At 43.0% G+C, this 144,179-nt stretch overlaps 3 protein-coding genes across 13 annotated transcripts; 1 reads left to right on the top strand and 2 right to left on the bottom strand.

Annotated features, from left to right (window-relative positions):
* The first annotated feature begins 39,107 nt into the window (after positions 1 to 39,107).
* Positions 39,108 to 44,031, top strand: LSM8 (LSM8 homolog, U6 small nuclear RNA associated). The gene is made up of 4 exons (XM_077338427.1): positions 39,108 to 39,385; positions 40,331 to 40,371; positions 41,907 to 42,034; positions 43,711 to 44,031. Exons 1-4 carry the CDS (start codon positions 39,355 to 39,357, stop codon positions 43,799 to 43,801), a joined length of 291 nt encoding a protein of 96 aa, XP_077194542.1. The 5' UTR covers positions 39,108 to 39,354; the 3' UTR covers positions 43,802 to 44,031.
* Positions 44,032 to 47,578: 3,547 nt separating this feature from the next.
* ANKRD26 (ankyrin repeat domain containing 26) lies at positions 47,579 to 141,278 on the bottom strand. Of its 11 annotated transcripts, XR_013231139.1 has the most exons (43): positions 140,807 to 141,278; positions 139,387 to 139,501; positions 136,727 to 136,900; positions 134,457 to 134,563; positions 130,713 to 130,850; positions 130,021 to 130,169; positions 118,566 to 118,596; positions 118,432 to 118,483; positions 116,556 to 116,607; positions 116,243 to 116,445; positions 113,943 to 114,087; positions 112,615 to 112,634; positions 112,442 to 112,481; positions 112,314 to 112,358; positions 110,582 to 110,755; positions 109,324 to 109,379; positions 102,229 to 102,335; positions 101,121 to 101,136; positions 100,921 to 100,972; positions 93,927 to 94,100; positions 89,985 to 90,040; positions 86,481 to 87,434; positions 85,502 to 85,737; positions 83,256 to 83,366; positions 76,123 to 76,156; positions 75,647 to 75,788; positions 73,495 to 73,711; positions 67,512 to 67,695; positions 66,037 to 66,183; positions 61,559 to 62,515; positions 60,982 to 61,134; positions 60,193 to 60,368; positions 59,886 to 59,979; positions 59,442 to 59,519; positions 58,142 to 58,270; positions 57,182 to 57,294; positions 55,807 to 55,948; positions 54,572 to 54,862; positions 53,846 to 54,081; positions 53,096 to 53,342; positions 49,959 to 50,016; positions 48,839 to 48,884; positions 47,754 to 47,836 (listed from the first exon to the last, which is right to left on the bottom strand). XR_013231139.1 is itself a non-coding variant. In XM_077338415.1 (42 exons), the coding sequence occupies exons 1-42, from the start codon at positions 141,034 to 141,036 to the stop codon at positions 47,688 to 47,690; spliced, it is 6,972 nt and encodes a 2,323-aa protein (XP_077194530.1). In that variant the 5' UTR covers positions 141,037 to 141,278; the 3' UTR covers positions 47,579 to 47,687. The 11 variants fall into 11 exon arrangements, 10 of the variants coding, with proteins under 10 accessions (XP_077194530.1, XP_077194531.1, XP_077194534.1 ...); XM_077338415.1 differs by lacking the exon at positions 49,959 to 50,016 and having other exon boundaries at positions 47,579 to 47,836; XM_077338416.1 differs by lacking the exon at positions 49,959 to 50,016 and having other exon boundaries at positions 47,579 to 47,836; positions 73,495 to 73,708.
* On the bottom strand, positions 114,086 to 116,232 carry LOC143837918 (uncharacterized). Its single transcript, XM_077338426.1, has one exon. It carries the CDS (start codon positions 115,988 to 115,990, stop codon positions 115,145 to 115,147), a length of 846 nt encoding a protein of 281 aa, XP_077194541.1. The 5' UTR covers positions 115,991 to 116,232; the 3' UTR covers positions 114,086 to 115,144.
* Positions 141,279 to 144,179: the final 2,901 nt, after the last annotated feature.

The following is a 144,179-nucleotide window of genomic DNA, read 5'->3' as shown; positions in this document are numbered from 1 at the left end:
GGATAACAGTCAAAGTAATTATTTATTCCCACCTACCGTTATATAAATGTAGCAGGAGCATGACTAAATCAGCTTCAAATTATCTGCTGGAGATGACTAGGTATAAGCCTCTCTGTCAAGTAAAGATATATACCTGCTAGTTCACATTTTTGTTATGATCCCTTCTAGGATTTGGCCATCCCCACATACACACAAACACAAGGGATGGAAACTTACATTTACCATGTGTTTGGCTCAGGAATACCATATATGTAAATCTAAATTGCATATCGTCTTGTGCAATTTTCTGGAGGAGTCTTGATAGTAGGCCCAAAGAGAAGCAACTCAAGGAAAAGCATAGAAGCCAGATGAAGGCACAGATCAGAGAGAATGCTACAGTCCATCAACTAAAGAACAGAGTTGCTAGCTTCAGAAAGATAACTTGAAACTTAAACAAGGGTTTAGAACTTTGCCTAAGAATATGGAACAATATTCTGACTCAGTAGAAGGCAGCTTTGTGTCAACTAAGGTGCTTTTCAGGGCAAGGAAAGGATTTGTATTCTGTTTCCTCTAGTTAGTATAGTTGTGATGGACCTGTCAGCTCTGAGTAGGGAGGAGCAGCCAGCATATTCCCTGTGGTGCCTCCTATTCCTTGGGAAAGGATGGATAGGGAAACAATTCACATTTGCAGAAGTTAACTGAAAATTTAGTCTAATGAAACAAAATTACTGGGTAAATGCTAAGATACTGAGCCATAATTACATTTTAATGATTTTGTACTATATTTACTGTGATCTAACCTCTGAAGTCTCTATCAAGTTTAGCATTTCATTCATCCTAGATAATAAGTAATATTTTTGTATATTTGGTCAATTTACTTTGTAATCTTTTCAGAAGGTACTTGCTGAATCTGACTAAAAATCTTAACAGCAGAAGCCTAAAGACATCGAATATATTTTAAGTCAGTGAGATTCTTCTTGCATGCATAAGCTTACCCACAAAAAACCCTCAAACTGCATGATCTGCCCATGACATCTGGGGACTTAGATCCTCAGATATGTCTCCATCTACAGAAGCACACCTTAAGTATGGAGGGAAGGTATGTCATAGTGGAAATGCATATGTTCACTTAAATCCTAAATGCTTTTGGCATTAGCCTTTGCCCAGGGAATTGGTCAGTATGGGAGCAGGTGTATATATCCACAGCTGCTGGAGGGGAGGAAACAACTGCACACCAGTCAGTCTGGACCATTCCCCCATCCAGCCTATGACATGGCCAGACTCTTGATTAGGGCCAAGATAGACATATCTCATCTTGGCCTTCCCTCTCCATCAACTTTCCTAGTGTGTACTTTTTTGACTGGTGGTCTCCATCCCTGGTAGATATAGCTTTCTTTTTAGTCAGACACATTATATTGTTAGAGCAAGACTGTAACCATGATATTTTTTACAATCTCAAATAGCCCTTGGCAGGACATTATTTGCATATTGAGGAGATGTTTAACTGTAGGTCCCTAACCTCATGACTGTTACAGCATTGTTTTCCCTCATCTCATGTTCCATGGAGAAACTTCTTGAACATGGATTATCTCAAGTTAGTTACATTCCTGTTGTGGACCCTGATGGTACCCTTCTACAATGTGCAATTAAAAGCCAGAGCATAAAGTTATTTCTCTGAATAGAGGGTGGTGGTAGAAACATCTTATAAGTCATAAGCATGCATATTCGTGCAAGCATATGAATAAATTGCAGGACACAGTCTGCCACTTCATATACTGAAACTTGTTAGATATTATTGTGAAATATTCATCTAACTGTAATATAATTGTGTTTTTCTGGTGCCTTATTTTTAAGAAGAACATGTGTTTTGTAGCCTCCTCTTTATTGCCCAAAGGAATTCCAAAGCTGTTTACGATCATCTTCGCTTCTCCCCGCAACAGATACCCTGTCAGTTGGGTGAGGCTGAGAGAGCTCTGAAAGAACTGTGACTGGCCCAAGGTCCCCCAGCTGTGCAGGAGGAGTGGGGAGTTAAACTTGGTTCTCCAGATTAGAGGCTGCCACTCTGAACCATTGAACCAAGCTGGCTCTCCCAACATGATCAGATGAATTTAGATTTCAAAATGGCAGCTGGCAAGCTGTTACATTGTACATATATACAATATATGGCACAGTATAGTGTTCAACAATGGAAGACTTGGGCAATGAACTATGAGAATAAGAGCTGGGACAAGTATGTCCCTGTTTCCATCTGTGAAAAACTAAAGGGTAATGTAACAAACTAAGAGTTCGTCCACCTGTAACCCAGTACTAAGCATGTTTATTTGGAAGTCAGCATGCTTAGAATTGCAGCTTTAGAACAGGCTGCTCATTCCCTTTAGGGATCCCATCTATCTTCCATGGAGTTGCTAAGCAACTGATTGAGGAGGTAGCAGTCAATGATTCTGATGGAGAATGCTTTCGCTTGTACCAGAGAACAAGAGATCCAGGAACCTCAAGTGAATTCGTTTGTCAGATGTGTAAGATCCTGCTTGAGAATGGCCATGGGGGGAGCAGTGTTAGTCTGCAAAGGAAAGGACCAGAAAAACAGAGCTGTGTGTTCAGAATTCAAAAAGACATAGCAGCATCTAACCTGGGGGTGGGGGGGTTGGAACATAGTTGAAATTCCTATGTTGTCCCCCTCTTTTGTGGGGAGCACTATTGCCAAGGTTTTTGGAGTCTGGAAACTGCTACCATAGTGTTAGCCTACAAAGGTATAAAACTGGCTATCAGACTGCAACCAAATTACTAGAACAGCTTTAAACTGGCCATATAGTAAAGGACTGGGTTTAAATGTGAATTTCATTCTTACCTAACCTTTAACAATATATAGTATTTTGAATGCCAACCCTGAAGGGAAGAAAGGCTCAAGAGGGACAGACAAAAACAAGATCTTGTAAACAGAAACCATCTGGTGTCTTCTAAGTATTACATTAAAGCATTTTTATGAACTACTTGTCAGGGAAACTGCACTATTACAAAACAGAGACATTACATGGTCTTCAAGGCTCATCCCCCCCCCCCCCAGAAAGCTTTATTTATTGAATAGGCAGAGAACTGTATAGCCCTGGAGAAATATACGGATGTTGCCCAGGATTTATAGGGCTTGACTGCACTCAGGGAGCCTTTTCTGCCTCTTGATTTGGTTAAGGAAATGTGTGATAGCCCTTTCTACGAGCAACTGCACATCCAGTACAAAATTAAGAATGAAATAAATTCTGCTAAATGTATAAGCATCAAGGAATGGATTAAGATATGTTACTGCCACCCACAGTACAAAACCAGGGTTATTAACCCATGTAAAAGTAAGTCACAAAATCATGGCATTAGCCAACAAGGCAATCCTCTGCTGTGTACTCCTTTGCATCTCTGTGAGTCTTAAAAATAATCTATAAGCAACTAAAGGAAAGCAATAATCTCTTAGTAGTTCGTTTTGATTTTTTAAGGCAAGGAAACAATTGCTACCTTGATATCAAGCTAAGTTTAGTATCACTAAGAGAGACATTAGAAGCAGTTTCCCAGGAACAATGAAGATAAACTAAGCACTTTTTCAATAGTATCTCGAACACACTGATAATGAATGTAGATAATAATAGAATGATTTTCTCCTTGTAATGCTATCATCACTTTTACAATAAACAGAATAACTTATTCTGGGCAACCACCAAGAAGAAATAGATTTGCTGCCAAAAATTGTTAGTATATAACTATCAATAAACATAATAAAGCTCAAGTTTACACCTCACTTCCTACATAATTGCCCCCCTGGAAATATTCCCCCAATAGGAGATGGCCCTCAGCCAGGAATGGTCCACCTTGGTAGTTTAGCCCCAATCAGGAGGGCGCCCTCAGTCAGAAAGGGCTAATAAAGTGGTCACCTCTTCACCTCCAACTTCCTGCCAGTTTCAGAAGTTTGCTGGGTAGAAGAGAAGGCAGCCTCTGAGCATGTCCTGCTGCAAGTAAGTTGCCCTGCTCTCCTGGGCTCTTTCAGTGCAGAAGACATAGGGGGAGTGAGCCACCTCGTGGTGTAGCCTCTGTGTGCCTTCTAGAGGAAGGGTTGTGGGAGGCCCAGAAATGGACCCCTGCTGGCCCTCTGGAACCCAGGACAACCAGGAAAAGCCTCTGCCCTGGTAATGTTTACTCATGAGTAAGTCATGTGAAGGTTGTAATTTGCAATCTGAGAAGGGGGGAATGCTTTGGGGGTAGCAATCACAAGCAATTGCAACAGGGAAAATAGTGTTGATGTGGTGGGACTGGAATGATGTAGACTTTTCCTTTCCATATAGATACCACTTTGGTCTTGCTGTAATTTTTCCAAGACAATCACAACAAAGCAAATTTAAGACCAATGGCATGGAAGAGGAGGAAACTGTAGATGGGGCACAGAAACACTATGAGGGCATGGGGACACGTGGAGGGGGGGCACTTTTCCCAGTAGCAACTTCCCAGTAGAAGAACAGTTGGTTTATATACCCTGTTTTCACTGCACAAAGAAATCTCAGAGTGGCTTATAACAGCCTTCCATTCCACAGTGCAGGAACTCACAACTACCCGCCCAGCCACAGTGACCCCAGTTTCATGCCCAAGTGATTATTCCCCCCCCCCCCATACACACACAATGGAAATCTCCAGATTCCAGCCTGGCCTGGAGAAAATTCACCTACCATCTCACAGTGGCGATCAGCAATTCCCTGGGTATGCAAGGAAAGGGCCACAAGAGATAAACATTGGCACATTCTTTCCTGCCCACCTACTCATAAGTTCATAAAAGTTCATAAAATCAACATTTCTGTCAGATGACTATCTAGCTGCTGCTTAAAGACTTCCAAAGAAGGAGAACCCACCACTTCCCGAGGAAGCCTGTTCCTCTGAGAAACCGCTCTGTGAGGAACTTCTTCTGGATGTCTGGTCAAAAATTCTTTTTAATTCATTTTAACCCATTGCTTCTGGTCCAACCCTCTGGGGCAACAGAAAACATCTCTGCTTCATCTTCTATATGACAGCCCTTCAAGTATTTGAAGAACAAGAAGAAGAACAAGAACAACAAGAAGAGCTGGTTCTTATATGACGCTTTTCTCTACCTGAAAGTGTCTCAAAGCGGCTTATAGTTGCCTTCCCTTTCTTCTTTTGAAGACGGTGATCATATCACCTCTTAGTCAGCTTCTCTCCAGGTTAAACAGACCAAGCTCCCTCAACCTTTCCTCATATGTCTTGGTCTCCAAGCCCCTCACTATTTTTGTTGCCCTCCTGTGGATGTGCTCCAATTTGTCTACATCCTTCTTCAATTGTGGTACACAAAGTTGAATACAGTATTTTAAGTGAGGTCTAACCAGAACAGATTAAAGCAGTACCATCATTTCGCACGATCTGGATATTATATGGCACTGCTAGAGATCTAAGCATGACTATGAAAACTTCAGGACTAAGAATATTGGCTGAGCTGGCAGCTATGATTAGCCATCTAATTTCAAGACTTCAAAGCCAGGGGGGAACTATTTCTGGGACTGCTAATTGAAGGATGCTAATTGAAGGATGCTAAAGCAGTTTCAGGAGATTTTCTGAAGGTTGGTGACTCTGGGTCAGGAATGTTCCTTGAGGTTTGGAGGTGGGCCCTCAGGACTCCAGGGAGCTTTTGCCATGTAGCCAGATTACAGATGTGCATCCTAGCACCCGCTGTTTCCCTACAGAATACTACAAAATAACTTTTTAAATCATTGTTCATATGATTTATACATACATAGTAGGACCTGGAAACAGTCACAGGTTATAATCCAAATATAGACACATTTAGTTTTGAGCACTATATCAGTGACGACATACTTACCAGAACAGTCACTTTTATCAATTATTTTTGTATTGTAAATATTTCAGCTGAATGCTTGCACTTTTGGCAAGATCCAAGATTAGCTTATTCTGGAAGCCTGCTGAAAGCCAAAGTTCTCCAGCACATTATTGGTAGAAATCTTACCATGTCATCAACTTGAAGGGTGCATACAAAACCCAACTCCCAACATTGCCTCATCCAACCCAGTTTTGGGGCATGCTAACTGAGGCAGTAGAGAGTGGAATTCTGCCCTACCTGCATGTTTTTACTGGTAGCTGACTGTCAGTTCTGGAGACTAATATAAGAAAATTATTCAGGAAACTCCATGAATTGTTTTCTGGTCCTCCAGGGCTACTAGTTGGCCATTGTGTGAAACAGGATGCCATAGGGTTGTCAGGTTCCTCCTGACCAATGTCTGGGGATGTATGTGTGAGGGGAAAAGGGTCAGACTCAGGTTGGGAAATTTCTGCTGGAGTTGGAGCCAGAGGAAGACAGGGACCTCAGTCCTCTAAATCAGGGGTAGTCAACTTGTGGTCCTCCAGATGTCCATGGACTACAATTCCCATGGGAATTGTAGTCCATGAACATCTGGAGGACCACAGGTTGACTACCCCTGCTCTAAATCATCCATTGTCTCTAGAAGAGTTGATCTATGTAATCTGGTGATCAGCTGTAATTCCTGGAGATCCCCAGACCCTCTCCTGGAGGCTGGCATCTCTAGGATGCTGGATGAAATGGACCTCTAATCTTATCCAGCAGGGCACCAACTATGTTCTCAAACTTCCTAGCTCTCTTCTCTTCCTTTCTGTCTTCAGCTAAAGCAATCTATCCCCATTTACGAATCTGATTCTTGTCTAGGAGGGACTGACTGTAACAAATTTGGCAATCCCTGGTTTTATCTGAAATAGTCTTTCTTGCAAATGGTAGTAATTGCATCTGAACCAAATAGGCCTTTCCCCATATTTCAGTTTAAAGCGGTAAGAAAATGCAATATTACCTGTGTGTGTTTGTGTGTATGAGAGACGTTAATTAAAAATTGGTTTTCATGACTCCCAGTTTAAACTTAAAGCATAACTAAAAGGAGGCACCTAATTGAGGAGGTGTAAATGTAACCAACGAAGACTTTATTTTACTATTTTTGTATTAACAGCTTATACTTATATAACTTATACTTATCTAACAACCTATATATTTTTCCTCTGTACAACTAAGTAGGCCTCCTTTCTTAAATGTGACGGAAATGTGGATGGCTCCAAGATCGTGTTAAGTACAAATTGTTTTATAGGTGCTAGGGGACATTAAAAATGACTGTTAAAATTGTTAAAAAATATGAGCCTAGGAGGTACGACCGCCTCAAGATTCACCGATGCATACTCTGATTTGGATAGAACGCAAGTCTACGGGAATCTCCGCAGTGACTCCCAGCCTAAACCTAAAGCACAACTAAAAGGAGACATCAAATCGAGGAGGTGTAACTAATGAAGACTCTATTTTACCATTTTTTGTATTAATAACTTACACTTATATAACTTAACAACCTTAACAACCTATATATATATATTTCCGTACAACTAAGTAGGCTTTTTTTTCCCTAGTGGAAATGTAGATGGCTCTAAGACTGTGTTAAGTATAAATTGTTTCATAGGTGTTTTGGGACACCAAAAATGACTGTTAAAATTGTTAAAAACTATGCAAACAAATGCTGAAACGATGGTAACAAAGTAGGCTTCTCCTTCTAAATGTGGTGGAAACGTGAAAAAGCTTATAAGCTTTGGGTAAAAGTCCATAATATTGTAGCTATGTGGGGTCTTATATTCTTAAATGAAGAGAAGAGGCTTTTTAAGAACAATGGGGCCCTTATCTGATTTACCTAAGAAAATAAGTTAAAAGGGGATTGAAACGGGGTATTAAGTGTATTAAATGAAGAGCATAATCTTTTTCTTACTGTATCAATAATGTAGATTACTTGCATTGTACTATCTTTAATCTTGGAAAATAAAATAAAAACTTTGAATTAAAAAAAAGAAAAAATTGGTTTTCATTCCCCTTGCCACATTAGTAGTATGTTTACTACATTACCCAGCATTACTTGAGTAGTTTCTCTAAAGATCATAACAATGATCATCCAAACCAGAGAAAAGGAAATGTGAAAAGAATGAACACCATTCACTGATACTGAGCCAACCACAAGACAGTCAGTCACAAACCATGTAGGATAAGAACAGGAAATATGGGGTGCAATATACTATAGAAGTACAACAGAGAACTGATGCATGCAATGCCCTCCTGAGCTGGCAAGTCTGGTACGCATCCTGTGAATGATGTGGCATTGGCAGAGGTATCATCAAAACGTGAGTGGGAACTACATGTAAAAAGCAGTGATCCAACACTCTCGTTTTGTTCATGGTCTTTCTTTCCCTTTAAGACAATAAAATGAGTGTTTTTGGAGGACAATAATACAACTACCATGGGGAAAATTCATGCAGATAAACCCAACTGGGAATATACAGATGCCATTAGCACATTGTCCAAAATGTTTGCCAGAGATACAACAAACATGGACGTTTTGCTTGAAGAATTCTGAAATTACTTAGAACAATTCTGATAAATTAGTGAACACCAAGAACCATTCACAAGGTCACTGTACAAATATCTGTCTACCAAAACTAAAGCTTTTGTGATGCTATGGGATCATTCCAGAAAACAGGAAGCTGTTATTTGTCTAAAGTCTTCCTACAGGACTTTGCAGAGACACAGCTACTCCAGGGCCTTTTTATTTCTTCACAGACCTCCATTTTGTTTCAAACTAATTTGTTTAAAATTAATGTCCTCCCCCCCAGATGACTATCACATTTCAGTAATCTGTTAGAAGTTTCAAAAGAGACTTCTCACATAGCAACTACTGTGTGGATTCTACCAAAATTAAATAAGGGTTATATGGTTGGAAATATAAGATGAAAAACTTTGTCTTCTCAATGTTACCCAAATGTTGTTTTCCAAGACAGCATTTTCAGGAGTCCCTCACAGAAAGAAAGATGTTCTTCATAATATATCTGACTATTTTACCTATGTTTGAGCAATGTGATGCTTTGTAAAAGGAACTTGAACATCAAACAGGCAGAAGACGCCTGCTATGCTTCATGACTTCGTTGTGAAGTGTTGCCAAAATTACAAGACAGCAAGGTTTTCAATGACAGGAAACTGTCAGAATATCATAGTCATAGCATTTCTAACATAAAGTCCAAAAAAACCCCTCCTAAAACATTAAAAAGATTAGCTGAATATATGAATTATAGGAAGCTGTTCCTTCTTCTAAAAACCTTGTTCGTGACATGGTAGAGAATATAATAAAATATCTAAATGTTAAAAATACTCTGAGAAACAAGTGATATTGCTTTCTTCTACAGCGCCTCAATAAAGCATATTCACTTCAAGTAAAGAAGCTGGTAGGCTGGAACAATGCTTGATTTTAAAAAAAATTACATTGTTTCATAGCAACTGTTGTATTGCACACTGTAAAAAATAATGTTTCCCAGGCAGCACCAAACTCCAATGACTAGGCAGCTGCTTTTCAAATGTCCCATTATCTAAATTTGGGCAACAGATGGGCTCTGAAGAATGAGATCCTCCCATACACACATACACACCTTGGCATTATCTAATCTGGAGAACTGGGTTTGATTCCTCACTCCTTCTCCACATTATTATTATTATTATTATTATTAGATTTATAGCCCGCCACTCCCTTGCGGCTCGTGGCGGGTAACAATATCGCAATTCCCCATTAAAACCCCATAAAACAATAATAACATTGCCAATATTGCCGGCATGGCAAGAATGGCAGCTCAACTCCCCCCCTCCCTCCCACTACTAGCGGGTGGAGAGGAGGTCCTGATGATGTTTTGCTTCGGGTCCAGAACCCGAGTCCCCGGGGGAGGCATAGATCTATTATCAGCCCCGGCCTCAACCATAAACCTGGCGGAAGAGCTCCGTCTTGCAGGCCCTGCGGAATGTTGAAAGATCCCGCAGGGCCCGCAGCTCTCCCGGGAGCTCATTCCACCAGGTCGGGGCCAGGACCGAAAAGGCCCTGGCCCTGGTCGAGGCCAGGCGTGCTTCCCTAGGGCCGGGAACGACCAACAGGTTTTCACCCGCAGAGCGCAAGGCCCTGCGAGGGGCATAGGGCGATAGGCGGTCCCTCAGGTATGTGGGTCCCAACTCGCATAAAGCCTTGAAGGTTAGAACCAGAACCTTGAACCGGATCCGGGCAGCAATTGGCAACCAGTGCAGCTGCCTCAGCACTGGCTGGATGTGGGCCCTCCAAGATGTGCCAGTAAGGACCCTAGCAGCTGCGTTTTGCACTAGCTGAAGTTTCCGGATCAAGGACAAGGGAAGGCCCGCGTAGAGCGAGTTACAGAAATCTATTCTGGAGGTGACCGTTGCATGGATCACTGTGGCTAAGTGTTCGGGGGACAGATAGGGCGCTAATAGTCGGGCCTGGCGAAGGTGGAAAAACGCCTGGCCCGCTACTTTTTTGACCTGCGCCTCCAAAGTCAGGGAGGCATCAATGGCCACACCCAAATTCCTGGCCTGGGATGTGATGGTGAGTTGCGTCCCTGCCAGGGTGGGTAAGCGCGCTTCCTGGTCCTGCCTCCTACGTCCCAGCCACAGGACCTCCGTCTTGGAGGGGTTGAGTTTCAGGCGACTCTGCTCGAACCATTCTGTCACTGCTTCCAAACATCTGGCGAATGGTTCCGGGGGGGAGTCCGGGCGGCCGTCCATGAGGAGATAGAGCTGGGTGTCATCAGCGTACTGGTGGCAACCCAGTCCAAAACTCCGTACCAGCTGGGCCAGAGGGCGCATAAAGATGTTGAATAATGTGGGGGAGAGGACCGCACCCTGAGGGACCCCACAAGGGAGTCTATAGGAACGCGAGAACTCATCTCCCACTGCAACCCTCTGGGTCCGGTCCTGGAGAAAGGAGCGTATCCAGCGTAACACTGTGCCCCGTATCCCCGTGCTGGCAAGGCGGTGGACCAACAGCTCGTGGTCCACGATGTCAAAAGCGGCCGACAGGTCCAGAAGAACCAGCACTGCCGACCCGCCCTTATCCAGCTGGCGACGGAGGTCATCCAACAGGGCGACCAGCACCGTCTCCACCCCGTGGCCAGGTCGAAAGCCAGACTGATATGGATCGAATGCCGAAGTTTCTTCCAAGAATGCCAGGAGCTGGTCTGCCGCGGCCCTTTCAACCATCTTGCCCAGGAACGCCAAGTGCGACACTGGGCGATAGCTGGCAGGGTCCCGCGGATCCAGCGTAGATTTTTTCAGGAGAGGGTGAACCACTGCCCCCTTCAGCTGCTCAGGGAACTCCCCGGACTCCAGGGAGAGGTTGATAATGTCCCTGAGCTGGCCTCCTATCTTCTGGCCGCCTCCTTTGAGGAGCCATGATGGACAGGGGTCAAGGGGGCAAGTGGTCGCCCTAACTGAGCCTAGCAACTTGTCCACTTCGGATAAAGAGAGCCGTCTGAAGCCATCAAACGTCACCTCCAAAGGCGGCCAACAGGCCTCCAGTTCATTTACTGTATTAACTGTGGCGGGAAGATCGCGGCGGAGAGACGAGATTTTGTCCGCAAAATAGCTCGCAAATGCCTCACGGCCGAATTCCAATTTGCTATTATTTTGGCGCCCCTCAAGGGCGGTAAGGGATCTAACTACCCTAAATAATTGGGCCGGGCGAGAGCTTGCGGACGCGATTTCCGTGGCAAAAAATTCACGTTTTGCCACTTTCACCGCTATCTCATACGCCCTCATAAGCGTGCGATAAGATGTTCTCGTAGCTTCGTGCAGCCAGCTGGGTGACCTTGGGCCTGTCACAGGGTTCTCAGAGATCTCTCTCAGCCTCATCTACCTCACAGGGTGTCTGCTGTAGGGAGAGGAAGGGAAGGTAATTGTAAGCCACTTTGAGACTCCTTCACATGTTAAAAAGCAGATTACAAAGAAACCAAGGTGTAGTCTGATGGGGCTTTCTACCCACTGCCAGCTGAAATAAATCTCTGCCTTCTACAATGAATTCAATTTCCACTTTATTTGGGGTGCTTTACATTTTCTCTCGGCAACATGCATGATTGATCCAGAGTGACTCTACCTCCCCCCCTCCGCAATATCCAGAAGTGGATATAATCCTCAATATTTGAAAAATCAGCATCAGTAAATGTGCAGATCTCTGCTTTTTGTGAATTAACTTCCTGCCTCATGCCCCCAATGCTGTAACAAAGCAATCTTCCCTGATTGGCCAGGGCATCAGTTCAAAGACTTCCTGGTTCCCAGTTGTAAGGGTTGTCTTAAAGTGACTGCACTCCAGAAGCCTTAACATCTCTCAGCAGAGATTTGCATCTTGGATTTATTCCCCATCCTCTGCTGTCTCCAATCCACTTTTCCCTTCCCCTGCTGTTGTTCAAGAAAAGAAAGATACTCCTGCTGTTCTTGGCTCCACTCCCCGCCCTGAGCTTCCCCAATCCAGTGCAGAACATTTTGTTTCAATGGGGGGGGGGGAGGACAAAGGAAGACCCGGGTTCAAATCTATCTGAATTCAGCAGGCTCCACAATGGAATAAACAAAAGTAAGTGCAGAATCAGCCCAGTTCTAAAAGCCACATTTTCTAATCAACCCATTATAGCACTATGATCTTGAAAATCTCTAATGACATTGTTACCACAAGTTCCATACATATTTCACACAGTGCTTATGTCGTAGAAGAGATGGGACACAAATCAGAAGGTACCCTCCACCCCTTAATACTGGCTGCTTTCCTTGCTAATTATGAAAAAAGCAAAATCAGTCCCTATTGGACAGGATAGGGGTCTTTATGTCCTCAGAAATCTCCTATGTGTGCAGCACAATACAATTCTATACATTAATCAGGGAGAGCTCCAAAGACTGTCCCAAGGAGGACTGAACGTGTTTCAGGAGTGTTGAATGTTGAGAGCAGTTGAGAATCAACTGAAAGTAACTAGGGGTGGGTGGGGAAGCATTAACCAATTTGATCCCCAGGAGCTTAGAGGAAGGGGGGTGGGTTAAATTATCCTTGTCTTTGATTCTTAGCTGGCCCAACATTGATTATCCTATAAGTGAGGTGTTGTACATGTTCCATGAAGTCCGTCATATTTTTAAAATCCCACTTATATCGAAGGCATATTTCTAAACTGGAAGGATGTCAGGGCAGACTTGGTTAGTACTTGGTGTTTGGTTAGTACTTAGGAATAGCTTGGGATGGCCAAACAAGGTTTTAGGGCATGATTGACAAAGCTGAGGAAAACCCAAGATCTCACCAGCAGAGCATCAGTTTCAGTGCTGGCTTCAAGACTGGACAGCTGACTCTTGGACAAGTGAGGGCCCTTGAAACTGGAAGAGACAGGATGCCCAAACACACAGTTGTCTCATGCTATCTCTGGCTTCCTTGTGTGCTCAGTGAAAAATGAGAATAGAAGTCCTAAGCTGGTGGGCTTTTTATCTGGCTTGGACACGGCTTCAGGAGCTGGCTCTGGTTCTTCATAAGCAGGAATGGCAACCTGCAAGAGAGGGCTGAAGATTTCTTGGAATCACAGGTCAGTTCCAAATTACAGAGATAAGTTCCCCTGAAGAAAATGAATTCCTTGGAGGGTTGAGTCTGTGGCAGTGTACCCCACTGAGTTCCCTCTCTTCCCCAGGTCCCACCACGAATTCATAGTTATTTCCTGGCTCGCAAACACCTTGAAAAATAACCAGGGTGGGCAGCCATGTTATTCTGAAGCAGAAGCACAAAGTTTGAGTCCAGAGGCACCTTTAAGATGAAGGAAGTTTAATTCTGGGCATAAACTTGTGATGAAGTGTGCATGCACACAAAAGCTTATAGCAAGAATTAAATTTCCTTTGTCTTAAGACCAACACAGCTACCCAGTTTAAAGCTATTCTATGACAACTACTCCAATATAAACCTTTATGACTTCATTCACAGCAATGTTTTTTTAAGGATTGCCACCTATTATTTTTATTTATTTCTTTGAATATGTAACCTGCCCTCTCTGCTGAGGTGGACTGCAGAGGGAGAACACTTACATAGTAATAGTTTAATAAATTAATAAAACATAGTCACGAAAACCATTCTAAACATTCTAAGTAACTAAAAGCTAGAACCCTGGGTGGGGGTGTGATACAGGATATCTCCTTAAAGAGACATAAGTTGCAAGAGAAGGCCTTTCATAAAGCTTACTGTATTTCCAATTTATATATCTCTCACTTGAGGAGCACTTTTTAGCACTAGGAAAAAAAATATGCCTCTTGACAGAGCTGTTATTTAAGCTGCCTGCTGGATGTATCCTGACAAAATTAGAGGCTTTTATTAATCTGATAGCTTGTGAGTCACCACAATATATGCCAAGGCCCCATAAATACTTTGCCAGTCTTCCACTCACTAGGTGACCTTTGAAAAGAAATGCTTCCCCTTGCTCAAGCCCTACGTCATTCATTGTATATGCGAACAGGAATCCACTTGAAATAGCTCTGTATGAGGAAAATGCATGTAGAAGCAGAGGAAGGGGGTAAAAACTCTGCAAATACCACAGAATGTTGCTTTGTCTCACTTATAATAATCTGAACATGCCCCTCTCTGCACAATGTCCTGGAATAATACCTTTTAGAAAACCATGTTGCATTGAAGCAGAATGTTCACAGCACCATATTATGCAGGAGGGCAGAAACCAAGTTAATGTATGATGCCCCCACCTCTATGGGGGCATAGGTTGTCATATCAGAAATGGATATGGCATTTATAAGAACTTGTGAATATATTCTTATTTAATGGCAGCTGCTGCAGCAGAGGTTGGTTTCCTGGTTACTGAATATTCCAGAGGAGTTTAAATTAAAATATGCTTGATAGGATGTGTCACTAATAGATAAGCAGTCTCAAATGTCTGTATTAACCACACAAGCCATCTCAAAACCATTTGCATTTGAAAAGCTTTAGCTTTGAAAGGGTTTAGCTCACAAATGTGCACATAACTTCACAGGACACTTAATTTCTCTTCTCCCACGCCCCGCCCGCCCTTAGGCTTCAGGTTTCCCCATTTCTTTGGAGTTGTTCTATCAGCGACCAGGGGTGGGTGGGAGGAGGCCATCTTGCAGTATCTCCCCTCTCAGAATAATAGTTGAAAAAAGCTCAAAGAGGAGCAGATAAAAAGGTCCACTTCTGTTCTACATTCCTTCAACCCATTTCAACGTCTGGGAATTACTCATGAAAAATAGTTTAAGAATCAATTTAGCACATACATCTCATCTGGCCTTGTGTGTTACTTTTAATCCAATTAGTGCTTGAGCTTGCAAAACAAGGGCACTTTGGTAGAGAGATAGACAACAGACTTCCATGCAGAGCACAGAACAAAATATTCCCGATGCAATAATATACAGAGTTATACCCTTCTGTAGTCCATTGGCTATGCTTAGGTCTTTTGACCAGAGGTCCATTTGTCCATTCTACTGCACAACCTCATCAGAAAACTACATCAGAAAAATGTGGGGCACTGCTCTTCCCCTGCAGTCTCCGTCATGCCTTTTACTATTCCTAGTATAAGGTTGTCAACCTCCTGAGGGAGCCCTAGAGTCCCTGTGGAACTAGAGCTGATCTCCAGACTACTGGGGTCATTCCCCCTAGATAAAATGGCAACTTTGGGAGGCAGAATCTATGCCTGCTCAGCTCCCCTCTCTGCTCCCCCCATGCTGTACCCCACATCTTTCCTAAGCTAGAATTTGCAACCTGTAGCATGGCTGTTATGATTCTTTGTGAGATGTTTCAAATGCACGTTTGCCAAAAAGTAATCTCAGGTACTGTTTTTGAGATGTTTTCAGTTTAATATTATGCATCTTGTATTGCATACAATCTTACCGTATGGTAGGTACTGCCTTCTTACAACTGCCCCTGGTAGATAATGCTCTTTTTTCCTTGGAGCAAACTGGAGGGATGCCCTCTGAAATTCCCTGTGCACACTAGGCTCTGGAGGCTTCTTGGGCAGGGCCTAGTGACAGTGGGAGGAGAGGGATGGTTTCCACTGCACTGAACATGCAGAGAAACACGTGGACACAAATGGACTGTCTAGTAGGCATCCTGTCAGTTCACAATCTGCAGCTAGGGAGCATCATTTGGAATAGTAAATAATTTTACAGAATAACTGTTTTCTGATAGATATTTAACCTAAAACCCACCCATTTCCTTTTAAATCCTAGACTAGTAGCAAGCATTTAGTCTACCTGTGCCAAAATTACAACTGAAATTAGCTGTTTTAAGTCAGCTCAGGAACACCCAAAATTCTGGGAATAATGTAAAAATATCTCCTGAAAATTTCAGGGGAGTGTCAGGTTTCAAGGAGGTTCAGGATATGCTCTTGGAACAGCACTTATTTGGCAAGATATTGGCTAAGTAACAGATAATGGTGAGGTAGACCATCCAGAGCTTATTAAAATTTAAAAGGCAAAGGGACCAAACTGGTTCCAGATTTAGCAATTTCCCTGATGAAAGCTCTTCTCCACAGCTGACAACACTGAAGGTACCAGCTGCCAGCTTACAGCCAGAAAATGACAAGGAGATTGGTGGGTTCCCAGAATCCTCTGAGGCTTGGCTATCACTGTGGCGATGTCTTCTCCCATCATCAGAGGGGCCATTTTTTTTTAAATAGCTGTTGAATAGCCATTCATAGATATAACAGGATAATTTCAATACTCCCTACTTTTTGTTTTTTTGCTTTGCCATTAAGTCACAGATGACTTATGGTGACTTCACAGAGTTTTCAAGCCTAGCTTTTGACATCTGTCAAGATGAGGCTAGGCTGGGGCTATCTAAGTCAGAGCCCTTCCTCAATATGACAAAATTATTTTCAGTAATAATCATGAAATAAAACAAATAATAATAATGGCTAGAAAAGAAGTGCAGAGTAAAAAAATTCTTTTTAAAAAACTTTGTATATATTGTTGTTGTTATGTGCGAAGTCGTATCCGACCCATCGCGACCCCATGGACAATGATCCTCCAGGCCTTCCTGTCCTCTACCATTCCCCTGAGTCCATTTAAGTTTGCACCTACTGCTTCAGTGACTCCATCCAGCCACCTCATTCTCTGTCGTCCCCTTCTTCTTTTGCCCTCGATCGCTCCCAGCATTAGGCTCTTCTCCAGGGAGTCCTTCCTTCTCATGAGGTGGCCAAAGTATTTGAGTTTCGTCTTCAGGATCTGGCCTTCTAAAGAGCAGTCAGGGTTGATCTCCTCTAGGATTGACCGGTTTGTTCGCCTTGCAGTCCAAGGGACTCGCAAGAGCCTTCTCCAGCACCAGAGTTCAAAAGCCTCAATTCTTTGACGCTCGGCCTTCCTTATGGTCCAACTTTCGCAGCCATACATTGCAACTGGGAATACCATAGCCTTGACTAAATGCACTTTTGTTGGCAGGGTGATGTCTCTGCTTTTTAGGATGCTGTCTAGATTTGCCATAGCTTTCCTCCCCAGGAGCAAGCGTCTTTTAATTTCTTTGCTGCAGTCCCCATCTGCAGTGATCTTGGAGCCCAGGAAAATAAAATCTGTCACTGTCTCCATTTCTTCCCCATCTATTTGCCAGGAATTGAGAGGGCCGGATGCCATGATCTTTGTTTTCTTGATGTTGAGTTTCAAGCCAACTTTTGCACTCTCCTCCTTCACCCGCATCAACAGGCTCTTTAGTTCCTCTTCACTTTCTGCCATTAGAGTGGTATCATCTGCATATCTGAGGTTGTTGATATTTCTCCCTGCAATCTTGATCCCAATTTGTGACTCCTCTAATCCCGCATTTCTCATGATGTGTTCTGCATACAAGTTAAATAGGCAAGGCGACAGTATACAGCCTTGCCGAACTCCTTTCTCAATTTTGAACCAGTCAGTGATTCCATGTTCAATTCTCACTGTTGCTTCTTGATCTGCATATAAATTTCTCAAGAGACAAATAAGATGCTCTGGTATTCCCATCTCTAAAAGAACTTGCCACAATTTGTTGTGCTCCACACAATCAAAGGCTTTAGCATAGTCAATGAAGCAGAAGTAGACGTTCTTCTGGTACTCCCTAGCTTTCTCCATGATCCAGCGTATGTTGGCAATTTGATCTCTAGTTCCTCTGCCTCTTCGAAATCCTGCCTGTACTTCTGGAAGTTCTCGGTCCACACATTGCTGGAGCCTAGCTTGTAGGATTTTGAGCATAACTTTGCTAGCATGAGAAATTAGTGCAATGGTGCGGTAGTTTGAACATTCTTTGGCATTGCCCTTCTTTGGGATTGGAATGTAAACTGACCTTTTCCAATCCTGTGGCCATTGTTGAGTTTTCCAAATTTGCTGGCATATTGAGTGTAGCACTTTTACTGCATCGTCCTTTAAGATTTTCAATAGTTCAACTGGAATGCTGTCACCACCACTAGCTTTATTGTTGCTCAGACTTCCTAAGGCCCATTTGACTTCACATTCCAGGATGTCTGGCTCCAGGTCAGTAACTACCCCACTGTGGTCATCAGGGATGTTAAGCTCGCTCTTGTATAGTTGTTCTGTATAATTTTGCCACCTTTGTTTAATCTCTTCTGTTTCTGTGAGGTCCCTACCATTTTGGTCCCTTATCATACCCAACTTTGCATGAAACGTTCTCTTCATATCTCCAATTTTCTTGAAAAGATCTCTGGTCCTCCCCATTCTATTGTTTTCTTCTATTTGTTTGCACTGTTCATTTAAGAAGGCATTCTTATCTCTTCTAGCTTTTCTCTGGAATTCTGCATTCAATTGGGTGTATCTTTCTCTTTCTCCCTTGCCTTTCACTTCCCTTCTCTCCTTAGCTATTTGTAAAGCTTCCTCAGACAGCCATTTTGATTTCTTGCATTTCTTTTTCTTTGGGATGGTTTTAGTTGCTACCTCTTGTACAATGTTGCGAACCTCCGTCCATAGTTCTTCAGGCACTCTGTCTATCAGATCTAATTCCTTAAATCTATTTGTCACCTCTACTGTGTATTCTTCGGGGATATGATTTAGTTCATACCTGAGTGGCCTAGTGCTTTTCCCTACTTTCTTCAATTTAAGCCTAAATTTTGCAACAAGAAGCTCATGATCTGAACCACAATCAGCTCCTGGTCTTGTTTTTATTGACTGGATAGAACTTTTCCATCTTTGGCTGCAGAGCACATAGTCAATCTGATTTCTGTGTTGACCATCTGGTGATGTCCATGTGTAGAGTCGTCTCTTGGGTTGTTGGAAAAGAGTGTTTGCTATGACCATTGTATTCTCTTGACAAAATTCTACCAGCCTGTGCCCTGCTTCATTTTGTACTCCAAGGCCAAACTTGCCTGTTATCCCGGTTATCTTTTGGCTTCCTACTTTAGCATTCCAATCCCCCATGATGATAAGCACATCATTTTTTGGCGTTGCTTCTAGAAGGTGTTGTAGGGCTTCATAGAACTGATCAACTTCATCCTCTTCAGCAGCAGTGGTTGGGGCATAGACCTGGATCACTGTGATGTTGAATGGTTTGCCTTGGATTCGAACTGAGATCATTCTGTCATTTTGGGGATTGTATCCCAAGACTGCTTTTCCTACTCTCTTATTGATTATGAAGGCTACTCCATTTCTTCTGCGAGATTCTTGTCCACAGTAGTATACCTGATGGTCATCTGAATTAAATTCACCCATTCCTGTCCATTTTAGTTCACTGATTCCTAAAATGTCGATGTTCAGTCTTGTCATTTCTTGTTTGACCACGTCCAGCTTGCCTTGATTCATGGATCTGACGTTCCAGGTTCCTATGGAATAAAAATCTTTACAGCATCGGACTGTCTTTTCGCCACCAGTTACTTCCACAACTGAGCGTCCTTTCGGCTTTGGCCCAGCCGCTTCATTCATTCTGGCGCTACTCGTACTAGCCGTCTGCTCATCCCCAGTAGCATATTGGACACCTTCCGACCTGAGGGGCTCATCTTCCAGCGTCATATCATTATGCCTATTGGAACTGTCCATAGAGTTTTCATGGCAAAGATACTGGAGTGGTTTGCCATTTCCTTCTCCAGTGGATCACCTTTTGTCAGAGCTCTCAGCTATGACCTGTCCGTCTTGGGTGGCCCTGCACGGCATAGCTCATAGCTTCACTGAACTACGCAAGCCCCCTTGCCACAACAAGGCAGCGATCCTTGAAGGGGGTTTGTATATATAATCATGCCAATAAAAAATTCAAATTCCAACACGCTGTTCTGTCACCAGAACCAGCATATTGTATTGGTTAAAGTGTCGCATTAGAATCTAGGAAATCCAGGTTTGAATCCCCACTTGTTCCATGGAAGCTTACTGGGTGACTTTGTGCCAATCATATTACTCTCAACCTAGCCCTGATCTGGATAGCCTCAAGATAGTCAGATCTTGGAAGCTAAGCAAGGCTAACATGAAGGCAGGCAATAGCAAACCACCTTCAGACATCTCTTGCCTATAGGGTCTCCATATGTCAGCTATGATTTGACAGCAAAAACAAAAAACAAAAAACAAAACCAAAAAAAAAATCCATCACACCACTTGTGTTCTGAGCAGTCTTTTGAGAGGACCCATTTCAAAGCCTAAGTGCTGACCACCCCAAATATCTAGAATGCATTTTTGAGAACCAGGAGTCTACCTTCGTACCAACTTCTAATAACTAATACTAGGCAAAGCATCACAAAATAGTGACTACAAATTTCACCAGACTAGATGTTAGGAAATGTTGTTAGGTGTGAAGTTGTGTCTGACCCATCACAACCCCATCGACAATGATCCTCCAGGCCATCCTGTCCTCTACCATTACTCGAAGTCCATTTAAGTTCGCACCGACTGGTTCAGTGACTCCATCCAGCCACCTCATTCTCTTTCGTCCCCTTCTTCTTTTGCCCTCAATCGCTCCCAGCATTAGGCTCTTCTCCAGTGAGTCCTTCCTTCTCATGAGGTGGCCAAAGTATTTGAGTTTCATCTTCAGGATCTGGCCTTCTAAGGAGCAGTCAGGGCTGATCTCCTCTAGGACTGACCAATTTGTTCACCTTGCAGTCGAAAGGACTCAAAAGAGTCTTCTCCAGCAGCAAAGTTAAAAAGCCTCAATTCTTTGATGCTCAACCTTCCTTATGGTCCAACTTTCACAGCAATACATTGCAACTGGGAAGACCATAGCCTTGACTAGATGCACTTTTGTTGGCAGGGTGATGTCTCTGCTTTTTAGGATGCTGTCTAGATTTGCCATAGCTTTCCTCCCCAGGAGCAAGCATCTTTTAATTTCTTTGCTGCAGTCCCCAACTGCAGTGATCTTGGAGCCCAAGAAAATAAAATCTGTCACTACCTCCATTTCTTCCCCATCTATTTGCCAGGAATTGAGAGGGCCAGATGCCATGATCTTCGTTTTCTTGATGTTGAGTTTCAAGCCTACTTTTGCACTCTCCTCCTTCACCCGCATCAATAGGCGCTTTAGTTCCTTTTCGCTTTCTGCCATTAGAGTGGTATCATCTGCATATCTGAGGTTGTTGATATTTCTCGCTGCAATACTCTAACTACTGCTTAGCGAAATCTGGCTGAAGAGAGAGGGAAGGGAGAAAATGGAGAAAACTGGAGAAAATGACCTGCAGGCTGGCAATTACTGTAGCAGCCATCAGTTAGCTGGCTCAGTTGTTAAGTGAATTTGCTTCAGTCTTGGAGAAAGGAAAGTTTAGAGATCTTAAGAGTATTTTTTGCTATGCCCAGACTTTTCTGCACTCCTATTGGCCAAAACTGCATTTTAAAAATAGAAGGAAAGATGTTTGGCTAGCTGCTGCATGACTCTGCCTTTAAGGCCCCCCCTTCAAAGACCTTCCTCAAGCTGTGCCCTACCCTGGTATACCACATGGAGCTGGCAACCCTATTCCATGCTCACTCCAAAATCTGTATTATACCCCTCTCCTCATTGTTCGTCTCCACTTCTGTTTGCTCAATCATACTAATTCCTGCTTCTTGTGCTCAAACAATATATTAAATTTTGTGAAAATATAAATACAAAGGATGAGGGTGAAATACTTCACCAGGAAGGAGTCATTAAGGTGAAACAGTGTAGAATCATTGATAAGATCAGACACTAGGGGCCTTTTTGCACGGCTTCAAAATCGCACAATGGTTGCCAATTGGAAACGCTATTGATTTGGCTTAACGCACGACGTCGTAGACAATCTGCCACACACCTGAAACCAATCTGCAAAAAGCGCTTCGTTGTAGCGCTTTCAGGGGAATCCCAAAAAGTGGATTCACCCTCCGGAAAGCGATACACTCCTGCAACCAATCTGCAACACTAGCGAAAAAGACCTGTGAGTTAACATTGTTGCGGTTTCTTCAAAGTCCCTCCTCCTGAGCCTGTCCTCCAAACTTCCGGCGAAGCGATCGCCATTTTTTTTTCTCCGAGCGAGCGGGGATAAACGCACCAGTGAGCCTCTTTCTGTTTAGAGGCTTCCCTGGCTTCAGTCCCTCTCCTTTAGTCACTAAGCACAAACCACAGAAAAGCACGTTTGCTGAAGTATTTTCCCTTTATTTTTTACACATTAATTCAGCCGAAAATCGGGCCCGTGAGAGGGGGGGGGGATTTTTTTTTTTTACTCGAGGCAGCGTGGCAACGATCATACGATCAAACAACAGCTCAAACACACCAGGCAGCTGTATGGGTCTCTCCGTTGCAACGAATCTACCCAGATTCGTTGCAATGGGTCTGTTTTTTTTTTTTAAAAAAAAAGCTTTCTTAAAGGGAAAGGGGCTGTTTGGGAGCATGCTAACGACTGCCCATTGGCTGCTTGACGGCCAGGGGCGGGACGAGCTTGGCAATAGCGCTTCCTTTCTAGCGATTTCTGCCGAGACCAGAAGCCTGTGGGAAACGCTAAAAAACGCAACTGATTCCACTACAAAGGCAGGTATGCATAACGACGAATTCCACTATTTTAAATGGCGATTTTTCATTCAGTGACCAATTTGCAACAAAGATCCCCGTGCGTATAGGCCCTAGGTGTTGTCCTATTCCTTTGGTCCTGTTGTGTTGGGTGGGGGAGAGATCATATTGCCCAACCCTTTTGTATAGATTACTTACATCACTCCTGTGACAGCCAGGTAACCTCTTGCTTGAGATTAATATACAGCCTGCTTTGGGCTTATTTCAGACACGCAAAATGTTAGGGGTAGGCTTGTCTTGTCCTAATCTGTCTTACTTATAGTGAATCTGAAATAAGATGGATGATTGCAGCCTTTCCTCTTTGCATAGCAAAGGATATGTCTGGTGTATCAGAATGGTCCCATAAGCAGCAGATCTATGCTTGCCTTTGCAATGATTTCAGTGGGATTTCAAAATAATTACAAGCCTTGATATCTGATATCTTTTTTAAAGTGCTTCTTTCTAAAACCTGGATCAATGTATAACCACTTCGTGTTTTGCTTTGAACCCATCAGAACTGAGAAAAGCAGCTGCCATGCATCTAATTAACTGCCAGATTACTACTTCTAATTAGATGTTTTAAATCTGTTTTCAAACAGAGGGTCCTTGCTCTCGGAAGCTGTCATTGGTGGCCGGCAACATTAGCAGGGGCAATGGGGCATCCTCTCAGTAGTTCCCTGAACTTCTTTTCTCAGCCCCACCAGGGCTACTATCCTCCCCTCTGCTGGAGAGATTTTTTAAAAAGTAAATTGCTAGATCACTGCAGCACCATAATATTATAATGACTGATGATTTTCAGGATCCACTAGTCCTTAGCCTTTTTTTTTTAAAGGTCTCTAGTGCCTTTTCAGATGCAGGCCATATACTTTCCCTTATAACTGCAACAAAAAGTTTAAAAGATTTTGCAAGCTACTGCCCCTCATTCACACTCCCAAAGGGGAATGCCTCCCTTCATCTGATGAATGAGAGGAAAATAGCTTTTCTCTGAGTCCTTCCTCCATTCTTGTAAGGCAACATCAACTGTATGAACCTCAGATACGTTAGCAGGAACTGCACTAACCCTTAGTTGTTTTGATTTTCTAGCATGCAGTTAAAAGTCGTTTTATTGTTGCTTTGATACAAAATCTCAGGATCCCTCCCATGTAGGGACTCAACTCCATAACTATATATACTGGGAAGAAATGTTGATGTGGCTCATACAATGGACACAGTTTGGATTTTTTTTTTTAAGGGAAGCATTGACTAGGAAGCAGAGAATTTAGGGAGAATGGGATGCTGAAGACAAGTAGGTTCCATGGCTATCAGTCATTCTGACAGTTATCTTCAGATTCTCTGGTTGAGGTACTTTTCTGCTCTGTCCACTGTCCCAGTGGTCCCCAACCTGCGGGCCGCAGCCCGGTGCCGGGCCGCGAAGGCCATGGCGCCGGGCCGCGGCTCCCTCTCCCGGCCCCCCCCCGCAGTAAAAAACTTCCCGGGCCGCAAGCTTGCGGCCCGGGAAACTTCTTACTGCGGCAGGGCGGGGAGAGGGAATCAGGGCCGGGCCGCGCCCGTGCGGGCGCGGCCCGATGTGCGGGCGCAACTCGCGGGCGCGGGCCGATGCGGGGGTGCGGCCCGCGGGTGCGGGCCGATGCGTGGGCATGGCCGATGCGTGGGCGTGGCCCGCACACGGGCCGCGAGCCGCGCCCCAATGCCCTGCCTCAGAAAGGTTGGGGACCACTGCACTGTCCAACCGTCTCTGATCCAACTCCCCCGCCCCCATCCCATGGCCTGATAAAACTGAATTCTTTGTTACATCATCCTATTTGTCAGGTGCTCTTCTCTGCCACAAAATCACCATATCCAAACTGTTTTTCCTGCTGTATTCATCTCATTGAAACAAGGCCTTGGAGTGGCTGGAGCATCCTGCTGCTTGAGAGCGCATCATGGCTGCCACCTGGAAGCCACTTTTAATTATTCCACATGGAAAGCTGCTTTGCATGCAGCTGCTCAACCTGTTGACTGTACATTTCTCTATGCCCCTGCAAAAAGCTTTCAAGCAACAAAACCACCTAAAATGCTGCTGTGATTTTTACAAGTAGCTCTATCAGTTTGGAAGTGGCAAGCATGCAGCAGTGACTGGGGAAGGCACTGGCAAACCACCCCGTATTGAGTCTGCCATGAAAACGCTAGAGGGCGTCACCCCAAGGGTCAGACATGACTCGGTGCTTGCACAGGGGATACCTTTACCTTTACCTTTAGCATGCAGCAGACTTTTTGGTATTATGTACCCAATGAAGCACTCAGGGGAGCACAGACCTGCCCTTTTCCAGTTCTGCAATGTCCAAGGAACTCTGTTTTATTATGGAAAACATTTATAGCCTCCTCTGTATAAAACTATATCTAAAATGTTAAACATGGAGGGATTCACTTCTGCAAACAAGCTAGTACTGTGGTATGGAAGCAGCAGCAGAGTTCAGAGACTGGCTTTTATGCCAGTAACTGCAATTTACAGAAAAGGGGTCATTTGACACTGAATTTCTAAATGGCCAAGTTACATGACATTCAGGCTGTCTGCCCAGGTTCCATTTCTTCCTTTTCTCTTGAGTCAGATTATCATAAAAATCCTCCCACCCCTCACATGCACACTTACACAGTAAGATCAAAATGCAGTGCCTTAGCTAGTGAATGAGCAAGGAAATACTAAGGAAAACATTTGGAAAAACCCTTCTCTGTCATGTGCCAAACTTGGGTTGAACCTGGGCTCCAATATTACATTTTTAAGGGTAGGCCAAGAGGAATCTGAATTGATAGCATCGAGGTGGGTGTCCATATACTAATTGCTTCGTAGCCAGACATTATACATGCTTAAATCCTAACAAAAGTATCTAGATACAGAAATGAAACAGCATTCATGTTAATGTAAGAATTACAGTGCAGTACTTAGCTATTTCAGGCATGAAAAGTTTTAAGAGCTCCCGAAGGTTAAATATGGCATCTTGTATGCAAGCAACGCTACCATGGAAACGACACTTGCATCGCTAAATTCTACATTACAGTTCCATAGCCTCTTTCTTTACTCCTGTTGCGCTTTAGGAAACTGTTGCTGACAAACAGCAAGGAAACCCAAAGGTACTGAAAGCACCCTGAAGTGCTACCCAATGATGAAAATAAGATGTAAAATGATTCTCAAATACTATTGTGGTGAGGAAAGTCCAGGTGAGAAGATGCAATGATACTGAATGCACAGCCTACTGTATCAAGTTGCTCAAGGGTGACAGAAGCACTCAGCTGAGAAGGGCCAAGAAACAGCCCCTCTCACTAGCTGAGGCAGCTACATTTCTCCAGATAAATGAATCGAAGAAATCAGTAATCCACTTTATATTGTGTCTGTTGTCAAGCCCAAATTATGTATATTTGACTGTCCATGAATACTGTGTGTCAGAAGTGTATAATCTGAGTATGAGCAGTTTTTTTTAATGCTTGCATTTACTTCTTTATGTGTGATGTAGTGGTTATGAGTGGCAGCCTCTTAACTAGGCTCATTCCACACATGTAGGCTAATATACTTTCAAGGTACTTTTGCAGTTGGATTTTAATGTGCAGAAATGGAAAATCTACATCAAAAATGCACTGAAAGTGCATTAAACATTGTGTGCAGAATAGGCCCTGAATAACTGGGTTTGATTCACCACTCTTCCACATGCAGCCAGTCACAGTTCTCTCAGAATTCTCTTAGCCTCACCTACCACACAAGGAAAGGAAGGGTAGGTGATTGGAAGCTGCTTTGAGATTCTTTTGGACAGTGAAAAGTGGGATATAAAACCAACTCTCCTCCTCCTCCTCTCTTCCTTGTGCGCCCTTCAAGTATCCTACAGCACCACATTGTAAGGTGTAATCTTGAAAAATTCACCATAAATAGGAAGATTCATGGTTGGGCAGGGCTTGGTCAGGTAGGTGCTACTTGGTCAAAATGCACATACCTATTACTAACTGTTCCTCTAGTGCAGCCTTTCTCATTATTTTTTACCACTGAGAAACATTCTTCAGGCTCTGAGAAACTCGATGTGGCACAATTATGCAGAATATAGTTGGGAAGTGTAGCTGTGTACAAGCCCCCCTGGGGCCCCTCCCCTTCCCACTACCTTCAGGCCTATCACTGGCCATTGTGTGCATGGGGGGTCAATATGAACATATCACACTATAAATGTTTACCAAAAAACTCCCACCCATCTGGGAAACCCTTCCAGTGCTGTCAAGAAAACCCAGGGCTTCATGAAACCCTGTTTGAGAAAGCCTGCTCTAATGAAAGAGGGGAAGCGACCTCTTCGGACAATCAAAAGGCAATGCTGACAACTGAAGGATCCCCATGGATCACAGCTACTTGAGACTCGCCCTGTGGCAGTTAAAGCAACTGGCTGAGACTGTGAGGGAAAACCGCTTGGATACAGCACTGTGCGGGGTGGGGTGAAGGTTCTAAAAGATATTGAAAGATGATGAACGGGCCTTCTAAGAGCCTCTTCTTAACTAAAGAGGCACACACATATTTAGATATGAAATGCCAAGAATCTAGTTTCCAAAGCAACGGTAACTAAGTAGCCCAGAAACCCAACCATTTTCATACAGGTTTCTCAGCTGGGAAAGCAAGCACACAGGCCCTGCAACTGGAAAGAGAACTAATTGGTAATCCTTTTGCTCAGTATACAACTATATCAAAATTATTGGTCTGAGCATAGCAATTTAATTGCCTCTAGTACTGTTACCAAAATAACCAAGCTAAATTTACAGTAAGGAAATATTACATTCCCTCACTGAACTGCCTGGATTGGAAAATGTGCTTGACATTCCGATTGTATTCTGACTTCACAAGGAGCTCCAGTAAGGCCGAGTGGTCTCCCCACAAGCTGCTTTCCCCAAAGTTTGAGTGCTGAACTGCAGCGGCATTTCCCTGAGCTTTCTCACACACACCCCTTTGAAAATTGTTGTTTTCCTCATATTTCTTTATGGCTTCTGAAACCAGTTCATTGCTGTGCTTGGCAGGTAATTCCTTCATTGTATGTAAAGATTCCTGGTTTGTGGTGTACAAATGCAGGCACACGCTGAAAAAAACAAGAGTTTTCTTACTGAACTTGGATGGGATTCCAAACCTGAACGGTAGTCCATAATCCTGGCTTGTGGGGAATCAGGTGTTCCTGTTAGCCCTGCATTTCCTCACCATAGGCAACCTGAGTTTGTTTCAAAGGAGGAATTGCTCTTCATATAAAGGGAAAGTACGGGGGCTCACGTGTGAGCACGGCAAGCCCCACTCTTCCATGGCTCAGATTTATTAAAACACAAGTTGAGACATGTAAATGAAGCTCTTGTGTTCTGACACAGTGTGTCCCATGTTTTTACAATAAGTCTCCCAATTTTGATATTTCAGGCAACCTATTTTCTCATTATTAGTCTTGCACCACCCAATATTAGTGAGGAACCCCCCCCCCCATAATGGTTAGGAACATAGGCACATCATCCTTGTTTAAACAGACATACATCCCAATAAATATGCTTTGGACTGAAGTCCAGACTTAAAGGACTGCTTAATTAATAGTGCAGTTGAGATCCAAGGCACCCCGGTGGGGTTGGAAGCAAGGACAGAGAGATGAGGGGCGGTGGCATTTTTGATGCGTAAGAGGTTTTGTGAACTGTGCTCATAATTTTCTAATTTTGGGGGTCTCTTACAGACCCTGGAAACGTGTGTGTGTGTGAGAATCTGATTATAGTTCTGTGGGTGGTATGCAACTGATGCTGCCAAAACATGTTTTAATGCTAATAGTTTGAGGCGGGGAGGGACTAAATAGTTTCTTCCATGTCTGTTTCCAACTACCTTTTTTTTCATTGTTGGTTTAGATGCCAGGAGTGAACATATAAAGTTGCCTTTTCCTGATTCAGACAACTAGTGTATCAGTCTACTGACACTGGTACTGATGCTCTAGCACCTCACAAAGAGATTTTTCAAAGCAGAAAAAATCTGCCACCCAGTGCCAGTGATTGAACCATGGACTTTCTGTATGCAAAGCAGATGCGCCAGCACTAAGCCAGAGCACATACTTTGTAAATAAAAACACTACAGGGACAGGAAACTTGAACCATTTCCTCCTGTGCCCATTTCTCAATGCACAAAGCTTTTACCTACACTTGAGAAAACTTGAAGGAGACAATTAGCTTTGTCTAGTGAGAAAAGGTTGACTCAGCCTTCCATCCTTCCGAGGTCGGTAAAATGAGTACCCAGCTTGCTGGGGGGTAAACGGTAATGACTGGGGAAGGAAAAAATCCCCCGTTTTTTCCCCTGAGACAGTAATCCCAGCACTAAATTTGCAAATATAAATATTTTTAAATGCATAAGTCCCAGAAGAGCTCCCAGAAGAGCTACAGGTCCTGACGGATCTTTTGGGGTTCTGCAGGACCTGCAAAACAGAGCTCTTCTGCCAGGCATTTGGTTGAGGCTGGGCAGAAGCCCAGAGGTATGCGATCAGATCTTCCTCTCCCTGGTTTCCTGGGCTTGGTGTTAGACCACTAGACCCAGATGATAACAATCTATCCCTGATTTCCATCAAGGGCATTGTTATGACCATGCTAGAAACCACTGTTATGAGTCATTGGGGAAGGGGTTTTATATTATACTATTCCCATCTTAATTGTATTTTTGGGGTATTAATGATTGTATTATGGGGTGTTTTAGATTGATGTTTTATATGATGTTTTACTGTGAACTGCCACGAGCCAGCTTGCTGGGAGCAGCGGTATATACATATAACTAATAACTAATAAATAATAATGTGCCACTGAACCCCATATATATCTGCATGTTCCGCCACAAAATGGGACAGTGTTCAGAGATTTAGACAGGCTAAAAACTGAAATCTGTTAACCCTGCAAAAGTGAGCCACCACTTTCTGTTGGCTTTCCCAGTTAAAGTCCTCAGATTCCCCACACAACCACAATTGCACACATACACAATTGCTCTAACTGACTGAAGTATTACATCTAGATTTGTTTTTAACAAAAGCTCAAGAAAATGAGCAAAGTTAAAGCCAAAACCTTAGAAGTGCCTTTGCATTAACAGAAAAACCACTGATCAGCTTGGGGATTTACTTCATTGTTGGCACCTGTCTCCGAATATGTTATTGGCATACTGGAGTTAAAAACTTTCCTGCCAGCAGCTACTCTGTAGGAAGCTGAAGTGCAAACTTGCTCCTGCTCTAGACATGCTGCACAAGCCATTTAGAAACCCCAGGTCTCCTATTAAAACACTAATCAGAAAATTCCAAGTTTTGCTTATTACGTGACATATTTCCCCCCTTTTGGTCAGTGTTCCTCTACAGATTCCAAGAAATAAAGTAAGAGGACCAGCAATTTCCTACATACACTGAACATCACTCAGCTATGGCTTTGGGCAAGACATTATGTAAAACATTTTATATAACAACCATAGCTTTTTTTTTTTAACAAGTTGACCCACTTCAAATGTTAGGTGCAAGAACATTTGAGTACCTAATTGTATTAAGGTTACTATAATCAGAATTACCACTATAAGGCAGTGCTATCCACAGTCAGATGCATGGGATAAGGGCAATTCTTTTTACTGCTGAGTTTAAATTACTTTTCCATTGACACTGACACAAGCAAGGTGACACAAGCAAGGTTAGCGTGGCCTGATTCCACACCAATAAAGTCCGTGGAAATTTCTCCCTTGCATTTTATCGAATACAATTAGGTTTAAAGTTTGTCATAGCTGCTTTGGTGCCCTCTAGTGGCAAATAGCTCCTACTTAAATCCATACAGAAGAAAGTGGCACAGCATATATAGGTTTTTAATGAAGTCTTGTTGCAAAGCAGGAAACCTCAACTATTCATATCTAGCCATTTCATCATTTCTTTTCACTAAACAAGCCAACCTGGTCAGGATAAAGCAGCACTGATTTTATAATGGCTAACAAAACATATGATAAAAAAGAGCTTGAGAAGGTAGATCATTTAGTTGATTTAAGATCTAGAGAAGCAAAATAACATTGATAAGCATAGAGGAGGCCAGTTTTATCCTGGAAGTCTGGGATGGCATACTGAGAGTGGACAATCTTTAAACCGCCCGTGGCGCCACGGGCGCCACGGACTAAATAATTCGTTAAGCCCCCTTGAGGTGGGCTTTGTCCGTGATGAGGAAGGGTCCGGATTGCACCCTTCCTCACGACAATCGGAGGGACCAATCGCTTCGCGCCTGCCGATTGGTCCCTCCGATTCCCAGCTCCAGCAACTGCGAGCTGCGCGAAGCGCGGCTCACAGTTCCCCCCGGCTTGACGCGGCGAGAGGCCGCCGACCCAGGGAGCCGACCCAGGTTCCCTGCCTGGCGGGCTGACGCAGTGAGAGGCGCGAAGTGCCTCTCGCCGCGTCAGCCCGCCGCCGCCGGAAGATCGCCGGCGCCGACCAGCCCGCCGCCGACGACTCAAGTAAGCACCTAGCGCCCGCTGCATTCCCCTGCAGCGGGCTTGCTTACTAGTAAATATATAAAACCAAAGCTTTAAAAAGCTGAGGTAAATCAAAGTAAATAAGGTCAAGGTAAATAAAACCACCCTATGAACTCAACCTTGCAGACTGTGGTCACACAGACACACAAACAGGCTGAAGAACATATGAAGAGCTGTACTGGTTCATGCCAGTGGTCCTTCTGGTGTTAATTAGCAATTCAAACCTACTTTAATTTCTAATTATTATATCTTTGCATGAGTACAAAGCTTTAATAAAAATTAGCAACCATCCATCAAAGTTAGCATTTCACATGTGGGACCAGAGATGTTCTCTACCTACCAAATATTGAAATGGACAAATGCCACAAAGAATTGGTTCTATTTTAGTGCATAATCTAAGTCAGTGAACCCCAACCCAGACCGGTACTGGTACCAGTCTGTGGATCAGTCGGTACCAGGCCACAGCTCCTCCTCATCCTCCTCCCTGGCTGCTGCCTCGGGGGCTGCCCTGCCACTCCGCCACCGGCTCACCTTTAGTGCTCTCCATTGGCAGCCATGGCTGGGGTTCCCCCTTGGCGTGGCACTGCGCAGCTGCTACTGGCAGCACCCCCCAGTGGGCGGTGGGAAGTCAGGGGCACTGGTGGGAAAGCAAGCGGAGCAGGGGTTTAGGCAGCTGCGGCAGCGTTCCTTAGCAAAAGACTACCCCCCCCCCCCGGGCCTCAGTAAAATTGTCAAGCGTTGACAGGTCCCCAGTGATAAAAAGGTTGGGGACCACTGCTCTAACTGCTTTAGAATAGCTCATTGACTAATAGTACTACTCTCTTTATGAAAACCTCCAGGCTTCTCTACAATACCCTCAACAACAATGGTCCCCAACCTTTTTATTACTGGGGACCGGTCAACACTTGACAACACTTGCTGGCTGCACCCTGATTGGCTCTGCCCCTACAGCTCTCACTGTCCCTCCCTGGACGCTAGCCACGTTCCTTTCAGCCGCACCAGAGACAGACACACAGAGCCCTGCCAGACTGAACACAAGCCCTCATTCCCTCCTATCACTCCTGCTGTGAGGAAGGCATAGAGAGAAAGAGAGAGAGCTGCCCCAAGCTGCTGACCAGCCCTGCTTCCCTCCTAAGAACGAGCTCTAATTACCAGCTATGGCTCCTGCTGCCATGGGGAGACTCAGAGAGAGCCGCCCCTACTGCGATGGAGGGAGAGACAGACAGAGAGCTGCCCCAACCCTGCTTCCCTCCTACAAACCAGCCCTAATTACCTGCTCTGCCTCCTGCTGAGAGGCACACCGAGAGAGACACGCAGGGAGAAGGAGAGAGAGAAACACAGACAGAGATCAGTACCTCCCGGTGTCCCCTGGGTCCTAGAGCTCATTGCATTCCTGGTTGCAATGGGCTTTCTTGCTTGTAATAATATAAAGGAAGTAGGTTGCCTGCTGATGAACAATTTATGAAATTGCAAGAATCTGAAGAAAAAAAAACTGCCAAAAATTGTCTGAAAGGGGAAGCTGAACACCAAAAAGATTGATTTGACCATGTGATCCAATTTCTCAATTGTATTTCAAAATTATTTCACTCTCAAGATCAAGTTTCTAAAGTATGCACTCCCTATCCAGCTCTAACAACCAGAGCTCCAACTTTCTGAATCAACTTTGTCTCTTTACCTCCTATGCATTATCAGTGATTTTATGATCCATGGAATATTTCTATATTGTCCTTTGCCATATGTTCTTAAATGTCATCAGAAAAGGATTTGTCATTAGTGTTGACTCATCCACACAAAATTCTCTTTTTAAGTAGGAAGACTGGGCACCTAAATCACACTAGCACACACTGTACTGTTACTACTTGTTCTTTAAAGCCATCTACATATTGGAAATGCCTGTTATTCAAAAAATTCTGTCTAGAGGACCCTTGCTTTGATTATGAGGTATGATCCACTCACCCGACCCCAATGGAGAAATGTTAACTCAGGGTTGTGAACTTTCCAATGCTGCCAGCAAGCTTACATGGTGGGAAGTGTTGGTGGGGAAAACTGGTTCTTTGCCCAGATTACATATTTCATGAAGCCTGACCTTGAAAAAAATCCAGAAGAGTTGAAATTACAATTGAACAGAAGCCGAACTGCCTGATTAAGTCTTTGGATGCATTTGTGAATCATTCCATCTACGTGTCTGCCCTTTCAAGAGTTTGAAAGAACAAGGAACACAAGCTGGGAGAAAAACATCTACTTGTACAAGCCATCACTCCCAAGTCACAGAAACAGGACATTATTTAAAAAGGATGCTGCCACAGAATTAAATTATCACAAAGTATCACAACTTAAACTCATCTACAAGTGTTGTTACTTAGTTTAAGATTAGTGCCATATTATGCAGATCAAAAATACCTCACCTTTTTGGTGAAATAAACTCAGGAAATTGTAGCCATCTAGCTCTCCTATAGTTATATCCATCAATAGGAACAAAGCAAGTAGCATAGAAATAAACTGGATGTCACACAAGCAATCTGGTCCAGTCATCCAAGTGATTGCAAAATTTCAATCACAGTCTGACCCTTAAAAAAATGAGAACTGTTGTGAAGACAAGTAAGACTGTAAAGTAGATTGCACATATAGATTGCTACAATAGTTCTGCTTATTTGTGCTTCTAAAGCAACAGTCCTTCCACCAAGCGTCACAGATCAGTCGCTGAAACACTGGAATCAGTACGCCACAGAATTACCACTTTAAAAAGTGAAAGCATATTACTCTCCTTCAGAAATGTGTCGAAGCACAGTGTATAGTTAATTTGTTGAGCTTGCTTCTATGGGACGTGATCATCGCTGCCAACCTGGAAGGTTTGAAAGGGGCATGGACAAATTCATGGAGTATTGACCTATCAGTGTCAACTCATCATGATGGATATCCTGAACCAGAAGTAGTACTGCTTCTTTAAATCAGTTGCACAGGAAGGATGATGCTATTGCCCTCTTCCCATTTGTGAGCTTCATGGAGGTAGCTGGCCGGTTGCTGTGTGATCAGCATCTTGGTCTAGATGGGCTTCTGCAAACAGAGAGAAACAGACCTATCCACTGGCAATATATAATAAATAAAGAAAAATGTCCTATTTTTGTGGTTTTCTTTGTTTCTTTATTCTTTAGGACTTCTGTCAAAACGGAATCCAGGTAATCTCCGTTTTCAGTTCTTTCATCAGTGACAAGTCCTTATCTTTAACCGCTCCTGCGGTTAAATAAAAGAGTAAGGCCACCTGGGGAGGAGTTAGGGCGGGCCCTGTCCAGGATAAAAACTCAGAGGGCCCAATCAGGAGTCGCGAAGCGGCTCCTGATTGGGCCCTCCAAGTGTCCATCCAGGGCCAAGCAGCCAATGGGGAGGCATGTGAAGCGCCTTCCTATTGGCCCCTCACCAGGATAGACCAAAATTCCATTCACCCAGCCCAGTCTGGCTGCCAGTCTGCTCCTGACCACCGCAGGGAGAGGAGGTCAGTAGGGCTGCCAAGGGGGATGAGAACAGAGGCTTGGACAGGATGCACCAGCCCTTTTCACCCCAAGGCTGTCCTAACTGTCACGTCCAACTGCAAATTGCCTCAGAACCCTGACAGAGCTGGCAGGAGGCTGAAGAGTGCTCCCCCTCCCCCCCTTCAGGCCTGCTGCGAAGGAACCTCTGACAGGCCCTGACTGAGGGGAGGAGGCCTTTCCAAGAGCAACGCAGAGGAGCATGAGGGCCTTCCTTTTGAGGGGGGGGACTTTCCCCTTCTGCCAAACAGCTGGCTGACAGAGAGGCTACAGAAAAGCCCCTTCTCACCTAAAATACTGCTCTGGACAGGGGTTAGACACAGCCAAGCCATGTGTCTTTCTTCTTTGCAACTCTCTGCAGGTTTGAGGACACTGCGCAGCGTTATTCTGCAAAGGAAACTGGCTTTTTTGTCTCCTGTTTCATCTGCACAACAACCCTGTGCAGTAGGCCTCAACATTCAACCCCATGCCCTTACAGACTGGACAACTCCTCCCCTTCCTCTTCCCACTGTCAAGCTCTAGCGCCCGTTGTATTCTTGGAGACAACGGGCTTTGCCCCTAGTATATATTAATAGTATAATACTGCCCACAGGCTCACATAGGTATGGGGATACCAGTCTGTACTGACACATGCTTGCCCTTGAGACTGCTGCTGTAAACAATCAGCGCCAACCGGATTGCCCGCAGCTCCAGAATATTGATCTGCTCTTTTTTCTCCATCTGTAACCATGTTCCTTGTGCTGGCACACCGTTGTACATCGCCCCCCAACCTAAGAGACTTGCATCGGTGAGCAGTTGGTGAACTTGATTGTGTAGGAAAATTCTCCCTCTGTTCAGATTGGCTGTGACAGTCCACCAGCACAGATCTGTCTTGACTCGATGATCCAAGGTCACTGACAAGTCCTTCTTCTGCGAAATTCGCTCTTGGAAAGGTCTGACTGCCCATCTTGTCAGGAATGAAGTTTCAGTTTATTCGCCCTCATCCAGCCACCAGGCACCAGTTTAGAGCATCTAGAAGCTACTTTAGAATTAGGTGGAAAGGGGCTGGTATCATCTATATATTGCTGACACCACAACCCATACCTCCTGGCAACAGTAGCTTTATATACATACTAGACTTAAAGCCCATTGTATTGCTAAATACAATGTGCGCTAGCCACCCCCACACCACTGCAAAGCCCCAAAGATTCTTTCCCGCCCCCTCCCACCTCAGGCGGCGGCTTCAGGGCCGAGAAAGAGGGCCCGAAGGCTCTTTCCTAGCCCAAAGCCTCTTTCCCGTGCCTTTCCCGGTGGCTTCGGGGCTGAGAAAGAGGCAGGGGCGGCGTGTCTCTGATGCACCGGCCCTGCCTCTGTCCCAGCCCCGAAGCTTCCCTCCCTTCCCCTCCCACCCGAGGCGATGGCATCAGGGCTGGGAAAGTGGCAGGGCCCGGCCCTGCCTTTTTCTCGGCGCCTAAGCCTCTTTCCAGTTCCCTCCCACCTGAGGCGGCCGCTTCTGGGCCAGGAAAGAGGCAGGGCCGGCGCTTCTCCGATGTGCCGGCCCTGCCTGTGTTCTGGCTTGAAACTTCCCCCCCTGCCGCCTCCCGGCTAAGTCCCACCTCCTACCTGGTTTTTTTACCGGGAGGTTGGTAATGGCTGCCGTGGCCTGAAGGTGGCCGATGTTGGGTGGGTGGGCGGGTCAGGAGGCACTTTGCTGCTCGTGGCCAATTGGCCCCTCTGCTTGTCAGTCCAGGGGAAGGGGCCAATGGGAACCCTTCCCCATCCCTAAGGGCCCACCCTAAGGACTCTTACACTTTTATTTATACCGCTCCCGCGGAGTGGTTAAAAATTAAACAGAATGGGGGAATAAGACTGAACCCTGAGGAACTCCATATGCCAACAGTCATGGAGCAGGGCAGGAGACCCCAGCAATACCTTCTGAGGCTAGCCTCCTTCTTGCCATTCACTGATGCGTCATCCCACTCATGGCAGAAACTGGCAGGGAAAAGGACATCAACAAAATTTGGAGAATTAGAAAGTCCAGCCTGCATATTTAAGTAGTAGATGCTGCATAATTGAGACGACTAATTCAGACCTTGGGGTGTGTGGATTAGGATAAGGTAAATCCCCATTTGTTGGACAAAAAAAAATGTATTCTGAGTTGTACTGAAAGTTGTGTTGTTGGAATAACAATTACCTCATAGGAAGCTATGGGGAGGGGATAATATAAACATGTTTCTGGTGTTCCTTGTCTTCATCAGAGTAACTGATTTTATGGAGCAGGGGTTTTAATGGGGTTTTATATGCTCTGTAACCCGCCTCAAGTCTACAAATAGTAGCGAGCTATAATAACACATCAAAACATGTATTAAAGACAGCTGAGAGCTGGCAACCTTATCAAGTCTTCTAAACAAACCCCCTAACAAAAATTCCCATTCTCCAACAAAAGTACTCCAAAATAAAGATGCCAACCACAAGGTGAGGAATGGAAATCTACCAGATCTACAAGTAATTCTGAGATTACCTCAGAAAGAAGTTCCTGACAGAGCGGTTTCTCAGTGGAACAGGCTTCCTCAGGAGGTGGTGGGTTCTTCATCTTTGGAAATTTTTAAACAGAGGGTGGATAACCATCTGACAGAGAGGCTGATTGTGTGAAGGCTCAAGGGGGTGGCAGGTTACACTGGATGAGTGATACTGTTGTGAGTATCCTGCATAGGTCAGGGGGTTGAACTAGAGGACCCAGGAGGTCCCTTCAGACTCTATTATTCTATGTTACAGGGGCCTTTTTCAACCTTTTGACTATGGAGAAGTGATATCAGCTGGTCACAACTCCCTGTCAAGCTCTCAGAAGTGACATAACCACTTGCACCCTTTGACCTACTTGAACTCCCTCTCCCTGCCTTTACTACTACTACAATGGCTCCACCTCATATAGGCCAGAAAGGACCAGAGATAAGAAGACTGCCTGGACCCCTAAACCACATCACAACTGATTCCCCACTTTGATTTTTACACATGTGGCCTACTCACCAAGCCTTCCAAGTGGAGGTGGCCAGTTCCCTGGCTTGTGGCCAAGTCCATTAAGGAAGGAGGTGAAAGGCCACAGACTCCCACTGAAGCACCTGTGGATCCCCAGGGGTCCATGGACCCCTGGTTGGGAATCCCCATATTACAGAGTGAAGTGACCAGAATGACAACCCCCAGAGCTGAATGATGGCCTGTGGGAGAAGCAGAAGCATCCTGGGACTGAATGACACCCCATGGGAGTAGCAGAAATATGTTGGTACTTGAATGGCAGTATCCAGATTGGATTGAGGGTTCCTGGAAACAGTTTTTTTGGGACTAGAATCACAATCTCCACTTTGGGGTATGCCATTCTAATCCCAGAATACCTCTGCTCTTCCCACAGGCTGTCATTCCAGTCTGAGGGCTAGCATTTTAATCCTAGATTACTTGTGTTCCTCCCAGGGGCTGCTATTCCACTCTGGGAGCTCTCATTCTAGTCCCAGAAAAGTTCTGCTACTCAGGGTTTATCAGTCCAGCCCCAGAATACTTCTGCTATTCCCAGGGGCCGGTACTCCAGTCTCAGAGCACCGATTCTATTCCGAGGGACCATCATTCCATTCTGAGGCCTGTTTTCCAGTCCAATGTTGCCCATGCAAATAAACTGGCATTCCTGGTTCTCACTATGAGCAATAGACCTTCAACTGTCTCCCATGGTTTCCACTGGGTAATCCTGTCGTTTATTTTACTATATCCCCAATGTATCAACCTACTACATCACCATTTTAGTTTGGGACTCAAAATTATAACTAAGGTTATAATCGCTTCAACAGAGCTTCACAAAATAGCAAGCTTCTGTTGAGACCTATTACTGCTGCTGCATATACTCAGTGCACACATTTTTTTTTATCCAGCAGTACTAAAATGAATATACAGCGTAATATAGCTATGTACCTCCAACATCACGCCCCCGCCCCCGGTGTAATTTTGTCCCTCCAACAACGCATTTTTATGAGCATGCGCCAACTGAGAACACTGCGTAGTTTGGGTCCCAAAAGGACGGCACAAGAAGCACTAGGTTTAAAGCGTCTATGGCTCTTGTCAACGTGAGGAAATTTCTCTCGCGCGTCTGCAAGGCACCTCACGTCCCTTCCGTTGTGTAAGGGGCGCGAAGGGTAGAGAAGCGGGGGGGGGGGGGTCAGCGCGAACCCGGAACATCAACCCACAACTTCTCTCGCTAGTCATGCCGGGAGGACGCAGCAGTTCCTTCCTACGCACATGCGCCCTGGGTGGCTGCCTCGTCAACCCCTACTACCGATGACGTCCAAAATCTCCGACCTGTGCAAAAACAGGAGTGCCGCCCTTACGTTTTAAACCGCCCAAAGGAATTTGGTACGCATGCGCTAAGATCGCATAGCGTCGCAAGAACATGCGCACTAGCCCCAGTTCGGCCCGGATATAGGTGGGATTTTTTTGTTTTAAATAGTAGCGTGGGTTTTGCGCTCAAACTTCTGGTTCCTTGTATTTTTTTTTCTGGGTCTGTTCTCCAAGGCTTGCAAGAATCGTTGCCATGACTACCGCGTTGGAAAACTACATCAATCGTATCCTTCCGCTGACGGGATTGTAGAAGCCGTAGGAAATAGGGACGTTTGAGTACTAGCTGTGTCGTCTTAGCCTTGCTTGGGTGCCGTGGAAGAGGCTGCGCAGGGAAGAGTTGATGTTTTAAGGGTGTTATTTAAAAAAACAACAATTATTTGAAGTCTGGTTTCCTTCTGCGCGAATGAGAAGAACTCGCTTTGAAAATAGGTGGGCGGAGCCTGCGGGGATTAGCTAATTGGATCAAGGGGACCGGTAGCATCTTTAAAACCAACAAAGATTTATGATCAAAGGGAATTCAACAGTAATTTGATTTTATTTTTTCCGAGGACCTCAGTGAAAAGGGGAATGGACTCCTGCTCTTACAGCTCTTTTGCCCATTAGGGAACTTTTCCATGACCCTTTCTTTCTCCAATGGAAAGGAAATATTTTATTCATGATCGGAATATGTTGGGTAGGTTTCAACACTATCCATAAAAGGACCGTAAGAGCAAAATGTTTCTGTTTAACGGTGGTGGGAGGGTAGAAAGGAAAACATTGGTATAGAGTAACTTTTTCTTCAGAACCGTGAAGTCTAAAACATAGCCCCCCCTGAAGTGAGTTTGAAAAGATGCACAATAAAATCAGAGTCCAGTAGCACCCTTAAGACCAACAAAGATTTATTCAGGGCATATGAGAGCGTCACTGGGGAGTAGGTCTGAATAAATCTTTGTTGGTCTTAAAGATGCTACTGGTATTGTGCTACTTCAGACCAACACGGCTACCCATTTGAATCTATCTTTTTGAAAAGATACTTAATTCCCTGGTGTGTTCACATATTGTTCTGTGTTGTCTGTCGGATGAACCCAGCCCTACTTAAAATGAGCAGGCATTTCACAGGAACCAATATGCTAACAACTTATTATTTCTATTGATGACATTTTCAAAAACTTTTCTTTAATGAGAATCAGGTACTGTAGCAGTAATTACTTCAGATGGCCGAATGATTGTGGTAAGAATCCCTTTTAAATAAAAGCTTTGACCTATCTCAGATTGTTTTATATTAGAGCAGACTTGTTAACAAGTTTTGTTTGCAAGTTCTAGTGACCTTAGGATAAACAATTTTCATATTATATATACTTGGGAATAAATGCGATTTTAAACAGACTAGCACCCTTTTAAAGCCATTGTTTTCAATGGATTTAGAAGGGTGCAACTTTGTCTATGATTTCACTGTCCTGTAAAACTCAGTAGGTAAAACTCAGTAGGATTCTAGGACTTCTGAGCAGCAGTTAGGCTGTGCGTAGATTTATTACCTTATAATAATCTTTAGTTCATATACTATTTAATACATTTATGATGAGGAATATCTTTAACAATCTCATTGAGATTAAGAAAAAAAAGCCTCACTGGAGATACTATATGACAATGGGTTCTTGATCCCACTAGGGTGCATATACTTCGGTTCCATACATTCATGGAATCGCTTCTCTAAAACAGTTGTATTTTTTTATTGTCAATTCCAAATGGTTGAATTTGGATCAGAAATTTCTAATCTGCAGAATTAATCATTGTTTTTTGCTCATAGCTTTTAATATTACACGCATAGAAAAAACATTTAGCTTTTACATGAAGACTATGCCAAATTTAAGTCATGACACAGCGGGACAGTTAGATGCATATGCCTGGGCTCCATAATAATCATTTCCTGGAACAGCAAATCTTCCTGAATTCCGATTAATGATACATTTCAAGGAAATGTGTTCTGGATGTGGTGCAACTGGAATTAATGTCATTTATTTGGTGTTCACACAGTTTGACAAGAAATTACACATTTTCCCACCAAAACTTCTGTTTTTTGCTTGATAATGAAATAATTTCACACATAACAATGAATGTTTTACCAGTTGAAAACCTAAAGCTACTACACAGTGTACCCTCTATTACCTGCTCTACTACCTGCATTGTACAGGGGGTTGGACTAGATGAACCTGGAGGTACCTTCCAACCTTGATGCTATACCAGTGGTTCTCAACCTTTCTAATGCTGTGAGACCCCAACAATAAAATTATGCAAGCATTCTTTCACAGAAATTAAATCGAAACTGACCAATGGCATGAAGATCCAGTGTTCATGATAGTATATAAATTTCCCCCCCCCCCGGGGTTTCTCAGTTCAGTCTGCCTCTTGTCCCACCATGCCGATCTCGCTCTTTTCCACTGCTTCAGACAGACGAACACTCTATCTCAATTCCACTCGATCTCGATCTACCCAGCCAAGCTGCTCGCCCTGCTGCAACCCCTGTGAAAGGGTTGTTTGACCCCCAGGTTGAGAATCACTGTTCTATACTGTGTGTGCTTTTTTGTGTGAAGTGAGAAAGTTGCAGCTACTGTGTGGGAAAGGAACTACACAAATAATTCTGTTTAAGAAGTTAAATGTCAGGTCCTTTACAATAGTTCAGTTAAGAAAACTGAACTTACTGATATCAACGTTGCAAATACTCATACAATTAAGGCTTTGAAATGCTTATTTTTTAATGTTTTCTAGGGAACTCTCAAAGGTTTTGATCAGACCATCAACTTGATTTTGGATGAAAGCCATGAAAGAGTGTTTAGCTCTTCACAAGGAGTGGAACAAGTGGTTTTAGGATTGTACATTGTAAGAGGAGACAATGTGTAAGTCCGTTCTTTATTCTAATAACATAACTGAAGCTGTAGTAGGCAATCAAGTATCTAGCTGTCAATATTAGTGCTTATGATAGATATCCCTACATACCCTTTTCCACACTGAGCTAAATTGTCCCACCCAGTCACCATTTGATCTCTTTGTCCTTATTCAGCCCCGGGAGCTTCTTTACTTTACTTTAATACTCCTTTGTTAGAATGGCACTGAGGAATTTTGTAGTAAGAAACAAAATATTTTATTTACAAAGAGGGGAACGGTAGTTGGAATGAGGGCGGTATTTCTTTTATACAAAATCAGTTATGTCACAGCTTTTAATTACACGCTTTTCTATCTGATGTTATAATTTCCTTACACTGAGAGGTTTCTTTATTGTGTTTATCCCCGAATACACTTATTTTTCTTTTATCTTTGCCTTCTGGAGTTCACCTGAACCCTCTTGTTCTTTGAAAGTGGACAGTCTCAGTTTGTGCCACAACTTTCTCCCTTCCTGGATGAACCAGTAGTCCACTATCTTCTGAAATGACTAGAACTCTACCTCACAAATGCCTCTTAGAAAATACACCCCTTATTTCCGTTTACAACTAGGCAGGGTCTTCCCTGTCTTCCTTAGAAAGATTTTCCTATCACTTTGGCACCTGATTACATAAAGTCTCTTTACTAGATTACTGCCCTGGTTCCTCAGACACCATGTGGATGAGCTATCAATAGCAAATTCTGCAATCTTACTAGAGTTTCCCCTCAGAGGTGTTTTTTCAGCTAAGTATCAGAATCAGACTGAATTCAGCTCCCTCCAGGCTACAGCCAGTGTAATCACTCCCATTCAGCTGTGGCTAGCCAGTCACAGGGCTTAGTCTCACCCTGGCTCATACTTGCCCAGTGAGGATTTTTAGCCCCTCACTAACGACTGCTGTTGTTTCAGCACATAGAGCCTAATTTTCTAAGTGATGTTCATCAGTGTTCTATTTGAAAATTAGATTAAATGTTCATAATGTGTTACTTCTGATGCATTCATTCAGGCTGAGTTGTATTATAGGAATGACGTGGCTGCTGTTCTGTTAATATAGAAATTCAAACTATGTACAAAATTGTTGTTTTTCCCACAGTAATGTTTTGGAACTTTTCCCAAGAGTTTTCAACATTTCTGTATTATTGTATTACTTCTTAACAGATATCAAGCATCAGACTTTCGATTAAGGGGGTGTTCGTTCCTGGACAGTCACCTCACACTTTTCCATCTAGACACTCTGATACACACCTTCAAAAGACTTAATCCAAATATTTATTTATTCTCAGTAAATCATTCTAAAAGTTCAGTAGATAACTGATGCCGTTTTTAACATGTATTTTCTCCAATAGGTAGAATAGCTTGTTCTGATAAGAGTAATTTTATGTAAAATAGGAAAAGGTCATCCAGATAATATTAATTGAATCTTAAATTTTTGTGTCTGATGCAAATGCAGTCTGAATGGAATTATTTTGATCAAAAGGTAATCAGTTTATGCAGTTTTTAAAATATAAAACATATATACATTTTATTTTTAATAGGTCCTTTTATACTCTAATTTATACTAAATCCAATAGAAATGTTTTTAAATAGAAAACATTTTGTACCATTTTATCAAGTGCAGCACATTTTTCACCAGTAACACTTTAATTCATTTTACAGTGCTGTCATTGGAGAAATAGACGAAGAGACAGATTCTGCTCTTGACTTGGGGAACATTCGAGCGGAACCCTTGAACTCAGTTGTACACTGAAGAAAATTAAAATAAGGATATACATCAGTATGTCATAAAAATCTTATTGTACAGAACTATTTATAGGCTGGCATGGCTACTTTTTACAAGTTTTATGTAATATGCTGGATAGTTTGTACTTTTTATTTTGAGTTATGGTTTGATATCTAAATTAAATTGTGCATCTTACTAAAATAATGTTTGATATTTTTAAGTATCTACTGTACATATTAAAGTACATTTGTCTTTAAGTCATTCATACTCTTGAATTCACACAACCAGCAGCTCTTACTTAAATTATATTTCACCTATTTCATGTTTTTGTAGCAGCGTACAAAGCATAGTTTTTGTAGCAAATTCAGTACAACACACTGGCTTTATCCTATGCTCACTAACTCAGAATTAAGCCTAGAGATATTATTGGAAGACGTATGCATAGGACTAACACATTTTATGGCACCTGTCAAAAATTGTATAAAGTGGGCTTTTGTTTTAGGTATGAATTCAAGCAATATAAAGTTATATAAAACTCTGCCAGGGGATGTGGCTAAAGATGTTTTCCCCAGGGGATTGCAGTGCAATAACTGGAGCCTGACACGGGTCAATTGTGGAAGCAATTGGCAGAAAAGAGGAGGGGTACGCAAGCCCCACCTCATTTTTTCTACCCAGTAAGTCCTAGTGAACTCTTGGGGCTGCCTCCAATCCTTTAGGGCGGTGGTCCCCAACCGCCGGGCTGTGAAGGCCCTGGCACTGGGCCGCGGCTCCCTGCCTCCGCAAGGCCGCGCCAGGACGCACATGCGCAATGCGCAGCCGCAAACGTGCATTCGTGGCACTCCCGTGCATGTGTGTTTACACCCAAGCATGGCGCAAACGTGCATGCGCGGGAGTGCTGCGCATGTGTGCCATGCCCGCCCGGGCAATCGCCCTCCCCGCCGCAGCTGGTCCGCAGCCTGGAAAAGGTTGTGGACCACTGCTTTAGGGAGTTTATCTCCCCGGATTACAGGCTGTCAGCGTTTCAGGACAAGAGGACGACCACCATATTCTTTCTTGGACTATTTTTCTTTCTTAAAAGAAACTGTTTCAACCCTCTTCTATGATTTATTTACTGCAAATTAATGCGGTAGACTGGGTGGAGGACAGCATCTGGCAGCCTCAACGAAAGCCATTAATCAACGCTTCTATAAACAACAGCAAGTAATAAATCTGGGCTCTGTGCCGCCGGGCTTCTTTTCACCTTTCTCTTTCCCTCCCCCTCTCTCTTCCTGAGTAGCCACCTCAATTTGGGGCAGGCTAATTTTCTTAAATAGAAGAAGAGGACTTAGATTAACTTGCAATAGCTTTTACAGTAGTTGTTTTGGTTTCCGGAGATAAGAGCTGTGATTGGGAAGATCTTGCAATAACTGTTCCAGGACGAGATTATTGGTTTCAAAACATCATTTACTAGTGCCAGGAAATTCTGATATGCGACCAGCTCTTAAAGGACACCTTTTTTGGCTATACTAAATTCAACTTGCTGAAAGTGCTTTAGTTCTGAACTGCCCTGTTTTTAATCTCCGTGCTGTCTTTTGGTCTTTTGTTTTCTTCATTCTATACTGAAGAACGTCGGAGGACTAAACAGACTTTCGCTTTTGCCTAGGACTGTATAGGACCTCCTGGCCAATTGCAATATTGTGAGATTGGCTGCTGATTTATAAGCCTAAAACATGTCTATGTTAAAAAGAATGGCTCATCTAATAGAGAAACAAACCCAAGATTTGAAAGCATTTACAGAAGGTTTTCTTAAGAATATTTTCAAGGAGATCCAAGACGGCAAGGAAGAAGTTTTTAACAGGATTGCTGGACCAATAACAGTGGTTGATGATAGCACTAAACAAGGTTGGAAATCATCAGCGGAAGAGAAATCTGAAATTTTGGAGATGGAAAAGGGGATGTCGGAGCTTCGCAGAAAACATGACTTCCCAGATTAAGGACACCCTTTTTAAAAAGGCATACAGCTATTTCAAAGCAACAGTACACAAGAATTGACCAAAAGATACATGGATCTGTTTTGAAAGTAATCAGTTTAAAGGAGCTTCTCAGGAAAAAAATTGTACTGATACATTTTGGATCGGAATCCAGGAGGTGCAACTGCCTCAAGTTTCATTGGTGAATATTGTGCGAGAACAACTGCACTTTCTACGCCAAAGTCTAACTGGACAGAATATAAAGCTATGTGAAAAACAAGGTGCAATAAGCCTCGATATGAGTCCCCCTTAAGAAGATTGGGGAAGGGAAAGGAGAAGCAAAAGGAAGGGGGAACAAGATCTTTGAAATCTTTTTATTCTTCTGTACACTTTTAAGGCAATATAATTGTAAGTGCTGGAAATGTGATGATAAAATGGTTCCCCCCCCCTTTCTTTTTCCTTATTAGTGTAATGTTATAGGGCCAAAGTTCATACTGTTCTACAAGAAATGTTCAATGTTAAGTATTTAATTCAAACCTGAAAATATGGTGTTGAATATCTGTCAGGAGGCTCTTCGACTGTGTTAAGTATAAAATGTTTTATAGGTGGTATGTGACACCAAAAGTGATTGCTAAAATTGCTAAAAACTGTTAACAAATGTTGGAAATGTGATGATAAAGTAGGTTTCTTTTTTCAAATGTGGTGGAAATGAGAAAATGTTTATAGAATCATAGAGTTGGAAGGGGCCATACAGGCCATCTAGTCCAACCCCCTGCTCAACGCAGGATCAGCCCAAAGCATCCTAAAGCATCCAAGAAAAGTATGTATTGTTTGAAGACTACCAGTGAGGGGGAGCTCACCACCTCCTTAGGCAGCCTATTCCACTGCTGAACTACTCTGACTGTGAAAATTTTTTTCCTGATATCTAGCCTATATCGTACTTATAGTTTAAACGCATTACTGCGTGTCCTCTCCTCTGCAGCCAACAGAAACAGCATCCTGCCCTCCTCCAAGTGACAACCTTTCAAATACTTAAAGAGGACTATCATGTCCCCTCTCAACCTCCTTTTCTCCAGGCTGAACATTCCGAAGTCCCTCAACCTATCTTCATAGGGCTTGGTCCCTTGGCCCCAGATCATCCTTGTCGCTCTCCTCTGTACCCTTTCAATTTTATCTATGTCCTTGAAGTGTGGCCTCCAGAACTGCACACAGTATTCCAGGTGTGGTCTGACCAGTGCTGTATACAATGGGACTATGACATTTTGTGATTTTGATGTGATGCCCCTGTTGATAGAGCCCAAAATGGCATTTGCTTTTTTTACCGCTGCATCACACTGCCTGTTCATGTTTAGTTTACAATCCACAAGTACCCCAAGGTCTCGTTCACACACCGTGTTACCTAGGAGCGCATCCCCCATCCAGTAGGTATGCTTTTCATTTTTCTGATCCAGATGTAGAACTTTACACTTATCTTTATTAAATTGCATCTTGTTCTCATTTGCCCATTTTTCCATTGTGTTGAGATCTTGTTGAACTCTGTCTCTATCTTCTGGAGTATTTGCCAGTCCTCCCAATTTGGTGTCATCTGCAAACTTGATGAGTAATCCCTCCACCCCCTCATCTAGATCATTAATAAATATGTTAAAAAGTACCAGACCGAGCCCTGAGGTACCCCGCTACTCACCTCCCTCCAGTCTGATAAGTTTTGGGCAAAAGTTCATACTATTGTGTAGTTAATGTGGGGTCTTAGATTTCCTATTTAAGCTGAATCTGTTATTAAGTATATCTCCACAGTGCCTCCCAGCCCAAACTCAAAGCTTAACTAAAAAGGGACATTTAATGGAGGAGATTGAAGTGTAACAAATTAAGACTATATTTTATTATTCTTTTTATTAACAACTCATACTATCTTAATTCTATATTTCTATGAAAATAAAAAAAATATATAAAAAAGCTCTGCCAGTTTACAACATGTAATTTTTCTTCAACACATCTAGGTACTGTTGTGCTGCTGTCGAGATTTCATCTTGATCCATGTTTATGTTTTTTGAAGATCCATTGGTAGATCCCAATGGGGTGACTCTAACATATCCAGTATGAAGTTCAGTAGTGGCTGAAAAACAGAAGAAAAGCTAATGCTTTCAAGGGGCTTTCCAGAAAACACTGATATGACATCACTGCCCCCAATACAATTTGTTGGAACAAACATGGAAAATACTGAGTATTGTTATGATAGAAAAAAGCCAGATATTTGAGAATCATTGAGTAACTTGCAAATGTTCCACTTGCCCTCCCTATCTTATTCCAATTACAATTTTTAATATATGGTAGTCACGGACTTTATATTGAACGCTCCAAAGGATTGCCTTATAATTGCATGTAGAAGAAGGTAACATAACTCCTGAAATACAGTGCATTATCACAAACTTTTGTTAGGTAAGTGGCAATAATTCAGCATTCTTGTACCTTATTTAACTGTCACCAGAGGTAGTAGTATTATAACAAAATGTGCAGTTTTTCACGCCACATTCAAAATTGATCTGTTGAAACATCTTGAGACAGGATATATTCATTGATAGCTATCTGACTACAATGATGAATTTTGACAAAATACATAGAATCAGTGAAGACAGACATGTAAGAAGAACTATACAAAAGTACAGTCAGCTGACATTTATACTTGTGCAAGAGTACTGAATACTTTAGAGCCTCTTGTGGCGCAGAGTGGTAAGGCAGCCGTCTGAAAGCTTTGCCCGTGAGGCTGGGAGTTCAATCCCAGCAGCCGGCTCAAGGTTGACTCAGCCTTCCATCCTTCTGAGGTCGGTAAAATGAGTACCCAGCTTGCTGGGGGGTAAACGGTAATGACTGGGGAAGGCACTGGCAAACCACCCCGTATTGAGTCTGCCATGAAAACGCTAGAGGGCGTCACCCCAAGGGTCAGACATGACTCGGTGCTTGCACAGGGGATACCTTTACCTTTTTTTACTGAATACTTTTAGTGCCTTTACAGCAGGAATAGATTTATGAGCCTCTGGGTAGGGCAGTATATAAATATAATATAAATATAATAAATAAGTTCCTGTGCACAGTTTAACATACCAGTTTATTAACATACCTTGATCTAGTTCTCTGGTGATATTTTTTTCTAGTTCCTCCCGCATCTAAAATGAAATGTGAGTCATAGTTAACATTTTATATCTGTAAGAAGTTAAAATACGGTAATGTACATAATGACTAAATGTGAACACATCAAGCTACATGTTGGGTCAAGTATTTTACCTGCGTTTTTGCTACCAGCTTTCACTTACCCTTGAACAAATTTTTACTTAACTGCAAAAAGGGAGATGTGGCTTGCATTATAGTATTTGAGAACCACCTCTCCATTGTATATATTCAACATAAAAAACTAAGGTCACTTTTGAAGGCTGGATAATAACTATTATGTATTAAAGTTGGAGATGCTGAGGAGAAGATAACTGACCAAAGACATTAGGGATATTCTTTTGTTATTTGCAAGTCGTCTGGTGTTTTGAGAAGCTGGTAATTTTAGTTGCTTTGAAAATCAATTGCTTTGGATGGAGCTTGCATAGAAAATGGAAGTATTGATTTCTTAAACACATTGATAAAATTATGAGGGATCTACTGAAACCCTAACAAACTTTATGAAGGGATATAATAACAATGTTTGGATTTCTGGTTTCTTTGTGGTCTCTTACAGCCCAACACTATGCATGCTTACTTCGAAGCTCTACTGCATTCAATGGAACTTTCTCTCAAGTAAATGTACACAAGACTAACTTTAGTATGAAAGACAATTCTACATGCTACCCTGCCAGGCTACTCAACACATGATTATATTGTATGATGATTATATCGGTTTGATTCTCAGTTGCTCTGCTGACTGCAGTGCTCGTAAAACTTTTCATGTTTCTAATTTCTAATAGATTTCTAATAGAAAGGATTTCTAATAGAAAGGATTTCTAATAGAAAGGATTATAGCTACAAGTCCTGTCAACTTTAAAAACAAGTTTGCCGATATCATTTTTATTAACATAGCACTTAGGGTTGGATCCTGTGGATCTGTTCCTCTGGTACAAGGAGCTTTGCTCTGAGGCAAGAGTCTCTGATCAAGCCTTTAGCCTGCAATGTAATGCAGAACTATAAACTGAAATCTCACAGTAGTCATATTTGCCAAGCAAGAGTAACACCATTAAGCATTGCCAAAGACTACACACCTTGTTAGGTATCTGGTTGTAGAGAAGAGAAAGAAGAAACAGACTTTTGATCAAGGAGCTGGAGAAGTAAAGAACAAGTGATGAATGTATAGTTCTTGAAGGTAGAAATGAAAATGACCAGTTTAGGAATATGAATTTACCTATAATATGAAAAAATTCAGACCTACTCAGGATTCAAATGGCTGGCTGCCAGCCATTTAAACTTAATAGCTAATGGACAGACTTGTCAAGCTGTTAGATTTAAATGGCAAAATCACCAATTGATTTTGCTTCTTCCCACTTCCAAGCCAGGTTGGGGCAGAGGGAGTGAAACTGATCAGTAAATGGCTGGCAGCCATTTTAGCTTAACAGCAGGGCATTAATTAATCAGTCCCTTGCTGGATGAGAATGAAACATGAAAGAATCAATTATAAAAAGAAAATATAAATTTAGAACCAAAAACATATCTTGGGAGGAATTATGTACTTCAGGATAATACCGGCCACTGACAAGGCAAAATGGATGTAGGCTGGAATCCAAAACAAACCAATGCAGATTCTAAAGAGAAGAAGCAAAGGAACAAAACCATACATATTTGGAATATAATAGAATGAAGGTGACCCAAGCAGGTGGAGGCAGAATGGGTGGGTGGAGGTACAGCTGGATCAGTTACATGATGCCAGAAGAATACTGATGGTGATATGATCTCACAATTTAAAATATTTTGCTGAATGTTAATGAAAACTTAGGAGTACATTGTTCTGCTTATGCCATAGGAAGGAAAAACTGGGAGAACCTTTCCTTGCACTGAGGCCAGCTATGTATTCTATGCTTATTACCTGTGAAAGAAGATATAGCCATAACGTATAGCATATGGACAATGTAAGAGAATTTACACAATCCACACTATCCTACACCATGACATAGATTTCATCCTAGTTTTGTTTCCAGTTTGTAGTTATCAAAAATCACAGTCATGAACTGTGGACAGTAAACTACTGTCCAATCACAGCCGACTTATGGCGACTCCAATCAAGGGGGTTTTCAAGGCAAGTGTGAAGTGGAGGTTAAGATTCTATTCAATTATAGATCTAGGCTCCTTTCAGAGTAATTGGAAGAGGCTCATTGATTAAAGATTGGGGTGCCTAGTCTTTATATCTTTTCCATTATCTATGGAGACTAATAAGAGCCTCTTGTGGCACAGGGTGGTAAGGCAGCAGAAATGCTGTCTGAAGCTGTCTGCTCATGAGGCTGGGAGTTCAATCCCAGCAGCCGGAAGGTTGACTCAGCCTTCCAGCCTTCTGAGGTCGGTAAAATGAGTACCCAGCTTGCTGGGGGGTAAACGGGAATGACTGGTGAAGGCACTGGCAAACCACCCCGTATTGAGTCTGCCATGAAAACGCTTGAGGGCGTCACCCCAAGGGTCAGGCATGACCCAGTGCTTGCACAGGGGATACCTTTACCTTTATGGAGACTAATAATGCACTTTCAAGGCCATACGCTGTCTGGGCTCAGTGTACCTGAGAGACCGTCTCCCTGCCTATACCCCTAAAGAGCCTTGCATTCTGCAGCCTCCAACTGGCTGTGGATCCCTAGCCCCAGAGAAGCACGTTGGACCTGAACAAGGGCCAGAGCTTTTTCGGTCTTGGCCCCCACCTGGTGGAATGAGTTCCCTGAAAAGATCATGGCCCTGTCTAAACTCTCACAATTTTGCAGGGTTTGCAAAAGGGAGGTCCTCCACTAGACATTTGCTTGAGGCCAACAGACTCCAAAACACCTGCTGGATCCCCCTCCAGACACCCATCTTCCATGATCGAAGAATCCGACCTACCTAAGGCTTTGTCACTGTTCCTGTTAAAATATTGTTATGGTTGACATCTTATGTTATGATTGTTATATTTGTTACAATGTTCTATGTAATTACCCTGCAATGTTCTATGTAAACCACCCAGAGCCATATGGAAGGGGAGTATAAAAATCTAAATAAATAAATAAATCATTGGCATGGGTTAAAAAGCAGTCAGCAAAGTTAGATTTTAGAGCTACAAATCTGTAAGCAAGAAGGGACTTTTCTTTCCTATAATGGATTAGAACATCCAGTAACTCTTCTGACACATTTAAAATTTTTGACTATTTCCCAATACTGTACATTTTTTTCACTGCCAGATTAAGTGCTATACTATCACCTAAATTAAAGGGCCAGTTTGCAGGAATCCCGTTTTCAGAATACTGGTGCTCTTGCAACATGAGGATGTTAGGTACCTTGACTCACTTAGTTCCTAAATGTTTTTTACTTAGTGAAGAGAGAGATGGATAAGATAACCCCATTGTGAGAGAAGGATGAAATAATTAGTAGTGATCAGAGTTCTTCTTTCTTTCTACAGGATAAGGATATGAATATTACTGAGACCTTGGCATCCTAACTTTTAAGGAATTCAGCACAAAATACAAATGGAAAATTCTTTTATAATTAGGGTAGGCTTATAAGGGAAAAGGGAAATTCTTAGGGTCAAAGCTATAGCCAGTAACAAGGAGGGAGGGAAGGAGGGAGGAAGACTATAGGCATACATGCAACAAGATCCAAAAAACAGTCTTCTTCCAATGGAAAAGCCATTTAAATTGTAGAAAGGCTTCATAGGCTGCAGGAAGGATTTGGACTATGTTAAAAAAAGTAGTAGTTTAGAGGCAGGATCCTCCTCAGTATATTTTCAAGGGCATGTTGATTGTCTGTGACTAAGTCATATGGTGATAATACAATATTAAAATCAAGGTTTTAAAATTAACTCAATATCCTACTTTAATGATAATCCTATGACTATGATGATTCCTTATAAATGCAAATAAAAGCGTATTTTACATAAGGGAGATAAAGTGTGCCTTCAAAATGAACAATGGGCTGTCCTTTAAAATAAGTATTGGGCTCTACAATAAGCAAGATTAGCTACATGCTCATGAGTAACATACGAGTTATATTACACATCTTCTATGAAAACTTTGATATCCTTCCTTAGTTTAACATCTAGTGATAAGGGAGCTAAAGGAACTAAAAGAATGTCAAGAACTTAAAGCCTGACTGTTGAAATGAAGCAGCCATTCCAGTGACCATGACCCAAGATGAGACTATTAAAGAAAAACAGATTAGAATAGCCATTACTGACCTTTGCCAAATAAGCCTCCACTCTAGTTTTTGAGGATAATGCATTTCCAGATGGGTTTATGAATCCTCCTCCAAGGCTAAGAGTTCCATTTAATGTTAGATTACTGCTAAGATTTCCCAATGGAATTGTTTCCAAGCCTGGATTTGCTGAAAGGCTTCCACTTACAAAGCCGCTAGTAAGTAAAGACTTGTTTTTCTGACGTTCATGAAGGAGCTTGGCATTAGCTTCTGATAATTTATCATTAGCTCTGTAAGAAATTCAACAAGGCAAATGGTTACAAAGATGTACATTTTGTATTCAAAATACTCTGTGTACATATACATACATTTCTCAATGTCTAATGACCAGAAGATGTGACTTCACCGTTGCCAGGCCATGCCCCTTCAGATGGAGCTTCCATTACTACCCTTATCTCTGTCTCTCTGTTTTGATTGCCAGCCCACCAACCTTTTCACAGGCGCTGTATTTAATTCAGCACTTTGGGTAAAATGTTCCCTCCCCCAGTTTACTATAATAACAAAAGTTTCAAAGCCATTAGAAAGATAGCAGTTTCTCAGTGCTCCAGAGGAACATGTTCGGCATTTGTGAGAAAAAGTCTAATGTTGCAGTTAGCTATACCATTCTTCATTGTGTGCTCTGTTCCAAACAAGATTCCCGGATCTGATTCATATTACATTAAAGGAAGCATAGAAGAATATTTCAAGACAACAACTGTAATGTTTTCATACAAAAGACCTCTGACTTACTTACCGATCCAGTTTGCTTCCCAAAGCCTTTCTAGTTTTCAGCTCTTCTAAATACAGCCCTTTGTATTTTTCCAGTTCTGTATGTATAGACTCTCTATGATAGATATTGTCTTGCTGACTCTTCTTTAGTCTGGCCAACTCAGATTGTAGATTAGCAATTCTGTTCTCCAGTTGATTTTTCAGAGAAGCATTATTAGTAGCTCTCATTTGTTCCAAAGTTTCTTGTGAGGCTGCCTGTGTCTAGAACATATAATATTATTAGTAAAAAGAAAAAATAGTATTTACTCCTTTCAAGCAAATGCCAAAGAACACAAAGTACACCTACAAAGATTGGACAAAGGCATGTATCTCACAGTATCTTCCACTAGGGCCAAGACGCTTTTAGTCCTGGCCCCTACATGGTGGAATGAGCTCCTGGAGGAGATCTGGCTAAATTTTGCAGGGGCTGTAAGATGGAGGTCTTCCACCATGCTCTTAGTTTGGGCCAGTGACCTTGTAACGTTACTCACCCCAATAGAATGCCCCCCATACACATACTATAGTCTGAAAAAAAGATCTGATAGAGACCAATTCAGAGAATTTTGATAACAATCAACACTGCTACTGGCTATATATGCTGTTTTTAAAATATTTTATTCTGTCATTGTTCTGTTGATGGATCCCAAGCCAGCCAGAATGTTAACTGGGTGGCATCAATATCTGTACAATATAAAGAATTATAAGAAATTACCTGCAAAAATAAATTAACTTCCTCCAGTTTTTGCCTGATTTCTTGCCTAGCTTGCTCTTCAACTTCTCTCTTGTATTGTTCTCTTTGGTTGTAGTCCATCGTATTACTTTGTACATGACGTCTGAGATTAGCTACTTCATTTTCTAGCTGCAGTTTGCTTTTCTCCAGCTTCTCATGGTCCTTATGGAGTATCTTTACATATGACAACTGTTCTTGTAGATCACGATTTGTAGATTTTAACTGATTACACCTAGTTGACTCCATCTCCAATTGGTGAGAAAGTTCTTCTATCTGAATGAAACAAATACTCATGATCTCAAAAAAGGAAACTTGTTAGAATCACCTAAAACAGATAAAGGTTAAATATTTGTACACTGATAATGTGTACTATGCTATTTGCCCCATTTAACTATTTATTCCAGAGATTATTACACTTAAAGGGACATTAAGGCTTGAGATAACACAAAACATTTTAAGCGAATATTTTATAGTATAGTTGTTTAGAACGCGACAAGCATTTTTATAGAAAAGTATATTGTGTGGCTGTACTAAAATGAGCAAGTCGATATACTGGAGGCGAGAACCATGAAAACTTATAAGGGAGAGGAAATCCCATTAATTCTTCCACTGGCCCCTGTCACCATTCTCTTGCTCTAGTTTGCTTAGCCATCTTCCCTCTATTTCCCCATGTGTTTCAGCTCTTTGGTGATTCATCCTCTTTGTCTTTTTCAAATAATAATAATAATGATGATGCTGCTGATGATGAAGAAGAACATCTCTAATTGGTACACATTAACATCTCTAATTGGTAACTCCTTGGAGCAGGCAGGATGGGACAAGGCCTGTAACATTTCTGCATATATAGATGTTGCCGTTAATGTTGAGAAAGGAGGAAAAGTTTTGAGACCAGTGGCACCTTTAAGACCAACAAAGTTTTATTTAAGATATAATATTTTTTGTGCATGTACACTTCTTCAGATACGAAAACTTCCACCTTGAATAAAATTGTGTTGGTCTTAAAGGTGCCACTGAAATGTTGTTCTGATGATTCGGATCAACATGGCTACCCACCTGAACCTATTTTCATGCTGAGAAAGTGTTAGCCCATAAACTCTTTTAAAAGTCCATATTTTCCTGAAAAGCTCAAGAGTTTGAAGGGGACACATTTTTATTAGCTATACAATGTTTAATTCATAAAAGAAAATAATTATATGGAAGCAAACACTTGAATATACCTTTGTTTTTAGCTTTCCAACTTCTAGGTCCATTTCTGAGTATCTGCTCTTCATTTCTTCCTGATGGTCAGTTTGTGACGAGTTCTCCTCACTCTCATATTCTTTCAGTTTCTTTTTAGCTATTTTTAAAAGCTTCTTCATTCTGTAGGATAAATATTAAAATCCATTGAGAAAAACATTGTTCAGAGTAAGTTATGTTTGTGTTTCTGAAAGTGTTTCTTGAAGAAATTCTGAAGTTAACTCATAGGAGAATGTAAAAGAACTGTGTTGTATGAACACTGAAAAGTAGGGTGGCTTCAGTGTGATTCCTTCAGGGTTCTTTGCTTAATACCCAATTTCAAAATCATTGCAAGGTCAGATTGAGTAAATTCTGGCACAGTACAGGAAATGCACTACTGAAGTGCATATTAATTTCACTGGCTGAAATGAGTAGTATCATTAACAGTGACAGTGGCAGCAGTGCAATTGAAAACAGTAGCTGCTCCTCATTCCCCATTACTGTGGGGCTGCCTTCATCTTTTCACTCATGCTGCTTACAGCCACTTGGAAGGCCAAGCATCCTTGAGCACTTCCTATGCCGATTCTGAGTTTAATTTTATTTATTATGATGATTTGATGATGATAGGGGGCCTTGTAAGGACTCTAATAATGCTATTCCAAGCTATTTTACTCTGAACACTACTAAGGTTTATTCAATGAGATTTGCTCTCAGGAAAGTATTTACAATTGTATGGAAAAGGATGGAAATTCCATTTCCTCTTCACCTTCTACTTTGTGGAGTCTGGCTTTGTCCATCACCCTTGCAATAGCTCTGTTCTTACCTCAACATATATAGGCTAACATCAACTCCACTTCCTTCCCCCACCTCTGATATTCTCCTGGTGTTTCTGCCCAGTGCTACAATGCCATGCATCGTTTTGGGATGCTACAACAACCCAGAATGCCAGCCAAGCACAGAAGTTGTGTGTGTGATATCTGAACATATCCAATCATAGCTCTGATCATTTGTCTTTTGGTGTGTGTGTGTTAATTCCTTTTATTAAAAAAAAACAGTTGCAGTATTTTTGTACAGCTGAGTTCTTGTGCATATCTTTTGATCCTCATGGGGCCAACTCTCAGACATTGGATATGATTTTTATATCTTCTTTTCAAAAGAAAAAAGTCAAGAAAAATGACAAAAGAGGGTTGTATAGATTCTCTAGATGTCAACAGCATGCAATGCACTGAAAGCAAAATAGGATATAATCCAGACTCTTTTATATTTAACTATGGATAATACTTGAAACATAGTAACAATGATATATTTCAGGTGGAAGTTCTATAAGCCCAAGCATCCACTTTTTGATTATTTTCTGAACTACTGAAGTCTACTTACTCATTGCATTCTTTTTGTAATTCACTGTTTCTCTTCATTTCCTGATTAAGTTGAACTTCCATTGATCGTTTTAATTCTGCCAATTTCTTCACTTTCTTATTCTCATTGTCAAACTGTTCAAAAACCAAGAATAGGTACGTAATATTTATGCAAACCAACAAAAATTCACATACCATATCACTGTTCTTACATGCTGGAGCCTAGAACTCTCTTTCTCTAATAGCCATCCTTTTCTCCAGTGGTTGCATAGCATGCTTCTCTGCTAGTGTTAGTGAAACGGAACTGTATAATCCAACCTACTGGACTGGATGTACCCCCTTTTCCATGCAGAAAGTGTCTCATAGGAAGTCTAGGTAAGAAAACTAAAATGAAGAAATTCTTCTACAGCAGAAATTCCTACCCGTGTCCACATTTTCCAAATCATGTATGTATATGTATATACAGACACAAACTCTGGGTTTTCTTTCAAAATTGTAATCCTTATTATAATTTGTGATGTTAAAATACATTTTCTAAGGCTTGTGATATTAAATAGAAGTGGTATTAAAATTTAACATTTTTATCAATATGCAGGCTACCGTTTTTACAAGTTAGAAACTTTTAACTTATTTCAAAACCTGATAGGATTGCCAACCTCCAGGTGGAACCTGAAAATCTCCCAGAATTACAACTGATCTCCAAATTACAGAAATCAGCTCCCATAGAGAAAAAAGTCTGCTTTGGAGGGTAGATTCTGTTATACTATACCCCTCTGAGGTCCCTTCTCAGGCTTCACTCCAAAGTTCCAAGAATGTTCCACCCCAGGCCTGGCAACCCTAGATATAACATGAACTATAAGCTTCCCTAAGAATATTAATCTTTTTCAAGAATTTATTTTATGGGATACAGCTAATTCTTATTCTGGTGGGGAGAAACTAAGTACTTAGCTTACTTTTCTCTATCTGTGTGCTCTTGACTTACTTGAGCTAGTAATGCTGTCTTTTCTTTATCAAGTTCAGAGAGGTGAGCGTCAAGTTTCGTTCTTGACTTCAGTTCTTCTTCCAACATGTTGTGAGTGTCTTGGGCAGTTATTGATAGCACCGTTTGTTTCTGGACCGAGAAAACAAGCACAGTATCCTTGATGGAGAAATGTTGCAGAATGTATGCTTTAAACTTGTTGGGCAGGCATTGTACTGAATCAGACCCAATTTAGACTTCACAGAATTGGTCACCAAACCATAGTTTGGCAACTGAAAGTTATTGGGTAGGCTTCTTTTCACTTCCCTATTCTTTCTCCTCCTCCTGGCCTGATGCACTCCCCTTGCAATGGTTAATAATAAACATACTTCCAATAATGTCCAATATGGGTAAACTAACTGTGTGACCTAAAAAATGGTTTATATGACTTTAGTGTAATACTGAGGTAAGACAAAATACTGCTGCCATTGTACACTGCCTTAGTTAGACCTCAGCTGGAGTATTGTGTTAAATTTTGAGCATCACAGTTTAGAAAGGATGTCAATAAGATGGAAGGGATTCAGCACAGGGCAATTAAAACTCTCCAAAAGTATAGAAGCCTGTTGGTATATTGCTTGGGCTGTTAAACCTGAATAAAGTAAAGACACAAGCTTGTGATTTTAAGAAACAAATGCATTACTGGCCATTGTTAGGCCACCAAGACTGTATTGCCAGTCCTTCAAGCCTTGCTTTCTGTCTGAAAAGGCAAGGGAAGGAGGTAGGGCCCTTTTGGCTTTTGAGGGAAGACTGAATGGGGCCAGGCCTAGCAGCAACCACCCTGCAACTTGCTACTTACAATGTGTATGACTCACCCAGGACTAGCGGCTTGTTGCTGTTCAACAGCAGGCAACCTATGGAAGCCAGTGTGGCCTAGTCTTTTGGATTTCAGACTAGAATCTGGGGGACACAGGTCATCAGTCTGCTACACAAGCTCATTGGGTGATCCTGGACTAGTTACATATTCTCAGCATAACCTACTAACAAGGTTGTTGTGAGTATATATTGGAGTAGAGGCAAATGATGTAAATTGCTTTAGGTCCCTATGTGTAGAAAAATGGGCTATAAATTAAAACAATAAACAATAAATGCATTTTAAGATGAGGGACAGATAAAAGATAGCTAGGTTGGTTTGTTGGTGGATGGGTGAGAAAAGTAAAAAAAGCAAGGAAGGTTGATTATAGGGAAGCTGGCAGCAGAACGGGAAAAAGGAAATTGAAAGGATCTATTATGCACAAATAATAAGCACATTAAGAATCTTACATACCTGATGGTTTAGTTGTTCCTCTAAATGGACTTTTGTTGTTTGCAAGACAGTTATTAGTTCCTCAAGACGACTGTGAAGCTATATCCAAAAATTTAAATATGCATTTGAAAAATTATGAAGTCTTCAGAATTTATGAAGGGAAATCTCTACAGGGAATTAAATATCTGGATTTCATGTAGATACATTAATTATTTTTGTTCAGAACCTATGTTACGACCAATAACAAGTATTCTACCAGTTTATATTATTAAAAGATCCTTAAAAATAAAGGTAGCATTAATAGTTATTCAAATGTTCATACAAAAGTTTACTGTTCCCAACTTTCTCATTAGTAGGCAACGTAATTTAAAACAATTTTAGGGCATAAGAAGAGGCTTAGTTGTAAGTGGGAATTGTCCTCCCCGTCCACCCCACCTCATCCCACCAGCAAGATGACTGACTTACAAAGGCACTATCCTGTAGATCTTTCTGAAGTATCTCAATTCTGCTAGTTTGCTCTTTGTTTGTGGCTTCCAATCTGGCATTTTCTTTTTCAAGTCTTAAAAAGAAAATAAACCCCCACTTTAACCTGTAAATACTTATAGAAGTCTAATACAGTGTATGATGTCACATGATATATGTATGGATGTGGGTGTTACATGTTTGCAACTTTCTATAAAGTTTCCACAAATTGCATATACCAATTGATATATGTTAAGCCCCCACCCTACTGTCTAAAAACAGCAACTGAATACATTGCATTAATTCTTACCGTTGTATATGTTCTTCCAAGGATTTTACAGCAGCATTTACTCCTGATGATGCTAACAGCAAGTCTTGGAAGTTCTGAGGTAACACATTCACTTTACTTTCCTTAGCATCCAAAGCACTCCTCAAATCCTGAATACACCTTTGGGAATGGATATATTGTTCTTCAGACTGTTGCAGCTGCATAAACAAAGAATGAAATCAGGGTGGAAAATATCTACTGGCAAAGAGGTTTTGGTATTGAGAATGCCTCCACCTTCCCCCAACCCATAGGCCACACTAATAAGAACAAAGCGGATGCATAGTAAGGGAAAGTTACTTCAAGAAAGAAAATTATTATATCACTAATTTATATGTGAAAAACCTTCCACTATGGAACACTGATTGGTTTAAGCCAGTTACATTTCTCTTTCATTTTAATAGTTATCTTGAATTGCCTGTTTCAACCAGCACAAAACTCTATTGGCATGGATATTTACATTGAACTGAAAGAAAACAAGGGCTGCACCAAGTTCAACAAAGAAAATAGTTTAATAATTACAGAAGGGAAAGTAACATTCTACTGAGAACCTGAAGTAATAACCCCCTAAAAGACCTTGACAGGAAACATGTTGGGGTTTCACAAATATTAAACGTTCTCCCCCTACAAGTACCATTTCCCCCTTATTTTCTGCATTTACATTGAACTCCATTCATATATTGCATTATTTTGTTTCCAAATAAACAGGGCTTTAATCTTATATAAAACTAGGTAAAAGACTGAAGATTAATGTAATACTTTATACTAATTTACCTTAGACTTCATACTTTCAATTTCCTTTTGAAGCTCCTGTTTATCCTCCTCTAGGTGATTACGGTAACGGGTTGTAATTTCAAGTGTGGCTTCTGACATGGACTGCTTTTTAAGAGAATCTGCCAGCTCTTGCTGCAGTTGTCTTAGTGCTCCCTAACAGAAGCATTTGAATTAAAAGAGGTCAGAAGCTATTAAAAGTGCTAATCTAGTTTACTATTATTTAAAAGAGAAACATATTTATCTAGCTAATCTATAAATGGTGCTAAATCAGTAGTACTGTTAGTAACCACTAGAAAGTAAATTCCCTTCATGTCCAAATTAACTGAAAACACATGGACAGTTCATAGCACTTGCTGCCAAAAAGAAGATAGTAAGTTTCCCATGCCATTTTTCTTTAACTTAAAGTGTACAATTAATCTGATTTTATATCAGTTTCCTTCTGCAGTACAAACTAATATATAATTGGGTTAATCCTCTGTGCCCAAACACTGCTCCCAAGCTGCATTCATTCTGCTTACAGTAAGAGTATATGCTCAGCATCCTAACATTTAAAATAGTATTGATGGATTATACTTACCTCTCTTTCTGCCTTTTCCGTTTCATATTTAAAGACTTGATCCCTTAAATTATTACATTTTGTGAGTAACTCCTTATTCCTGTCTTCTATCATTTGAAATTGCTTTTCGCTTTCAGCTCTGAGTTTAGTAAATATATCATTAAATCTATCTTGAACACTGCTCACTACTCTTTCTTTAATAATACCCTGGTTTTGAAAATCTTCAAGTTGCTGACGGAGTAAAAGATTTTCACTGTGGAGTTGTGCCAACCGTTCTTGCAAGGATTCCTGTTTTACAACATATTTGTTTATTTGATCCTTTTCCATTTGCCGTGCATTTTCAAGTTCCTTCACTCGACACTGGGCTTGACTTAGATCCCTTTGAATACCTTCAATCAGCAAGTTCTTTTCTCTGAGTGTGTGTGTTACAAGTTGAAGTTCATTTTCTAGACTATTAGCTTTGCTTTCAGTTTTGCTTAACTGCTGAGAAATACTATTGTTGGTCTCTTGTAGATTAGACAGATCGTGATTCCATTTGTCTTTTAAGCGAACCCACTCATCACGCTCTCTTTGCAGTGTTCGTTCAAGATCATTCTTTGATGTATTGGTCCGTTCTAGTTCCTGAGTGGTGAAATTCAAACGGGAACGATAGGAGTCAAATTCCACCTCCAGCCTTCCTTTATCTTCTTTCATGCGCTCTAACTTAGAGTTTAGCATGGCAGATTCTGTTCTTGTTACATTTATTTGCCCATTGTACTGAAAGACTGTTTGAGTCAAAGCCTCCTCATTTAGTTTCAACTCTTTTTTGAGTTCTTCATTTTTTTCTTTTAAAGCTTCATTTTCTCCTATATATCTGGTTTCTTCTTCCTGATAATGAACTTTTATCTGGTCAAGCTCTAATCTTAATACAGCAATTTCATTTTGGAGGATTTGATTTCTGCATAATAGATCCTTTTCTTGATCATGATGATCAGCCATCTGAATGATCCAGAGTACAGAAGAAATAAATGAATGCATTAAAAAAAGCAAACAACTCTAGCTTGATTCCACCCCCCTCCCGCAACATGGAACTAAGTTACATTCTGGAAGAACAGACTCTGATCTTAGAAGAAGAAGAGTTGGTTCTTATATGCCGCTTTTCCCTACCCGAAGGAGGCTCAAAGCAGTTTACAGTTGCCTTCCCTTTCCTCTCCCCACAACAGACAGCCTGTGGGGTGGGTGAGGCTGAGATAGCCCTGATATTACTGCTCAGTCAGAACAGTTTTATCAGTGTCATGGCGAGCCCAAGGTCACCCAGCTGGCTGCATGTGGGGGAGTGCAGAATCGAAGCTGGCATGCCAGATTAGAAGTCTGCACTCCTAACCACTACACCAAACTTAGCTGCATCATCGTGTGTGTGTGTGTGTGTGTGTGTGTGTGTATGTATGTATGTATGTATGTATGCATGTATGTATGCATGTATACACACACATTGTTATAGGCTATATTTTTACCAGATATATATGCTGTGCATTGTTCAAGTAAAAAAAGGAGAATTTGAAAAGAGTTGACTACAAGCAACCATATATATATTAAAACATACATGAAGCAAATGACGCAGGAAAAATAGCCGCAGATTTACCGGGGCGGCATTTACAGTCATGGGGCCAGGACAAGCTGAGGAAGGCTTTTGATAGGCTCCATGCTGGCACTGAGGAGACTAGGGGTTCCTGAAGCAGGTCAAAGCCAGCCTATCAACTCCTCTGAGGGTTGGCCAAAAATCCAGTTGGGAATAGGAAGGTTTCTGTCTTGTCTGCCCTTTCCTTATTTAACATGGCTGCTGCAGAGTCCTGCTGTTTTCAACTTGGCTCTGTTTTCAACAGAAGCTGCTGTTTTCAATTTGGAAGTTTGATGGTTGCAGTGGAGTCTTTTTTCCTGCAGCAGCTTCTCCTCTTCTTGGGTCTGCAAGAGAGCAGTGGTGGAGCTTCTCTTGCAGTAATCTTCCTCAGCATTTTCCTTGATGTCTTGTCCTCCATCCGTGGATGCCGGCACATCTTCATAGGGTTCCTGGAGCAACTTCCAGACTACACTGAGTTCAAGGCTACCCTTTACCACAATGCAGGGATACTGTAGGTCCTAGATTATCTCTGGCTACTCCAGTGAGTCAGCCCTGCTCTGTCCTGCCATTTGATCCCTCAGTCCTGTGCATTTCCTCATACATGTGGCCAGGGTCTTCCTGATGAGATACTAATCCCCCAGAATCTTGTGGATGTGCATAGTAGCTCTGACTCCATTCTAGAGATTATAAAATGCACTCTTTTCACATTGGTGCTGGCACAGTAGTAGTGGTCGTGGGACTTCCACCAGCTCAAATACAGACCATTGGGTGCTAGAGGTCCTCTACTTACAAAACTTACATCTCTCACCAGTTTAGACAGGGAATGTATATCTTTTCAGCTCCTTCAAAGCATCATAAGGTAGTATGGATCATTGGTCACTGCACTGTTTACTGGCCTGGGGCCTATGCAGCTTCCCCTGGATGGGGATCCACATTGGGACTTGAGGACTGCATAAAGGTGGGGTGGCTGGGCCAGAGTGATGCACTGGGACTCTTTTACTGATGGTCTCCCACCAGATCTTCTGCATGCAATTATCATTCAGTTTGGTGAAAATAATCTTCCAGGCCGAAAGGAGTTAATTCTGCCTTTACCATAGTGATAGACTTGAGGACTCATTTCCAAGCTCCCGAACCCACGATTCCTCTGGTCAGAATTCTGAAATGGTGTGGGGACATTACTGGGAGTAAAGTTAGGGTGCAGCAGGGTGGCTCACTGAGGCTGGTGTTTGGATGTCTAGCTCAGTAGCATTAATGATGGGTTGGTGTGTTGGCTACAGTCCTAAGAGTTTATTAGGAGCAGAGTGGCTTTTGTAGCAGTGTAGTGTAGCAGGTTGGGCTTTTGTCCGGATTCATTTGTGTGTGTGTGTGTGGGGGGGGGGGAGAATGCTGTGTCTGTGTGCCCATCTCTTCTGTTTTGGGAACCCCCTTAGGAGGTCTTGGGAGTTGAAGTTATACAAAAGCATGCCCAGTTTGGAGAGCTGTTGGCTGGCTGTCATCACCAGGGGCAGATGAACCATGGCTTTTATCCATGTGTGATCCCAGGATCTGTTACAAACTGAGGGAATGGAATGATACTGGACAGCAGGCAATTTGTCCAATGCTGGAGCTGTTCTTATGCTGCACCAATGTCCCTGAAGCTGTCCTTAGTTTTTGCTTATTCATCTTGGGTCTAGTTCAAAGTGGTCTGTGCTGTCTACAGAAAAGCTAGCATGATTATAAGGCAGGCCAGTGCTATCCCTTTAGTCATATGGGTAGTGGAGGCAAGGCTAAGAGAGCAAGTGTCTAAAATCACCCAGTGAGCCACATACTAAAAACTAAGAGCATGCTAAAAAGTATCAATTTTCTCTAGTCCTAGTCAGACAGAATTATACAGAGTAGAATGATGGCATCATGCCTGTCCATCTCTGCATTCCCAAATTAAAGTGGGAACCAACAATCCATGTAACTGGAAAAGGCCACATGTGTAGGACCAATCTTCTTAACACTCAAAATATGATAGGAACTAGTAATCAAGCCCACTGCAGCTAAATGCAGCGGGCGCTAGACCACGGAGCCTCCGCAGCCGTGCGGAGTGCGGCTGCCGGGGCTCCGTGTGTCAGGGGGCTGACGCTGCGAGAGGCGCTTCTCACCTCTCGCAGCATCAGCCCGCCGGGCAGGGAGCCCCCGGCAGCCGCTCTCTGCGCGGCTGCCGAGGGTTCCCTTTGCGGGCGGGCTGAAGCGGTGAGAGGTGCTTCGCGCCTCTCGCCGCTTCAGCCCGCCGGGCAGGGAGCCCCTGGCAGCCGCTCTCTGCGCGGCTGCCGGGGGTTCCGTTTGCGGGCGGGCTGAAGCGGCGAGAGGTGCTTCGCGCCTCTCGCCGCTTCAGCCCGCCGGGCAGGGAGCCCCTGGCAGCCGCTCTCTGCGCGGCTGCCAGGGGTTCTGTTTGCGGGCGGGCTGAAGCGGCGAGAGGCGCTTCGCGCCTCTCACCGCTTCAGCCCGCTGGGCAGGGAGCCCCCGGCAGCCACGCTCTGCGCGGCTGCCGGGGACTCCCTTGCCGGCGGCCTGATGCGTTTATTAGGCCCCTTCCTCATCACGGACAAAGCCCTCCGCCTGAGGGCTTAACGAATTATTTAGTCCGCGGCGCCCGCGGCGCCGCGGGCGTGTTAAGGATATATCCTTAAAGGCCATCACATGAATTGAATCTAAATTGGGCCATCTGTCCTTGATTCACAGATATGATCATTTAAGACTGCACATACACCATATATACTTATATTTGCTAAGGGAAACTGCAGTGTAACAGCAATGTAGCCCCAACACACATAATTATCATACGAATTATGTAGCCACTCTTTTACAAAGGTAGTTTAGAGAGAAATATCTCTATTCAATAGCTGTGCATTTTAGTTATTTACATGATCAGTACCTCTGAGCTTTTAGCCAATGTTCTTTTTGATTCGTCTTCCAACTCCTTTTGCCTCCATATATAGCTATTCCAAATACCCTCTTGCAGAACTCTAGCATTCTGTTCCTGAGTGAGCTGTCGCTGCATATCATTATGATGCTCTTCAACCTGCAACATACATTTTACATATTTAACAGGATAAACTAGTCTCTATTTTTCAGTTCAAAGTCCCCAGATATGCCTGGGAGGCTGAAATCTTGGCAGAGATTTTCTATGTGCTTCAGTGGAACAGTTTTGTCTGCATAATAGACAGCGCCCAGCAGTTAAACAAATGAAAAGTTTCTGTCTGAGCTCTTAAGTAAAATGTAAAGCCACTGTACTGTCTAAGGCATTTTATTTAAATAAAAACATTTTAGTGATTTCTAGTGCCAACTTTTATTAGAAAAAAATAAATCCAGTGTTTCTACTATTGTGGCTGGAAAACACAGAACATCTCATTCCTTTTGGAAATTATCAGGTAGCCCCTTAGCTTCTAAGATAGAGGGAAAGAGAGAGAAAAAATCTAATTAGGGGTCTTCCAACTTAATGAAGATGGGAGGAGTGAAACTGTTTGGTCAAGTGAAAAATGCTTCACAAGAATCCAGAACAAATTACAGCTACACAAATGCAGAGGGCTTGCTTGACTGACAGTGGACCTGGTATTGGATACAGGGATAAATCAAGGTGTGACCCTTAAACCTTGGGTCTCCGGCACACGTCCTCCCCATCCCCTTCTTTTTGTTATTGCCAGATGGTTATGCTAAAATTTCAAAGAATTTATCTTAATTTTACCCCATCCATTCTCTGCTATCTTGTTCCCCATCCCCTTTCTCTGGCAAATCTCCAACATAGTATATCTACTATCTTGTATGAATTCCAGCCACTCATTACTCACTGCTGCTACATACCCTATTGTCACTCATATCTGCTACTCCGCTGGTCAGTAAGGGACTTTGAACAAAAGACAGCAAGATTTCTGGAAAGGTGGCACCACACATTATGAAAATATCTCTACACAGAATGTACATCTAATGCAAATGTCTTAGAGCAGTGGTCCCCAACCTTTTTATCACCGGGGACCACTCAACGCCGGGGACCTCTCACCGGGGACCACTCAACGCCTTTTACTGAGGCCCAGCAGGGGGGATAGTTTACTCCTCTACTCTCAACCACTGCCCTAGCGCTCTCTGATTGCTATGGTAATATTTAAACATCCCTTCAAAATAAGATACAGACACGCCACAACAATTAAGTGTGTTGTAAAGGGCTGGGGGGGATGAAGTAAAGGGCCGGGGGGGGGGGGAAGGCGTCCTTCGGGGCCCACCTCCAATTTGTCGAAGGACCACATGTGGTCCGCAGCCCACAGGTTGGGGATCGCTATCTTAGAGTACTATTAGAATTAATAATTTTCAGAAGTGATTGTACTGAATGTTGTATTGTGCAATGCTGTGTATAACCTGTTTCAGATGGTTTTTCAGGGTTCTCAACTCCATTTCCAGACTTCTCAGCATTAACTCTAACTGCTGTTTTTCCTCCAGCTCTTTATAATACTGCTCTTCTTTCTTCCTTAACTGTTCTTGACTTTTCTCATATAGTATTTCAGCACTCATCTTCTTTTCTTCTGCTTGTTTCAAGGAAAATCTATGATTTAAAATTTTTAAACATATTTTTATGGCTATATATTCACTCAAATCACATGTACTAATAACCATACAATGGCTATTTAGAAGAGCTCTATCAGATGTAACATTTCTGATCACTAGCCTTTGTTATTATCATAGGGAGTTACGGTATATATGTTGGCCCTACCCATCTTATCTAATAATCAGAACGCTCAGGTTATGAGTCAGTTTCATTATATGGATCTCAGCAAAGCATACACTATTATCACTGCCTTTGTTTTATTCTAACAACACTGAGAAAGAAAAAGTTTTAGACCAGTGGCACCTTTAAGACCAATACAGTTTTATTTAAGGTTTAAGCTTTCATGAGCATGCACATTTCTTCAGATACTGAGAAAGGTTAGATTGACTGACCCAAGGTCACCTAATGACCTTCATGGCTGAAGAGAGATTTGAACTTAGATCTCTCTACTTGTATAGTATGACATTATACTACATACGCTATTTATGCCCTTCAGTCCCCATAATATCATAGCAACCAATGTGAAGACATTTCGGGGTAGGGCTGATATAGCTTCAAGACATTCAAGACTAGATCACACACGGAGATTTTCGAACTAGAGAGTGGAACCAATCAAAAAATAATTTAGCATGAACAACATATAATTTTATAAACCTGACAGATGAGAACATTTGTAATCCTACATCTTCTGTGAAACTAGTTTTGGGAAGAAAGAACTTGCCATGTTTGACACACATTAGTATATGAATACTGCCCTAGGGAAAATTGAGACACTTTCACGCATGCTGAATAATGCACTTTCAATGCACTTTAGATGTTATTTGCCATTTCAGAGTAATCTTGTCATTTAGTCATTTATTATATGTTCCAACACCATGAGAAAATAACATTCAAACAAATGTAAAATATAATTCAGTATGTATTTCACGGAGACAAGTCCAACTGCAAAGTTCATTGAAATGAATTGAAAGAGCATTATTCGGCATGTGTGAAAGTGCCTACTGTGAAGTTCAGCTTACCTGATTTTTTTTATCTAATTCAAAACTGCTTTTCACCATTACCGTTTCCAATTTTCCTCTTTTAGCATTTTCACAAAAAGCAATGGTTTATGAATGACATGGACTCTATCATACAAACTTTGGTGACTTCTAAGTCAAAAATGACTATGTAGAACTTTCTCTGAAGTCCCTTCAGAATATTCCAATTTCACCAGTTCTGAAGCTAGCTCTCAGTTCATTTCCAATTCAAGGGGCCAATTTCAATATTTAAAGCCAACTAGGGCTAAAAGTAACTTGAGTAGTACCTCCTTCTTTATGAATATACACCACATGAAGACCTATGTCACATTACATCTTCTGTAGATGTAAGATTCACCTTCCTTAGAAGCAGGGAGTTTAGATAAACATTTTTGAAAATGTTCATATTCTGTAGATAACTTCCAGGAAGTGTTTTAGGAGTAGTGCAATCTACTCCTAAAAGCTATAAAAAGTTACAGGTGAAATGAGCAACATATTTTATAGGGGACCACCATAACATGTTTTAGTCTCTGCCTTTCACTTTCTATCACAAGCAACATCCTGAGCATCTGAATGTTTTCCCTTCTCCTCCAGAGATGCCTTGCTTTATTAAATGGTTCCATAATATGGAGATAGCTCAGCCCACAAGCCAGTTTTCAGTACTACATAACAAAGATAGGGCATGTATATATCCAACCGTACCCCAGGAACTAGCAGCATTCTAGCTAGCTCTTTCAGGGAGAGTGCCAGCCCCCCTCCAGGACCGGCTGATTCCTGAGTCCTCAAGCAGCTTTGTCACTAATCAACAGCACCTCAGTTTTGTCTGGAACCTTCCCTGGACATCTGTTCTAGGACTTCCATAGACCCACCCAACTCAGTTGTTAAGGGAAACATCTGAATTTTAGTAGTAGCTTACTCCGAATCTCCTGATGATCTCTCAAAATGTTTTCCTGTAGGCATCAAATAGTATAGGGGCAAATAATATAGGGAACAAGATATGGTGAGATTCCATGTTCTAAATGCCATGGGGGCTAACAGCAGTTTCCCAGCAGCAGCATCTAGATTAGCCAGTCAAGTATAAATTGAACCACTGAGGTCAGTGCCCCCCTCCCCTCCATCCATCCAGCCTTTTCAGAAGGATATCATGAATATAATTGAAAGCTAGTGAGAAGTCCAGAAAAACAAGCAGGGATGTACTCTCCATAATTTTCTCAAAATTACTAGTCTGTTTCCATCACAAACCTAGGCCTGAATCTGGGTGGTCTAGATTGGTAGTCCCCAACCACCAGGCTGCGGCTCCCTGCCTCCACAGGGCCGCGCATGTGCGTTTGCGCCATGCGCGGCCGCAAATGTGCATGCACGGCACTCCCGGGCAATCGCCCTCGCCGCCGCCGGTCCGCAGCCTGAAGAAGGTTGCAGACTACTGGTCTAGATAATAGCAGACTTCACAAAATGTCAGCTAGGTGCATTTCTTTAAAAAATAGTGATCTGGTGGCAGCAATTTATGCTTTGATTACATCTAAGTTAGATTGCTGTAGTATATACTCTATGAAGCTACCTTTGAAAATGTTCTGGAAATTTTAGCTTTTCCAAGTTACAGCAGTCAGGCTATTCTTACGGGTGAGATAATGGGAGCATATCACCCATCGGCTGTCAGAATTGCACTGGCTGCCCTTCTGCTTGCAGGGACAATCCAAAGTGCTGGATTTTAATGTCCTAAATGGCTTGGGGCAAGGGTACTTAAAGCACTGCCTCCTTCCATACTAATCAAGTGAAACTTAAGGTTCCCCACAGAAATCTAGCTCTCTAGGGGCCGTTCCGCATTCGTCCAAAATAGCACAATGGTTACTAATTGAAATCGCTAAAGTTTTGCCATTATGCACAACGTTGTTGACAATCTGCAACACTCCTGAAACCGATCTGCAAAAAGCGCTTCGTTGTAGCGCTTTCAGGGAAATCCCAAAAAGTGGATTCACCCTCCGGAAAGCGCTACACTCCTGCAACCAATCTGCAACACTAGCGGGAAAGTTCTGTGCGTTACCATTGTTGCGGTTTCTGCAAAGTCCCTTCCCCTGGCTCTCTCATCTGATCTTCTGGCAAAGCGATTGCCATTTTTTTTTTCTCCGAGCGAGCGGAGATCAACGCACCAGCAAGCCTTCGTTTACCCAGCGAGGCTTCCCTGGCTGCAGCCCCTCTGTTTAAAGTCACCAAGCACAAGCCCGTTTGCTGGTTTATTTTCACTTTATTTTCACACTGTTTTTGGCCAAAAATCGCGCCCGTGAGGGGGGGGTTTCACTCGGGGGGAGTGTGGCAACGATGAAACAGCAGCTCAAACACCACCTGCTAGCTGGATGGGTCTCTCCATTGCAACGAATCAACGCAGATTCGTTGCAACGGGTATATGTGTTTTGTTTTGTTTTTAAAAACCTTCCTTAAAGGGAAAGGGGCTGTTTGGGAGCATGATAACGGCCGCCCATTGGCTGCTTGACGGCCAAGGGCGGGACACAGCTTAGCAATAGCGCTTCCTGGCTAGCGATTTTTGCAGAGACCGGAACCCTGTGGGAAACTATAGAAACGCAACTGGATTCCACTACAAAGGCAGGTATGCGTTACACCGAATTCCACTATTTAAAATGGCGATTTTTCATTCAGCAAACAATTTGCTACATGGATCCCGGTGCGGAATGGCCCTAGGTACCCACCTACAGGTGTGAGGTAGGTGACCGCAAACAGAACTTTTCTAATAGTGGCATCTTGCCTGTGGAATGCCCACCCCTCCAGATTCACCTGGTGTCTACACTACTTGAACTTGTATCAGGTAAAAACATCTCTTTCTAACCAGGCTTTTAATTTATGGACACATCATTTATAATTGTTTTTTAAGTCTACTTCCAGCTTGAGAACTGTTTTATAAGACTGTATTTAAGCTGCTCAATGCTCTGTGCTGCTTTCAGTGCTGAGTTTGCTGTTTTACTTCATAAGCTGCCTTGAGCAGGTTATCTGGTGAGCTAGCAATTTCCTAAATAAATAAAATATATTAACTTTCTCCATTGGCTGCAGAGGAGAGGACACACAGTAATGGGTTTAAACTTCAAGTACAACGATATAGGCTAGATATCAGGGGAAAAAATTTGACAGTCAGAGTAGTTCAGCAGTGGAATAGGCTGCCTAAGAAGGTGATGAGCTCCCCCTCACTGGCAGTCTTCAAGCAAAGGTTGGATATACACTTTTCTTGGATGCTTTAGGATGCTTAGGGATAATCCTGCGTTGAGCAGGGGGTTGGACTAGATGGCCTGTATGGCCCCTTCCAACTCTATGATTCTATGATTCATACTGTATGTTATAAATATCTATCATGTTTAGGGAACAATCCTAAGCAGGTCTACTAAGAAGTATCACAAATTCTTTTCTTGTAGGTAAGGTATTACCTACTTATTTTAGCTGCCCCCCTTTCTGCCCACAGTAGAACTAGTAAAATACCTTTTTGAGAGTAGATGACCAATATTGCCATGTACATATTACAAATATGGCCACACTACAGACCTATATAGAGACATCACCCATACCCCAGATTTTTTATTTTTGTATTGAGCATATACATCTAATGTAGTTCTGGGGGCACTCTGGAGATTTTATTGCCAGTTCTATGCTTCTATTGCTGTTCTTTTCTTCCTTACATACTGGCTCCATCAAACCTACCATTTTGAGAGACCCTCCTATATACTTAAGCAAGATCCCTCTTCTGTCCTTCTCTCAGAATGCAACCCCCCCCCCCCCCGTTTAATTCCTTTCTCAACATGGACACTTGGAGCCTGACATTCAGATGTCTCTCTGGCTTAAGCTAACTGGCTTTAGGAATTATACCACTCTTTTCTCCCTATCTGGGACTCAAACATACATGCACATACACATTAAACAAACCAAAACATCCTGCAATGGCCAGACTCTGGATTTCCTCCATCTTCAACTTTCCCATTTGTCTGATCTCACCAGGGAGCCTGGGAACCATAGTTTACTTTTCAAGAAACGAAGTTCAGCATAGCCAAAGTGGAGAGCTTGCTCTCCTGCTTGCTTATCTGCTGCCCTGGTTCTGGAGAAGCCAGAGGGGGAAAGACAGAGCAAGCACCATTGATCCTGCTGTACTTACAACACTGCCACCTTCAAAGCACAAAGAGAGGTAGATGAAGAAGCTATGTTCATAGGCCCCCAGAGCAACCTGGATTCCAGATAATTTCATAATTCCTGTCTCCCCCTGTTGGTAGGCATGGGACCTCCCCCTGATGCAATGTGGACCTTGAGGAACTTACTTCCTTTAAAAATGTATTGGGTTCCTTCCAGTTTTCTTTTTCAGGGCAAATCAAAACACGTTCTTTTCAACATGTCCTTCATAACTCATGCACTTTTCTTTACTGTTTCATTCAGCTATATGTGTTTTTAAAACTGCTATATCTGCTGGGCTTTAAATTTTGTAACCATTTTATAGGAAAGTGGAATTAAAAAACCTTCATACAAAGTGCTGTCGATGCTACTTACAATCATACACTGCTAAGCACTTAACCAAACATTAACACCTTCTATGTCTTAATCCTAAGACACTTGATCTAAAGGAATTAGGCTATTCTAAATCAGTTTTTCTGCTTATGTGTTTTTCTACAAAGCATCTTACTTACTGCAAAAGGATTAATAGCATTCTTGATTCAACTTGTTTTCAATATTTCTCTCATAATATTTATATTATTATTTACATAAAAGGTTTTCCTGAAGACTTAGGAGTTCTTACTTGAGACTGTTCACATTACTTTCCCATTGTACTTTTTGATGATCCAGCAGAGACTTAACTTCTCTCATTTCTTCTAGTATTCTCTGCAGCTCCTTCTTCTCAGTCTCATTTTTTTTAACTTTTCCACGTAACTGAGCATAACGTCCCTTTTCATGTTCAATCAAGCGTTCATATCCGTGAATGACATTCTGAATTTTCAGAAGACTTACAGCATCTGCTTTAGGGGGAGAAATCTAGTATATGTGTTACTTGGTTTTTATCCTTTATGTTTTTATATTCTGGTCTAAGACCATATAACTAACTAAATAAAATAGTTTGTATGTTTATGTACATTTTTAAAAAATATTTATGCATGGCTTTCTCTTTCAACAAGCCTATGGTTGAGGCCTAAAATTATATACACCAAGAATGGTTCAGCCTCACTGCTAAGTGGAGAAGGAGAGTAGAAGAACTGGCTCCTAACCACCTACACCCCCCGGACTGGGTTTAAGTTAGGGGTATCAGTAATCACTGAAAATGTTTTTAAAATCTTAAACTGTATATGATTTTATTGTTGTTACCTGCCCTGAGCTATGTGGAAGGGAGGTATATAAATAAAATATTAAATTATTATTATTAATAATAATAACGTTCTTACGTTCTGCGGGAGAAAATCTGCTGGTCGTTCCCAGCCCCAGGGAAGCACGCCTGGCCTCGACCAGGGCCAGGGCCTTTTCGGTCCTGGCCCCTACCTGGTGGAATGAGCTCCCGGGAGAGCTGCGGGCCCTGCGAGATCTTCCATCATTCCGCAGGGCCTGCAAGACGGAGCTCTTCCGCCAGGTTTACGGTTGAGGACGAGGCTAACATCTATGCCCCCCCCCCAGGGACCCGGGACCTGGGATTGAGATTGGGGATTAGTACCATCAGTATCCCCTCTCCACCTGCTTGTAGTAGGAGGGGGAGGTTGATTAGCCTATCTTGCCAGGTTAGCTTGCTAACTGATAATGTTATACTGTAATTGTTGCTGAGGGTTTTTAATGGATTTTATTGGGGGTTTTAAAATGTTGTAACCCACCACGAGCCGTAAGGGAGTGGCGGGCAATAAATCGAAAGATAATAATAATTATTATTATTTCAGAATTTAAAGGACTATGCTGATCAACTAGCCTAATATCAGAAACTTCCCTCTTCTCTGCTTTGTGGGTCTATAAAAGTTACCGTATTTGCCGGCGTATAAGACGACTGGGCGTATAAGATGACACCCCAACATTTCCACTCAAAATATAGAGTTTGTTACATTACATTCCAGTACTATGGGCCATTATGGGCAGCTATGTCTATCCCAACTGAAGTGCACCCGGCGTATAGGACGACCCCCCCCCCCCACACTTGGAGGCAAGTTTTTCAGGGGGGAAAAGTAGTCTTATACGCCAGCAAATACTGTATTCAGAAACTTACTATGACTTTTGGGATGTAAAAATAATGAATATTAGCTGGAACTATAATCTAAAGCAACCCGAGATTCATACAATTCTCATAGTTTTGGGGATCCTGAGCAGCCATATTAATTATTACTGTGATTTATTCTATTTTTAGCCTGACCTACCCCGAGGACTCAGGGTGGGTTACAACTCATAAAAACATACAAATTCAACATTTCATAAAATTTAAAATCTTAACATTAAATTACTTTTAAATATAGGCTCTAAAATACAAAATACAAAAATATAACATTACAATATTACAATATAATACAAATAACACAAAAAATACACTATTTGCCCAGTGTTGAATCCTATCTGAGGAGAGGACAATAAATAAAGATGTTAATACCAGTAGACTTTGTTGAAAACAGGCAGGGAGGCCAGCTGCAATCAGATGTATCCCAGGGCCTCAACCATCCGCCCAGGGGTACAACTATCTTACAACTATCTTACAGGCCTGGCAGAAGTGCTGTCTGGTCCCCAATATGAATTATTAGCAGGGTTCCCATGTAGTGAAAATTTTCTGCTTCTCATTATTATCAGATCTTCATATTTTTTATTTATTTATATTAGCATATGCAGAATAAAATAATTACTGATTGACAATAATAAATAGTGTGCTTACCTGTACATACATACATACAGTTTTATTACGGTCATAGACCAGCATAAGAAACATGTGTGCTTACCTGTATTATCCAGAGTAAGTTGTTCTATCAAAATCTCAGCCTCTCTAGAGACTGATGAAGGCATAACAATATCTTCTGTAGTTGTATCAGAAGATTGAGTTAAATCATCCAGAGAATTAGTAATACCCACTGTTCTGGGAATCTGAACAATAAATACACAGTTGATTAGAACTGGACATCAATTGTGTATTATAACAAGCCAGTGCTCATTTCTTTCTACATTTAACTCACAATTCTAATGCCAATATTGCCTCTGTTCAGTCATCATGAAATTCATATTTTGTATTGATCATATTTTAGAACCCAAATTAGCACCTCAGGTTTCAAATATATATGCAATTACAGTTTCGACTGCCCTCATGGCAAGGCTCCAGAACAGAGCCCTCCTGCTATAAAGTTTTTAAAAAATATATTGTTGCTTACATTTTAATGCAAATACTAGAAAAATAAGGCAATACTTTGGTAATATATTTTACCTTATTGTTCCCATTCATAGTTCTTGTTGATTTTCTAGAAAGCAAGCACAAAAAACAGAGTTGCTTACCGGTTCCAGTAACTGTTGTTCATTGACGTCTTGTGTGCAGGCACACATTGGTACTGCGCACGCACAGGCCTGCCGCTCAGAACTTCCCTAGCTAAAAGTCTCCAAAGGGGGGTTTCCCACGCACCAATCACGAGGACACGGGGCGGAGCACCCACCCCTCAGTTCTCTGCCGCCGCTCCCCGGAACGAATCCGATACACTCTAAGACTCAGTGGGGCAGGCGGGAGGGAATGTGTGCCTGCACACAAGACGTCAATGAACAACAGTTACCGGAACCGGTAAGCAACTCTGTTTTCATTTTCTGTCTTGTCGTGCAGTCCCACTTTGGGATTTTCACAAGCTAAATACCTGTGGAGGTGGGTGAGTCCTTTAAGAAAAAAGTGAATGCAGGACCGAAGTTCCAAACCGAGCCTCTGATCTTGCAGATAAATCGATTGCATAGTGCTTGATGAAAGTGCTCTCATTAGACCACGTCGCTGCCTTGTAGATGTCACGAAGAGGAACCTGCCTGAGGAACGCAGCAGAAGCTCTCAACGAATGCGCCTGCAGGTGTAATGGGCATGGGAGTGCTGCAGCCCTGTATGAGGCACGAATTGCGGACACCAGCCAATGAGAGAGGGTCTGGGAAGACGCCCTGCATTCCTTCTTAGGCCCCCAATAACAAACGAACAGGGACAATGACTTCCTAAAGTCCCTGGTCCTATCCAAATAATAAAGAATCGCACGTTTGACATCTATATTGTGTAGTTCTTGTTCTCCTGGTGATTGAGGGTTTGGAAAAAAGACTGGAAGGGAAACCTCCTGTGAAAGATGAAACTGCAAGACCACCTTAGGTAAAAACTGCCAATCTGGATGGAGGACAACCCTGGAGGGGAAAACCTTCAGGAAGGGGGAATCTACCCTAAGCGAGGCTAGTTCACTGACTCTTCTTGCGGAGGTAACCCTGATCAAAAAAGCTACCTTCATGGATAGCAAAGCCAATGAGATGGAACCCATAGGCCCAAAAGGAGGACTCATTAAGGCCTACAGGACCACCTCCAAAGACCATTGCGGGATTGGTGGTTGACGGGGAGGAAACAAATTAATAAGACCCCGGAGAAAACGTTTGGATAATTTATGGGCAAATATGAAGTACCCTGCACCTCGACTGGCAAGAAGCCAACGCCGCCAAGTGAGTCTTGACAGAAGTAACTGCCAGACCAGAGTTTGCTAATTCCCATAAGTACAACAGGACCTGTGGCAAGGGACAAGTAAATGGGCAAAGATGTCGTGATAAACACCAACGTTCAAACCTAGCCCACTTATTCCCGTAACTACACCTAGTAGAGCCTTTCCGGGACTGTAACAACACCTCCCTCACGCTAGCCGGGAGGGGTTCGTTAATGGTGTAATCCTCCATGCCGTGAGGTGAAGTCTGGACAAATCTGGCCATGGTTGGGAAACGGTAGTCAGGAGGGCAGGGTCCAACGGGAGTGAGATCCGAATGCCGTCAGCCATCAAATTCAGCCTGGTAAACCATGGCTGACGGGGCCAAAAAGGGGCAATCAATATCGCGTCCGTATTGTCCACTGACATTTTTGCCAACACCCTCGAGATAAGAGGTAACAGGGGAAATGCATAATGAAGAACCCCTGTCCATGTGATCTGGAACGCATCCCCCAGAGACTGCGGGTCTATCCCCCCTGGCGAGCAAAGGTTGCGGGCCTTCGCAGAATGTGCCCTGGCAAAAAGGTCAATTTGGGGGGTTCCCCATAGGGAAAACAAACGGCTCAGGATCAGGTTGTCTAGTGTCCAGTCATATTCCTGAGAAAACACCCTGCTCAATCTGTCTGCCCTGGTATTCATGGAACCCGCTATGCGTATAGCCCTAATGTGTGCCTGAATCTTGAAAAGAATCTGCCACACTCTCAGAGCCTCGGATCATAGGGCTAAAGACCCGTTGCCCCCTTGTTTGTTGATGTAGAATAGGGTCGCAGTATTGTCCGTCCGAAGAAGAATCTGCTTGCTCGGGCATAAATCTGAAAAAGCAGTCAAGACCAAAACCACAGCTCAAATTTTCAGTAAGTTAATGTGTAATGTACATTCCCAAGGGGACCAACGACCGAGTTGACAGATCGCCACAGTATGCCCCCCGACCTTCTACGACGCATCAGTAGTAAGAACTAAATCATGCGTCCATGAGACAAAGGGTACACCCCTCAATAGGTTATCTTCCGAAGACCACCAGTGAAGGGATCGGACAACTGACCTTGGCACCGAAAAGTGTTGGAACTGTGAGTGTCTTAATGGATTAAAACGTCTAACGAACCAGGATTGAAGACCCCTCATGTGCCATCTGGCATAGGGGACCACAGCTGTCACTGAGGCCATAAGGCCGAGAACCTGTTGAAATCTGTATGCAGGTTGCCATCGGTTCCGTCTCAAGGAACCTAGAACCAAAGACAAGGGCCGTATTCTATGGACTGGCAAGGAGGCAGTAGCAGTAGTTGAATCTAGGAATGCTCCTATGAACTCTACCTCCTGCGACGGAACAAGGCGGGACTTTCCCCTGTTCACTGCCAAGCCCAGTCGGGCACAGACCGATAAAGTAAATTGGACTTGGTCCGTGAGCTCCAAAGCATTAGGACCTACTAAAAGCCAATCATCCGGATATGGAAATATGGTAATGCCTCTGAGTCTAAGAAAAGCAATTACCACCGCCTTACACTTTGTGAAAACACACGGAGCAGTAGCTAATCCAAAAGGTAAAACGGCATACTGATAGATGTTGGATCCGTGTCGGAACCGAAGGAATTTTCTGTAGGACCTATTAATACCAATATGGAAGTATGCGTCCTTGAGGTCCAAGAGCGCAAACCAAACATTGCATCGTAGAGATTCGATAATGGAAGGTAAAGAGACCATACGAAATTTGGAAACGTATAAGCTTTTATTCAGCTGCCGAAGATCTAGGATCGGGCGGACTCCACCATCCCTCTTATCCACTAGGAAAAAAACGGGAGAAAAAACCCAACTCTTGGGCACCTGTTGGCACCAACTCTATAGCTCCCTTGGACAAGAGGTCAGAGAGCTGAACAGTAAGCTCTGGGAAGGGGTTGTCTGGGGCAGAGGAACCCAAGACACAGACTGGGGAAGACTGAAACTCCAAGCGATAACCCTCAACAATGATGGACAAAACCCAAGTGTCCTGGGTAACACTGAACCAGGCCTCACGGAATCTGGCCAAATGATCCCCAAAATATCGAACTGGGGGGTCGGGCTGCTGGCATAATCAGAACTTTTGTTGGGGGTGGGAGTGGCTTCGACCAAAAGATTGGTTCGAAGGGCGTTGACGTTGAGGATGTTTTCGACTTTGGAACTGGGGCGGATACTGGGATGGACCTGACGAACGTTGAGGGTAGTAGGGCGTGGAGAACCTGACGCTGGAAGCGCTGCTGATGAAAATTTTGGGAAGGTGGAGGAGGAAAAGAATTCAAATATCTCGCTGACTGTCGGGTCTTCTTCAAGGAGAATAAGAAATCATCCGTTGTCTTAGCAAACAGCGAGGACTTCTCGAAAGGCGCGTCTTCAACCTTGATTCTGGTTTCGAGAGGATGTATTTCGGAGCCAGGAATGGCATCGAAGGACAATAGCGGAGGCCATGGATCGGACCGCGATATCTCCAGCGTGTTTCCCTGAATTGATACCCTGTTTGGAAGTTTTGATCGCCTCTGCCTGGATCATGCGGGCAAGGTTTCGTTGTTCCTCAGGAATCAGCTTGATATACTTCGAGAAACTCTCCCACAAGCATAGCTGATAGGCGCCTATGATGGCCTGGTAATTAGCTATACGAAAACTGAGCACCGAGGAGGAGTAGACCTTCTGTCCCAAAGTATCCAAGCGACAAAGAGAAAAAGAATCTATCCAGTGGCTTAAGTCTCTTATATTATTTATTCACTTCGACTCTGCCAGAACGGTCTCTAGATTGTTTTCCGTTTTCAGTCTTTCATCAGTGGCAGTGAGTCCTACATAGACAAATGTCCTTATTAGTATAACAAATAGTAATAATCATCAGAAATGTACAAAAATATATCCATACCCCCACAAAAGTGAGTTAAATATATTCACAAAGAGTGCTATGTATAACATGAAAGTAACTGTTAAAGCAGGTCGTATAATGCCAAAAGCCTCCACATTCATATCTTACCGTCCTTGTTAATGTTTTTAGATAAACGCTTCTGTATCCTGGAGATTCAAGGCTGTGAGCTCTTGATCTCAAATTGTGTGCTTCAGCTGTGTTCATTTATTTTGCTGAGCATCTGAGTCAGCAAAAAAACTTACTATGCAACTTAAAGGGACATACAGTCATGTTGTAATCTGAATACATATAGGTTCCAATGTTACACATTTAACAAATTTCAGAAGGTATCTTTACAAAAAACAGGATAAATCAAAGTCCATATTCAATCCATAGGGTTGCATTGTCCTTAAGTTGAAGATGTAATAGCATTCCCTTTGCAGCAGTTTCTTCCTCACATCCAGCCTTTGGTGTCTTCCTGGTAAAATTTGCTCTATTCCATAGAACCAGCAAATTTGCAAATTTTACCAGGAAGACACCAAAGGCTGGATGTGAGGAAGAAACTCTTTGTGAATATATTTAACTCACTTTTGTGGGGGTATGGATATATTTTTGTACATTTCTGATGATTATTACTATTTGTTATACTAATAAGGACATTTGTCTATGTAGGACTCACTGCCACTGATGAAAGACTGAAAACGGAAAACAATCTAGAGACCGTTCTGGCAGAGTCGAAGTGAATAAATAATATAAGAGACTTAAGCCACTGGATAGATTCTTTTTCTCTTTGTCACTAATTTGGAATCGTCCATTTTTCGTGTAACCCAAAGTATCCAAGCGCCTGCTCTCCCTATCTACCGGAGAGGAATGTTGCCCAGGTTTGCGTTTCAATTGCATATCGTCTATAATGGACGACGTGGCAGACGGATGGATTCAATTTTCTTCGGTGCCGGTTGGACCGAGGCAGGTTTGTTCCAGATAGGGACTGTCAGATCCTCAAAGCGCTGGATAATGAGAAGGGCAATGTTCGACGGGGTGTTGGAATAGAGCCTACTCAGGATCTTGTCCTTGGGCCTCGCATCCAATGTCGAGACGTCCAATTCAAGGGCCTTAGCCGTTCTTAGGAGCTGCTCTCCATACATTCTGTAGTCCTCTGTAGGCCAAGCTAAGGTAGGGTCTGCCAAGGCCTCATTGGGGGACGGATCCGACACGGATTCTGGGCTGGTGGGAATCGGAACGGACTGGAGCCCAGGCGAACCCGACGGAACAGCTGACATCATAGCCGAAGAGCTATCAGGGAAATCCAAAGAGGGATCCTCCTCATCGGCCAAAGGCCGGTCCCATTGGCAGATATATACTGGCGAATGCTCCACAGGGACCTGGGTCAACGGTCTCCACTGTGCCGGGGGAGCCGAAGCTGATCGAGGCAACGCTACCAAGGATCCATCGTCCTGCACGTCTAACGAATAGGACTGCGTTAATGGCTCTCGCAATGGAGGCGTGGAGGATCGCCGATTGGAACCCATGGATCCATGCTTCAGAACCGAAGGCTTGTCCTTGTGCTTGGACCTCTTCACCTTCTTGACAGGGGGGTCGGCCGACACGCCCCGTTCCGACGACGGCAAAACTGGTGCCGAAGCTACGTTAGGAACCTCAGACACCACTGGGGGTCTCTTAGGAGGTTTCAGAGAGCCTCTTAATGGTTCCATGGCAGAACGGACGGATGAGGGCCTTGATCCAAGGACGGATGGGGCCTTCGACAGTGCCCTGGATGGAGTTGGCTCAGACTGGGTTTGTACAGGAGGGTCTGCTGAAAGGGCCTTCTCCCAAAGTTCCGCCTTTAGCCTCGCGGCTCTGTCAGAGCGGGCCTTTGGGGTAAACTTTTGACAAATCGCACATGAAGGTACGGAGTGGCTCTCACCAAGGCAAATAAGGCAGCGGTCATGCTCGTCTGTCACCGACATCTTCACAGCGCACTGGCTGCATTTCTTAAAAATACCCTTAGAAGACATTCTGAAGAAAAATCGACTGATGCAGTAAGAAAATATTAGGAGACAACAAAAGACGTCCACTAATCGCGGCGGCGAAAAGAGAACTGAGGAGGGTGGGCGCTCCACCCTGTGTCCTCAAGATCGGTGCGCGGGAAACCCGGCGCATGCGTGGTCGCGGTGCAGAGCGCCCTCTTTGGAGACTTTTAGCTAGGGAAGTTCCGAGTGGCAGGCATGCGCGTGCGCAGTCCCAATGTGGGACTGCACGACAAGATGGAAAATGAACATTTCCGTTTTATGGTATGTACTAGCTTCAAAGCCCGTTCCTAAGAATGGGCCTTGAAAGGGTTCCCTCCCCTGGCCCCTGGCCAGGCAGCTTAAGGTGGCTTTGGGCTGCAGCTCGTAGCCAGAGCAAGTGGGGTGGGTGGGGGCTGGCCAGCTCCTTAGCAGGCAGTCAGCAGGCCGGGAAGACCTTGTTAGCAGGCCCGGCGGCCCTCATTAGCATGCCCTGCTTAGCAGGCCCTCCACCATGACCCTTTACCCAGGGCCCTCTCCCCTTACCTGCTGCTGGCTCCAGGCACTGAGGTGTGTCTGAGAGCAAAGAGGCTAGAGTCCAGGGACGGAGGGTGGTAGCTGCAGAGGAAGGGCCAATCAGGGTGCAGCCAGCTTTGCTGGCTGCACCCTGATTGGTCCTATTCCACCTTGGACAGCCGGACATGTTCCACCCCCTAGGCTGTTTCACAAATATATAGAGGAACCATGGATAAAGATTTGGTTTGCTTATAGACCATCTGCAACCCAATGGTCCTCAAGGCAAGGGAGGCAAGGTTTCTGTTCGTAACAGAATCACCCATGTTGCTTCTTTCAGAGTAGGGCTTCTTGTCCATTACTTCTAGCATTAATAATACTCTCTATCAATTTACTAGGTGAAGAATGAAGACAGAAATATTAAAGGCTGCCAGATTCCCTAGACCTTTAACAAAAAATGTTATATTTGTTATTTTGTGATTCTTAGTACCTTTCTTCTTCCACAGATGGTTCACTGAAACTGCTATCATCTTGTAGTTTTTCACTGACCCGTTGTTTTGAGATGCGTCTTTTGCTTTCACTTTTTCTCACATTCTTTGTGCTAAGATAGATTTTATGAGGAAAAACAGCATTTGAGAAACTGCAACTGAAATGTTCTGACACAACATAAAAACTACATCCAAAAAGTTAAACTGGAAAAATAGATTTATTTTATTTATTTTAGAGCTTCTATACTAAAAAATTTTAAACAGAGGCTAGATATCCATCTGACGAAGAGGCTGATTCTGTGAAGGTTCAAGGGGGTGACACGTTACAGTGGATGAGCGATAGGGTTTGAGTGTCCTGCAAAGTGCAGGGGGTTGGACTAGATGACCCATGATTTCCCTTCAACTCTATGATTCTACGAGCCTCATGACAAAACTGTCTTGGAACATGTACAACACATATATGGTATATAACACGTTATTTTAAAAACCAAGTATACAAATATTCAGTAAAATGCATTGTTAAAACAACAAGCAATATAAACAGTTTATACGCCCATGGACGGGTGAGGGAGGAAAGGGTGAATTCTGATAGGGCCCTGATCTCCACTGGGAACTCATTCCACCAAGCTTTCAGGCCCTGGCTCTGGTTAAGACCAAGTATACCTCTCTGGGGCTGAGGACCTCCAGCTCGTTTGTATTGTTTGACTGAAGTGCTTTTCAAAGGACATATTCAGATAAGTGGTCTCTCAGTGTGCCCATAACAAGAAAAGAATTAAACATCTCCCAGATAAAAGAAGCTACATTAATGTTGAAAATGGCTATATTCTCTTCCAGGTCTAATTTTTTTTTAACTGAACACTTGTCTTCTTAATTGTAATGTATCTGTATTACAATTATGAAGACAAGTGTTCAGTTGGGGGTGTTCACCACTTTGATACCTGAGGACCATGTTCTAGAATTGGTAAGCTTTTATAATAATTATATTTTGCTTCAGATTTATGTTTATTTAGCATATTCAGGATTTATAAAAATACGTTTTCAGTGAACCAATGGTGTTTTTTAAGAGGCATGTTAAATAGTAAATTATATGATGTTTAGAATTTGTAAAAATATACTTGTGGTATTGGTTGTGATAGAAAACAGTGATCTTGTTTTGTATTATTAGTTAATTTTTCAGCTGAAATGTAAAATATCAGTTATTTTACATTTACATCAGCTGAAATGTAAAATATCAGTTCTCCCTTGAGGCTCAGGGTGGTTTGAATTGATAGAAAAATATGGAGAATACATTATACTTTCTAACATTTCAACATTATAACTTTAATTGTATAACCATTGACACTGGCTATTAAGAACACAACTGTGGTATGATTTTTGAGAATATGTTGCTAAGTCTGGAGTTGCCCTGTGTTGTTCTCTTTTAGGCATGGTTTGGTGGTAGTAGGAGGGGCTTTTCAGGGCTCTGGCTGTTGTTTTGTCATTAGCCTCTGACAAGGCCCTGATCTCCTCTGAGAGCTCATTCCACCATGTGGGAGCCAGAACAGAGAGGTGAGCCTCTAGGGAGCCAGGGACCACCAGTTTATTGATGTAAAGTGTCCCTCTCTGGGGAGCATAGGCAGTGAAGTGGTCCCTCAGATTCTCAGGGCCCTGACTGCATATGGCCTTGGAGGTAATTACCAGAACCTTAAGTCTGATCTGGAATTCAATCAGTAACCAGTGCAGCTTTTGAAGTGTGGGCCTAATGTGTGCCCTCAAAGGTGTTCCCATGAGAACATTACCTGATGCATTCTAGACTAGTTGCAGTTTCCGGATCAGAGATAAGGGCAGGCATACATAGAGCGAGTCCCAGATATCCAGTCTAGAGGTGACCATAGCACAGATCACTACAGCTAGGTGTTCTGGAGGCAGGTATGGTGCTAATAGCTTAGCTTGGTGCAAGTGGAAGGACACCTGCTGTGCTACTCTTGTGGTCTGTTTCTCCATAGAAAGGGAGGTGTCAAAGGTCATGCCCAGCTTCCTGGCTGAGTGTACTACTGTTAACTGCACCCCATTTAAGCAGGGAAATCACGCTTCCCTGTTTGTTTGTTATTTGTATATTTATACTACAGTTGTGTCAATAGCATGTTTCAAGTATGCTGAAAATGAAAGTTAAAACACACAGTAGACCAAGGAATTACTATGCAAAATGATTCAAATAAACTACCTTTAAGGACAATAGTTGAGGACTGACATTCCAGTTCACACTTACCTCTTTGCAGGTACTGGAATTAATTCTTTCCTTTCTACTGAGGAAATTATGTTTTTTACTTGGCTTTGCCCTACCATCTCCCCTTCTGATTCAACATAATGGTTTTCCTTTAGAGTAAGCTTTTCTTTCACTTCCTGTTCAATAGCAATCACAGTCAAACTGTCAATAGCTGGATTTTCATTTTTTCCTGTAGTCTCTAATTGCTCCCACTTCTGCTTTTGTTTTTCCTCTTCAACCTAAAACAATGACATCACTCAATATATTTATGTAGGCAAACAAAGTATCAGTGATCATAAAAAGTTACACATTCTGTTATTTATTACTACTTACTATACTTTCTACTACAACAAACAAATATACACCCTTGAAAAGAAAACACTCATACATTAGGAAACTTGTATGCTAACAAGAATTAGTAGCATAAAACATATAATAAAAAAAAACTTCCATTCATGACAGGAAAAAATAAATTAGGAACACACACCATCTAGTTATGAAGAGAATAACTATTCTCAGCAACAGATTGTCCAAGAACATTGTAATGAAGAAAGAAAAGTGCTTCACACAACAAAGTGAAAGGTATTAAGCAAGAATGAGAGCAATGGAAAGATTAACACCCTGTTCAGAAGCCACTTTCACATTCTGGAACACATTTAAGAGACTATGGATGTGCCCTGACCTGGATGGCCCAAGCTAGCCTGATCTCATCAGATCTCAGAAACTAAATACAGTAAACCCTGATTCGTACTTGTATGTTAAAACTATATTTGTTAACATTTTGAATTAAACTTTCTTAAATTGCCTTCTAAATAATAAATAAAAGTATATATAATTCCCCTTATTTTCTGACCCACTTTGGAAGAATTGCAAAAAGCACAGAGGAAAGGCGGCTTTCCAATAATGCTGAAGAGGTGAAATGAACAGGATGGCAGAGATGTGAGAAACACCAGAGAATGAAAAGGAACAGATATCCCTCTACCTCTTTCTGTAGTTGGGCCTTTTCTTTCTCCAAAGTCAGGAATGCTGTCAGCAGCATTCCCACCTCATTCTTAAATCTCACAACATCACGTTCTAGTTCTTTATCCAGTTCTTTTGATATTTGGCAGCAGGGTTGTTCAGAGTTTTTCACATTGTTTCCCATCTCAGTGTCAACATCTTTATAACTGCTGACTGCAATGTCTCTGGAAGCACCATTGTTAAATGTGTGTGGCCTTTTTTGAGCTGCACTTTTCGTTATATTGGAAAGCATTTTTGTACTGTCTGTGTAGGCAGGAATTTTGATACATGCTGTAATCTTTCCCACGCCTGTTTCCAGTTGTACAAGTGTATCGTCTCTTCCTTGTTCACTTACACCTGCTTCTGCTATTTGAGACAGTATCTCATTCTTTGCTCTCTGGTTTAAATGAACATTTTGCTGACCATTTTCATTCTGCTTAGGAAGAAGCTTTTGAGAACAATTTATAGGAAATAAAGTTACAATTTCTGTGCTGAATTCTTTTTCTGCAATGACAGAGTTCAAACTTTTAGAATTGTCCTTCTCTTGTTTGTCAGTGATAGCTTTAGTCACAGGGAGGGATGGCAATTCACTTAGGCCATCCAACACACCTCTGAAGCCGTCTTGTGATCTGTCTTCCACAGAAGTATTACTTTCCCCCTCACTTACGTTGATTTCACCAAACTTCTGTTTTAGTTCTGCTGTAATGCTCTTAAAACAGGTTTTGATTTCCCTTTTTTCATTTGCAACCCACATCTTTTCATATCTTTCTTCCCAGGGAGCTGCATCAAATTGATTGCAATCACCGTCTGATTCTTCAACATGCATTGCTGCTTCGGTTTCCTTTTTCTCACAAGCGAATAAAACATCTGCTTTGTCAGTCTGATTTTCAAGAGATGCCTTTTCTATACAGCTGAATGTGTTTACTACATTTTTATCCTTATGCAAGCCATGTCCATGGATAGGGGGGGAAAAAGAGCTACACATATAAAATTATGCTATGGATATCAGACAGACATCTTGGTGACTGTTTTAAAGAACAACAGGATTTTAGCATAATTTGTTTCACAACCTTGGGCTGAATTCAAACACTGAGAAAACCAATGCTCACAGAATGGATCTTTCTTAGTTGACTTCTTTGTGCAGGTTCAGCCTCACAAAAAGCTACTTCTGAGAGCACTGAAGCCTTTGTAACAGTGTGGTGCATGACACAGGAGATGGAAGCTCACAGAACTTGTGAACCACTCCCCCTGCACATACCAAATACAGCTGGCGTGGATACTACCATGCATATTTTGTTAAAATATGTAAACATTTAGATTTACTGCAGTATCATTAAAATTTTAAAAAATCATGTTCTCCTTACATAGTTATAATTTGCTCAGCTTTTGTAACTTCAAAGACATGTAAAACTCTTACTCAAAAAACATCTTTTAGAGACATACCATTTTATTTCAAAACTGTTTGAAGCTAGAGGTGACACAATACATCACTGTTTGCTTATTTAAAACAAAAAGTCTTATTAATTGGCTAGTAAATCAAAATCACTAAATAATTTTTCATCTTCAGATAAAATTTTGATGAATCATGTAATGCTTGTGGCATCTGATAGTATCTACACTGAGAATGCAGCTGTGATGGACAGCACTTTAAAAGTAAGGTTCTAAGTACTGAAGTGACAGAGAATCAGTGAGTGAAGGATTTATTCCCCACTGAGGCACAGAGTGCCAGGCTGCTCCAAGTATTTTGACTGGCCAGCAACAGCTGTGAGAGAAGCAATATTAGAGCTGTATTACTGAGGGATGAATTTAGTTAAAGGGAGGGATTTCTAGGTTGCCAAACTTTTCAAGTTGTAGGGGGCCAAGAGCCCTGGGTATAATGGGGTTTTATGTGGGGATTTTGTTAGGGGGGTATGTGTAAGCTGCTGCAAGTCTTCAGAAAGCAGCAGGATATAATAATAATAATAATAATAATAATAATAATAATAATAATAATAATAATAATAATAATAATAATAGTTGAGATTCTGACAGAACATCAAGAAGGAACCGTCAGCTGAAAACCAAGAACAAACATGAACAAGCTGATTATGGCTAATATGCTAAGCGTTTATTATAATCCTCAAAATAGAGTCAAAAAGAACCCTGAGTACTTATTGCTTGTTTTCAACCAGTACTTAAAATATTCTCTATTTAAAAAGCTTTCATTTAAATGTGGAATTTATAGCATCCCCAATAAAACCAATCCAACCCCTCCAAATAACAGAGCACAAGAAGTGGCATAATCGCAACCTCTTCTATCCCTAGTCAACCATCATCACAGGGAGGAAATTCACAAGATGGCAACATGTTGTCCGGAGGAGGGGCCTCAGTTGTTCCTGGTCCCAGCCTCAACAAAACACCTGGCGGCAAAGCTCTGTTTTATAGGCCCTGCAGAACTAAGATAGTTCTGTCAAGACCCTCAGTTCTTCCAGGAGCTCATTCCACCAGGTCGGAGCCAGGACCAAAAAGGCCCTGCCCCAGGTTTATTTATTTATTTATTTGATTTCTATACCACCCTATAGGTTGAAGCCAGGTGTGCTTCTCTGGGGCCAGGGACCACAAACAGATTAGCACCCGTGGAGCAAAGTGCCCTGCGGTGGTCATAAGGAGACAAGCGGTCTCTCAGATAGACAGGGCCCAAACTGTGGATGGCCTTAAAGGTTCACACCAATACCTTGAATCTGATCTTGACCACAACTGGCAACCAATGCAGCTGCCTCAGCACAGGCTGGATATGGGCCCTCCAAGATGTACAGTGAAGACCCTAGCAGCTGCATTTTGCACCACCTATAATTCCCAGGTCTAATTTCTGGGTATTCACTTCAGATTTAATTGCATAGGAATCATTCTGTGTTCAATAAATATGTCCACATTAAGAGAATAATGGGTGAATAGAAAATCAATTGCTGACAGCAGTTAGCTGAGACCTTGCCCTTCTGCCCCCTACTGGTTTTTCCTATTTAACTCTGGAATCTGTTAACCATTTTCATTATGCCATATGTGAATTTACTCACACTTTGCCTATAAGTATGAACTAAATAGTTCCATTACATTACATTGTATCTCAGAAAGTGTGCATGCATACAAAAGCTCACACCTTAAATAAAACTTTGTTGGTCTTAAAGGTGCCACTGGACTCTAACAGTGTTTTTCATCATAGCCAGCAAAATAAAATAAGATGATGGCAATATTGTTCTCAAAAAGCTCAGATCTTTTGGATGCTTGGAGGGAAATTTAAGAACTGGCAGGGATGAGAAATTTGGCTACAACCAAGGAGACAGAATAGAGAGCAGCAATAGGGGGCTGGGAGGCAGAGGCTTCAATAAAGTCATCCTACTGAATGAAGTCTTTAAACTTCAAAATAAATCACTGAATAGTTAAATGTTTATTTTAGCCACAGATACAACCATAACAATCCATATTCGCATTAACCTCTTAATCTACTGACCTTGTTCGCATCATTTTCAATTTCTTTGATATCTTGTTGTTCATTACACTGCTCTCCTGCAAATACAGTGAATGAGGATATGCATAATAGTTACAATTTGAACACTGCCCCTTGTTGGGCAAACAACATAACATGATGTTGGCAAAGACACTGTCGAAGCACTTCACTAAAATATTTCAGAAAGACTGAGGTATTAAAATGAATTAAGCCAAATTACATCACAGCAAAAACATATTGCAAAGACTATGAAAAGTAATTAAATAACAAAGAAATACATGGGTTTCTATCTAAATCATAAATATTTATTTATTTTAATTTATATCCCAGCTCTCTTGACAAAGTTGTCTCGAGAAGGCATACAGAATAAAATATAAAACAATATAGCCCATAAAACCCCTACAATTTTAAATCCAAATACCCACAACAATTAACAATATTACCCCAATGGCAGAATAAAACAACCCTTCTCATTATTCCAGTCAGCTCTGTCCACCTACAACTGCATTCATCCGCTGATATTACTAAAGGCCTCAGATCTACCACGCCAAGCAATAACAGAGCTTTCAGCATATATAATTTGCATTTGGTACATTTGAAAAAACGTGCTTTCTATTTGGCACTGCTGCATTAGTTGTCCAGGAACTTCGGTTAAAGAAGCGGTGTGCTCGCAAGTTCGTTGCTATCAGCGGCTTGAAGGAAAAAAAAAAAAGGCTTCCCCATCTCCCAGAAGCGTGGGGGTGGGAGCGAAGGAGGAACCTTCTTCCTACTGCTATATACAATACAATACAATACCTTTATTGGCATAAAGCAGATTAGCAAGATAAACAAAGTTAGTCAAGATACGTCAGACAGTTTAAGTTTAAAAACTGAGGACAGAAATTCAGCCATAATAAAGGTGACGTCGGCATCCTTATCACTCAGTTACAATTGGCAAATCTTGAATGGTTTCTCCGTTTTGGTATTAGGGGTATAATATGCCTTCTCTGTTGACTGAACAAGGGGCAATCCAGTATGATATGTTGGATGGTGTCAGGAGAGTTTGATTCACAGGTGCATAGTCTGTTTTCGAAGGGGATCTTGGCAAATCTCCCTTGTAATACTTTAGATGGAAAGGCGTTAAGCCGAGCAAGCGAAAACGCTCTGCGATGGAGGGGATTTGCCAAGTTATGGAAATAAGCCGGCATTATCCCGTGCTTCACTTGGAGACCAAGCGTACAGGGAGAGCAAATTGCTGGCACAGTGGGATGGAGTTTTTGAAATTCCTGATCGAGTAACCTTTGTTTGATTTGGTACATAATGGAAGATTCATTCAGAGATAAGATGTAATCGTAGTCAATGCTAATTTGTTGGAGTGTAGTCAGGATGGTAGAGAACCATTTAAATTTAAAAGTGTCTCTCAGTAAACAGGCCAATAGACTGTCTGATCGAACCCTAAAATGCAGTTTTAGCCAATATTTAAAGGTGAAAATCCAGGCCTTAGTTTCAAGAAGATTGTGTCCAATTTCAAGACATAAAGAGGAGTAAGGGACGCAATTTGGAGTTCTCAAAATCTGCCGGAAGAAGGCAGACTGTAACCTCTCCATGTTTTTGTTAAAACCTGAGATCCACAGAGGGATACCATAAAAAATTTGGGGAAGGATTTTAGAGTCAAACACACGACAAACAGCTGGGACAAACTGATTGCCTTTAAGGAAGAAAAAACGGTTTAGATGGGTAGTGGAACAGTTAGCCTTCTAAGTAATCCTATTTCTATGTTTGGTCCAGTGCAAATTATGTTGGAAGGTAATTCCTAAGTATTTGAAACATTTGATCTGCTCGATTTTATGACCACCAATGCACCAGTTTGAGGGAGACCCCGTCTCCCAGAAGTGTGGGGGTGGGAGCGAAGGAGGAACCTTCTTCCTACTGCTATATTGAGAATGCACATGTCTTTTCAGATGTGTTGCAGGTTGTTCTCAGGAATCAAGCGTTTTTTTTAGGGAGAATCCACTTTTTATAATTCCCTGAAAAGTGCTACATCGAACCAATTTTTGCGGGAGTGTTGCAGGAGTGTTGTGGATTGTGTACGACATCGTGCATAATGTTAAAAAAATAGAGTTACACAACAGACTTCAGCAACATTAGGGCTTTGTGGAATGGCCCTGAAAATCTTACAAAAAATAAAAGCAGCATCTAATTGACTGTTGTTGTATTTTTTAGTATTTTAGAACTTTTTCCTGGATATTTGTTGCTAGTATTCTGCTATAGAATTGCCATTTCCTAAAGCAATCCGATCGACCTTTCACTAGCATAGAATCTTTCTCTGCAAGACACTATTGACACATACAGCAGAATGAACTCTACCATTTCAGGCTGCAGGCAAGAGTATGTCAGTCATAAACTATCTCTTTTTGAAAGCTATTTGTAGATGGAGTTGGTACAAAAGAGACACTAGTTTTAAACAAAACTGCTTCCTACATGGTACTTTCTTATTTTAGGTGGGAAGAGTTTGTTGGCTTACTCCTGAAGTGTTTGAAAATGTGAGTCCTCCATACAGCTTGATATGCTATGTAACATGCTATCACTTTAGGACTCTTCCACCAAATTCAGCTACACGTTTCTTAAACTTGATTGCAGCTTGGTGTAGTGGTTAGGTGTGCAGATTTCTAATCTGGAGAGCCGGGTTTGATTCCCCGCTCCTACATGCAGCCAGCTGGGTGACCTTGGGCTCGCCACAGCACTGATAAAGCTGCTCTGACTGAGCAGTAATATCAGGGATCTCTCAGGCTCACCTACCTCACAGGGTGCCCTGTTGAGGGGAGAGGAAAGGGAAGGAGATTATAAACCACTTTGAGACTCCTGGTAGAGAAAAGTGGCATATAAGAACCCATGCTTCACACTGACTTTTTTGTACCCACCGGATGGCAGCCAAGTCCATCCACATTCTGTTTCCTCACTGTTGGAAGAGGGTGGCCCAGGTCAGCCACCTCCACCAAGGGATCTCTGCTGCTCTGTCAAGCCTCCCTGCCTCTGCTGGGAGTGGGGAATCCAGCCTGCTTCCAAGGGCCCACATGCTGTTGACCCTCAGGATGATGAGCCGCCACTAGGTAAGGCCGTGAGGTGCAGGTGCCCCAGGCCTCCTGAACATGGGGGAGATCTTCTATCACCTGTTCAACCCACCTCACAGTCTGGACCTCCCTATTATGTCAAAGGTGCGAGGGCAGGCAGTGAGTGGCAACACAATGTCCTGCACAAGAGCCCTGCTGTGGTCTAAGCCTTCCTCACAGTGTGGAAACCTCCCGCTGCCTGTCTGCCTTTCTTAGCTGCCTCACCCTACCTTCTCTGCAGGAGTGGGACTGCGAGGCCAATGGGTGACAAGGTTCCTGAGCACCAGCCAACTACATGACCAAGCTTACCAGTGGCCACTCAGAGAGCTCTCAGGGCCCTGCACCCAAACTCAAGGACTTGAAGTCTCAGGCAGCTGGTGAGGGAGGATGGTTCTCCTCCAAAGTCCACTGCATCCTCTGTGCACTCACCAGCCCTCTTCAGCAGGTGCCATTCCACCCTTCTGCAGCCCTTTTATAGAACGGGCTTTGCAGCTAGTATATCTTATATAAAAGAACAGAGCAGAAGCATTCTGGCTTCTAATAAAACATATGCATTCATGTTGAAATATGTCCAGTTGTGCTCACAGGAAGGGGGAGGAGAGAGAAGAAAAGAGAAACACTCCCTGATTCTTTTCTCATTTTAGTAAACAAAAAAAATGGCCTAAAACAGTTTAATTAGCAGTTATCTAGCTTCACGCCTTGAAAACTACCATTTGTAATCCCATCTTGATTCCATTAAAAATCAAGTAGAGCAATTTAGAACAAGGGGGCTGGGAATAGTAGCCATATATTGTAAAATATTGTGTTTTCTTTATAATGAAGAAGCAGATCTTGTTATCAAAATGTGAATAACTACCTTTTAAGGGAATTACTGCTTGAGCATCAGATAATACGACTCCCACAGGAACAATTTCTGATTTTTTGGTTGCAGCATCATTTCTGCCATTATCTTCCAACACAAGGTGATAGAAAGAGTTAGCATACAGTTCACTTTGAAGTGAAATGCTGATTGATTCCCAGTCGGACTCATCTGAAAGAGTTGTGATATTAATCAAATCAAAAGAGTAAACACCTCCTGCTGGTCTTCTTAATAAACAATTTAATTTGTATAAACCCTGCCTTGGAGCAAGTAGGTCTAACAAAGAAAAAGATGACTTCCGATTGGTGAATGAACTGCAAAAATCTACCATAGTAATAAAAGAAGCTGTTCTATACAAAGAAATTAGAGACATGGGAAATATGAACTTGGGTATTTTTGTAATGTTCTCATTTAGTAGAAAATTATGAACTACTACTCCAAATTCTTCTGTGGTTCACAGACTGTGTATCTGACAGAGAAGACAGTCCTCACATTTTCTTTCTTGGCCACTTACTTGTAGCGGTGGCAAAAAATTTCCCCTCTCAGTCCTCCAGCACTATCTGATAGGTGGATTATATTTTCCAGTGTGCCCTGGGAACACTTCTGATGCTCAGCACTAGCAGCAAGTAAGTAGAAGTGAGACAGAGTTGCCAGCCCCCCTGCTAAGCCCCACCCCCCTATCAACTGGGCAGCAGAGCATTGTACTAGGAACAGGAAGAAAGCCCACGCTACATTGCTGGTGACATGATGATGTCACACTGACACTCTGGCATTTGGGCAAAAATGCTATGATAGAAGCTATATTACAGTTTTCCTCCTAATATCAGAGTGTCACTGCAACATGCTAACATCACTTCTATTACACTCCAGAAGAGATGTAGCTATATTGCCAAAAGCATAGCCTGTACCTCCCTTCAGTTACTGGTAAATCCCCCCAATTCCCTCTAGTTACTAAGAAAAGCCTGGCAATCATTAAGTGAGAAGGAGGGGAAAGAGGAAGGTGAAAGAAGGATTAGTAACTCCTTGGATTAAATCCAACCTATAAATCTTTAAAAAGATTCGTCAGTAGTTTGCACTTTTTTGTTTTTGAAAATGGTTTCACTTTCCCAAATTGCTCCCCAATTCCTAACTGATAGAGATAAGTACACGTCTAAATTGAAATCCTTATTCTCTGTAGAATTGCTCCATTTTAAAAGTCTGCCTAGAAATCTTCCAAATTAATGAAACCAAATGTTTTTATAGATTAGGGAAACTAATGGTGTCTTTTTTTGAAAGAAGATACTAGGCTTGGCTTCATAAAGAAAACAGGGTTGCACTTACCTGTAACTGTTGTTCATCGAGTGGTCTTCTGTGCAGTCACACATGGGTTCTGCGGAATCGCAGGCCTGCCACGGAGAGGAACTCGCAAGCTTTTATACATATAAAATTCTAGAAGCTCCCAAGAGTGCTCACCCCTCCCCTACAGAGGGTGACTTTCCCGCCCAAAGTCACATGATGTGGGAGGGGTTAGCACTCTCCCCTCAGTTCTCCTTCCTGCCGCCGGAACAGGCAAGTCAATCCATTATCAGCGGCCCACTGCGGGGAAGGAGGGAGGGTTGTGTGACTGCACAGAAGACCACTCGATGAACAACAGTTACAGGTAAGTGCAACCCTGTTTTCATCTTCGTGGCTTCTGTGCAGTCCCACATGGGAGACTAGCAAGATCACGCACCCTGGAGGTGGGTGTGGGCTTACATAGCAGAAAATGGATTGAATCCACTCTACCCACAGAACCTCTCTCCAGGAGTTGACATCTATAACAAAGTGGTGGACAAATGTGGATCATTGATCAGGTCACTCCACTGCAGATGTCTATTAGAGGCAATCCAGGCAAGAAGACTGCAGAAAAAAACTCTGAGAACATGTAATTCAGAGAGATACCAATAGGGCCATCTACTTCAGGCAAAGCTTGTCAGTTTATGGAAACATCATTCAACATGGTAATATCTGTACTGAGGCCCTTCTACACATTCATGGATCAGTAAGGCAAGTAACGATTTCTACATTGCCTGGATCAGCCCATTCCATTATTTACTTGTTTGGTTTTTTTAACCAAACATATCCCATACACATAGCCCTCTCTGTTTCAGAACCAGGTGTCAAGTCAGGAGTAACTTAGAAATCACTTGGGGAAGAAAAACTATGTTCGGTTTTAATACTACTCATCTCGATGAAATCTTAGAGAAGAGAGGGCCATCAGATAAGGTAGACGTTTCCTCCAACCTTCAGGCTGAATCCACGGCCATCCAAAAAGGATGTACTGTAATACATAAATCTGTCAATCAATGAATCAAAGAAAAGGCAGATTCACAAATGCATTTCTAACGGTTGAGTTGCTAACATCTTGCTATCCTGATCTAGAAACATTTCCATCTACACCAATAGAACAAGTAGAAGAGGGTTTGTGGTTTACCACCCACGCCCTCAAGACCCTAAATATTAACCACCAGCCAGGAATAGCAGACGAACTATCAGTCGGAATTGCCTGAGCACTAGGTGATGGTGGAGGTCTCTATGCAGGAATTCTGGCTCTGTCAGAGAGGCAATGAACCTGTATGCTTGCAGTAGGAAACACACTCCACTTGGTCTACAGGTTGCTTCAGAAATGCAGTGTACACTGGCCAGTTAGAACTTTCAAATACCATATCTAGGAATCCTGCAAGGGAAGAAGAAGGTTAATGAAGAATGGAAAGGTTTCCCCAGTGGGTTGTGAACCCACTGATACCCCAGAGCACAACATGCATTGATTCCAGTAGCAAATGAGTACCCTGTACTGCTTCTTGCAGCAAAAAAGGAACTATGTTTGGAGTGTCCATTATTGACACTCATATGTGACCGCAATCATTGCTTAATCTTCCCTGTATCAATCCAATATATGCGCTGAGGCTAGCACCAAAGCACACTGAGGTTTCCCATCATGTAGATGACAGAGACATGTTGAACAGAACCTGAGCACTGTAACATAACCTCAGGTAGCCTGTTTCCACCATAGTAATTCATATAGGTTTATACCATGGAGTCATCTGTAGGCAAACAGGACCTGCTGTTCTTGAATCCTGCACAACAAAGAATCAAAGACACATTAATAGCTCTGAATTTTGAGTCTTATTAATAGTCTAAATAGATGTTCTGACCCGGTACTCAGACAATAATAGTACAACGCTTTCCACAGTCAAATAACAAGGCAACTGTGAGGATTTCAAAGTCAAAGGAGATAGTATCAAGGTATCCCCTACTAGAGATTCAATGTGATGAGTGTAAGAGTATGATCTTAGAGATCGTGCTTCAAATCCCCACTCTGCCATGGAAATTTGCAGAGTGACTCTTTCTCAACTTATCCTACCTCACAGGGTCACTGTGAGGAGAAAGTGGAAGATCACTATATCAGAGCCCTCAGGAGAGTCAAAGGAATAGGGAGTTTCAACCAAAGGTGTTCCTTAAAGATTCTACTTTTTTGTTTTTGTTTTTTTCCCTCACCCACCCCCCAGGGGGTGGAAATCTGTTTTCCAGAGGGATAGCCTCAGTAGTCCTTTCAATGGAAAAAAACATTGTGAAATAGATCCATAAATGCCACATTTCAATAGGGAATGAGCACAGATGCTGCAGACCCACAACTTGGACAGCATGCCCAAGGCTCACTGAAGACTGGATTCAAATACAAAAGGGAACCTGCCTGACCATCCAGTCACTGAAATAGGGATACACATAGCAACTATATAGCCTGATGTGATCCACTATAGTTGCAATATAAGTTGGGAATAACCAAGTTGCAGACACTAGACCAAAAAGCAACACATTATAAACATAATAAAAAGCATTATGTAGAAATGCAGGAATGGATGTAAGAAGCCAGTGCCCTTAAGAGTGATTATGGCAGACCATAAGCTTTTTGACAAATGAGGGAGACTCTTGTTCATGACATATGAACTCCTCAATCTCTCTGTACTTAGTATGTCACCCAACATACAGGATAGCTGTTTCACCTACACTCTTTAGGACTATTATATACATAAAGGTAAAGGTATCCCCTGTGCAAGCACCGAGTCATGTCTGACCCCTGGGGTGATGCCCTCCAGTGTTCCTCCAGCAGACAACAAAGGGTGGTTTTCCATTCCCTTCCCCAGTCATTACTGTTTTACCGCACAGCAAGCTGGGTACTCATTTTACCAACCTCGGAAGGATGGATACACACACACACATATATATATCTATATATACAGGTATACAGCAACACTGTCTCTAAGGATGGCTGCCACTTCATCGATCAGGAATGGTGGATGCCAAACGGAGGCTACACCAAATGCTCTGCATCATAAATATACAAATACAAAAACATTATTATTATTATCACTGTTTCCCAAACATGGGAACAATAGGATAAGTTTCCAGAAAATATACAAAGGACCCCCAATGCTGGGGCTGCAGATTCCCTGGGGATTAAGCAGAATTTCCATTCGTAGCATCCCCTTACCCTTTATTTTGAGGGGTGCACAGCTGCATTTGAGTGGGCGGGATTGTTTGGTAGATCTGATCAGGATAAAAGAAGATCCTGACTATGGGAACCTGCATGCTTACCGTTGCCAATATTTTGGCTGTCAATATGAATTTCTTTATGTGCCCAAGCATCTCATATGTCTGAGCACTAAATGTTTACCATCAAAAGGAAAACCCCCCAGGTTTAGACCTTATTCAGGGAACCACGGGGAATGATTAGCCAAGAATGATGATGCATTACAATATAGGCTGGCATTACCGTATTGTGGCTTTTTGCCCCCTTTCCTGAAGCATTCAATTGCCACTCTCCACATTTGAGTTGTACTGCCACTATGCCAGTGGATCCCCTATGCGTCATAAAATATATTTTCCTTCCATCAGTTTCAAAAAGCGGGGAGGGAGGAAGGTGACAAACAGATCTAATCATTGCTGGTTGTACATCCAAATGATGGAGGTGGCTCTAATTTAAAACAATCCAAAATAAGAACAGCCTTTCCTCCTGAGTCTAAACATCCTGTTTTTCTGCTAATGCAGGTGTGAATGCAAGTTTACTCAGGGCCTCTGTAGACAGAAGGCTATAATACCCTTGCTTTTATAAAAATCAGTTCTGAGATGATCTCAGATCCTTTGCCAGCAACTGTGTCAAAGATTCACTTGTGGTGGCAGCAGGTAATGGCATCTATATAGCCTAGGACCACATGTCCAATCTCTTTCCCAATCTTTCCTGGGTGTTGGGAAGGTGGGCAGAGCTTACTTGCAGAGCTGACGCTCAAAGTTGGGGACAGGGGGAGAGCACCATTGCCTGTCCTTTGGATTTCCCCACAGTCTGTGGTGACATTTGGCAGCGATGCTCAGTGGCACTGCTGGGCAACGATGATTGGTGCTGATGCTTGGCAGCAGCGCTTGGTGGCAATACTATGGAGGCAAGCATGCTCAGGGTCTCATTGTCAGAGAGCTGACAAATTGGTGAGTTGTGTGTCAACACAGCACCCCTTGGCACCAAATTATGACATTTATCATCACATGGAGTCATGACTTACGTGATCAAGGACTCTCAGTGCCAGGCAGCCCTTGGGAATCAGCCAGCAGCAGCAGATCTTGACATCAAGGAAATGGTGCCTGCTGGCATCAAGGAGACAAATCGCCTCTAAATGCGAACGATAAACAGGCCGATGCCGAACTTCTTCTGTCTCCTTCATCGGTGGGCTACGAGAGGCCCTAGAGAGGGCAGATTCCTCCTTCGATTAGGCACCACCGGAACTGGCACTGAGCTCACCTGCAGTGGCTGCTGGTCATAAATTAGCCACTGGGGCTCTCTCTCCTTCATCAGTGGGCTAGATGTGGCCCTAGAGAGGGCAGATTCCTCCTCCAATTAAGCACCACTGAGACTGGCACTGAGCACACCGACAGTGGCTGCTGGCCATAAATCAGCCGCTGGGGCTCTCCTTCACCAGTGGGCAAGATGTGGCCCTAGACAGGGCAGACTCCTCCTTCGATTAGGCACCACTGGGACTGGCCCTGAGCACACCGACAGTGGCTGCTGGCCATAAATCATCCGCACTGGCTCTCTCTCCTTCACCAGTGGGGTAGCTGCAGCCCTAGACAGGGCAGATTCCTCCTTCGATTAGGCACCACTGGGACTGGCACTGGGCACACCTGAGGTGGCTGTTGGCCATAAATCAGCCGCCGGCGCTCTCTCTCCTCGCAGGTCTGAGGCGCCGAGGCCGTCTCTCAGAGAACTTCCAGGCAAACTGCTCTTCCTCCCCTCGACTTCCGGGGTGGTTTGGCAGCAAGGCTGAGGCACTGTCCCCTGTCAGAACAGAGGCGAAGGACTCAGCTTTTCATTTGGGGCTATTTCACCCCACTTTATTCTCTCTCTCTCTCTTTTTAAAAAATATTTATTTATTTTAATTACTTATTTAAACAAGGCCGCAAATATTTAAAACAGTGGCCCATAATATCGGAATTCTGAGTCATTCGCCTTCCTTCTGAATCTGAGGTGAAATTTCTCTTCAGCTTGCTGAACAGTCCTCTCTCGGAGGCGGCAGAAAAAGAACTGAGGGGAGAGTGCTAACCCCTCCCACATCATGTGACTTTGGGCGGGAAAGTCACCCTCTGTAGGGGAGGGGTGAGCACTCTTGGGAGCTTCTAGAATTTTATATGTATAAAAGCTTGCGAGTTCCTCTCCGTGGCAGGCCTGCGATTCCGCAGAACCCATGTGGGACTGCACAGAAGCCACGAAGATGAAACATTTATTCTGTTCCTGTAAATTGGTATAGTATTGATGCTTTTAATATTCTTTATTTTCTATGTATGACACAAAAATATTTTTTAAAAATCCATAAACCTTCAAAACTTATCTGCCTTATCTAAAATAAGATCTTTTAATTCTGAAGAAAGAAGAACAAATGTATCAGCTGGAATTATTAAAGCAGTACTCCCTGGCAGAAATATTTACAGCAAACGTTACTTGAATCTTGCTTTTCTCTGGTCTGTGTTTCCTCCATTTCCTGCAAAAAAGGAAAGAGGAAAATGCCATGCTTTGTATTTGCCTGAGTGATTAAGAGGACAATTTCAGAGCAAAATATAACCAAAAAATACACAACACATTAATAAGTTTAATAAATTTTCTGTAGCGTATTGCAGAATGGTATTTACCTGAGTATCCTCCAATCTTCCTGAGAAAGGAAAAAAGGAGAATTAACAGACAGCACAATAACTGTGTTCAGCAATGTTTCCAGTCATTATTTAATGTGCTAAATTTTATTAAATCTAGTTTTATGTTTTTGTAAAAAGCTCTTGAGTTACAAATACAAAGACAAATACAGATTTGTCATACAGACAGTATTCATTATCTCCCCCCTAGTAATACCCAATTTGTGACAGCAAGGGTGCACTCCTTGAAAATGGAGGCAATTAGCCCTCAGTGTATGTGTGGGGGTAGTCCTACTAAAAGGAAAAAAAGCAATCTGAGGGATCTGTCCAGTTACCTGGACTGCCTTATTCTTGTTGGTGGCAAACACCACATGCCAAAAGAGGGCCATGAGGCTGTGCTCATGAGTCACAGCTTCGCCAGAAGGAGCACCAAAGGAGACTGGCCGTGGTGCCCAAAAGCAGCCTGGCGACCTGCGACCTGCCTGGGATGGCATCACTATGGCTGGCCAACTCTGGGAGTCTGAGGGGATGCTGACTGCCCCCCAAAACCACTGCCTGGAGGAGGCCAGCAGGGATGGCTGCGGCGCCATCCCTGGTGGGCCATAGGCAGCTACTCTAGGGACAGGCTGCAAGCAGCTGGGCCCATTTTGGGCTGCTGTTGCAACTCCTATACTGCCCTCCCCTTTTGGTAGCTTGCAGGGAAGGCCAGCTATCTCCTGGAACAACTGCCTTCTGAAGAAGGCAGGCTGAGACAGCGGTGGAGCCCCAAAGTGGCCTGGGTGACCATGGCCTGTCCACCAGATTGCCTGTCCACGGACAGCTCAGGATGGCACTGCTGCCATGGCCAGCCTCCTTTTGGGAGCCTAAAGGGGATTCTGGATGTCCCAGAGCTGCTGGGTGAGGCCCCCAGATTGATTGCCCAGGGGCAAGGTTGGGGGTGACTCATGCAACTCAGAGTGGCTTGGGTCCACACTCCAAAGCAGCCATTTTTCCCTGGGGAACTGATCACTATAGCCTGCAGATGAGCTCTAATTCAGAAAATGTCCTGAATTATTATGTGTTTATAACAGGAATATAGAAGAAAAGCAAACAGAACAACACTTATGATTACTTGCCATCACGTGATTCTTCTGTAATGCCATGAATTTGCACTACATCTTTAGTAGAAGATTTAGGCAAACAATCAACAGTAGATCTTCTAGGGCTTTCTAAAGAGCACTAAGTCAAACAAAGCACAAAACAGCAAGTCATGTTTCAGTCGCCTATAGAAAGGATATTCTTCTGACATGCATAAATGATCTTCCAAGTATATTTTAAAACACTGAATCTAAACATATTTAGATGTCTGGGGCTGTTTTGGATTAAGACATTTATTTTGAATTTATACCCTGCTTTTCTCCCCAGCACCCAAAACAGTTTACACCACTATCCCTTCCTTTATTTTATTCTCACAATTCAGTAACCTTTGAGGTTAGGCTGAGAAAGAATGGCCAGCCTAAATTCATCCAGCAAGTTTACGTGGGAAGGTGGAGATCTGAACCCAGATTCTGGGAAATGATGATGAAATGATGAAATTGTTCAAGATTTTCTTATTCCTTGGCGCCATTAGCACGGAAGATGTCAGAAGTAGATTGCCAGTGAAGGGGACAGCTATAAAGGAGCTAGAGAAGATCCTTAAGTGTAAGGATGTGTTGCTGGTGACCAAGATCAAATTAATTAATGCCATAGTATTCTCCAGTAGTGTGTATGGATATGAAAGTTGGACAATAAAGAAGGCTGATAGGAAGAAAGTTAGATTCCTTTGAAATGTGTTGTTGGGAGGCCAGTTTTACGGATTTTATGAACCTCCCAAAAGACAAATCATTGGGTTCTAGACCTAAGCAAGCATGATGTCCCTCTGGAAGCTAAAACGGCAAAACTGAGTCTATCATACTTTGGCTACATTATAAGAAGACAAGATTCACTTGAAAAAAGACAATAATGCTTTCTACAGTTTTTGGAATAGGGAGTATCATTTAACTCATAGAGTTTTTTATAGATATCTAATCAATGAGTTAGGCAGTGAAAAATGCACTGAAATGACTATTATATTTTAACAGACAGAAAATTATGGTATTGTAGGTAGATAAAACCAGTTAGGTGTTAAGTTTCATAACTGGAAATTTTGGATTATGTATTTTGTGAATTTGATTGTGGCTGATAAACAATGAGTGGTAGTGTTATGAAAAATAGATTGAGGAGTACTTTATAGATTATTTTATTATGTATAATTCTATTGTTATGTTGATGGGTTGTTTATCGTAGATTTTTGGATTTGTTGATACTGTTAGTAATATTCATAGAGATATTTATGTTTAATACTTTTATTCTGATTGAAATGAAAAAAAATTGATTACAATTGTGTGGAAAACACAAAGAAATAAATCAAGGAAGTTCCCACAATTTGGGGCAGGGTTGTCATCAATATGCCAATGACATCCAGCTCTATCAACTAATGGATGGATAGCCTGACTCCCCCTGGATATATTTGCCAATAGCTTGGAAGCAGTGACAGTCTGGCTCAAGCAGAGTCACCTGAAACTCAACCCTTCCAAGTTGGAGGTCCTGTGGGTGGGTAGGAAGGGTGTCTCCCTTGCCTGGATGGGGTGCAGCTAGAATCGCACCATTAGCCAGGAGTTTAGGGGTGACTAGAAGCTCAGGTCATGAAGGTAATCAAGCTGGTGTTTTCCCATCTGCACCAAGCACAGCTAATAGTGCCCTATTTGGTCCCGGAACACCTTAACCACGATGATCCATGTGACGGTCACCTACAAACTAGACTTCTCTAACTTGCTTCATGCTAGACTGTCCTTATCCTTGACCCAGAAGTTGCAGCTGGTCCAAAACACAGCTGTGAGGGTTCTCACAAAAAACCCATGGAGAGCCTATATCCAGCCTGTGCTGCAGTAGCTGCATTGGTTGCCAGCTGTGTTCCAGATAAAGTTTTGGTTTTGACCTTTAAGGCCACACACAGTCTGGGCCCAGTGTACCTGAGGGCCCGTTTTTCTTCCTGTGCTATTAGCAGAGCATTACATTTTGAGAATAAAAACAGGTTGGTGTTTCCTGGCCCACAAGAAGTGCACCTGGCCTCGACAAGGGCCAGGGTCTTTTCTACCAGGACCCAACCTGGTAGAATGAGCTCCTGTGAGAGCTAAGGGCTGGGCCATAGCTCTTGCAGGTCCATATGACCTGTAAAATGGAGCTCTTCCACAAGGGATTTGGTTGAGGCCAGGTAGTTTCCCCCTTGAACACTCCACCTGGAGGTGTGATGTGGCATATACAGTTAATTTCACAATGTGAAGGGGGTTGGTAAAAGTGGGATGGGTGGGTTGCTTTTTTGTGTTTTAAACTGTGTTTTCTTTTTTGATGTAAACCGCGTCAAGCCAGCTGGCCAGTATATAAATGTAATAATAAAAAATTAAAAATAAATAAAAAATACAACACTTTCTTTTTTGTAGCTGTATACTAAATAACAACATAAGTAATACATTTCATGTTTGTGCGTATACAATATCAGTGTTTCTCACAGTCTGAAATAGAAAATAAATGGCCTAAGATAATGGCAATATTGTTCTCAGAAAGCTCGGATCTTCTGACTGCTTGAAGTATGTTGGAAATTTAAGAAGGAATGGGTGGAGACAAGATGTTTGAGAGAATAAATTTGGCTAAAACTAAGGGGCAGAGATGAGAAAGTTAGCTAAAACTCAGGATAGAACAGAGAGGAGCAATACATGGGTGGGTAGCAGAGGCATAAATAAAGTCCCCACACTGACTGAAGCCTTTAAACTTCAAAATAAATCACAGCATAGCTTGATGTTGATTTTTTTGGTCTGTTTAGCCTGGGGAGAAGACAACTAAGAGTTGATATGAAATACTTGAAAGGCTGTCACATAGAGTAGCGATCCTCAACCTGTGGGCCACGGACACTAACTGCAGGTGGGCCACGGAGGATGCCTTCTCTCTCCCCCCCCCCCCCCGCCGGCCCTTTACTTCATCCATGATCCGGCAGAGCTCCGCTCCTGCGCTCACTTGCTTGGCGATGTCTGCCTCCCTTCCCTGCCCCAGCAAGCTCGCCTGCCTGAGCAGAAGTGCCGCCTCGGCTTCCCAGCCCACCAGGAGTCCCAGCACTTAAGGAGCGCTCATTTGCTTGCTTGCTGCCTCCCTTCCCTGCCCCAGCAAGCTCGCCTGCCTGGAAGCACCGCCTCGGCTTCCCCGCTCACCAGGAGTCCCAGCGCTTAAGGAGCACTCATTTCCTTACCGGCTGCCTCCCTTCCCGGCCCCAGCAAGCTCACCTGCCTGGAAGCGCCACCTCGGCTTCCCCGCCCACCTGGAGTCCCAGCGCTTAAGGAGCATTCCTTTGCTTGCCGGCTGCCTCCCTTCCCCGCCCCAGCAACCCCGCCTGCCTGAGGAGAAGCCCTGGACTCAAAGGCAATTGGAACTGAAGAAGAAGAAGAGTTGGTTCTTATATGCCGCTTTTCCCTACCCGAAGGAGGCTCAAAGTGGCTTACAGTTGCCTTCCCATTCCTCTCCCCACAACAGACACCCTGTGGGGTGGGTGAGGCTGAGAGAGCCCTGATATCACTGCTCGGTCAGAACAGTTTTATCAGTGCCGTGGCGAGCCCAAGGTCACCCAGATGGTTGCATGTGGGGGAGTGCAGAATCGAACCTGGCATGCCAGATTAGAAGTCCACACTCCTAACCACTACACCAAACTGGGTGAGGATGTGTCTGAAAAGCATGTTAGTTCCTTGTTGACTATAATCCTTGTTGTACCTTTGGCATTTTTAAAAGATTGTCAACAGCAGAAGCAATACCATTACAGCCTTTGCATTTCACTTTGGGAAACAGCAATTACCATACCATCACACATGTTGTTGACACATTGTGGTTTATGGAGACAAAATCAAAGATGCTTAGTACATTGAACCACACCTTCAGCTGCTACATGTACCACTGGGGTGGTTTATCCTGGCTTTAAATGCAAGCCTTTGGGGTCAGATGAATAGTTTGCTTTTGAGATTTTTCTGTGTCTTTCATCATGCATTGACACTGATGTTATCATTGTGCATTTTACAAAATGTAGGAAAATGACACGATAATAAAGGGGCTTTATTGTTGTGGTATGGGATTGGATCCAGACCAAAGTTTTCCATCAGCATAATGAAACGTCCCTGCTTCATCTTCACATTGCAGCCCACCTCCACAAAATGATGGTCGATTAGGGAAATTGGTAGAGATTGCCAATTTAGGGCCAAACAAGGTTTTACAGCATCCACAGGTCTGACCCATGGATACTGAAGCCATTCTAGAGATTTATTCAGCCATTCCAAAATGCCCCAAGGCTGGATCCTGATCAAGCCCATGGTGCATTTCCCCTCTCCATGCACCATTTCACATGCTGAAAGAGCTCCACCCCCAGCAGTTTCAGATACTTTGTTAGTCCTAAAGGTTCCACTGGATTCAAACTTGTGCTGTTTCAGGCCAACACAGCTGTAGAAATAGTGAGGCATCACAATCAAGCAAACTGAGTAAGAAGCAGATGTCTTTGCAAGGTTTCTTTGCAAAGGGTAAAAGGCCGAGTGAAGAGACAGAAGAGACAGAAGAACCGTCCACTTCCAACAAAAGGAAAGTTTGTAGACAATACAATGAGTCCTATTTGAAATATGGATTTGTCCCGGTAGGTGATTCCCACATACCAAGCCCACTCTGCATAATATGCGGCGAACGGCTGGCTAATGAGGCAATGAAGCCTTCAAAACTGTTTCGCCACTTGGAGACTAAGCACCCTGGATTAAAAGACAAGCCCCTGGAGTATTTCTAAAGAAAAAAACAGGAACACGACGGACAGAAGAAATTACTGAAGGCCACCACATCAGTAAATGTGAATGCACTGAAAGTGTCATACTTGGTGGCTAATGAAATTGCTAAGGCTAAAAAGCCATTCATTATTGCTGAGGAATTGGTCTTGCCCTGCTCTTTACACATGTGCCGTGAACTTCTAGGAGAGGCTGCTGTTAAAAAGTTCACACAGGTGCCTCTGTCTGCTAGCACCATGACTCAGCGCATCGCAGACATAGCCGAAGACACTGAGACACAATTGTTGGAGAGGATTAATAAATCACCATGGTATGTCCTCCAGGTTGACGAATCTACAGATGTTGACAACAAGGCATTACTACTTGCATATGTACAATATCTTTATCAGGAGGATGTGCATGAGGATATGTTATGTGCACTATCGTTGCCAACCAACACCACCGCTGCAGAACTGTTCAAGTCGCTGGATGGTTTTATATCAGGGAAACTGAAATGGTCCTCTTGTGTTGGCATCTGCACAGACGGAGCTGCTGCCATGACCGGACGGCTGTCTGGTTTAACAGCTCGGATCAAGGAAGTTGCACCTGAATGTGAATCTACACATTGTATCATTCACAGGGAAATGCTGGCAAGCCGAAAAATGCCACCAGAATTGAACAGAGTGATGAATGATATTGTTAAAGTCATTAACTATGTCAAAACACAAGTCCTCAACTCACGCCTCTTTGAGCAACTTTATGAGGAGATGGATGCAGAGTACAGATGCCTTCTCTTATACACAGAAATAAGATGGTTATCCCGAGGGAAATCGCTGGCCAGAGTGTTTTAATTATGAGAGCCTCTGCAAACATTTCTTACAGAAAAGAAGTCACCGCTGGCAGCAAATTTCAGTGACAAGGAATGGGTCATCAAACTGGCTTACCTGTGTGACATATTCATCCTGCTCAATGAACTCAATCTGTCACTTCAAGGAAAAATGACAACTGTCTTCAAATTGGCAGATAAAGTAGCTGCATTTAAAGCCAGATTGGATTTGTGGGGACGGCGCGTGAACAGGGGCATATTGGACATGTTTCCAACATTAGCGGGGATTTTGGGTGAGACTGAGCCTGAGCCTTCATTCTCCCAGCTGGTACACGATCACCTGGCTTTACTTTTAAAGAAGTTTGAGCGCTACTTCCCAACCACAAAAGACCCACGAGCTGGCAAGGAATGGATCCGTGACCCATTTGCCAACAAACCAGGCTAATCTAGCCTGTCTTTAAAGGAAGACAATCAGCTGCTGGAGATTGCAAATGACGGCGGCCTTAAAAGTATTTTTGAGAAAACAACTCTGCCGGTATTCTGGATTAAAGTCATGGCAGAGTACCCTGAGATCGCCACCACAGCACTGAAAGCCCTGTTGATATTTCCAACATCTTATCTGTGTGAAGCAGGGTTTTCTGCAGTGACAGCAACCAAAACAAAACAACGGAGTAGACTGGACATAAGCAACACACTTCGGGTGTTACTGTCTCCCATCACTCCCAGATGGGACTATCTTGTTGGAGAGAAACAAGCTCAGGGTTCCCATTGACTTGTCATTGTTATGAGTTAAAATTTCCATGAAAATAAAATGTTCCTTATATTCATTGTTGTGGCATGTCTGTATCTTATTTTGAAGGGATGTTTAAACATTACCAGTGATCAGAGAGCGTTAGGGCAGTGGTTGAGAGTAAACTACCCCCCCCCCAATCGGGCCTCAGTAAAAGGCATTGAGTGGTCCCCGGTGATAAAAAGGTTGGGGACCACTGACATAGAGGATGGAACAAAGTTATTTTTTGTTGCCCCAGAGAGTAGGGCCAGAACCAATGGGATGAAATTAATTTGAAAGAATTTTTGGCTATACATCTGGAAGAAGCTCCTGACACAGCAGTTCCTCAGTGGAACAGGCTTCTTTAGGAGGTGGTGGGTTCTTCTTTCTTGGAAGTTTTTAAGCAGAAGCTAGATAGTCATCTGACAAAAATGCTGATTCTGTAAATTTAGGCAGGTTGTAAGTGGGTGGGTTGAAGGGATTGTGTCCATGCTTGGCTCTTGTGGCCCTTACTTGCATGCCCAGGAAAATGCTGATAGCCACTTTGGGGTTGGGTGGCAAATTTCCTCCAGCCAGACTGACCATGGATTCTGGGGTTCTTTTGGTGTGGGGGACAATCTGGGCATGAAATTGGGGTAACTTGTGATGGGCAGGTAGTTGTGAATTTCCTGAATTATGCAGGGGATTGGACTAGATGATCCTGGAGATCCCTTCTAACTCTATGATTTTATACAGGCACAACAAACCATATTCACATTAACCTCTTCACCCACTGACCTTATTCTCATCATTTTCATTTTCTTTGATGTCTTGTTGCTCATTACACTGCTCCCCTGAAAATACAATTAATGAGGATATTCATAACTGTTAAAATTTGTACACTGCCCCTTACTCTGCAAAGAACATATGATGTTGGCAACAATTATTTTTTAGTGTTCACAAACTTTTTCTTGGATGATTGGGTTAGTATTCTTCACTACAACTGCCATTTTGTAAACCAAAGAGCAATCCATTCTAGCCTTTAGTAGCATAGCAAGACACCATAATCTACACATACAGCAGAATGAACTGTACCATTTCAGGCTGCAGACAAGAAAATGTAAGTCACAAATAATCTCTTTTTGAAAGCTGTCTACAGATAAAGGAGTTGGTATGAAAGAGACACCAGTTTTAAACCAAACTGCTCCCTACCTGTTAATTTCTTATTTTCAATGGGAAGTTGGCTTACTCAGAAGTAAGCTGTGAGTTCTCTACAGCTTGATATACTATACAACATAGCACCACTTCAGGACATGTTTCTTAAATTTGACTGCATTGTTTACTAGAATGGGAATAGAAAACTATGGAATTTCAAGTAACTTTGGCCAATTGAGGCTTCTGGATTTGGAACTCTGAACTTTTTACTTACTAGAATACAGTTGTCTGGAGTAATTTCTGAGCACAGAATTACATTGCAGCTTAAAATACACAATTTCATGTGCTCTGCAGTCTCCTTTCCTCCCTTTAAAATGGAAAAGAACTGAACATGCAGTGTAGGATTCTGATACAGTAGCCGCAAAATTTTTCAGGCTGGAAACAAACTAAGGTCCAAGCCTACTTGATTCCTTCTTACCAAAACCACAGAACTGAACCAACAAGGAGAATCTCTTCTTATCTCTGCTCTGTTCTTGGTGACAGTAAGATTACCAAGCCAAGTACAGAATCAGTTGTCAAAATATATCTTAAAAGAACAGAACATAAACAAATTCTGACTTATAATAAAACATTGGTGCTCAGATGAAGTGGGGAGGAAAAAAGAGGACCATATTCCCCAGCCCTCTTCCCATTTTAGTAAATGAACAAAATAGCCTGATTAGCACAGCTATCTAGTTTCAGGCCTTGAAAGCCACCATTTATAATTCCATTTTGATTCCGTTAAAAATCAACTGGAGAAACAAAGATGGCTGGAAATAGGAAACAAGTATTATAAAATATTTTGTTTATTTGTTTTTTTTAATGAATAAGCAGATCTTATTATGAAAATGTGAACAAATACCTTTTAAAGGAATTACTGTTTGAGCATCTGATAATTCAACTCCCAAAGGAATAATTTCTGATTTTTTGGTTGCAGCATCATTTTGACTATTATCTTCCAGCACAAGGCGATACAAAGGGTTAGCGTAGGGTACACTTTCAAGCGAAATGTTGGCTGAATCCCAGTCGGATGTATCTGAAAGAGTTGGGATGTTTAAAACAAAGCAGTAACCACCTCCTGCTGTTTCTCTTAACAAAGTGTTTAATTTATATAATCCTTGCCTTCACAGAATCATAGAGTTGGAAGAGGCCATACAGGCCATCTAGCTTTGGAGCAAGTAGGAGGCATAACTGAGAGGAAGATGACTTCCCCCATTGAAAGGAAAATGAACTGCAAAATAGTAATAAAAGAAGCTGTTCTATACAATGAAGTTAGTGTCAGTGACCAAGTTCATATTTTTAAATTTGAAAATATGAACTTGGGTAGCTTTGTAATACTCTCCTTTACTAACAAGTACTATCTCAAATCCTTCTGTGGCTCACCAGTCTGTATATCTGACTCAGCTTCATGGTTTCTTTTTCAATCTCATCTCCATTGCAGTGGGGAATGGTTTCTTTCTCAATCTCACCTGTTGCCATGGCAGCAGCAAGAAAATTCCCCATCTCAGTCCCCCAGCATTATCTGATAGGTGCTATTACAGGTGGATTATATTCTCTAGTGTGCCCTGGGGACATTTCAGATGCTGCTGGTTAAGGAGAATGATAGAAGGGGGGTGGGGCGGTCAAAACCAGTAGCAAGTAAGAAAGTGAGATAGCCAAGGAGTGGAAGATGAAAGGAAGGGAATCAATGACTGCTTGACCTAAATCCAAACTATGGACTAATTGGTCATTTGCAAGTTTATTTTAGCAAACCGTTTCACTTTCTCAAATCATTTCCCAATCCCTAGCTGATGGAGGTTGAGAGGCCAGTCTCCAGTGAGGCTTAGTGATTCCACAGAATTACAGCTCATCTCCAGGGTAGATATTTATTTATTTGAATCCCCTGGAGAAAATTGATGCCCTTGAGAAGGGGTCGCCAATCCCCGGTCCGCAGCCCGGTACCGGGCCGTGGAGGCCTCGGTGCCAGGCCGCCAGCAACTGTACCTGCCTCTTCCCCCGCCCTGCTGCGAGAAGCTCGCAAGGCCCCGAGTGAAGCGACCGCCAAAGCGGCCGCTTCACTCGCGGCCCGGCTAGCTTGTTGCTGTGAGAGTGGGGGGGAAGAGGCAGGCGCGGCCTCCGGCGTGCCAGCGGACGCTAACGCGCACGTGCAGAGCTGCCACACATGCGCGTTAGCGCCCCCTGCTGGAAAAAACACGCATGCGCGCAGCTGGGCCGGCAACTTTCCCTGAACCCCGGAGGCGGTCCTCAAGCGGAAAAAGGTTGGGGACCGCTACTCTTGAGGGTAGACTCTGGCATTTTATCCCACTGAAGTCTCTTTCCTTCCCAGGCTCCTATTCCAAATCTCCAGGAGTTTCCTGACCTGGAGCTGGCCATCCTACCTCCCCATCCCCCACTGGTGGCCAGGGAGGACCTGGCAACCCTAGATGAAATATGCCTTAGCTTTATACAGCAATACTTTTTTCTACTCTGGTAAGTTATGATAAAATATGTGCAGCCTTAAATACTTCTTGCAATGGTTCTGTATAGAATATTTGTTTTTATATTTCTAATTTTCTACACATAGCACAAAGATATAAATAAAAATATCTCTGAACCTTGATTAATATCTGCCTCATCAAGCCCAAGTTCTTCCATTAATTCTGGAAAAAAGAGGGAAAAGAAATGTGTCAGCAGGAAACATTATACTAGATCTTCCCCCTCAAAAGAATTATAGAAAAATTACTTGATTTCTGCTTTTCTGTTAGCTCTGTTCTTCCTGGGCCCTGTAAAAAATGAGAAAGGGAACCATCATGGTCCAAATTTCCTATAGTGATCTTTGACTTCAGAGAGAAGTGTACAAGAAAGGTGCATGGCAAATGATCTACTATGTCAACATATTTTCAGAATAGTATTTACCTGAGTATCCTGCAATCTTCCTGAGAAAAGAAAAGAGAATTAGTAGACTGGCCGATTTTTAATTTCTTTAAAACTAGTTGTTTTTGTAAAAATCTCTTTTGAGTTAGAAATACAAATGTATCCACCACAAATACATATGCATCTACGATGTAGCTCATATTTAGAAATGACAGATGTGAAGCACTCAAATCCTACTGATTCATTTCCTTAAGACACTGCGTAGACTGGCACCACAAGCCCAGGAGTGCATCACCTGAATGCCACCGTTTGCTGAACAGAAAAGTGAAATCCTTGCTGACAAATATTTGTGTCTAGAAATTCTGGTCTGAGGATAGTTGTTTCAGTTGGAATGTAGAAACTTACAAGAACAACATTTTTCAATCTATGTACTTTAATGTTATTTTCTTTCATTTAGAAAAAAAAGAGCACGGTATCAAATATATGTGTATACCAAGAATACAGCAGAAAATTAAAGCAATCAGATCAGCATTTATAATGCCATCACATGATTCATCTGAAACACCATGGATGTGCCCAGTATCTTTGTTAGACGAATCCAGCAAAAATGCCCAATAGATTTTTTTGAGGCAGGGGTTGCATCAGGAAGTTGAAAATCCCGAAGATGGCAGATCACTGCCCCCTTACATCTGCAGCATATTCTTCAGGCAAAGGGGAGGTTATATCCAATCTTCATGATTGTAGAGTTCCAAATAAAATCTTAAAACATGCTATTTATGTATGTTTGGAAGTTTATGGAAGCTAACAAATTACTTTTATTTTGAGTAATCAACTGTACACTTAGCCTGCCATTTCAGAACCCTATCTGATTCCTATGTGGAATCTAAGAAAGGTTATTTAAATAATGTTTTTTGGATTGATCAGCAGAATCAGAAGTGGCCCTGTGATGACATAAGCAGCCCTCTTTCTTCAGAATATCAGCCTTACTATATATGTAATTGAAAATGGGTTGAAAATGTAGTCTAGGCTTCTGTACCACCTGGGAGGTGGAACAAACAAGCGATACTATGATTCAGTATTACTCAGACAGAAATTCTTTTTCCTTACTTGATGAATGAATCAGGCAACAAAAATTAAGTCACAAAATCATGGCATTAATAAATCATAATTGTGTCTTTCACGCAGCATAGTTCTCTGATGACTTCCTAATACTTGCAACAAGTTTACAGCAACAAAACATTTCAAAATAAGTCAACTAATGTAATGGGGGGAAAACAAGCAGAGACAGCAAACTCCATACATATTAAAATGGTAATTTCCACAATAGGCTGAGCAAAATTAGAGCTTGTATTACTTTATTTCTTACTTACCTCTTTTAAAGCTACTATCTTGTAAAGGGTTCTGATCCCGTGAATTGCTATAGCAAATCACATTTCTATCCAAAACTGAAATTCTTCTGTCTTCCTTGTCTCCATCTCCTCCATCATCATTATCAAATTCCTCTGAAGGTGCTTCCTAACATAATTAAAATTTGCACTGAATTTCTGCTTATTCCACAGAACCCCTTTCTGTACTTAAGTGTCATAGGATTCTTTAAAAAAAACATGCTAAGATATTTTCACACGTAACATTAAGAATGTTAAAAGTATATTAAAGATATAGAAAGAGCAGATGCTTTCTATGGATGGTCATTTTAATCATTTAGGCATAACATGTTTTTCACTTGATTTGCAGTTGGAAGGAACAAGCTGGAACCCATGAAGAATCACTGGAAAGAATAATAAGGAATTTCTACCCCAAACATCTCTCCAATTTTCTCTTATATATATCAGAAATCACACTTCAAAGGTATTATGTCTTGCACACATTAAGATCACAAAACTGGGACATTTACATATAAGTTCAACATTTCTACAACCCTCCCCCCCAATGAATTTGTAAACTGCATGTAAAAACAGAGAACCAACATATCTAAGTGATTTTTGGTACATGAATGTCTCTCTATATTAACTACACTCTTTAGGTAGCCACCTCACTTACTTATCCCCCCCCCCACATACACACACACTTAAGATAGGTCTTCTGGCATCAAACAGAACCTGTGCTTTTTCTGTATTGGGTTCTCTAAGAAAGTGAGGGGAGGGGGGCATTGTCCTTAAAATCATTTCCTATAAGGTCACTAAGGCATTAAGGAGAACTGAGCCAGATCACTGAACTCAGAATGTTAAGAGAAGGTGACAATAAGTTAAAAATGAAGGAGGGAAATTGGAAAATTCAGAGCTTATGCCCCATAAAGTTAGTATCTTGAAGGGATCAATTTGAATGCAAGGGGGGAAAAGGAATATTTAAGTCCTTATCCCCACTTCTGAGTTCAATGACCTCCAATGTTATATAATATACAATAACTGTGTCATTCATGGACTTTGAGTTTGCCAACTCAGTATAATTTATGTCAGACTATTTAGCTAAATTTCACCTCATCACTAGATATTTGGGCTGATCCTGCGTTGAGCAGGGGGTTGTACTAGATGGCCCCTAACAACTCTATGGTTTTATGATTCTGCATTATGGTTTAAAATCCCATGACACTAAATGTACTTACTATATTAGATGGAAAGTCTTCTTTCAGATTTTCTTCCCTACTCTGTTCACCTTTATGTACTAATTGTTCATATACTACTTGTTCTAGTTCTTGAAAATGATTGCATTGTTTTCCTGTGATATTTTGATAATCTTCAAAACTACTATTTTTTGAGTTCTGTTTTCTAGCTTTGTGATTTTCAAGTTCTGCTTCTGACTCAGGATCATCATCACTTTCAGAGGTATCACCCAGGTTTGAATTTCTTCCTTTGTTTAAAGGAGATAAAAATACGGATTTTACAGAAGTCTCTGATGAACAAACATCATCTTTGTCAAATCTTTGATGGCTCATATCCAGTATTTTCTCATTTTCTTCAGTGCCTTGAAACTTAACAGGATTCTGACGTTCTGAGTTTTCTTCTTCATACTCATGGCTTTTCCTATTTTTTCCTTCAAGTTTACAACTGCTTCCCTTTTCAAGAGAATGACTTGGAAGTTCATTAATCACCTTAATCAGTATATTTTCATCTGAACATTCACAATGCCCAGCTATAAAAGACTCTGGAACATCAGCTGACTCCTGTATTTCTTCATGTGCAATGCACATTTCATTACTACTACTAGGAACATTTCTATTACCACAGTTTTGTTCCTCAATAGGTTCCCCAACATTTTCATTATTGACAAAAGTTTCTGACAGTTCTCTCTCTCTTGATTTTTCAAAACATCCTTCTTCATCTTCTAGTTTTCCCAGACTTTCTTCCATGTTTTGATCTTCTTTACAATGATCCCTAATTACCTCACCCCCCTCATCTTCCTCTTCAAAGCCTTCTTCCATCTCACATTTTTCCTCCTCTTCCTCCTCAGATTCTTCCTCCTCATCAACATACTCTCCATCTTCTTCATCACTGCTTGCATAAGAATCATTTGGATCCTTCAGCTCTTGTTTGTTAGGATCGAGAGCCTCTGCTCTATTGTTTGCCAATTCATTATTTTCAATTTCATTTTTGTTATCTTCAGGAAGCCATATGTGGACATAAATATACAGAAGATTAAACAATAAACAGAAGTTGTCAATTAAAAACATTACCTGCTTAATGCCCAAGCGACTAGTAGACATCTGGATAGGTTTTGGAAAGGAGCCGAGTGAGGAATGGGCAGGCTGAGGGAAGGATTTAGCTGGGGACAAAGGTTTAGGAATGCACTTATTCATATCTTCAGCTTCACAATTTGAAATATTTAGCTCTGAACTGGCAGTATGGTCTGGTCTGATAATGCTACTTCTCTCATGTACTACATTAAAATACAAACACACAAAGAAAAGCATACACAAACAGAATTAATAGAATACACATGTTCACATGGGCAAAAATATGATAAAACTGATTTTTGGGGTAACGTACGATATTTTCTGATGTGCTCACGAACTTTCTTAGGTAGACATTTCTGTTGTTTCTAAAAAATAAAAGTTTAAATGCATTAAGGTGTACAACAATCCGGATCTGGATAGCTCAAGTCTAGGTCAATCTCATCAGATCTCAGAAGCTAAGCAGAGATGGATAGGAGACCTCCAAGGATTACTAGGGCCATACTGTGGAGGCAAGCAATGAAAAATCACTTTTGAAAGTCTCATGCCTTGAAAACTACAGGGTTTCCATAAGTCTGTTGTGACTTGAAGAGAAAAAAAGGTATACAACTAGTAACCATTCCTCTACTTACACTAAACGTTGAAAAAAATATCAAATTTAAAATCTAGGCTTATTAAATTACAGGATGTTAACTACAAAACTCAGCACAAAACTTTCAATCAACTGAATACTATCAGCAATAAACAGAATTATTTTTATTGAGAGAGTGAAGTTCAGTCACTAAAGATGTCTCAGCAGCACAATTTATTCACAACAAAAAATATTCAAAGCATATTTAATTTCTAAATATTAACAGAATAATAAAATCTAACAAACCTTCTTAAAAGTAAAACTAAAAAGTAATACATAATCATTGCATAAACATTTGGACAGTTTTTGAAAACACCTGGTGGGCTCTAAAAAAATTCAACATTCTCTGCGAAGCGTCCTCAGTCATGCAACTTTCTGACCTGCCTGGCTGACAATTTCATTTATCAAATGGTAGATGAACCCACAAGAGGTTCAGCCATACTGGACTTAATACTGACCAACAGGCAAGAGTTGGTGGATGAGAAGAAGAAGAAGAAACGTTGGTTCTTATATGCCGCTTTTCCCTACCCGAAGAAGGCTCAAAGCGGCTTACAGTCGCCTTCCCATTCCTCTCCCCACAACAGACACCCTGTGGGGTGGGTGAGGCTGAGAGAGCCCTGATATCACTGCTCGGTCAGAACAGTTTTATCAGTGCCGTGGCTAGCCCAAGGTCGAGGTGAAGGATATATATAATTAATTAACTCCCACTCATTTGGGAAACCCTGACAGAGCCATCAAGAAACCCCAGGGTTTCACAAAACCCTAGTCAAGAAAGCTTGCAGTAGAGGATTTTTAGCATCCATACACCCAAAAGCCCATTTCTGATCTGTCCCTGCATGATACCTGGAGGTCAGCCTAGGCTCATTATGCACACGGATAATTCAATGCACTTTAGAAATAGAATTTCCTGTTCTGTGCAGGAAAAGCCAACTGCAAAAGCACACTGAAGCTGCATTATACAACATGTGTATAATGGTCCCTATTTTAAACCATAATTTGCCCCTGTCTTGGATCCAAACTTTCCCAAAGAAAGTTGCACACACAAGGCAAGAAAGGATACAAAGGAGGAGTCAAAAATCCTATTGAAAAGACATTTTTAACCTATCTCACAACTTGTGCAGAAGAAAATGGTGAATAATGAGGTGGTCTTGTGGTTAAGAGCATGTGTTTGGGACAAGAAGGAAACAAAAGAATAATTCTAAGATGCTGAGTGGTTTGGTGGACTTCTTTGGCAATAAATAGGATAACGATAAAATGATGGGTTGGTGCTCTCTGTCTTTAATCATAAACACAAACTAACATTAGCGAGCCAGTGCGGTATAATAGTTAAGAGTGTCAGACAAGAATCTGGTAGACTCAGGTTCAAATCTCCACATTGCTATGGGAGCAATCTCAGCCTAACCTACTTCACCGGAGTGTTGTGAGGAGAGGAGAATCATGTAAGTGCCTTAGGTTCCCACTGTGTAAGAAATCAAGGTATAAATGAAATACACATAAATAACAAAGGACAAATATTTGTATATTACTTTGAATTCATAATTAACATTATTATAAACTTTACCTCAGAGTCGAATAAATCATCTTCAGAAAACCAGCTGTCACTATTTGTTTTGCTAGAATTAAACAGAAAAATGTAAGAACAGACCTCCTGTAAATGGAATCAAATTTACTGCATAAAAAAACTTGAAAGCTCACCTTGATGAATCTACAGATTCGTCATCTACAACTGTTTTTAAAAAGCATGAAAGAGAAAGCAATTTTTAAAAGGAAATTTGTATAATAAAATGCATGAAACAATTTCAATGATGTTAAGATAAAGCACAATTTATGCTATTATCTCTGAAGATATTTCAGAAAATATTTATCATCTTCTCAATTACTTCTGTACAAGTTCAATAATTAAACACGCTGGAAATATCCACATGAACACATATTGAGCAGAGTAAAATTAATATTCACCAGATTACCCTCTTCAGAGATTATGGTTTTCAAGCAATTTTTTTCTAGCCTATTCTACTATACTCATGTAAGGCTTTTCACATCAAAGGGTGATGACAATGACTGGAATAGTACCCCTTGACTTGTTTCCACGCTGGGAATTTCTGTTAAACGGAAAGTAAAGGGGAACAGCTACATGACATCGTGCTCAATTCAACTATGATTCATGGCATCCCCAGGGTTTTTTCTACTGACCCAGAGGAAAATAATGTAGCTCAATGAGGAATCTCTAGAGTGGCTGTGGGGGAGCACTCATGTGGTCACTCCCTCTATTGCTACTGTGGAGAAGAGGTGAAGCTGAACTCTGCTTTCGAAATGGCATGGGCACTACTCTTTCATGAATGCCATTTAAATAGCTTTTCTCTTTTATCTGCCAAACCACAACACAATGCAGTTCACTAGGGAACTGAAGGGAATGTGGGTTGGCTCAGGGCTGGGTGGGGGGCTGATTCCACATGGTATCACAGCTGCTTGTGCATAGCACCAAATAGGAAAAAAAAACAAAATGGGAGAGCAGCTGCAGCACAGGAACAAAGGTGTGAAGAGTGATTCCATGCTGCTCATTATTATCATTGTGATACATTTTCACACCCTCATGTAAAAACAGCCTGGCATGCAGTATTCATAATCAACTCTTAATCATCTCATACAACACTCTGCGAATAAGAAGTCCTATTTTGGAGCTCACACTCAAGCTATCACATGCAAGCTTTCCAATTTCGAAGCTTTGACATATGCACAGAGGTTTGTCACTGTTCCTAAGATCGTACTTTCTCCAATTGGTGGTAATGTTTACTTTCCCACTCCCTTGTTGCTTGCTGACCAATGATCATAGTATTCCTTTATTTACAATATATTTATTAGCCACCTTCCTGCCTTATAGACCTCAAAATGGCTCACAATAGTACATAAAATAGAAAGCATTCAAAACAAAATTTACAGTCACAATTCAGAATTCCACTAACAGGGTTGCCATATCCAGGCAAGGAAACTCCTGAAGATTGGAAGACGACAGAGACCTCAGTGGGATACAATACCATGAAGTCCAACCTCTTAACCATTCATTTTCTCCGAGGAAATAATCTATGTAGTCTGAAGATGAGCTGTAATTCTAGGTGATCCCCAGGTCCACCTGGAGGCTAGCATCCCTAGCCACTAAATTAGAAGACGAAGAAGTGTCGGTACTTATATGCCACTTTTCTCTACCCGAAGGAACCTCAAAGTGGCTTACAATTGCCTTCCCTTTCCTCTCCAAACAACAGACACCCTGTGAGGTAGGTGAGGCTGAGAGAGCTCTGATATTATTGCTTGTTCAGAACAGCTTTTATCAGTGCTGTGGTGAGCCCAAGGTCACCCAGCTGGCTATATGTGGAGCAGGGAATCAAACCCGGCTTGCCAGATTAGAAGTCAGTGCTCCTAACCACTACACCAATGATCAAACATCCTTAAAAAAGGAGCCACTTGAACTTCCCTAAGGAAGTTGTTCTATAATAGTGGAGCTGGCACTGAAAAGGTCTTCTCATGTAAACAGTATTCCTTTTTGATGGAATAGTTAGAAAGGCAATGGGATACCCAAGCCAACTAACTGAGACCCTGAGACAGTTACCTTTAACTGCCTGGAATTCAAACTTCAAGCCATGCAGCTTCACTGTCTGGAATAAACTGAACTGAAGGCTTTTAAAGGGATCTTGGTTCCTTTAATTGCCTTAACTTCTACTATCCGATGGTCCTGGGGATTTTTCTTGGCTTGTCTGTTTTGGTAGCCAAATAAAAAAAAAAAGATCAAGCAGAAAAAAAATATCTGAAAATACCAGTTCGGTTATTTGGAATGGGGGGGAGGGTAATTATGTCCTGTATACTGTCCCAGTGTTAATGCATAGTGAGCAATCGAAATGGGTGGGGAGATACTGTATGGAAATAGTGTAAACAAGTGTTAATGTTTTAAGTGTGTTTGTATTTGACTGAAGAGTAATATGGTTAGTTGTCTTTGCCTATGTCCAATTATAAAGTTTATAACTTCAGTACCTGGTATTACATTTTACGGCACACTTGGCCTGGCCTGACAAAGTGATGTTTGTGTCAGATCTGGCCCTCGTAACAAATGAGTCTGACATCTCTGATATAGAGAGTGACCCAGTATGGTCTAATATTTAGGCCAGAAACATGGGTTTCATATCCACTAAGACATGAAGCTGTCTTGGGCCAGACATGCTTTCCTGGCATGGCCTACCTTCACAGGACTGTTTGCCCTGTATAAAAAATTTGAAGAGTATTTTATAAAATTGGAAGAGAAATCCAGGCAAACTACCCTGCACTCAATGGAGGAATGGTAGGAAGGAAAAGACATAGGCAGATAGATCCAAAGCTTCCTTCCTTCCTTCCTTCCTTCCTTCCTTCCTTCCTTCCTGGACGTAGAAGATGAAGAAGGGTTGGTTCTTATATGCCACTTTTCTCTACCCGAAGGAGTCTCAAAGCGGCTTACAGTCACCTTCCTATGAGGTAGGTGAGGCTGAGAGAGCCCTGATATCACCACTTGGTCAGAACTGCTTTATCAGCACTGCGGCAAGCCCAAGGTCACACAGCTGGCTGCATGTGGGGGAGTGCAGAATCAAACCCATCTCGCCAGATTAGAAGTCCACACTCCTAACCACTACACCATACTGGCTACAAACAACCCATTTGGGCTCACGGCAGTTTCCAAATAATAAAAGAATAAAAACACAATAAAACCCCATGATTTCCCTTAATAAAAATCCAATAACTAACTCATCCCCTCATCCAGCGAGGAGCCATCCTTCCTGCTGTTCTACTGGTGGGAGTGAGGTAGTATTATTATTTATTTCCCGCCATTCCCTGGGTAGGCTCATGGCGGGTAACAGTTGTCTAAAAAATCCCAATTAAAACCCCATTAAAAGACATTAAAAATCATAACATGGCGGCAGCCAATCACAATCTACTCATTCCAAAGGTGGGAGCCAGGACTGAAAAACCCTGGCCCTGGTTGAGGCTAGACGCGCTTCTCTAGGGACGTGAATGACCAATAGATTTCCCCCCGCAGAGTGTAACGTCCTGCGGGGGACAGGGCGATAGGCGGTTCCTCAAGTATGTGGGTCCCAACTCACGTAAAGCCTTAAAGGTTAATACCAAAACCTTGAACCAGATCCGGGCAGCAATTGGCAACCAGTGCAGCTGCCTCAGCACAGGCTGGATGTGGGTCCTCCAAGATGTACCAGTGAGGACCCAAGGAGCTGCATTTTGCACTAGCTGAAGTTTCCGGATCAAGGTCAAGGGTAGGCTCGCATAGAGCGAGTTACAGAAATCTAGTCTGGAGGTGACCGTCGCATGGATCACTGTGGCTAAGTGTCAGGGGACAGGTAGGGCACTTGTAGCCGGGCTTGGCGAAGGTGGAAAAATGCCTGGCCCGCTACTCTCTTGACCTGCACCTCCATAGTCAGTTAGGCGTCGATGGCCATGCCCAAAATCCTGGCCTGGGACGCAATGTTAAGTTGCGCCCCTGCCAGGTTGGGCAAACGTGCTTCCTGATCCCGCCCCCTGCCTCCCAGCCACAGGACCTCCGCCTTGGAGGGGTTGAGTCTCAGGCGACTCTACTTGAACCATTCTGTCACTGCTTCCATTAGAAGATAGAGCTGGGTGTCGTCAGCATACTGATGGCCCCAAACTCCACACCAGCTGGGCCAAAGGGCGCTTAAAGATGTTTAACAAAATGGGGGAGAGAACCGCGCCCTGAGGTACCCCACAAGGGAGTCTGTAAGGAAGCGAGAACTCATCTTCCACTGCAACCCTCTGGGTCCGGTTCTGAAGAAAGGATAGTATTCAGCACAAGGCTGTGTCACCTATCCCCGTGCCGGTGAGGCGGTGGACCAATATCTCATGATTCACGATGTCAAAGGCTGCCAACAGGTCTAAGAGGATCAGCACAGCTGACCCGCCTCTATCCAGCTGGCGACGGAGGTTGTCCAGCAGGGCGACCAGAACTGTCTCCACCCCGTGGCCAGGATGGAAGCAAGACTGATATGGATCGAGTGCCAAAGTTTCCTCCAAGAAAGCCAGGAGCTGGCCCGCCACGGTCCTTTCCAACAGCTTGCCCAGGAACGCTAAGTGCGATACTGGGTGGTAGCTGGCAGGATCCTGCGGGTCCAGCGTTGTTTTTTTCAGGAGAGGACGAAGCATGGCCTCGTTCAGCCTCTCGGGGAACTCCCCAGAACCCAGGGAGCAGTTGATAATGTCCCTGAGTTGGCCTCCTATCCTCTGCCCACCTCCTTTGAGGAGCCAGGAAGGACAAGGGTCAAGGCGGCAAATGGTCGCCCTGACCGATCCCAGCAACTTATCCACTTCGGAGGAAGAGAGCCACCTGAAGCCATCAAACCTCACTGCCAAAGGCGGCCAACAGACCTCCAGTTCGTTTACTGCATTAATCGTGGTGGGAAGGTCACGGTGGAGCGACAAGACTTTATCCGCAAAATAGCTCACTAACACCTCACAGCCAATTGACTAAAATTTTGGCGCCCCTAAAGGGCGGTAAGGGATCGAACTACCCTAAATAATTGGGCCAGGTGAGAGCTTGTGGATGCGATTTACATAGCAAAAAACTCTCTCTTTGCCACTTTCACCGCCATCTCATACACCTTCATAAGCGTGCGATAAGATGTTCTTGTAGCCTCATTGCTAGTCTTCCGCCACTTCTTCTCCCGGAGTGCCCCCGTGTACCAGGGGGCCCATTTGAGTCGAGGGCAGAGAGGACGTTTAGGGGCAGCCGTTAGACGGGACTGCCAGTCCTCCATTAAGGCTGCCAGTGAGTCGCCAGGAGGCATCAGGTCCTGCAGAGCATTCCAGAAACTGACTGGATCCATAAGTTTCCACAGGAGGGCTAAAATACACCCGCTGCCCAACTGGGGAAGGGGTGATATCCAGAGCCAGGCCCGCAGGGCATAGTGGTCTGACCACGGCACAGCCAAAGCTGCATCCAGATCCACCTCTACCCCGGCACCGAAAATCAAGTCGAGTGTGTGGCCAGCGTGATGGGTGGGCCCAGCAACAAATTGCGAAAGCCCCAGTGTCGCCATGAATGACACCAGGTCCCCACCTAAACCTGAAGAGGGTGCATCCGCATGGAAATTGAAGTCACCCAGGATTAGAAGCCTGGGAAACTGCAACGCCCAGGCGGCGGCTGCCTCCAGGTGGCAGGGCTTGTGGTGGGTTGGGCGGACGATATACCAGCCAGACAGCCAAGCTCTCGACCGAGTCCCACGCAATACCAACACACTCCACCGATTTCCGGCACTGGGAGCGCCCTGTAGGAGAAAGCCTCCCGGAGAATTGCCACCCCCCCTCCTCTCTTGTGGGTCTGGGATTGGTGAAGGACGGAATAACCTGCTGGGGCCAGTTCTCTCAAGGCCACCTCCTCTCCATCTCTCAGCCAGGTCTCCGTCACACAAGCAAGGTCAGCCTTCGACTCCGCAAAGAAATGCTGCAGAGTTGTGGCCTTGTTCTTAATCGACCTTGCGTTGCACAAGACCAATGTCGGACCCTTTCCCTGGGGATGGGACGGAGGTTAGAAGGGAATCGAGCACATCCAAAGCGCCAGCTGTGTCTCCACGGCCGAGCCCTATATGGGACACCAGTGCTCCCAGCCCTTCTCTTGTCCAACCTCCTCCTCCAGCCATAGCACCCTTGACCCATGATCGTTGTAATCCCGGTCTCTTTATGTGCCCCCCCACTTGGCCCGACCTCTCCCTCCATATCACACCGCCTCCCAAGACAGGACACTAACTCCCACCTGTACTAATATCTCCTCCCCCCAGCAGCACTAACCCACCCTAACCCTCCCAACCCCTCTGTTACTATAACCTCCCAGCCCCCTTTGCCCTCAACCCAACCTATTCTAGCAGCTGGCGAGGTGGGGTCAGGCTGCAGGGCAAGATCCCGCCTATTACAGGGGTACTCTCTGCAACTCTAGTCCGTTCCCTCCCCAATTCAGCTGGGATCAACCATATCTCCTCATTCCTCTCCTGGTGATGTTCCTAAGCTACATTCCCCCACTTTCCACCACAATCCAACACTAGCCACAGAAGGCCAAGGGAGAGAAAAGGGAAAAAAATTCCGCTGATGTTCAGTCCCAAGCCACCGGATGGCACCAAAGAGGCAGACACTGAAGCCAGAGGCCAAGCTCTGGGAGACTTTCCAGTCAGCCACTGGGTGGCAGCTGGAGATCCAGCTCTCCACCTTTCCAGTCTCGGAGAAGTTCTTAAAGAGGAAGCGTCCCAGGCTTCCTTCCCCTCCAGGTTGAGCTTCCACAGTTAAGGAGACGACTTGGGAGCCTCGCACAACACAGAGCGGGCAAGGGCTCTCCCCACTCGCCAGATGAAACCAGCTAGGCACCAGCGTGTCCCAGTCACGGTCCCAAGCTCCCTCATCGGGCCCCAAGTTCCTCAGCCGTGTATCCCTGCCAGCGCCTCCATCTACCGCTACACCAACCGAGGCAGACCCAGCTGAAGCCCTAGGAATCACCCAGGGGAGCAGTTCTTCCTCTCTCGCTGAGTCAATCCTCGTCCGGTAGGTGCAAGATTTTTTTTTGTCCCTCCCCAGCGTTCTTCGGCCGGGGGGGCCCACTGGGGGGCTCCGAGTTCTGGGTGGGGGTGAGGGCTTGAAGAGAGAGTTGGTAGGATCTTCTGCGAGAAGCCTCGTTCCGAGGGCTCTCGTTGCAGCCAGCTCTGAGTGCACTCTGAGACTCACGCCGGTCCCTCTCTCACAGCTAAGGTGACTCTCACTGGAGAGGCCTCCTACGTGAGTCCAATGCTGGAATGGGTGCACTAGGCCGCTAAGTTCTGACTCTCCTATGCCGTTACCCCTCTGTTCTGCTGCCAGTATCCACCAGTCCGTTTCCACAGAAGCAGGGGGAAAGAAAAAACTAAACCCCAACCCCCAGTAAAATGCAAAGGGGGGAGCGCTCCACAGTCTAAGAGCGCTCATAATCACACAGCCAGGCAGAGCTCTAAGCTCTGGCGTCCGACCGAGCCGCCATGTTGCACAATGAAGAACTATTAGATCTATCAGATGGACATGGAGAATCTAGATCGAAAATCGGGACCCTGCCCTGGCCTCAACCGTATGCCTGGCAGAAGAGCTCCATCCTGCAGGCCCTGCGGAAAGTTTAGAGCTCCGGCAGGGCCCTTAGCTCTTCCGGGAGCTCATTCTACCAGGTTGGGGCCAGGACCGAAAAGGCCCTTGCCTGGGTCGCAGCCAGGCAAAGGTCGCTAGGGCCCGGGACTACCAGTAGGTTCATACTTGCAGAGCGAAGAGCCCTGCGGGGGGCATAAGCAACCAAGGCTAAGAGAAAATAGGACCCTCCTGAGTGATAAGGCAGGGAGAAAGCATAATAGCATGAATGCAAAAAAGCAGGGCAAAAATTAGAGCCAGAAGTTACTTTCAGGGTGTGGAGAGATAAGAAATCATGATTCAGATCAATGAACTTTCAAGGCAATTAAAACATTTGAAAAACAAGAAAACAAAAAGTGATCCTAGGAGGTGGCAAGAGGAGAAAGAAAAACAAGTTAGAAGTTGGTTTCAGGTAGGTAAGAGAATGAGGGTCCAGAAGAAAAGCACCTTGAAACAAAACTAGAGAAAAAAAGAAGCAAACTTAGGGTGTGTGTCAAATTATTATTATTATTATTATTATTATTATTATTATTATTATTATTATTATTATATTTATTTCCCGCCTCTCCCAACAGGCTTGAGGTGGGTCACAACAATTAACCCCATTAAAATTCCCATTAAAACATCAATCTACTAACATGACGGCTAAAAATCCCATCCCTCCTCCAATTATCAAAGAGGTGAAGAGGAAAGGATAGGGGAGTAGCGTACACTCCAACTCCTAATGATGGGTGCAGGGGAGAATAAAAATCTTGAGTCTTAGGAAATGATTCCTCCCCCCCTCCTTTTTTTTCTAAGACAGAAAGGGATATGGGCAGGAGTCCTCAACCCCCCGGTCTGCGGCCCGGTAACGGGCCGCCAGCGGCCGCGCCTGCCTCCCCTCCCGCAGCGAGAGGGGGGGGAAGAGGCAGGCACGGCCGCTGGCATGTCAGCGACGCAAACACGCACGCGCGGAGGTGCCGCGCGTGCGTGTTTGAGCCCCCTGCTGGCAAAAACGTGCATGCGTGGCAGCTCCGCGCGTGCGCGTTAGCACCATCTAGTGGCGAAAACGCGCACGCGCAGCATCTGCGTGTGCGCGTTTACATGCAGCTGCGGCGGCTGAGCCGCAAGCTCTCTCCCACACTCGGAGGCGGTCCCCGACTACTAGAAGGTTGGGGACCGCTGCATTAGGGTTTCTGTCTATGAAATTGCCAGAGCGCCAATTTAACCAAAGAAAGATAATACAACAGAAGTGATTCTGTCACTTGTATTAATTTCATAGCCCCCACCCCTTGACTCCTGAGTGCATTTAGCAGTTATGAGATAAGCGGATGAGTTGTCTTATGAATTAAACTAGTTAAATGACAGGAAGCAAAGGGTAGGAATCAATCACAAAGGAGGGAAGTAAGCAGATTATTATAGACTAGTAATCAAGCCCGCTGCAGCTAAATGCAGCGGGCGCTAGGCACTTACTGTGGGTGGGTGTCGGTGTTTTCGCGGTGGCTGGCTTGGTCGGCGTCGGCGGCCTTCTTTCGGCGTCGGCGGCCTGACGCGGCGAGAGGCGCTTCTCGCCGCGTCAGGGCGCCAGGCAGGGAACCCCCGGCAGCCGCGCTTCGCGCGACTGCCGGGGGCTCCCTCGGGCGGCGGCCTGAGCCAACTGAAATTCAGTGTTGGTAAGGTGAATCACACTAGGACAAAAAATCCCAGCTTCAAGTACAGGCTAATGGAATCTGAATTGACTGAGAGGGGAAAAGATCTTGAGGTCATAATTAATAACTCAATGAATGTGTCAATACAGTGTGCTGCATCAGTGAAAAAGGCAAACTCTATATTAGGGATTATTAGGAGAAGGATGAATATAATGGCCAATGTATAGATTTATGGTGCAACCTCATTCTATACAGTCCTGGTCACTGTATCTCCAAAAAGACATTGCAAAGTTGGAAAAAGTACAGACAAGGGTGACAAAGATATTAGGGGGTTGGAGCACCTTCCCTGTGTTGAAAGGCTGAAGAGTCTGGGACTTTTCAGTTTAGAAAACAGATGACTAAGGGGGGGGGATGTGAGAGAGGTTTATAAAATTATATGGGGTTGAGAGAGTTGACAAAAATAATTTTTTCTCCTTCTCCAAAAAATGCTAGAATTTGAGGGCATCCAATGAAGCTGATGGGCAGTAGGTTCAGGATAGAGAAAAGGAGATACTACTTTACACAGAGAGTGATTAAACTGAAATTCACTGCCAGAGGATGTAGTGATGGCAACAGAAAAAAACAGCTTTAAAAGGGGATTACATAGATTCATGGAGGATAGGTCTATCATCAGCTACTAGCCAAGGTGACTGAGTGAACCTTCACATCCAGAGGTACTAAATCTGTGAATCCCATAGCCAAGATACAACATCTGGGGAAGACCTCAGCTTCTATGCCCTGTTGTTGGCCACTGTGTGAAACAGGATGCTGTACTAGATGGACCACTGGTCTGATTCATCAGGGCTCTTCTTATGTTATCATGATAAAAACGCACATTCACCTTACTAATTAAGCTACAGCTTGGTGGACAGCAGCGACAGAACAGATAAAAAGGGGGGGGAGCTGTTAGTGTGACAGCCAATCAGAACTAGACTGATGAAGTATATGAGGTAAATGGTTTGGAGAATGTTTAGCACTGGGAAGCGATATCTGGAGAACAGTTCCTTCCTCTCCTCAAAAAGCTTCATTTCACACTGAAAATACTCATTGCCAAATAATCAGATCAGATCTAGTCCCACCCTCCCACCCCTCTTCAAAGCCTTATATTTCCCATTGCCGAAAGTAACTTAGTATCCCCTGGAAGGAAAAGCTAATGTTTTTAAAGGCCTAGACAGCAAACAGTATTTCAAGAATTCTGTTTTAGGAAACATGATCTTCCTACCTACTATCATATGTACACACTAGGGAAAATTTACTTATACAGAACTACAAAGAGATACAGAGCAAAGGCTTATTTTCTCACTTGCCACTTATGTTCATAAACTTCCACACAGTACACAGATTTCTCACACGTTCCACAGCATATTCCTCAATTATTTTTCCATACACTCTGTGTTCACTCTCTCTTCACAAAGCGGACAACTGTGCCAACTATGATACAACTACCACCCATCCAGTCCCCCCTCCAACTTTGTAAACCACAGTATATATAAAATTCCATGCTGCAGCATAAAAATAAAACACACACAATATTTACATATCAAAACACAATCCATTTCCTGTGAATAAGCCTTTAATGAATGCAGTGGGGGTTCCTTATTCCCATCAACTCAGAATCATGCAACAATCATCTCCAAATAAACAAAGCTTGTAAAAAGCACCAAAACACTAACATCCTACACATTGTCTTTCAGAGTTACTGCTAAGCTAATAACTATGAAGATTCTAAAAGCAACAAACACAAACCAAAGTAAATTCAAACAAAAAAAATACAAATATTATAGGGTTGCCACTAGGACACTTTGCTATACCTTTCCCTGAATTTCCTGCTTTCTGGTACACTGATTGCTGCATTTCTACATCCATTTAAGAGAAAGCATGAAGGGTTAGATTAAATAGTGATTTTAGAAATCATTACAAATCATAAACACAAAAAACATGACAAACTGCAAGTCACTTAAAAGTTTCATTAACAGAACAGACAAAATTCAAGTCAAATCATCACACTTCCCTCACCCACAGTAACATATTGGGATTTTTCTCAAGGGATGCCACAACTACAGAGAAAAAAATTGACAAATCAATGAGATTTAATAGACTTTTGATGTATAATCTCAGACTCACCATTAATCACCAATTAATCAGACTCACCCCTCATGAAATCTGGCGGTAGTGAGTGCTAGCTCCCTCCACCTCACTGTAGCTGAGGCGGTGGCAACTCGATGATTAGTATTGCCATCTATTGTTGTTATTTTTCTTATATGTGCTTAGAGCTCTATACTAACCAATCCTACTACATAAAACTGTACCTTCTTTATTTGTTGCAGGTGCACCCCATGTCAAGCCACTATCTCGATCTTTATCTGGACTGCTATAGGAATACAGGCCTTTTCTGTTCTTAGATGAGTGGTTTTGTGCATATTTCCGTCTGCAATATCCTTGGAGTTTTTTACATAATCTAATAAGAAAAAGTCATGAAACAACACAATGTAATTTAAAAAAAGAAGAGCTGTTTTAATTCTGTTCTGTTTCTGCATGGATTGTTTAAAGATTCCTCATATGGAGAATCTTAAACATATCATTTGTCATACAATTTGTCATGCTTTGGGCTTATCCTGAGTTGAGCAGGGGGTTGGACTAGATGGCCTGTATGGCCCCTTCCAACTCTATGATTCTGTCTAGGTAACATTTTGGCCTCAGAACGAAGCCCTCAGTAAGTCAGATACCAAGCCTGAGATTAAAACAATATCTGCCAGGCATCTTACTATTTTGTCGGTTTGACTTCAAAGCACAACTACGCCCTAAGCTTATTGGTTTCAGAGGGTTTAACTCATCTCTGCTCTCTTTTGCAGAAACTCAAATGACTGTTTCTTCAACTGGGATCACTTACTAATGTCAAGGTTTGTGGGACTCCTGTCTACATAAGAAACAGTTCAAAGTTCTCTTTTTTCATTGATGAATAAACCTAGAAATACACTTTTTATGGTAAATGAAATCTTACTCGTAATATCCACTCATCAGAGCATAATCCTCTGCTGCCCAGCCATTTTTATCCTTATCAGAAGCTTCAGCACCATACTGAATGAGCAGGTTTATTAAAGCATCATCTCCATTAGAAGCAGCAGTCATTAGTGATGTTCTATAATAGAAATGAGACATATTTATTCTACTTCGCCTATTTGTTTCACTAGCAGGATTCAGATGCCATGGCATTCCATTTAAACTGTAACTGAGTGCAGTAGACTTTGTCACCATGCTCATGCACTCTCCTTTCACATCAAATGATTCCTCAGAGAAGCAGATTAAGAAAAAAAGCAACTGAGGAAGAAAAACTAAACTGGGAACAGAGGGCTCATTAGTTGCCATCAGCACCAGGTGAAAAAAAGTACTGAATGAAGTGTCTGTACAGCTTCCCCGCCAAGACTTCTTCCAAAACTCTGACCTGCTCACCCCTCAAAATGGGGAGAAAGAGGGGGAAAAAACTATACATTTTGACAGGAAGGATTAATTTTCTCAGTGCATTTTTCTAAATAACTTAGATCCTGCTTGAAGTCATTGATAGAGTGCTCCCTTCTGTAATCAGGTGCTCAGCATGTGCAAAAGCTCCTTCTGCAGTTGCTGATCCTCCACCAGGTACTGTGTCCATCTGCAAGCCACGGAAAGGGGAACAATCCATTAGCCTAACTTTGCAGACATCCAAGCAGCAATATGCCTATTGCCACCATCCCAGAAGGGTTTGTCAACTTATTTGAGTGGCCAACAGGAAAACCCCTTCAGGAGATCTCACAGTGAAAGTCATATGGCCAGGATTGATTTGCTTAATTTTTGCTCTATATTCCCACGATCATGTAAGGAGTTCTTAGTCTGACGAAAAGTGCTTGCACTCGAAAGCTCACACCCTGAATAAATCTTTGTTGTTCTTAAAGGTGCTACTGGACTCTGCTTCTATTAGCTTCATAAGAGAGTAAGTGGTCCTTCAGGTGTAATGGTCTCAAATCATTTAGGGTTTATGAATACAATCAGGGATTATAACCTTACCCTTTCTTCTGATGCTGCGAAATAATCAAGAAAAATAACCTGTGACCATCTTTATGCCATGATTATATTCACAATCCTCTACTGTAATCCCTGATTGTGTTTATAAACCCAATATGATTTGATAATAGTACACACGAAGGACCACTTACGTCTCTTATGAACCTACACAATTACTGTGGTTCTTTGTGTACTCAATTACTCCACTTCTTTGGAGGCCCTGCTTTGGCCCCCTGCCCTGTGAGAATGAGAGAGGAACTTCTCAATCATGGTACCAAAATTCTGGTACTGTCCCCCAAGTCATCCATCCCTTCTATTGACATCTTGTACCAGTATTGCCCATTATACATGGAGTGGAAAGTCCACATTCAGGGTGGAATGACAGTGGCTAAAATCACCAATTATGCACACTGCAGGTGACAACCGGGCGCAGAGTCAACGTATGCCGCCGAAAAAGCTGGGAAGAAAGTGGAGCTTCCCGGGACCAGGGCACAACCAGAAGCGGCTCTGAAGTATCCACGTGCATAATCAGATACTCTGGGTTTTGCCGCCGTTGCATTCCATCCCATGCATAATCAGTTTGCTTCACTTTTTCCTCCTCCTCGTTCTCCATGCTACCGTTTCAGCGGCCATGCATAATAGGCCTAAGTGAAGACTTCTTTGTTTCATTCGGCATTGTACAGTGATGACTCTTTCTTGAGCTATATTTTAATTGTTGTTTTAAATCTTTTTGTACGGATTTTAGATCTTGTTTTAATTATCTCAAGCATATGGGGTTGATTGGTTTAATTATTTTAAATTTTAAATATTTGATTTAAACGTTTTATATTTTACTAGTAGGGTAGCCAGCTTTAAAAACAAACAGGCCAACCCACCCACCTAGAAGTTCTGGCGGGAGGCATCAAAGAGCAGCAAGCCCTTGGAGGACATGGTTGCCCCTTGCCCCACCAGTGCTCCTCACACCGTGTAAAGGCAGGGAGGCTGGGGAGAATGGCAGGTCCCTGTGGCAGAAGCTGCCGATGATCATCACCCATAGCAGCGGCAAGAAGGGGGAGCCAGAAAGAGCCTCATATTGGCTCTCAGTGGAAGAGGGCCCTCCCAGTGAAGGCCTATCAAAGGCACCCCAGTGCTTCCTGATGGCTTGCCAGCTCCTCCTCCCTAGGGGGGAGGGCCTATCAGAGGTCCAGCATGTTGTCGGAAACACAGTCATAATTTTATTTGTTATGATGTTTTAAATTATTAACTTAAAAGCTAAGCAATACCAAGAAAACCAACAAAAAACTTAATGTTTGTCTTAATACCAGGGCTACTTCTGTGCTGCATATTGTTACCTGCCATTCTAGCCCTTATGAGGGAAGAAAGGCCAAGTATACTGTTTATAAAATAAAAATATATATCCAGATAATTTCAGAATAATAAATAAGAGATCAATCCACAGTCTGAATGTTCATTCAAGGATTATTGTGGTTGTAAATAGAAGCACGTACAGCTGATCTCCCTGCCAGTTGTTCCACGCTGATGTAACAGTCTCTGTCATCTCTTCAAAGTAAAGATTCAAAATTGGTGTTAAAGCCTGATGACAGTCCTGGAAATATCGATACAAGTCTAATACCCACAACCATATTGTTAAGGAACAGGGGAGGAGGTCATTCACCAGGCTTGCCAGAACCATCTGGCAAACAGGAAGGAGGGAGTGGTTACCCTGGAACATCCCTGTGGAAAAGCATTTTCAAGACTATAGCACAGTGGTTCTCAACCTGGGGGTCAGACCCCTTTGGGGGTCGAATGACTCTTTCATAGGGGTCGCGGCAGGGCAAGCAGCTTGGCTGGGGGAGCGCCATCCACACAACAGCCTTGTGAGGTAGACAAAGATAGAGCGTTCATATGTCTGGAGCAACGGAAAAGAGTGAGATCGGCATGGTGGGACAAGAGGCAGAACTGAACTGAAAAAACCCAGGGGAGAAAACAATTTATATACAATCATGAACAATGGATCTTCATGCCACCGGTCAGTTTCGGTTTAATTTCTGTGAAACAACACTTGTATAATTTTATGGTTGGGGATTACCACAACATGAAAAACTGTATTAAAGGGTTGCAGCATTAGGAAGGTTGAGAACTACTGCTACAGCAGCAGTTGCAACCACTCGGTCATTGGGGCAAGAATCTGCCTGCTAACATTACTTAGTGATCCTAGATGGGAGTGGGGCCTGTCTCCCCAGCTTGCAGATGGTGTTGTGCCTCAGCAGCCAAACACAGGGCAGTGCAAGGAAGACAGCAAGCAGGAAGACAGGCAGACAGAGAAGGAGAAGACAGACTTAGAGAGCAGGGTAGAGTTGTCTAAGAGTCACAGAAACCTGGAGGAGGGGATGATAGAAGATAACATGGAGAAAGAAGTGAACCAGAAAGAAAAGGTGGATGAGGGCAGAAAGTCAAGGAATGAACTCCAGCTGATCTAAGAGGTTTCCCTGCCTTAGCAAGCACAAGAGGTGAAAACCACAGGTTGCTTGTGTATATAGCTAAACAAAAAAATCCAGTTTCAATGTAAAGTGCTCTGGACATAATCTTTCAGCAAACATGTGGGGGGGGGGGCGGGGGGGTGAGCCCAGCAACTCTGATAACATTACACACACCATGCATCTGAGCCTGCATATCTCTAGGAATCAGTCATTTTCAATCTCTGGAAATAAAATTGAGAGATAGATAATACCTTCCTGAGTTATCCCTAGCATGCACCGATGCTCCTTTTTTAAGAAGAAACTCTGCCATTTCTTGATTACCTCCTGTTACTGCAAGAATGAGAGGTGTGTTCCCATCCTAGAAGCATAAAAATTCAAAGTCACGAATTTCACTCTCATACACATGCACTTTCCTATTTTGACTGGAATAAGTAATAAAATGTCAATAAAAGTTTAAACTTTTTCAGTTACTGTGTTCATAGAGAATGCCTAGAAAGAATAACTGCCAATAAAATATAGAATCATAGAAATATAAGAATTGGAAGGGGCATACAAGCCATCTAGTCCAACCCCCCAGCTCAATGCAGCATCAACCTAAAACATCCAGGATAAGCAACAGCAGTGTTGGCTTTTATCTGCTGCTTTTCTCTACCAAGAGTCTCAAAGCAGCTTACAGTCACCTTCCCTTTCCTCTCCCCACAACAGACACCCTGTGGGGCTTGGTCAGAACAGCTCTATTAGTGCTGTGATGAACCCAAGCTAGCTGCTGTATCTGTCCAGCCGCCACTTGAAGACTGTCAATGAGGGGGAGCTCACCACCTCCTTAGGCAGTCAATTCCACTGCTGAACTACACTGACTGTGAATTTTTTTCCTGATATCTAGCTGATTCTCCACATAGTTTAAACCCATTACTGCGGGTCCTATCCTTTGCTGCCAACTGGAACCTTTCCCTGCCCTCCACTAAGTGACAACCTTTCAAATACTTAAAGACAGAAATCATGTCCCCTTTCAATCTCCTCTTCTCCAGGCTGAACATTCCCAAGTTCTTCAGCCTTTCCTCACAGGGCTTGGCCCTCAGGCCCCAGATCATCCTCCTTGCTCTCCTCTGAACCCTCTCAATTTTGTCCATGTCCTTTTAAAAGTGATATATGTGATAAGATACTGGTACAAACTCATTTGACAGATTCACAATGTTTTTAAACAGTGGAGCTTTGCTTTCCTTTCTAAAGATTCTGGGTCTCCGGGAAGCAAGCCTGGCCACAACCAGGGCGAGGGCCAGGGCTTTTTCAGTCCTGGCCCCTACCTGGTGGAATGAGCTCCCAGAAGAGCTGAGGGCCCTGCCATAGCTCCCTAAGTTCTGCAGGGCCTGCAAGACGGAGCTCTTCTGCCAGGCTTTTGGTTGAGGCTGGGCTGCATACTGGGCTATAAGATCGGATCCTTCCTCCACCCTCATGGCATCTGGATCCCCGTGGGGGTCTGTAAGGAATTGTTATGGCTGCCATGTTAGTTTTTAAAGGTTGTACTTTACTGTACTGTTTTGTTATATCGCCAAGGTGGTAATCTCGCCGTCTTATGTTTTTATTGTTGTGAACCGCTATGAGCCAGCTGGTCTGGGAGCTGGCGGTATAAAAATTCGATAATAAATTAAAAAAATAAACTAATGATCCAGGCAGTGCTGTGTCCATATCCCTACTGTCACAACTAAGATTTCTACATTGGGTAGACACAGGCAGGGTAGGCAGAAGGAAACACTTCAAAAGTCTCAGGATCTCTGGGCATCCAGACTGGTTCTAAGAGTCTAGAAAGGCTGTATCCACCAGAGTTTGGCTACCGATGATAGTAGCTGCCACAAGTTTGCCACTGGTTTTCATACTGTTCTCAGTTCAGTGTGGATCAGCTCCACTCAGATTCACAGACACACCAATGAACTCTGTGGGCTCTTCATATGAACACTTTTCTCCATCCTGCTACTACGGATGACAAAATCCTTTTTAAAAACATCAGGCTCAACACAAGATCAACATGCTTCATATAACTGCTGAGACGTTGCTATAAGGTTGCTCAAACTGGGGGCGGGAATTGGGAGGTAGACACAGGTGGGTTAACAAACCCATTCTTTTTTTCTTCAATTGCAGTAGTATATAAAGGTAAAGGTAAAGGTATCCCCTGTGCAAGCACCGAGTCATGTCTGACCCTTGGGGTGACGCCCTCCAGCGTTTTCATGGCAGACTCAATACGGGGTGGTTTGCCAGTGCCTTCCCCAGTCATTACCATTTACCCCCCAGCAAGCTGGGTACTCATTTTACCGACCTCAGAAGGATGGAAGGCTGAGTCAACCTTGAGCCGGCTGCTGGGATTGAACTCCCAGCCTCATGGGCAAAGCTTTCAGACAGCTGCCTTACCACTCTGCGCCACAAGAGGCAGTAGTATATACAGTTACCTTTATACTGTATTATTCTAGAATTAAGAGAGTATATAAAAACAAGTGATTTATGAATTAATTGACTAGCTGAAGTTTACCTTGTTCTGGGCATCAGCCTTGGCATTATATTCAAGCAACTGTTCTGCTATAGATACACTAGAATTAGAGGCAGCAAAATGAAGAGCAGTATTACTGCTTAAATCCACTACATTGGTGTCTGCACCATGTTTCAACAAATAGCTGGCACAAAACTCTTGCTGGCATTGTACAGCCTGTAACATTAAAAAAAAAAGATGTTAGGTTCACAAACTGTGTTAAAAGTACCAGAATATCTATAATGGTCACAAGTCAGTGCAATGTGAGTCATTAACTTTTTTCCTGAACTGGTCCAGCTATGACGAATAACAATAATTTATTAAACGAAGAGCAATCCAACAGCAAATCATGGCGGACTGTTTTCAGCTTGCTCCTTTACCTACTCCTAACAGACTTGACTAGAGGTGTGAGGTATCAGATTTTACTTCATACATTTTTAGGAAGGTTTGCCCTCTTTTTCTAGTATGCCACCTCTTTTCATCATTGTTACCTTCACCCACTGTTACCTTCCACCCACTCACCTTCAGCTGTTTTACCCAGTGAATACAAAAGCCCTTATTACTTACTCTTCACTTACTCTGCCTCCTTCCCTGCAGTAGCACTATGCGGAATACATTCCTTTTTGACTGCTAAGAACATTGTGGAAGGCACATTTCTAGCCAGTTCCTGATATTCAAAAAGAAATTCCCTACAGCAGACCAGAGAGTTTGGGAGAGGGTTAAAAAGCAAGCCATATCTACCCACTTCTTTCTCAAGCACTATTGCAAGACTGAGCATCAGGGCTTTGGGAGAGAATCTCCCTGTTAAGGCCAGAACTCAGTTGATCTCGCTCTTTTCCGCTGCTCCAGACAAATGCTCTATCTTAGTCTACCCCGCAAGGCTGTTGTGTGGATGGTGCCTCTCCTGCCAAGATGCTTGCTCTGCCGCTACCCCTGTGAAAGAGTTGTTCAACCCCCAAAGGGGTCCCAACCCCAAGGTTGAGAACCACTGTTCTAGACTAAAAAGAATCAAATGGCAAATCAATAGACAGAGTGGGGACTTGTACCTGAACTCTCCCTCACGTATGTTCACTTCTCATTGTGTCTACTTTTTTGTGGTTTTGTGGTTTCCTACCTCTCTCATTTCCATCTCTCTCTTCATTGGTCCCCCATATTGCTCTTATAACAAACCACTAGCCTATTTGTCATATACCAGGGCCATTCCACACGACTTTAATATAGCACTAGTCTTGCATTTTGTTTTCGCCACTAAAACTACGTTCCGCATGAGCAATCTGTAACACTCCTGCAACACTAGTGCCAAAATCACTTAGTTGTAGCGATTTCCGGGGAATCAGGAAAAGTGGATTCACCCTCAGAAAATCGCTACACTCTTGCCAACAACCAGCAACAGGGGTGGGAACAAGCACAGAAAAAAATTCTAGTGATTCCTGCGAGACCGGAAACCTGTGGGGAATGAATGAAACGCTACTGGATTCCACTACAAATGAAGGTATGTGGAACGCCGAGATTCCACTATTTAAAATAGCGGGGCTTTCCGCACTCCTTCAAAATTGCACAATGGTTGCCAATTGAAATCGCTACTGATTTGCCGTTATGCACAACGTTGTTGACAATCTGCAACACTCCTGAAACCGATCTGCAAAAAGCGCTTCGTTGTAGCGCTTTCAGGGAAATCCCAAAAGTGGATTCACCCTCCAGAAAGCGCTACACTCCTGCAACCAATCTGCAACACTAGCGGGAAAGTTCTGTGCGTTACCATTGTTGTGGTTTCTGCAAAGTCCCTCCCCCTGGCTCTCTCCTCTGATCTTCTGGCAAAGCGATTGCCATTTTTTTTTCTCCGAGTGAACGGAGATCAATGCACTGGTGAGCCTTCGTTTACCCAGGGAGGCTTCCCCGGCTGCAGTCCCTCTTAAAGTCACTAAGCACAAGCAACACAGAAGCCCGTTTGCTGGTTTATTTTCCCTTTATTTTTCACACTGTTTTCGGCCGAAAATCGCGCCCGTGAGGGGGGGGGATTTTTTTTTCACTCGGGGGGAGCGTGGCAACGATGAAACGGCAACTCAAACACCACCTGCCAGCTGGATGGGTCTCTCCGTTGCAATGAATCAACGCAGATTCGTTGCAACAGGTCTTTTTTTTTAAAAAAAAACCTTTCTTAAAGGGAAAGGGGCTGTTTGGGAGCATGCTAACGGCCGCCCATTGGCTGCTTGACAGCCAGGGGCGGGACGAGCTCGGCAATAGCGCTTCCTTTCTAGCGATTTTTGCCGAGACCAGAAGCCTGTGGGAAACGATAGAAATGCAACTGGATTCCACTACAAAGGCAGGTATGCATAACGACGAATTCCAGTATTTAAAATGGCGATTTTTTGTTCAGCAAACAATTTGCTACATGGATCTCGGTGCGGAATGGCCCAGTGTTTCCGCTTTGAGAAAGCAATTGGCAACATTGGTCGTTGTGTGGAATGGCCCCGGGTTTTGCCTAGTTAGTGTAGTCTTAATATATTAAGCCATTTCAACTGATGAAGAGGCAAGATATAATTATGTAAACCAATTTATATAAATACATAAGCGACAATTGCTATTAATGTCAGAATCTGCAGTCAATTGATATTTTGACATAGAATACTTTGCACCTTTTATACAACTGTTTTCACACATACCTTCATCAGTGGAGATCTGTTATCATTATCACAGAGGTTTAGTTTACATTTGTTGTCTACCAAGAAATGAACAACATCTGTACATCCATTGGCACAGGCAAGATGCAAAGGTGTTCTGAAAGATATATAAATGCATTCAGTCAACAAATAATTTGGAATAATAGCAAAGTTTGCTAAATGGTATTTGTCAGTTCAAAATTAGATTTTCCTTATGCGGTCTTCACAACACAGCTCTGTAGGTGTATGTTAAGACGCAGGGAAAAACAAAGGGAATGTTATGAAATGGACAAAAATGCAATTTACTCTCATTTTGTAAACCACATTGCATGCAAACATGGTTTCAGTTACTTGCAGCAACTGTAAAAACTAGGAATAATAGCTATTTGATACCAGTGACTCATGAACCGTGGTTTATAAAACCAAAAGACAATAAGTTTTACAAATGTGGTATTCAGATTGACTGAAAACTTCAAACCAGGTTTGCTTTCCATAGTATAGTATTCCTACACCAAAGTTCCTTTCCTGTAGGGTAGCGATCCCCAACCTGTGGGCTGCGGACCACATGTGGTCCGTCGACTAATTGGAGGTGGGCCGCGAAGGACGCCTCCCCCCCTTTACTTCACCCCCTCGGCCCTTTACAGCACACTTTGGGAGTCCTTGTCTCCCATCACTCCCAGATGGGACTATCTCGTTGCAGAGAAACAAGCTCAGGGTTCCCATTGATTTGTCATTGTCATGAGTTAAAATTTCCATGGAAATAAAATGTTCCTTATGTTCATTGTTGTGGCGTGTCTGTATCTTATTTTGAAGGGATGTTTAAACATTACCATAGCGATCAGAGAGTGTTAGTGCAGTGGTTGAGAGTAGAGGAGTAAACTACCCCCCCCCCAAGCCTCAGTAAAAGGCGTTGAGTGGTCCCCGGTGATAAAAAGGTTGGGGACCACTGCTGTAGGGAACAGTATGCAGGTCTATATTGACAGCGTGCAGTCTGTGATAGTTTCCTACACAGGAACACCCTCCCTGTGGAAATATAGAAAAGCCCTCGGTCATGACAGCATATGCCCTCCTAATCCCCCATGTCTGACGCAGTAGCTACAATGCATAACTGGAAACAGGAGATCTGCCTTCTAAATCCGGTGGTGACCTTAGGCCATTCTTGTTCTCCCACCTTAACCTACCTCACAAGGACGTTGTGAACTTCAAAACGGGGTCATTTTTTAGCAGTTTTAATGGAGGGAATGGGGCAACGAGCGGCAAGGAGGGAGAAAACCACTGGGAAACAATCCCCCCCCCCACTTCTCCACACTCCTTTTACAAGTTTACCACCCACCCGCCCCCCTTGCCCCAAGAAGGAAAGGGTAGGAGGCCTCTGGTTGTGGAGATGTGACACATGCGTGCCTTGCCAGCCCTCCCCTCAGACCTGTTGGCTTTATCCAGCTGGTTCAGGTCGTGCTTCTTCGCGAGCTGATGCTGCAGCTTCCCCAGGTTGCCGCTGGCCGCCGCCCGATGCAGCCTGCTGAGGTCCTTCTTCCGCAGCTTGTACCCGCCACCCGCGAGAGCATTAGGCGAGGGCGAGGGCGGAGCGGCGGCCGCAGAGCGAGAGCCCGACGGCTGCTCCTTCTTCCTCGCGAAGCCGAAGAACTTCTTCATCTCCGAGAGAGAGAGAAGGAAGGCAGGAGGCGAATCATGGGCCGGCCGCCCCGAAGTCTCCCCAGCGCCCAACTTGTGGCCGCTCCCGGGGGAGGAAAGAGGGTGTCTCCCTTTGCTGCCGCCCCGTCAGTGGAGGCGACGCTGTGCAGGAAGCATCTCTTTAGCGGCACGAAGACACCGAAGAACTGGGTCCGCCGGAGTCAAGGTAACGGCCGCCCTGAGGCAGCACTACGCATGCGCTCTGCCTGCCCACGGCTCGGCAGGGTGGAGGAACCGTTAGTGGAGGCGCGCACGCGCACTCGCGGCATCTCTCCCCGCCCCCCCTCCCCCCGTGCTGCGGCTTTACTTTCCAGGTAGAGCAGGGACGACGCCGGGTGGTCTCAGTGGAAGGACCCAGTGGCTTTACTCGGTTCCAAGGATTTCCTTTTCTTCCTGAAGTCTTCGCTCTCGTTCTTTTGCCATACGGATCCGTGCTGGCTCTGCCATGATCTACAAGGTCAGGGTTGACCGCAACAGCAAGCAACTCTATATGTTTCCTGCAGACATAAAATACTTACAAGTGGCACCTTAAAGATAATGTCATTTCTTTCAGTATGCACTTTTGTGAGCTACAGTGCTCTTCTTCAGACAGATACCTTGGAAAATCCTACTGGGGAAACATACTGACTTAGTGTGACTTACACCCATAGCTTGCTGATGGAGTGGACTGCAGTTCATTAAAACTCATCTTGAAATATTGTAGGTGCCACTGACCTTTTGTTTCGTTTTTCTTTGACAAACTAGCTATCCTTTTGCCATCTAAGCCTGCCTGGAAACATGAGCTTCAGAGTGTGGTGTAATGTTTAGAACATTGAACCAAAAGACAGGTTTGCCATTCTGCTCTGAAGCTTGCTCAGTGATATTGAGCCAGTTGTTCACAGCCTCTGACCTATTTCACAGAATAGTTGTGAAATAAAATGAGAAAAGGGGGAACATGCATATCACCCTGAGTTTCTGTGACAAAGTGAAGAATAAAAATTTCACATACATAAAATTCATATTGTGTGCACTCAAAGTCTCACAGAAGTTGGCCTATGCTGTCACTCATAGCTCTGGACAGTCCAGTATTGTTTTGGTGTCCTTTCCATTGCTGTGATGCAGGCTTAGTGGATTTTGCGTGGAGCATTTTACTCTCATCTCCACAAATCAACTTCACTCTTCTAATCACCAGAATTGAAAGCACAAACAACCTTGGCCACCCTTGAAATATGAACTGCTCAAATATTCCTGTTCCACTCTGCAAGCAGTGGTTCCTCACAGTACTGGCAGACCTGTGTGATATGAGGATTGTTGGACGGGGAGGGAGACATGGGTTCAAATCCCCATGAGTCAGTCACCAGCCCAAAACCAATGGAGAGCCCAGAACCAATGCCACCCTCACCAGCCTCCCTTGCCTGGGCCAAATGAGGGGTGGCCATCTCTTCATGTGAAGTGGTAAGAGCCATCTTTGGAAGCCAGCTGCCTGATCCCTGGATAGATCAGGCACAAAGATTTGTTGCTGGGAGCCATCTCCCTGAGACTCAGAGGCAGGAGTGAATGGTGGTGGTGGTGGTAGCTTGATCTTTTCCTTGTACCCCACCCAAATACATGCTGTTCTGAACAAAGAGTCCCCAAAAGGTTGATACATTGAAACAGGCATGTATGCTACCTTTGTACTAGATATAAAGCAGTGTTCTGCAACCCTTGGTGCATACCAAATGGCAGCACACCAGACCATTTTGCTTCACTTCTTTGCTCTGTTCTCAAAGTAGAGATTTAGTTGAGCTGGGGTATGGCAGAGAACAGATCCTTGTTTTCTTTGGACCTCAACCAGTGATGTCACCAACCATGCCTCCTCCTGGACTTTGCTTCCAATGGCAACAACTGGTGTTCTACTGTGCATGTGCAATGCATTGCTGCTTCATGTGCTCAGCCCCTGAGGCAGATGTGGGAAGTTGCTGGCTGCCAATATGGTGCCCCTATCAAAGGACTAAAGACCTTCACTGCCCCTCTCTGATCGAGCTCTGTGGCCATTGGGGACTCAATCTCTCCAAGGCAGCAGCAGAGTTCATATGCAATAAATGCAGTATGCCTGGCCTAGTAATGCTACCCCTGTCTCCCTTCTTTGGTTTATTAGCACACCAAAGTTTTCACAAGACCATGTCTGTCAAGACTGACCCTCCTTGGTGCAGTAAAATAAGCCAGATATCCTTGGATTTTGTCTCAGCAATTGACCAAGTAACATACACAGTAAAGAGAATTTTATTGAAGAAACTCAAGAAAAAGATTTTGAACCATGGCATATAATCAGTGGCAGTCAAAATACATAGAAAACAAGACAACTAACTTCTCTCACTATTTGTCTATGGTTGTCCTACCCAGTTGCTCCATTAAATAAATATATTTTGATACTAACCCAGCCCAGGGGACTGTAGGAAGAGAAAAAATCACCTTCTTGTATTCTGCTGTTGAAAGAGCATGCAAGAACCTTTCAAAAGTTAAAATAAAACAAAATGTTTTATTTAACTTGGAGGAGAAAAGGTCAGGGAAAATCAGGTACAGGGTGTAAGAGGTGAACAGATAATAAAACTGAGATAACTGTGTATTCACATAAGCACTAGATAATTCATTGCTAGTGAGGAAGTGTTTCTGCTGGTCAACAAGGACTCTGAAATTTTGAGGAGAGAGGCTTTCTTTTCAGTTTCTTCTTAAACACTCAAGTATAGGTTTCTGAAATTCACCAACATGTGAAGTTTAGAATGCAGGAACATACAAGCAAGTTCCCAAAATCCTTCTCTGTATATAAACCAGGGATCACTCCTTTTTTTCTAGAAGCTATTTCCCTGCTGAACTGGACAGGAATCACTTCTCTTTATTAGAAGCTATTTCCCTTTTTTGGCACTGAATGAAGATCCTTCTTGATTCACTCACTCTCTTAGCCTCCTACCCAGTCCACTGTCAATGCTCAAATGCCCCTTCTTCAACTGTCAGTTCCTAACTGTCATTCCTTAACTGACTGTCTCAACAGAATATGGTTCAAACAACCCATCAGATTCTCAGACTCTGTTAAACATTAACCCTTAATAGTCCATTACAGCTCCCAACTGACTTAGGTTGTGAAGTAT

This window comes from Paroedura picta, chromosome 5 (assembly GCF_049243985.1).
Source record: "Paroedura picta isolate Pp20150507F chromosome 5, Ppicta_v3.0, whole genome shotgun sequence".
NCBI classification, from domain to species: Eukaryota; Metazoa; Chordata; class Lepidosauria; order Squamata; family Gekkonidae; genus Paroedura; species Paroedura picta.
Note: the sequence above shows the minus strand (reverse complement) of the source record. Positions and strands in the feature narration are given on the sequence as shown.

Excerpts from the sequence above, each read along its gene's own strand:
- ANKRD26 (XM_077338415.1), bottom strand. The coding sequence starts at position 141,036 with ATGAAGAAGTTCTTCGGCTTCGCGAGGAAGAAGGAGCAGCCGTCGGGC. Across the intron at positions 116,446-116,555 it reads TGAGCACATCAGAAAATATC|TACATGAGAGAAGTAGCATT; the intron begins GTACGTTACCCC and ends ATTTTAATGTAG. Across the intron at positions 61,135-61,558 it reads CGGAAAAGGCAGAAAGAGAG|GGAGCACTAAGACAACTGCA; the intron begins GTAAGTATAATC and ends TGCTTCTGTTAG.
- LSM8 (XM_077338427.1), top strand. The coding sequence starts at position 39,355 with ATGACTACCGCGTTGGAAAACTACATCAATC. Across the intron at positions 39,386-40,330 it reads GTTGGAAAACTACATCAATC|GTACTGTAGCAGTAATTACT; the intron begins GTATCCTTCCGC and ends AATGAGAATCAG. Across the intron at positions 40,372-41,906 it reads CAGATGGCCGAATGATTGTG|GGAACTCTCAAAGGTTTTGA; the intron begins GTAAGAATCCCT and ends AATGTTTTCTAG.
- LOC143837918 (XM_077338426.1), bottom strand. The coding sequence starts at position 115,990 with ATGGAAGAAGGCTTTGAAGAGGAAGATGAGGGGGGTGAGGTAATTAGG.